Source organism: Phodopus roborovskii, unplaced genomic scaffold (genome assembly GCF_943737965.1).
Source record: "Phodopus roborovskii unplaced genomic scaffold, PHOROB, whole genome shotgun sequence".
Taxonomy (NCBI): domain Eukaryota; kingdom Metazoa; phylum Chordata; class Mammalia; order Rodentia; family Cricetidae; genus Phodopus; species Phodopus roborovskii.
In genome coordinates, this window is record NW_026126611.1 from 14,516,730 (window position 1) to 14,660,908 (window position 144,179).

At 40.2% G+C, this 144,179-nt stretch overlaps 2 protein-coding genes across 2 annotated transcripts in view; both read right to left on the reverse strand.

The window, feature by feature from the left end:
* Positions 1 to 2,831: 2,831 nt before the first annotated feature.
* Adgb (androglobin) lies at positions 2,832 to 98,330 on the reverse strand. The gene is made up of 37 exons (XM_051206085.1): positions 98,215 to 98,330; positions 79,579 to 79,741; positions 76,969 to 77,061; positions 74,322 to 74,393; positions 73,640 to 73,849; positions 68,058 to 68,197; positions 65,588 to 65,674; positions 63,468 to 63,715; positions 60,221 to 60,355; positions 52,965 to 53,059; positions 48,498 to 48,672; positions 47,531 to 47,621; positions 44,429 to 44,558; positions 44,119 to 44,155; positions 42,667 to 42,850; positions 41,534 to 41,597; positions 39,259 to 39,361; positions 37,839 to 37,980; positions 36,130 to 36,244; positions 34,285 to 34,452; positions 33,022 to 33,157; positions 32,318 to 32,455; positions 29,599 to 29,692; positions 28,738 to 28,872; positions 28,106 to 28,259; positions 24,729 to 24,916; positions 22,088 to 22,272; positions 21,269 to 21,468; positions 19,581 to 19,692; positions 18,967 to 18,996; positions 14,121 to 14,284; positions 12,493 to 12,672; positions 11,481 to 11,613; positions 9,166 to 9,345; positions 4,932 to 5,034; positions 4,075 to 4,258; positions 2,832 to 3,257 (listed from the first exon to the last, which is right to left on the reverse strand). Exons 1-37 carry the CDS (start codon positions 98,286 to 98,288, stop codon positions 3,075 to 3,077), a joined length of 5,025 nt encoding a protein of 1,674 aa, XP_051062042.1. The 5' UTR covers positions 98,289 to 98,330; the 3' UTR covers positions 2,832 to 3,074.
* Positions 98,331 to 135,199: 36,869 nt separating this feature from the next.
* Positions 135,200 to 144,179, reverse strand: part of Rab32 (RAB32, member RAS oncogene family) — a 15,080-nt gene continuing 6,100 nt past the window's right edge. Inside the window, exons 2-3 of the mRNA XM_051206074.1 lie at positions 141,286 to 141,563; positions 135,200 to 135,674 (exon numbers count right to left, since the gene is read on the reverse strand). Coding sequence (XP_051062031.1) covers positions 135,525 to 135,674; positions 141,286 to 141,563 — 428 coding nt within the window. The 3' untranslated portion in view covers positions 135,200 to 135,524. The remainder of the gene's footprint in view (positions 135,675 to 141,285; positions 141,564 to 144,179) is intronic.

Here is a 144,179-nt window from a genome sequence, read left to right on the forward strand (position 1 = left end):
CCCCAAGGTAAAATAGTCCTTTGCATTTTAAATATGAAGGTGTTTTCTTTATGTATGGTGTAAATCCTTATCACTTTCTCCTATTTCTTTCTGTTTTCAGTTCCCAGCACTAGCATAGCAGCTCACAACCATCTATGACTCCAGTCTCAAGGCAGGGTGTGTGTGGGTGTGATGTCTGTGGTCTTCTGGCCTCTCTGAGCACCAGGCATGCATGGAGTATACTTACATACATGCAGGAAAAACACATGCATAAAAGAAAAGTGAGTAAATATTAAAAATAAAAGCAAACAAAAAATAAAAATCAAAAACATACCACTACCACCACCACCAAAAAAAAAAAAAAAAAAAAAAAAAAAGAAAAACCTCCAGAGGAACAAAGCATAAAACCACTTAAAGCAAGAGCTCTTCCCTTGAAGTGTAAGTGCGTGTATCCTAACAGCTATGGGAAGGAGGGTGAATGGGCGGGAGAGATGGAAAAGGAAAACGGAAAAAGTTAAGAGAAGACTTTGAATCTCTGAAGATTTACGAAAACGTGGCTTCTATTCCCTGCCTTGTTCGTAGAATAACAAATACACAGTGAGCTAATGAGAGAGCCCAAGGGGGCCGACAAGAGGGCTCAGTGAGCTGAAGAGCAGCTCAGTGGGTAAAGGCACAGCCTATGCAAGCCTAGATGTCTTAATGCAAGTAATGATGCAAAGACATCTGACTTGACAAAGTTGTCCTCTGACCTCCACAGGAGCTCAGTGGCACGTGCCCACCCCACATCATGAGCAGTCATGTGTACATGCACGTGCTCACACTCACACATACACACACACACTTAAAAATTTACACAGTAAGCTTTAATAACGCTGAAGTGACTTCACTCTGAACAGTAAACTTCCCTTTGGTTTTCTTGGTTTTACATCCTCACTGACAAGGATGGCTCTGGGTGCTAGATTAGTCTGCCTTGCAGCTAAAGCTCTAAATCACATCACAACTTGGCAAACATTGGTGTGTCTCATGACCATTTTTTACTTCAATTTGTGTCAGCACAAAATTCCAACCAAATTAATAAAAGAGATGGGAAAAGAACACTAAATGAAATAGTTTTGCTTTCTTTATGAAAGTGAGAATTACTATGCTGATTTAAAAATAATTGCAGATACATTTTAAATCCTTGATGCTTGGAACATGGATGCCTTGCTAATCCATGCATCAGTTGGTTGTTTCGTTGGAGACTTACATAAAGATCTAGTATTTTAACATTTCTTTATCAGTCCTGTTCTTTGTCCTGCATATCCCCAATGCTGAGCTCTTGGCCATGCAGAATTCTGCTTGCTGGTCAGTCGGGAAAGCTAATGCTGACCTGGTATTTGCTAAACCTCCATTCTTACCTGGGAATGGTAGCAAGCAAATCTTAACCCTTCTTGGCCGTTGTTGCTGCTGCTGCTGTTTTGTTTTATTCTGTTTTGAAGACAGGGTTTCTCTGTGTAGCCTTGGATATTGTGAAGCTCACTCTGTAGACAAGGCTAGCCTCAAACTCACAGAGATCCACCCGAGGAGGGCTGGGATTAAAGGCATGTGCCACCGCCACCAGGCTTGAAGAGTTTTTAAGTAAAGATTATCCAAAAGCAAGGTGACAGTTCAAATCAGTACACTGCAAGCAAGCCCCAGGTCCTGGAGTTAAAACACTCAATGCTTCCCCATTAACGTTTATGGGGTTCAGGAGGAGGAGGGGCTGGCAGTTGCTACAAAGAAGGTGCAGGTTGTCTCTTGGTTTCAATCAACAAGCTAGAGGTACATGTTTCTTTACTGCATATCCCATTTCCATGATGCATTTGATTTTAGTCAGATGCATCCCCAGTGACTCATAGGCAGAAGATGGTAAATAGGCGGTTCTCCTGAAAAATTCACTCAGAGCACACTTTGCTTTACTTGGCATGTAGGTAAAATCAGCCCAAACTTGAGCAGCTTATCTCTCTTGCTTTCAAGATGTTTGAATACAAGGAGGATGTTTTCAATGAAACTTCTAAGGGGGAGGGGGGAATGTAATTCCATAGCTTAAAGCAGCAGGTATCCATGCTGTCAGAAAAGGGTTTATTGCCTCAGCCAATCAGAGTCCCAGGTTGCTTATCTATTTTCATACTTGGCTCCTTTATAACCTGACAGGGAAAACTAAGCAGGCCCCCAAACCCTCAAGGTCATTCATTTTCTCTATGAAGAGTATTTTCTTCCTTGCCATAGAGGAAATGACGCAAGACTGAGGGGGAGTTCAGAATCTCAGAATCCCACAGACTGGGCATTTACAGGTAATTGGCAGCAGCCCATTATGTTCGCATCTTTCCCCCTTTACTTTGTCAGCTAGTCTGGGGGCTGTTTGGGTGATTTGCTTTGGAAAGCTGCCTTACTGCTACGTTTTAGCATGAATGTTTTTGCCCTTTCTTGTGGGTTGTGGTGGTGACGACATTTTAATCTGCGCAGCTTCGTAGTGAGAGCCTCATTCACCTGGCTTGTCTGGTGCTGCTGCTGCTGCTACTGCTTCTGCCTGCCGCAGCCACAGGACCTGGGAAGAGACATCCTCAGGCAGCTGAGGGGTGCTGAGGGGTGGTGAGCCCCACCTCTACAGCCTCCTGACTTTGCCTGTTTTTCTGTGCTGCAGGCACAAACAGGCTCTTGGAATGGAGCAGCAGAAACTAGATACCCTGCTCAAATAAGGTGGAAGAAGAGACAGATCCCCCCCCAAAGTGTTTCTGACCCCTAAATGCATGCCAAGTGGTATGCACACATACACAAACACATACACACTCACTATGTACACATACATTTATTTTAATGCAAGAAATTCCAAGTGTAACACAATGTTATTTATAATCTAAACTATTTTTAAAAGTAATTTTAGTGAAATTAGAACATCTGAGATGCTAATGGCTTCAAATCCTTTCTAAGAAAATCATGCAAACACTGAGATGTAGAAACTATAAGTTGGAAACTTTTCTCCAGTTTCAACTGGTCTAATATTTTATCAAGAGGCAAGGTGGCATTGCCTTCGGAACTCCTCCCTCTGCAGAAGAGGGACCCACAGGGCCTCTCCATCACTTCTTCTTTCCTTTCTTCTTCTTCTGTGAGTCAGAGACTGGAGACTTCTCTGTCTCCACCTTCATTGCAGCCTCCTGAGCTGCCAAAGCTTCCAGCCTCAGCCTCTCGACCTCTAATAGCTTGCTTCTGTACTCTTCCCGGACATCAAGGATCTTCTGCCGGGCTTCGTCTACAGAGTCCTGTGCCAAAACAAACCCCAGCCCATCAGTCTCACTGTTAATGATGCATAAGTAGCAAGAAAATAAGTATGTTTCCTTTATCCTTTCCTCATGCTAGCACATTAATAGGGAAACTCACTGAAGATGGGAGTGAGGTTTGTCCTTGAATGTTTATGAGTATACAAACATGGAATTGTGGCACACAAGTGAGATTCTTTTTTTTTTCTGCATAATGAAAGACAAAGGGAATATCCATAAGAGAAAAATAGAAAGGTAGAGAAATCGGTAGAGATTTTGGTAGTGGAAATGAGTTCATGATCAACCTGTGCCTCACTCAGCAAATGCGCTCTTCCCTTTCAAGTGTAAGAACAAGCCAGAACAAAGGCCTTCGTTACCTTTAGTCTGTTCTCTAGGAAAGGCAGATTTAAAATCCATTCACATTTTATTATAAAGTCTGTATTATACTTTCATGCTAAACAATAAAAGTACATATATAGGAAAATAACTTAAAAAATCAAAAGCAGGCGTGATCATGCCATTAGTGCAATCAATGAACTACTAGCCCATTCTAGCCAGCATTGGTCTGCCTGTCTTAACTCAGGTAGCATAGTCCTCACCCCATAATTTTATGTAGTCACAGGGACTCATCTTCTCTCACATTCACCCCATCTTAAAATAGACTCCTTTTATGACAGGCTAGTGGGTTTCCCAGCCTTTCTTGGAGATAATGAACTTGAGAATCAAATACACAGAATTCTTTCTACTTAGATGTATAACTCTTCCTTTTTGCTGTTACAAGGCAACCTTATAGATGTGACATAGGTAATTCTAGACTCACCCGCATCTCCCCATAGGTGTCTAGAACCTCATCCTTTAGCTTAAACCGTTCTTCTTGATCGATGTCTCTAATGCTAAGGATTCGGGACCTATACTGCCGGAACTGGTGGATTTCTTCTGCCTTCTGCATCGCTTGATGCTTGCTCAGTTCCTCTGTTTGCAGCACAGGCTCATTACTCGTTTTCCTTGATGTGAAATGTCCAATGAAAGAAGAAAACCATATTTGAGAGTTTGGAAGTAAATGTTATTTCAGAATGAAAGTACTTTAGAATTGCATTAACAGTGTGCTTGTCTGGATTCAAACCAAAAAGAAGAGATGGTGGAATGAAACATTTAAAAAGAAATGAGTTAGGCACTATGTGCTGACTTGTTGATATTTTGGAAGATACTATGGGGAACATCAGTTAACTCAGATACATCATTAGATAAGGTGACTGTGTAATAGGTGTTCAAAACTATGAGTATTAGTGGGTTTTACTTTTAAATGTATCAATTGCATAAGAGTAATGACATTCTCAAACATGTAAACATGCATTATAGGCTCTATGAAGCCTATCATTTAGTTCTGAAGAAAATGCGACTTAATTAAAAAATAGTAGTAGGTAATATGAGGACTTTATGTAGGTTCAAATAATTGTTTTTTTTTTTTACTAAAGTCACTTAAATGAGTTTTTGATTAATGTATTAAAACATTTGCCAAATTAAGATGAAAAATGATGCAGCTATAAAGACAGACAAAATGAAAATATAATAATCATTTAATTTCCACTTTTTGATTACTTAGCAACTGGCCATTGGGGATGTATCAAGAGTCTATGAACACACTTGTCTACATTAATCATGTTTGCTAAAGCTCACCGTATATAATGACTGAAGTCCACAAATTCTAGTGCTTTTCGAATGAGTCGTGGAGACATTTCCAAAACTGTCTGAGATCGTGAATGGGGTACTGTTGGAAAGCAAAGAACATAGGCTTCCAGAAGTAAATAGCTAAATAGCTATTATATCTCCTTCTGGTTGAAAGCAATGTTTTCTGTTAAGAAACAACCCTGTGCTTTTCTTTTGACTTTTTGAAATACACTTGTTAATTTTATTTCATAGTTATCCTGTAGTGTAAATTTGCCTCTAGCTAAGTGAAAGGTAAAAAAGAAATGAACATGCACCATTTGGACAGTAGCAAATTATTTCCTAATGACAGTTAAATGAGGGAGGGATAAACAGCCTCTTGCCTTAAATTACAGTTTCATCATAAGCAAATTAACTGGTTCAAAATGATAAAAGCTTGAAAAACATCTGAAATCATGCTGAGCACTAGAGGAGTTGGAACGTAAATGTACTTCAGATGCAGTATTACACCTTCCACTGGACTGAACGATAGGTAAAGTGAACAAACACACTGACAATGACAGTCAAATGAACAACTTTTACTCCATGCACCCACAGGGAACCACAAGAACAGACTTAATAAAGAACTGAAGTCTTTGGATGTGACAGTGGCCTTTTGACTTTTCCAAGCCACCGTGTCTTTAAAGTAAAAAGAAAGCATAGTTTTCCTTAAAAACAACAACAAAACCCTACCTCATTTGAAGGATGCAATGCAATACTTTAAAAATAAATCTATTAGGTTCTTTGATTGTCATAAAAATCCAGTTTTAAGACATTTGCATAATTCAGATGAGGTTCCTGCCCTCCTACGGTAATGTCCATTCCCTCCAGAAGTTCTGGGCAACCATTAGTCTACATTGGTGAATATAGTTTTGCTTTCCTGGACATCTCCTAGAAGTAGGAATGGTTTGGGTCACATGGTAAAATTGTGACAGCTAACCTTTTAAGGGACTTTCAAACTGCAGTAAATTTTTGTTTGCTTGTCTCTTTTGATGTGTTAGCACTCATATCATGTGTGGGGTGTAGAGGATGGCTTTTGGGAGTCAGTTTTCACCTTCTACCTTGGTGAAGCAGGATTTCTCTCAATTCTGCTACTATACATCATAGTCAGGCCAGATGGCCAGTGACCTTCGCCCTTTCTCCCATGTCCATCTCCCATCTCTAGGAGCAGCAGAAATACAGGTAAATGGCACCACATCTGACTTTTTAGTGTAGCGATGAAGGTGAACTCAGGTGGTCAGACTTACATGGCAAGCAGGTACTTTACCCTATTAACCCAACCCTAGCTCTCTACCCAAAGTGGCTGTGATTAATATAATATAAGTTGGAATTACAAAGAAACGATCTCTCCATTTCATTCTCTCTGTTTTCAATTCTTATTTCTAAGAGTAGTTTTGGATTCACAACAATAGTGAAGCTATTTAGTTTGATCCTTCACAAATATATGCATAACTTCCCCTATTGCCCATAATTTCCAATGGCCATTATCTCCCAAACACCATTGTTTACTTTAGTTTACTTTAGGTCTTATTATTGTAAGGATAACTGTATATATTCGTGGATTGACATATCATTGAGACCCAGAAAGGTTTCATCCATATCCCACTCAACTGCTATCCTACCGAAACCTTTCCAGAAGATAACAGTGTTGTCAGTATACAGCATGAAGTCTTTCCTGATTGTTCTCGTTACTCGCCTTTTCATACTTCATGGGCCATTTCTCAAATAAGACAAAAAGGCCATATGGATATCAGTTCTAATGTGACTGAACAGGAAAAATGTCAAAAGAAGTATCTGGAATATGATAAGGATGTTCACTTTTATCACTTTTTATCTTTTCTATTTTTTATATTTATTATTTTTCTTATTTTACGTATCGATCCCAGTTCCCTCTACTTCCCTCCCCCCCGCCCATGTCCCCTGATCCCCTTCCTATCCCATCCCCCCCACTCCACAGGGAGGGTGCTGCCTCCCAGGAGGGATCATCAAAATATGTCAAGTCATTTGGAGTAGGGACTAGGCCCTCCCTCCTGCCTCTAGGTTAAGGGAGTATCCCTCCATGGGGAATGTGCTCCCAAAGTCCTTTCATGCACCAGGGGTACATCCTGGCTCCACTGTCAGAGGTCCCTTAGACTTCCCAGGCCTTCTAACTGGGACCCATGTTCAGGGGGTCTGAGTTGGTGCAATGCTGGTTTCCTAGCTATCAGTCTGGGGTCACTGAGCTCCCCTTGTTCAGGTCAGCTGTCTCTGTGGGTTTCTGTAACCTGGTCTTGACCGCATTTTCTTATCACTTCTCCCTCTCTGCAACTGGATTCCAGGAGTTTGGCTCAGTGTTTAGCTGTGAGTGTCTGCTGCTGTTTCCATCAGCTACTAGATGAGGGCTCTATGATGGCATATAAGGTAGTTATCAAGGCATTTAAGATAACCTTTCCATTGTTGCTCAGATTGGTAGCTGGGGTCAGTCTTGTAGGTCTCTGAACACCTATAATGGCTCCCTCTATTATGATCTCTCTCTCTCTCTCTCTCTCTCTCTCTCTCTCTCTCTCTCTCTCTCTCTCTCTCTCTCTGACTCAGTCTTCCTCGTCCCACATGTTCTCCTCCCCTCCCCGTCACTTTCATTCAGCATATTCTGGAAGGCCTTACCAGAGCAGAGGAAGTACAACGACTCCTACCGATGTTAGGAAGAAACTAAGTCGTCACTGTTTACAGATGGCATATACCTATACAGAGAACTGCTAAAGCCAGTAAACTAGGCCACCAGGCCGCTGCCCTCATGCGTGGATCTGTGAAACACTGTGTTGTTTAGTTTTCACAGGACGGTGTTTCTGATCGACAGGTTGAGTTTGACCCAGCCTCCCTTGCTTGCTTGTCCTTCATTCTGTTTTTGTATACCACCCCATTTAATAATCTTTTGAACTACATCTACATCCTTGCTGCGAATCTGACTTGATCATGGGGAATAATTGTAACGTGCTGTTGGATTTGGTTTGTCAGGGTTTTCTTTAGAGATTTATTTTATTTTAAATTGTGTGTGTGTGTGTGTGTGTGTGTGTGTGTGTGTGTGATGTGTGTGATTGCCGGCATATAGTTGTTCATATTAATCCCCAACAACACCTGTATATTTCTCTATTTTTGATTTTGATGTCTTCCTCTTCACTTCCTATTTTCCTTATGTGAGTCCCTCCCCGCTCCTTTTGAAAGGTTAGTGTAGCTATTCATTTATATTTTGATGTTTTAGTCTCTACTTCATTTATTTCCCCTCTGGATTTTATTTCTCTTCTATGAGAGAATATGAGCTAGCTTTGTCCTCTGGTCTCTTTCTCTGGTTCCATGAACTGCAGTGAAGGTGATGTTCACTCCTATAGACTCCCGTCTCAGACTTGGCCATGTCTTGATGGTTTCACTGTGCTCTGCTACTATTTTCATTTGTTTGAGAATAGTTTTTATAATGCACGTTTGTGGTTTCCACCGTTTACATCCGGTTGGTATTCATGAAATCAGGACCTAAAACATTTTTCCTATGCAACCCCTTTTCCCCATTTGGCAGGTTGTTTCTGTGTCAGAATCAAACCAGTACAGTTTTCCAATTACCCTTCTCAAATTGATTTAAAATTTCAGAAATATGACTCCGATCTCTTCAAATATAAATCTACACAATGACCTTCGCTTATGGGTCCGAATTACTTTCTGAGGGCATTTTCTCTTAATCCAGAGGGTAACCTTTGACAGTGATTCTAAAAATCACCTATTCTAGACCCACACCCATTAGTGTTTGTCTTCAGGAAGATGCATCAATTTTTCCTTAATCATCCACCCCCTACTCCCCACCCCCTTTTTTAGTTTGCTTTTTTTATCAGTGCTGAAAATTGAACTCGGAACTTGACATGTGCTGGGCAAGTGCTCTACCACTGAGCTCTACCTGACTCCTATTTTGGCTTAAGTTAAAGATGGTTTTTACTGGAATAAAGAATTCTTAGTCCATAGGATTTCCTTCTAATTCCAGCTTTTGTATAGGTCTTGTTGCAACGAGAGAACTCTAGATTAATATTCCCCGGAGCCATGCAATGACACCAGCTGCGACAGATGTATATTGTTTTTCTATTTGGGGAGCCCTCATCTGACATGTGTTTGTTATAAGCTGTGTATACTGTTATTTCAAAGACAAGTGCATGTTTACCTTACCAGCAAGACCAGAACTCACCAAAAATCTCCTTACGCACAATTTGATCTTTCTCTTCCTTTCCTGTCACAGATGTTTTGCTGTCATTGCTTGGGGATTTTCCCAGGTCCTTGATGTTCTTGGGCAACTGCCATTTCTTCCACAGCAAATTTCCCGTTGCTGCTGGGGGCAGCTCTTTGGTGTCTGCCTCTTTACCCGCACCTCCTGCTACTTCTCCTATAGCACAATGTACATGTTCCTGAAAAAAAATAACTTGCACTCTGCCAAGTCACATGCAAACAAATCTAAAAGTGCATGCTTGTAGGAGCCCAGATTTGGAGGATAAATTCCAAAGCTTTGCTGCATCTAACCAGGGCTTGGGCATCCCGATGTCAAAGCATGATATGACTAGTGTAGGAATGTGTGTATGGTGAGCCTGGAAACCTCTTGCAATAGGAAAGCCACATACCACATACAATCAGAGGCTTTTAGAAACGGGGATAATATTGACAGAGGTGAGATCTTTAAGTATTGGGACCACTGTATATAGGCAAGGCACTTCTCTGAATCTTGACACTAATTGTGAAGAGCCTAAAGCTGGGAGGATTTTCCTTAGAAGTGAATCTAATTGTGACTCCTTGGCCCTAAAGAAACCATAAAAATCAACACTAAATTTCATATTAGCCATGTATTATTCTCGTATTTATTCATCTACTATATTTGGAATTGAGTGAAATGCAGGGTTTGACATGTGAATTGCTTCTGTTTTCATGGAAATCTGGAGCAGTGGTACTTGGGTACAGTCAGACATCTTTGATAAGACAAATGGTTCAAAGGAGGGCCAGGTCAGCATGCTAGCAGGGTCTCCTGTTTCTCATGAACTTAGAAATATTATCGAGAACTTCTCCACCTTGGAAATTAGGATATACATCAATGAGTTGATATAGAAATGCCAAATAAAATCCTGTTTGACTTCTGTATCTCTGGGTTTTATAGCCATGGATTCAGTTAACTAACTAACGGTCAAGAATTTGTTCAGGCAAGGATGGAGAAATGGCTCAGCCTTTAAGAGCAATGGGTGCTCTCCTAGAGGACCCATATTTGACTCCCAGCACCCATATGATAACCGTCTACACCTCTAGTGTCACGAGATCTGATGCTGTCTTCTGGCCTCCTTGAACACCAGACACACATGTGGCACATATACATGCAGGAAAAAACACACATCACATAAGAAATTAATGAATTAATATGACACTTAAAACATTTATGGTTAAAGGACGGCAGGTGCCCACAGGGATAAAGTAATGCTTGTTATGTAAGTCTAGTGATCTGAGTTCAACTCCTGGAATCATGTAAAGGAGAAAATGGACTCCACAAAGCTCTCTGTGTCTGTAGTGTAGTGTGACCTTCTTTACAGCATGCACATGCTAAAAGCATAATAAATAGTAAGTAATTTTAAATACATAGTCGAATGTTAATTCTGTTAAGTACTGCAGAGTTATTTATGTTAGTTTTTTGTAACGAACACACACACACATATATATACATATACATGCTGTTTGCCTCTATATTCTCTAAATAATATAACGGCTACTTAGCACTTAGATTGAATTATGATTATAAGAATTATAATGATAATAAAGCATGCAGGAGAAAGTGCATAAATTAAACACAGAGACATCAGTATTTCCTAGAAGGTCTAGAACACCTGTGCATTTTGGTATACTTTGTAGGTCTTGAGGCTGATAACCATTGAATACAAGGATCAAGTGTAATTTGCATTTAAGAAATGCAAGTTGCCAAGCCATGACAATCTTCATGATGACTAATCTTCATGATGACTATTCCTGTTATGATTACTTATTTTTTGTGTGTTCTTATTTTTATTTGTATGAAGAAGATACCAGATTTATGGTAATAGGACTGCCTCCAATTCCATGAGACAATTATCACACTGAGTAAACACCCCATTTCATCTCTGCTTTCATCTTTTTCTTATCTTTTTTTCCTTTTCCAGACAGGGTTTCTTGTAGCCCAGGCTGGCCCTGAATTCACTGCATAGCTTAGGATGGACATGAACTTCTGAGGCTTCAACCTCTGCCTCCCAAATGCTGAGCTTATAGGTGTGTGCCATCATGCCATTCTTCAACTTTTCTTAAGTAAGGAAATCACTTTTGCTTATATGTGGAGAAAGGGTGTGTATGTGTGTGTGTGTCTTAGATGAGAAAATAGTACAAGGGTCTTGATAATTGAAAGCCTATTCGTGTGATGTTCAACCCCCATGGCCTTTCACAATCACAAGGACCAGAAACTCTGAAACATTTCCCTGTTACTAAGGAGGCCCCACCAAATGCCTGAGCAGCTGGTTGGCCCCCACTGACCTTCTTCTACAGTTTTAGTTTGGCTCTGGGTGGCAGACAAAGTCTCTTGGACAGGGACATCCGATGGCTTCTTGATGAACTGGTTGAGGTACTTCAAACGGGCCTGTGAAGCCTGGAAGACAGATGTCAACCTGTGAGCTCACTGAAAAGCAGCAAGTGATTTGGACCGAAGCAAGCTGGCGGTGCTCATAGCAAACAGAAAATGAAAAAGGAAACACAAATAAGGTAGTTTATAGCGGGCCCACTCTTCACTAACTAGACTAGAATTCCGAGCCCTCTGTGATTTTGGCAGTTCGTAGATTATGACAGAGAACAAGGACCCACCATGATAAACAAATGTACACAGCATGTTATCTTAAATCCAATTGTTTCTGAATCTCTCTTCATTCGCATCAGCTACCCTGAATCAGCAAAAGGATCATTACAGGTAAAATACCTGTTTCACTGAAAGGTTGTGTTTCTCAACCTGTGGCTCACTACTGCTTGAACAAACTTCCATCTCCAAGAATATTAGGGTTCATGACCGTAGCAAAATGACAGTTATGAAGTAGCAATGAAAATAATGTTATGGTTGGGGGGCTCACCACGACATGAGGAACTGTAACTGACAGGGAGGGGAGAACCATTGCATAAAGGCCAGGCAGGACAGGCATTTTAAAACCACAAGGGGGCAGCACATACTTTTTCTTCTAAAGATGTTCATAGTAGGAAAACATACATTAAACACTTGCATGCTCTCTTACTTGAGGCTTTTCAGGGTGCATGTGGATCCAGCCCTGCATGACTATGTGAAAAAAATAAATAAATAAAAATAAAGAAGGGGAAGTTCCGTAGTTTTGGCATACCTCATGTCACAATTCAGTTAGTATCTGATATAATTCCAAATCCCACACCTAAAAGGGATCCTGTGCGGCTTCACCCCCAGAGCTCATCTCTCAGACATCATATACCAAGGAAGAGTAAGAAAGAACAGCCTTTCAAAGCAGGTGACCTTGATAGCCCTCCCGGGCTCAGTTGTCTCCCAAGCTTGCTTCATGGCTCGTATTTCATCTGCGCGCTCTGTGTCTTTCTTCACGTCAACATAGTCAGAATCGCTGTGTTCAGAAACCAGCCTCAAAATCCAGTAGGGTTTGTTTGGATCCTCTTGCTGAGAATGTACAGTGGGTATTGGCTAGAAGGGGGAAAGGTTTAAAAAAAAAATGAGTGTTTTTCTCTCCTAGAAAAACTCTAGGATTTACTCCCTAAACTGTGATTTCACTGTTAGCTACTTACTGTACAGAAGTCAAACCATAATTTGCATCAAACTTGTGGAAGAATGCTCAATATTCTTTTTTCACAGCATCAGTATCAAATGAAATAAATAGCACAGAAGTTTATCAGCTGTTGAAGGGACTACTTACAGCATGTTCCTATGCTGGGTGCTGAGCACTGAATAAAAATAAACGTCTGCTGTACACCACCATGTGGAAGAATCCTACAGGTTTATATTTCAGTAAAACAAATAAGTTAAACACAAAATAATTCAGCTTGTGCGAGGCATTTGTGTGAATTCTGTGACAGGCACGAGTAGCGTGGTGACTAAAAGCAGGTGGAGAGTTCCCTGGAACTTCGGTGCAGGGGTGACAAATGAGCAGGTGCCTTTACCTTGAATTACGTAGTGTATATACTTGCGGAAGTCAATGAATTGTGCCAGTGTAAGATGTGCCTTCAGAGCTGTGGCTATGTCTCAGTAGATAAAACGTGATTGCTTTGAAAGTATCAGGAGTGGGGTTCAGAACCCCAGAGCTCCAATACTTACTGTTCACAGCACCTCCTTGGAATCCCACTGCTCAGAAGGTTAAAGATGGAACCCCAGAGCCAACTGGCTGGCTAGGCTAGCCATGTCATTGAGTTCCAGATTCAGCTGAGGGGGGCCTTGCCTCCATGACTATAGTGGAAAATTATTGAGGAAGACTCCCAACAAGTCTCCAAATAACCTTTCTGCCAATTTCTCTCCTAGAGCTTCCATTTACTATGCTGTCATGTATGTGAGGCATGCCATAACCAAAAGCAATGTGGAAAAGAGCTTTCCGGTTAACTGGCTTTGAGTTAGGAGGCTCTGGAAGGGCCAGCTCCAAGGACCCCACCAGACAAGTTCAATGTTAAAGCTGGTGTGGCTGAAAAATGCATCCTAGATCAAGGCCGTGTTCATCTGAAATAATGTAATTGAGGAAGAGAAGAAGGTTGCAGCCATTGAATAAGTTTTCATTTAAAATTTGGTTTCATTATTACCCATAAGACCTTGTTTCCTATATGATTCTCTTAGTATTTTAATGAGAACTAAATCTCACATGGAAACTTCTCTCCTACTTTTGAAGCCTAGAGCTTTTAAAGCTTTACTCTTGAAGTGGCTCCAAAAGTGAGTTGACACAGAACTTTTCTGGTGTCACTGACAGAGAGCAGCTAAGATGCTGAAGGACAGGTCTGAGGATCCTGTCTGACTTGCTCACTTCGATGATCTAAAGAGAACAACGCAGCTAAAAATTTGGGATCTTTCAAATGGGAACGGACAGAGTTTCTCACTTTTGTATCTGAGGGACAGCGAGTGCTGCCAGAGTCTCCCGTTCACATTTGACCCACCTGAGGTTCAAAGCGAGGCACTTGCTTTTCCTTGGCCAACTTCTCTTTCTCCCCTGCCTTCTCCTTGCCTTTCCTTGATGTTTTGGAAACTCCTACAGATTTCTGCCCTTCACTGACAGCATGGGAGTCTGGGCTTCCTATGGTAATTAGTTCCTCATGTTTCTCTACATGAGTTAAAGAGACATGAAAATGGAAACCATTAAAACCCAACATGACAACAAGACCATGTCCTGTAGAGATATGGAAAGCATGCTTCATCTAAAGAGGTTGGATTATTTTCCTTGTAAGCAAATAAACAAATGTTTCATAAGAGCTGGTCAAAGTTCTTTTAATGAAACTAGGATATAATTCATATAGCATCAACTCGACGTTGGTATATATATATATATATATATATATATATATATATATATCAGTGGGCATTAGAATACTAACTGTGTTTGCAATCTGGGTGCCTTTTATTTCACACATAGCATAGATACCTGATTCATCTGTGCTCTAACCTTTACTATTATTTCCTCCCTTTTGAATGGGGATTAATTTCCTTTTCTTTTCCAGCTTGTAGTTTGTACTTTTAAAAAGATTTATTTATTTTATATGCATGCATGTGTGTGCCTGAATGTATGTGTGTGTGTGTGTGTGTGTGTGTGTGTGTGTGTGAAAGAGAGAGAGGAAGAGAGAAAGAGAGATCAGAAATTATCAGATTTCCTGAAGATGGAGTTACAGACAGTTGTGAGCAACCATTAAGTGTTCTTAGTCTCTGATCCACCTCTCTAGACTCCATTTTTCAGGTGTTGTTGATGTTTCTAGTATAGAAAATTATGTTAAGACCATGTTGTTTTCTACACATCTATGAAATGTCCACATTCATCTCTTACTGGTTTCTCGTTTTCTTCAGTTGTGATCAGACAACATAGCTGCATTGTTTCTATACTTGCCATTTGTTGAGACTCATGACACTGCCTCATCTGCTGTTATCCTTCAGATGCTCCAGTGGTCATGGGAAGAACATGTGTTCTGGTGCCACTGAGTGGAGAATTCTGCTCTTAAGACAGGTTGGTTTGCAGTATTATTCAAGCATTTTATAATCCCACTTTCTGTTTGAACTTCTATCTGCTACTTAAAGTGCCGTATTTAAATTTCCAATTAGCTGTAGAGCTGGTATTTCTTGTTTCAGTACTAGTTTTGCTTGATGTGTTTTAGACACTGATGTTTATAATGGTTTTGTTTTGTGAATATGTGAGCTAAGTAGCATTATAAAATAACGAGTACACCTGTTTGGCTCTTCAAAATCTATTTTTAACATTAGAATGACCATTCCAGGTTTATCTGGGTTACTATTTATAATGTGTGTTCCATTCTTCTATCTTAAAACTGTTTATATATTTGGAATTAAAGGTTGCCCCTCTTATAAATATATAAGTTGCAGTAAAGCACATTTAATTTACAATAAACATAATTACCCAAAAGGGAGGACTGATGTTTGCTATTTTGGTATCTGTTTGACTACATATTTCATGTCTTTTTCAGTTCCTCTAATCTTGCAACCATTGCTTCAAAACCAGACTTACATCTATAGCATTTTAATTATCTCGGGATTTTGTTTGTTTTCTGTTCATTTTCATTTTCTTGGTGGTATTTCTGGATAAGATTATAATTAAAAACTTTACAACAATTAAGTTTGGATTGATACCAATTTATTTTCAATAATATACAAAGACTTTTGCTCTTATACATTTCTTTCCTCTTGATGCTGGTAAAAAATTGCCTGTGTGTATACTGTGTCCTTTAAATCTAGTTGGTTAATTCATAGGATGGGGTCATTATCAGGTTACTTAATTTAGTGTGCAAGGCTTTCAAGAAATCTGCTTATGTTGGTGCACGGGAATATGCTGTGGACAGGAAACCATCCTACTGTCTCAAAGGTGTGGAAGGTGTGACCTCATGGGTATGTGTCTGCAATTAGGAAGCCCCAGAATCAATGTGTACATCCCTTGTGGTGAGGAAGTGCTGGGGGACCACCTGTGGAGGAAGTGAGAAATCCTTCACATAATTTCCTTTGACGCCTTCCTTTACCTTTTGTTTAGCCACAACACACTAGAGAGAAGCCTTCACTAGATGATGAAACCTCCACAGACACAGAAATTCACATTTCCTTTTAGGATTAAAAGTCAACACTTTGTTCTGTATCCTTAGAAACTGGTCGGTATTTGAACATTCATGGAATTTCCGAATTTGCTTAGGGCAAAGTGCATGTTCAAATAACAGACTCTCTTTCTGGTCAGTGGAAATAGAAAACTCTCTCTCTCTCCTTCTCTCTCTCTCTCTCTCTCTATATATATATATATATATATATGTATATGTATATGTATATATGTGTGTGTGTTTGTGTGTGTTTATTTTGTAATATAACTTAAAATGATTATTTTATGTAACTAAAACTGTAGTCATATAGTAATTATTATATAATGTATGTGATATTTTGTTTCATCAAAGACTTTTTGACTCATATTCACAGTGCTTCATTGTGCACTTCTCACCTAAAAAAGAATCACAGCAATTGCTTTATCACATATGTAAAGATAACAATTACATATGTTCCTTGTGACCAATTAGAACTTCAAAGGCCTTGATTATCAACATATAGACAAGGCAGAGTGACAAAAGGTGTTTAGAATGGCAGCATTACAATGGTGATGGCAGATGCTACTGAGAGCTTACAGCTCAAGAGCTTCCTGTCTCTTTATTTCCTTCAGTGAAAGTTAGCCAAGCGTTTTAGGGAACCTTTAGGTACTGAGATAAACAAAGGGTGGCACTGTTACTGCATGATAGCAGGAAGCCAAGTTCCTGCAAATAGCAGAACTATCCCAGGTCAGATATACCTTCATATCTACATATCAGATCTGATGATTTTCTTATTTATTTTTTTTTTAAGTCTGGGCTATAAGGATGTAAAGTTTGAAAAACATCAAATCATGTATTATATTGCTTGTAGGAATTAAATGGCTTAAAAGAATAAAAAAAATATTTTAGTGACTTCAGGTTGAATATAATTTTAAATCTGATAAATTCAGTAACAAAAATAAGCTGACCATCTTCTACTTGATGAAAATATATTTTAAAATTGGTCAAAGTTGATAATTGAAACGCATCAAGAACTGAAGTTTTCTAAGTACTCAATATCCTTCAAATAAAAAGGGGAGGGTCTTGAGCTGTAAATGGAGCTGAAACATTGCTGTTGATTATTAATTTAGTGTTTTAATTTCATTAATTTGATGTTTTAATTTAATCAAACTGGTCACTTAAGACATCCACATTTAAGGGCTCAGTGGGTGAAGGGGCTTTGTCGTAAAACCTGGTGATCTGAGTTTGATCTCAGGGACCCACAGTGATGCAAGAGGGAATCAACTCCCACAGGTTGCTGACTTCCATTCCTATAAGCTGAAGCAGGTGTGCAAGCATGCAGGTGCACACACATGCACACACACACACACACACACACACACACACACACTGAAAAATAAAGTGCAATTGTAAATATATATTTTAAAACACAATTTGAGTTCTCTTACTCTGAACTCAAAAGCTGTTTTACTGTAAAAAAATTTTCTCAGCATCTCTCAAGTAGGGCATCTCCCATTTGTTTTAAATAAAATATAGTTCTTCATTTCTTTGACTGCTATTTTTCACCAATAAATAGGCAATTCAATGCAAGGTGTGGTTTAATTTTAGCAATTGCTCATCCAAACATGAAAGTGACAAGTGTGGATGACAAAAACAACACATATTATGATCCCTGCAGGCCTACTTTGTAGTTGGAATATAAAAGAATGCTTATACCATTTTTTAATACTACTAGCAGCTGAGAACGCCCACACATTGCCAGTGTCTTCATGAGATTCTTCTCAGACAGTGGGAGTTCTTGGGGCTTCACAGGTGACAAGTTTCTCCTGTTCAGCTTTTGCCAGCAGAGTTTAGCTACACTGCTCTATCCCCACATCTAAGGAGAACTTTCCTTAGAGGTTTAACTCACATTGTTAATTTCACACTTTGTACATTGGGTTTAACTTAAATTTAGTTCTGAACTGTGTGAATCTGTCTTACTCTGGATGCACACCAATTTCTTCTTCTATCATTAAGTAGACTTGAAATCTCATTAGGAAGTGTTTAGAAACACGTTTTCCCTGCTGGCTAGATTCCCATGCAATTTTAATCAGGTCACTAATGTTTCTCTTTCTCTTTTTCCTTCTCTCCCCATGTTCCTCTCTCTCCTTTTCTCTTCCCTCCTATCCCCCACCTCTTCCTCCTTCTCCCCTCCCTTTCCCCTCCCCCTTCTCCCCACATTTCCCTCCCCCCCCTTACCCCCTCTGAGATTGACCTATTTCCCTACATATTTCTCATGTACTCTTCCTATGAGCTCCACTTGGGTAATGTGGCCCCTGTTATGTGCTACATATTTCGAATAGCATGAGTATCTTAGTTATGCCAAGACAGATGTAACAAATGTTATAATATGAAACAACTGAAGAAACATAGGGAACTCAAGGAATAGACCACTCAGGCTAACAAGAAAGCTTGAGTCTTATCCTTTGCTCTACCATAATTCTAAGCTTCCAGGGTTTCAATTTGATGTTTATTGACACTATTAATTATCCCAGAAGAGCTTTGGGGAACACCGAAGCATACACAGTATTGTGCTTTTTCTCTATTATTTTTACTTATGCATGCAATTGTGGATACTTTATTTGCATATAAATCTCAAGCATAACACATTTTTTGAGTCAGTGCTTCACTTTGCAACCGTAGATACCTGTAATTTTGGAAACCACAATGGCCTTGAACTCACCGAGATCTGCCTGCCTTTGTCTTCTGAGTGCTGAAATTAAACACATGTACCTTCAGAGTCTATATTATTATTATTCTTTTCTAATAACTATGGGTAATATAATTTTATAAACAAAGGTTTCTTATTTCTTGAAAGTGTCACAAGTATAATTGATGCATATGTTTTGCTAAGTAGGCAAAACATGGCCTCATAAATATGCAAGGCCTAATGATGGGATATTTTTATTTTTCATAAATTATACAGTAACATATTGAAATGTAATCAATATGACAAAATATGAGGATATAGACTGTGAGCAATAACATTTAATAATTGTGTGATCCACTTGTTATTCAGCACATAAGATACAGTGGTATGAGTAATATTTAAAGTGTGCCACTAGAGATAAAGCTCAGAATTAACATCTGACTGCTATCGCAGAACACCAGCACTCTATCCCCAGCACCCACACGGAAGCTCACCATCACCTGTAATTATAGTTTCAGGAGCTCCAACACCCTCTTTAGACGTCCACAGTCACTGGACATGCACATGGTGTATTTACATATATGCCAGCAAAATACCCATACGCATAAAATAAAATAAATATTTTTAAAGTATCTAGGGTGACATACCTTTGATGTCAATTTTCTCCAAGTCTTTTAGTGCTTGAACAAATGTCTGCTGAGTTTCAGTGAGAGGCCAGCTGTTAAACATCACCAAGCACTGTATGATATACTTGTAGCACTGTGAATGGGAAGGCACTGAGTCAGGACAACCAAAAGAATCTACACAGTAGGGGTATTGGAAGATGTATTAGGTGAAGCTTATACTGTGTCCTTTTATGAACTATACAATCATAGGTTAATTAAATGAGACTTTCTGTGTTGGCTTGAATAAGAACGGTCCCCATAGGCTCACGTTTCAACGCTTGGTGCCAAGGTGGTAGAGCAGTGTTGGAAAGGAGTAGGAGATGTGGCTTGTTGGAGGAGGTGCGTCCTTGAGGGTGGGCCTTGAGGTTTCAAAAGCCCATGCCAGACCCAGTCTCTCTGCCTTCAACTTGCAGATAAGATGCTAGCTCTCACCCACTGACTCAGTGCCTTGGCTGCCTGCTGGCATGCTGCCCGCCATGATGGTCACAGACTCTGAGTGTGTAAGCGAGCCTCGATTACATGCTTCATTTTATAGGTTACCTTGGTCATGGTGTCTCTTCACAGCACTAAAACAGTAACAAAGGCAACCTCAAACACACAGCAGAAATCCATATAACATTCTCCATCCCAGCCATGGCCTCCATCATCCACATCTCTTGTTTTTAATCAGTGCAGCTGGCATAAAGTAAAATCTCATGTCTGCCATATTTCCAGCCTTTCTTAGATTGTAAACCAGTCCCCTGCATCGTCTGTTATTACTTTAATGGACTAAAATTTCTCACTTAAATCTGCAGTGCAGCTGGAACTCACCTTTATTTATAGTGTTAGCTGTGATGAAAGGCAAAAAAAGGTCCCTAGCCTTAAATAGGTTACCTTTTCTCCTTTGGCTGATGGTTTCACCTCCATATTTTTTAAAAGCATGTTTCTTTTTATGCTGGCTAGTTTTATGTTAACTTTGAGGGGCTCTAACAGGCCTAAAGCCTAAACACGGTAAACATGGCACCGACAGGTATTGCCTTTTACCCTTTCTCCCCCTTGCTAAACTGTTAGAGTATATTCCTACAGCTAGTCACCAAGGTCTATTCCCTTATTTGGCCACTCACTCTCTCGTGAGACTGAACACCAGCTGCCATGTAGGTGCTGGAAGAGCAGAGGCTCTGGAGAGCCATCTCTCCAACCCCTTATAATTAGAAATTTGAGACCCTCCCAATGGTTCTTATTTTGCTACTCAGCTATGCATCAAACCTTTCAATTGGATTATTGACTTACCTTTTGTGTACACTGTTCTAATAGCCCTTCATTTTTTTTTTCAGTTGGGTAGTTTGGTACCCATGTTAATTAATTGATTCATCCTTCTTTTCATTTTTACATGTGTCTGGGATGATGTCTGAGTAGTGTGACCTTGAGCATCATCACTGTTATGCTCCAGTCCCTGTTTACATCGTTACAGATTCTTCCCCGTCTTCCTGTCCTTTGAACAATTTGCTCATTCCGTGTACCAGGGCATGGGTGTGTGTGGGTGCATTTGTCTGTGAGTGTGCATGCGGAGGCCAGAGTTTTCCAGTTTTGCCTAGGAAAACTGGCTCTAGGATCTGACTGTCTCAGTTTCCCAGCAGAGAGATACATTATACCAACTGAGTCATCTTCCTAGCCCCACCCCGTTTATGTACCTGTTGTGGTGTGCTAGAGTTCTCTTCTACATTTGTGATGTTCAGAAGCTCTTCCTCCAGCAGAGGCAGACCTGTATCTACTGCCACGCTTCCAGGTCTGCCCTTGAAGGATTTCTGACTTGTTTGGCCGGACTTTTTCTTGGTCATCACTTCTGGTTCCTTTTTGGGTGAAGGGTGAGATAAGAGAATTTGCTTGCTAGCTAAAAAAGGGAAATAATATGTTAGCATATTTGATTGCATTGGTACTGCTGATTAAATAGACTACATATATACTTAGAGAATATGGTGTACTTAAAAGGACATGCTTCTTTTGAGAATATGGAACCTTTCAAATGTTCTGGTCTTAAGAGATATTTATTACAAATGTTCAAGTGAGGCTGGAAAGATGATGCTTCAGTTAAGAGCACACGCTACTCCTGAAGAGGATCCTGGTTTATTTCCCAGCATCCACCGGGTACCTTAAAACTACAGTAGCTCCAGTTCCAGGAGATCCAAGTCCTTCTTTTTGCCTCTGTAGGACCAGGAATGTGCATTTATACATGTAGGCAAACACTCACATGCATACACAAATATTTAAAAATAAAAGCAGGCTCATGTATAAGGAATACATTTTTCTCAAAGTAGTCAGTAGAGGAAAGTCATGACCAATCTATTGGTTTTTGGAGCGTAGTTAGATACATAATTACAATGGCATCTCTGGGGTCAAGTATGGTGTCAGATGCCAAGTTTTACTTTCCATTTTAAACTAAACATTTTAAACGCCCCAGCAACACAAGCATCTGTTCATGAATGCAGTCCACACTCCAGGCAGGTACTTACACTGGGAGCTCAACGCTCTTTCACTCCCCAGGAAGTAGAAGGCGGGGATGATGGCTTGCCCTTTGCCCATGGTGCTCACCATGATGTCCTCACTTTCCAGCACCTGCAGCTTGATGAAGGCATCGGGCTTGGATGTGCGGACCTGTATTGTAATACACTGTGCCACTGTCACTTTAATGGAGTACCTATTGTGAGAAAGGTTGAGCTTTAACGAACAAGCACACTGACCTTGATACAGGAAATGGTGAGATGTTCTCCTTTGATTGGAAGTAAAGCACTTTGCAAGGCCCACGGACATGCTAAAATATTAGTGATTACAGACTCTGACAAAGGAGCCCAATGTACAGTCAAGAAAAACAGTAGCATGTTTCCATTAATAGAAAATTCCAAGTAGGAGATGAATCTTTTTGTTAAGTATGAAGTGAAGCCACTTATGAAACAGGATGGATCTGAAAACCACCTTGACAGTTATGTGACAGCCACTACATGTCACTTATAATCATAAGTGGACAAAACATATGGTGCCTTTGAAGCATCTCTTCAATACAATAAAATCTAGAAAACAATAGTTTGTTTCTTTTTCTGGGCACCACAGAAGATGCCCAATAAGGAGCAGCCTTTAACTAAGTAAATGGCCAAGTATTCACATGAGTGACCCCTGAACAAGCATAAAACAGCTAACGAGCATTACATAACACTCCATGAAATGTCACAGCCACAAAGCTGTGGCTGTCACGATTTTCAAAGTGGTAAACCATAGCCAGAAAGAAGTGATAGGAGGGAGAAGCAAGAATATGTGTTGCGTCTGATTATGAATGGCATTTATATATTTAATGTGTTCTCTCAGTTCATGTGAAAGAACAATTTTCTTTTAAAGTGAGAAGATATTTAATGCAGGCCAACTATGATTTGGACACTATACTAGTTTCCATGTTGAAAGGACATGTATCTGGCCTTTGGTTAGTCTGGCTGTCATCTCTTAGAGGTCTGCTCTAAGGGGAAATGGGGGGTGGATGCATCTGGGGGAGAGGGGAGTTGGGGAGGTAGCTCAGAGAAGTGGAGAGAGGAGAAACTGTGTTCGGGATGTATTCTATGAAATAAGAATCTGTTTTCAATAAAACTAAATTAAAAAGCATTAACTCTCATAGAGGTCGATGCACAACTAATCAGCTAAAATGTGTACACACTACATAAAATGCTTAGCACAGGAATGGTCAACTACTTATATTGCAGATTTCAATGCAAGGGGTTCACATTTTGAAAATTATCATTAATTTTTTTTCACAGTGGCACAACGAAGATGGAATGTCACACATCAGGGATGTATTCTAGGAAAAGGAAATTGTACAGCTTACATATCTGGAGGCAACCTTTTGTTCTATTGAGAGGCAGTCCTGGCTAGTGGTGGGTGGCTGGGCAAGGGCATTAAACGTTAGACTCTGGAGCTTGAGTTTTACTCTACAGTCAGTGGAAAATTAAAACCCATTTTACAGCAATTGTAAATATGTATGTTAGTAGTAAAGGATAAACATATAAATTCACAAGGGCAAGTTACGGCGATGTCCTAAGAGAAATATAATGGAGTCCGAGATTAGAGAAACAGCTTTCTGTAACAAACACGATGAAACGCCTAACATAGGGCAGGATCACTGGGAAGAGATGGGACACACAGAAAGGGTCTGTATATCAGCATTAGAATGCACACAAGCAACTGTGAAAGAAAGGGAGCCAGTGCTAGGACCATGCAAGGTGATCATGAAAAGAAGTTTGGAGAGACAAACAAGGACACACCCCTACACACACACACACACACACACACACACACACACACACACACACACACGAGAGTAGCCACAGATAGGGCAGAGTGAGGAGAAAGTCAAATTGAAAGACCACCACTATGCTTATTGCCTGTTTAAATTGCTCTTGCTAATTTGCCAAGGTCAAGTTATGAGAAAAGTACTGGAGGGAACCAGGTGCTGCTCTCATCCAACGCCAACCAAATATCTGTGGTCTGCAGCTTGGACCAAAGCAAGGTCAGCAGGACAGTGTCCAGTATGCTGAGATAGTCATAACTGAATTCTTAGTATTATTTGTGCCCAACCCAAATAACCAACTGTCCTTGGTTAACTACAACTGCTACATTTAGATGAAACAATGAAATCCCTGTAACCATGCTTCTGCTTCTGTAAGCCTGCTTCTTGCCACCCCAACCCTATATAAACTGCCTGAGTTTTAACCTCAGCATGCTCAGTCCCCCGAAAGACTGAAGTGTCCACAGGTACCTGTGTAAACAATAAACAACCTCTTGCACTTGCATCCAGTGGTCTGGTCTCGTCTCTTGGGGGCAAGGGCCTTCCCCCTGACAGGCTCCAAACTCTTGGGGTCTCTAGGGGTCTTTCAAAATAACCATAAGAGATCAGAAAGAATCTCTAGTGACAGTCAAGTAAAATGAACCCTAAGAAATGATATTAGCATTATTTGAAATTCTATCGGTTTGATTGAGCAGCCATTTAGCCAAGGCAGTGTTAGTTATTTCCATAAAATTACAGAAATAAAAGTTTAATGCATTCAGAATTATGAATTCATTTTAACAAAGATATTAATATTTTAAAGAGCACTGTCTATCATATGCTTGTACCTGAACAGGATTTTCTTGTCATTAGGGATGTAGTAGTCTCTGATCTCCTTTATGGTGAAGGTGTTGCATGGAGCGTCTCGGGAGAGAAATGGAAGTGGGTTGTACGAGCCAATGAGCCGCAGTTTCCATCGTGTACCTGACACGTATGCATCACCAGTGTATGCTTCGGCCACAAAGGTGTATCCCTTCTAAAAGAGAAGGCAATCACACACATATGATTCACATTGCCAAGAGTCTCTCAAATATGCGGTCCATACATTCAAATAAATGTGCTATTGTATTGATATCCCCATGGAGATCAGGATCTCCTAACAACCATCAAGATGTTAATGTTATGTTTAAAATCCTCCTTAGAAATAATTGTCTTAGGGCTGAGGGTGTACCCAAGTGGTAGGATGTTTGCTTAGCTTGTGTGAATCCCTGGCTTAGATAAATAAATGCTGGGAAATCTCAAAGGCCAGTGTTCTAAATCCCACTGTTTCGTCTTTGCGGAATTATGACAGAGTACAGGAAATAAGTATTTGTTTAATTGAAAAAAGCATATACATTTGCAAGCCTCATTCCAATAAGAATCCTTATCAAGCTTTAAAGGATGAAAGATGAAAATCCAAAGGAACAAAGCCAACAAGTAAATAATGACAAAGCTGTTGAATTTCATGTGGGGCAGGATGCCTCTTGATGAGGGCTCCAGTCCTGTAACCAAGTTCAGTATCACCCAGGACTACATTTAATGTTTGCATTAGCTTCAGACATCCTTTGTGTAGGTAAAGATGGTCACCTGTCCCTAGAGACCCTCTCTGGGACATCACATCAAGATGGTTCATCAACACCACAGCAAATTGTTTAATAGTAAAGACAGAAGGATAGAAATGCCTCATAGGCTGGGCCATGGTGGTGCGTGACTTTAACCCCAGCACTTGGGAGAGAGGCAGGCAGATCTTGGTGAGTTCAAGGCTAGCCTGGTCTACAGAGCTAGTTCCAGGACAGCTAGGACTGTTACACAGAGAAATCCTGTCTCAAAAGAACAATAAACAAATAAATAAATAAATGAAAATGAAAATGAAAAAAAATGCCTTATAGAAAAACAAGGGTTTCAATGTACAATAATGTATTTCTGTATTCCAAGATATGTTTTGTGGAATATTGACCCACTTCATTTTATTGAAATAGCTTTCCATGTGCTCCAGCACATTTGAGAAGTAGTGTATATTTTTTCCTTTCTGAAGATATGGGTACGCATATGTTGTCATGCTTGTCAGGTTCCAGAGTGTTAATACAGTCACAGACCACAGAGAGAGCAAAGACTTAAGCAATAATTTTCTTTGTATCAGATTTGTTCTCAGGTAACATTCGTTATGGTGTCACATTTTACCTGATGTCATAAATAATTTGCAAGTACAGACCCTGAGAATCCTGAAGAAATGACAAGCCATATCAAAAAGGAAAAAAACGTCATGGAAAGCTAGTTCTCTATCCCCACGTGTCTACCTTTTCTTGCACAGGGCTCCCGTTTTCTTCCCTAAAGGTTAGATAGATACAGAGGGTCAAAGAGCCATGAGGGAAGGTTGGGAGTATTTGATGCAATCTGAATCTGCAATGTGAAATAATAGTTAAAGGGAGATGGAATGAGCTTCTGTATGTTGACTCAGCTTGCACCCTTGAGAGAAATTCCTGTGATTTAGCCTTAGTTTAGAGAGCCAGCTATGCTAAAACACAAAACAAACACACACACACACACACACACACACACACACACACACACACAAAGAAACTCAAAACTACATACACATAGCCGAAACATGTGAATTCAATATTCTTTAAGTGTCCCTTACAAAATTAAGTATCAATGACCAATATTAAATAACTTATTTGGTGAAAGAGGGATCATCTCCAGATTTCGATGGCATCTATGATCTTGTTAGACTCTTCCTTTAGACCAAGGGTTCTCAACATGTGGTTCATGAACCCTTTGGGGGTTGAATGACCCTTTCACAGGGGTTGCTGAGACCATTGGAAAACACATTAAGATTCTTAACAGTCGCAGAATTACAGTTATGAAGAAACAATGAAAAATAATTTTAAGTTTGGAGGTCAGCACATCATAAGGAACTGAATTAAAGGGTTGAAGAATTAGAGAGGCTGACAACCATTTCTTTAGACAAAACCATTTCCTTGCTTTTGAGCTTTCTTATTTTTTAATATTAGTGGTCACATATTAAATTGTTTCTGTTTAACAGAAATCTAAGTCAAATTTGGTAAGTGACAATGCAAAACTTATCTATGTGTAAAAAGAAATTTGTTATGCATGGAAGGGCTTGCATTCTTTTCTAACATTGGACTTAATATAGGACATTCTTCTGTAGAAGGTAGCATTCACAGGTAAGGGAAATTTCACAATCCTGGAATTCTTGATGAAATGTCACACATTAGGCCATGAAGGAGAATATAGAGGAAGAAATATAGTGGGTTAAATTAAGTGCCAAAGGCATGCTTGATATGTGGAAAATGATGTTACCAAAATAAAGGAAATATGAACATCATTTCAACAAGTACTAAACAAAATGACCATAAATTAAAATGGTAGTTTCTTGTTGAATTAATATATTTTGTATCTATTCTTTATCCTTCTGCAGTCAATATTCATTAGACATTCATTAGATAGGTATGTCTAGTTTACTTAAAATAATGTGTGAGATTATAGGCTGAAACGAACTTCAAAAGAAAAATACAATCATAATCCACAGGGGAAAATGACCAAGTTCAAAACCACAGGGCTAAAGAATGGAAGTTAGGAGCAAAAATAGCTCTCTTCATTTGTAGCCCCTGTTCACTACACTTGTCATGATTCCCTTATGGAGAAAGTGACTGAAAACATGAAGAGGAGATTAAAATACCCAGAGAGGAAACATCTAACAGAAGGCCAGCATCTCTCACCCATTCAGCAGGCAGTCTATATGCTTCTTGGCCTGATAAAGTCAAGCTACCTTCAAAGAATTAAATGGGGGGGCGGGGCTTGTGATCCCAGTGCCCACCCCCCTCCCCAACCCCCCACCTCTGCTCCCACTACCACCACCACCACCAAATGCTTAAAAGTAGAACAAAGGCTACATGTAAGATAGAGACAAGGCTGGCCTGTTTCTGTATAGGACCAAATGAACTCCTGGGATCCATTTCTGTTTTAAAATCAATGTTTTCAACAATGGGCATGCGCAGTGTGTTCTTTCTGGCATTCGAAGTATGCCGCAGCTTTCAGTCTCATTAAAATAATGGACTCTTCCTCCCGTGTAGACTGGAAGCTCAGATGCCTGCCACACGCACTGGCTTATGGGCTCCCATTCGCCACTGATCTAACATCTGGAGGTACATGCTGCACCTACCTTGTTTTTGGGGTAAAGGTAAGGCACCACCTTCTGAAACACCTTCGGCACTTGCTCCATCGTGTCATTGTTAACAACGTGCAGCATGCAGATTGGGACTGTGGTGTATACTTTGGGCAGTAAGATCATATCTTGAGGAACCAAAAACGTTTCTCTGTAATCACAAAAGCACCGGCCTTTCTTAGAACGACTCTCGATGCTTTAAACAGAATTTAACCCCACAGGATCTTTGTAAATCCTAAAAATTGCAAGTAACTAAAAGGCTTGCAAATCTTTTCCATTTCAAGTTATTATTACCATGTTGCTTGATGTACAAATACAAACTCCGATTTTATTCAACATTTATAATTTGTACCCAACATGATATTGTTTGGAAATAAATGTTATCTAATTACACTGGTTAACATATTCACCATAATCTATAAGTTGTTTACCTTTTCATATTTTTATTTAAGGACTATTGATAAAAATTCTCTGATATCCTATCATATACGTATATGGATGGAAAACTTGCAGCCAAATATGAACGCAGTCTACAGGCTTATACTTTTACTGCTAAGCACACTTTTAGTCCTGAAACTGCAGGTCTGAACATTGCATGCCATCTGAAGATGGGCCCATGCACCACTTACCTGAATATTATAAACCAAGAATTTGGTGGCTGGTCGGGATAATTCACTGTGTAGTCAGCAAAGGCCATCTTGGTTTCTTCATCTTGATAGCATGGGTAAGACTCCATAGATTTACACTTGCTCTTAAACATTAGTCTAGAAATGGGAAAGCAACGTGAGTATAGATGACAAGGCCCTTTTGAAATAAACTCCATTTACAGAAGTAACCGTTGAGAGAGCAAAATATCAGATGCCCCTGTTTTCCCGACTGAGGTCAGAGAGGCCCTGTGTGAGCTGTGGCAACGGGCACCGAAGAAGAGAGGCACATTCAGGGTCAGTCTCGAGTGACACCTTCCAGGGGCGCTTGCCGTTGCCTGATGAGTTTAACTGCGGGAGAATGTAATTCCCAAGCAAGGGAGCAAGTCATGGTCATAGACGGGAAAGGAGGCTGGCTGTCTAAGCTCTAGAGTGAGAAGACAGAAGCAGGCTAAGCAGAGGATCCAGATGTTGGAGCTTGTGAGGTTAATAATGTGAGCAATGGGTTTGGGAAATTCAGTGATGAAAAAATGATGGACACAAAGGAGAGTATAGTGTTAGGATTTTCTTCCTGTATGTTTTCTGGCTCATGGAACTGACTGAAATGAATCATGACATCTGTCTGCTCCCTGCACAAAAGCCTGTGGTATTTTCCACAACAGGGTGGGAACTGATGTGATGGATTCCTCCTCCCCTCCTGCCCGAGTGTGGATCTAGCCTTAAACACCAGAAATCTTGGATCTTTTCCACAGTCTGATATCTTGGATAGATAGCCATATAGGAAAGTTCTTTACTGAAAATGGAGAAGTATTCCTTAGCTAGAAGAGGTCTAGAGGTGTTCTTTACCTTAGGAGAGAAAGTGCATACTGCTCCATATTTATGTCTAATACGGCCCAAATTTTCTGAAGTGTATCTGCAACGCTGGCATTTTCCTTTGTGTCTAAATAATAATAATAATAATAATAGTAATATTAAACATTAAATCCATAAGATGTCTGAACAACGATCTTGTGCACTGTGCTCATTTTGCAGATAAAGACTTTGTAATCCCCTGCAGGAAGCATGTAGGCTTTTGTGCCCACAGGTAAGTGCTAGAAAAAGCAGGAATGTTAAACAAACAGGGTTGTGTCTTCAAAGAAAAAGATGATAACCTGCATCCTAGCCAGAAGGCTGTGAATGGATGTGGTGAGGCTAGAAACCTCTGAGCTATTGCTGTGGCCAGGTCACATCAGCTACCCCAGATCCTATCCTAAGTTTGTTTATCTTGAGCTTATCTTCTTCAGTTAATCTACAGAACCTGTCTGTATGCACAGTGTCCCATCACATGATATAGTCATGTCTTAAGCTTTGTTGTGTACTTGGGATTGAATTAATTATTACTAGGGAACTTTGTCCAAATTGTGCTGTGGTCAATGCCTAAAATAGACTACCAGGGGTCAGACTCCCGAAGTTTGAATGGACACCAGCTCCTGAGTCCTGCTGAACTGGACTTCCTTCTTGCCTCTTGTGGATCGACACTCTGCTGACCATGGTGTTTGCAGAGACCTCCACAATCCACAAGTAAGATAGCTCCAGGCTCTCCAGTTTTGTAAGCAGTAAAAGAATGTTTAAACCGTAGAGCTATAAATGTCTAGATGAGAGCATTGCTCACAGTATTCAGCTGTTTCCTCTCATCTTTAGCCTGAAAACATATGGGTTCTTGGATGTTTAAGAGACTCATGAAACAGTTTGCATAAGGAGATCTTCTATCACACCAAAAACTCCTGTGGAAGACCTTAGCTTACCAAAAGCAACTACCTAATTATTGTAAAGAATACACCTGGCTGGATGGCATGAACCTCACTTAGTCTATGGCACTGTCCACCAATGGCTCCACAGTAGATGAATGGGAAGGTGAAATTCTATCATGAGTAAGCATCTCAGAGTCAACGTGTCAGAAACATGCACTCCCAGGTTTCCTTGTTGTCCTGGAGCTATCCCCTGCTCTTCAGGATCTGACATGGGAGCCATGGCATATTTGCTTATCTGTTGTGCACCTGATATAATAGGGCTGAAGCTTCAGTTGTTGGGCCAGCTTCTCTGAGACTGTCCCTATCATGGCCATGTCCCCCTGACATCCATTCAATGAATATGAGTGGGGTGAAATAACTAAATTATGAAATTGCTTGACTTTTTTGCAGTTCCCACAATAAAAGAGTCACAATATGAAAGTCATTGTTATTACTTATAGAGAGAATCAAAATCATCATATGAATATAATAGTTGCTACTCATAGAGAGAACCACATTTTACCATATAATGAATTTGATGAATGTGTTTGTTCTCTAATGAAGAACATGAAAATCAAATAATTGTAATTTACTTCTATCTCTAGCTTATTCTTTCTACGTTCCCTTCTCTCCCTCCCTCCCTCCCTCCTGCCCCTCTTCCCTTCCATCCCTTTCTTAATATGGTACCTTAGTACTTCTTAGTGCTGGATCATACCCACATTTGTAATATTTTTCTATCACACACTATTTAATATATGTTTTTTAAAACCTTTGGTTATCCAGACTTTCAGCTCCCTAGACAAAAAATTCACTATTGTCACTAAATATTTTCCATAGTTATTTTTATAACAAAATGCTTCAGTAAACTAAAAAGTTCTCTCCAAGACAAAAAGTCAGTGGATATTATGTGATAGAAATGGTGATTTAATACACCTTTTGAATTTTCATCTGAAATAGGCATTTGTCCCCCACAATTCATTTGATATACCTGAAAACATTTCACTTCACAAATATTAGAGCATACAGAAACATTTTTGCCTCTAAATTAACCTCAGCCTCATCATGCATGGAAGCACCAGTATTCTTTACTCAATTCTGTGACATTCAGTCTAAAATGGACAATGATCTCCTACTTGGCTGAAGCTGTTGCAACCAAACTAGGGATGGTTGAAACTAACTCACAATAGATTCAGAAATTAAGCTGATCCTTTTCCCAGTGATTCAAGAAAATACATTCTGTTTCAGTGTTTAGTGTGTGGTATCAGTGCATGCGTGGACACACGTGTGCAATGGACACATGCATGTATGCACATACACGTGGGTGCCAGAAGTTGATGTCAGCTGTCTTTTTATTTACCAAGGCAGGGTCTTTTACAGAACCCAAGCTCTCCAAGGTGGCTCATCTGGCTGAACATCTGAGCACAGGGACAGCCTCTGTCTGACTCCCAAGTGCTGGGCCTATTGTGTCACCACACCTGTATAACTTTTCTGCAGAATCTGGGATCTGAACTCCAATTGTCATGCTTGTGCAGAATGTGCTTTTCCACCTTACTGCCCCAGCCCTGACATTTATCCTTTCAGCAAATATTCATTGTATGTGCCTGGCATCTCAGACACTGATTCTCATTTTGAGAATGAGAACGTGAACTCTGAGCATCTCTCTGCCTCAGCGGATTTCAGTACTGAATAGATAAATTCCTTCTGCAAAGCAGGGTGACTCTAACATACCTGCATGCACATAACGAGACACCCATTCCCCTACATGAGGGTCCATTTCAAGGATCTAAAAACCATACCTGGCATTCTGGCTTTCATGAGCATCCTGACATAGGTCCCTTTCCATACGGATTGAATCTTCACTGCGGCAGCTATTTCCTCGGGAGAATACTCCTTCTCATTTATTGGCATACAGTATTTAAGGTCAACCCACTCCGCTGGCAAGAAAAAGACAAACACTAGGTTGGGGTTTATATTTAATCTTTTCTGAAAAGTTTAATGCCTGTGACTGTGGAAGCCTTCAGACATAGAAAATTCCAGAAGGATGGACTGAACATCTCGCTTCACATTGTCTACTGAGCTCAGGTACATGTCTAGAGGGAAAGAACATGTATGAAACTGTGATGTTTCAATGACCTGCCTTGGATTCCCATCAGAAAATATCCAGAAGCTTCTCACAGAACTGAAAGGAAACAGAATAGTGAGAACAGAATGTGGTAAGAGGAAGGAAGACAACTGAATTGGGGCAGCTCTCCAAAAGTTCCTTAATTCATACCAGGTAGGTCAATGACGAATATACAGGAATTCTGGGTTCCCCGGAAAGCATATATGATAAGAGTTAGGGAGTCCTACCAGCAGACCTTGGTAACCCTTGGAACATCATAGAGAAGGCTTGAACTCAATGGCTGTCTGGCAGATCTGTTGTCTCTGCTACCCTACAGCTGAACATACCCTTTAAAAATTATCTCCACTTGATGCTCAGATGCTTAAAATGAATCAGTACCTAAGGAGACATCCTCTACCAAGGAATCCAGTAAGTCGGTGTCTAAAACCATAGCCCGAAATGCAAATTTGAAGTTCAAAGGAGGCTTGGATACTTGAGATTTTTTCATTAAACGCCACAATGATATGTGGAAAACCTGAAAAAGATAAAATATTCACACAGGACAACACACACACGCACACACACAATTATAATAGTGGCACAATCTAGGTTGGACAATGTATGGAGCTGAGTTGTTCTTCACTGTTGACAGCATATATGTAAAAGTTGCATCTGTTTGAATGTGTGACATTTGCCATTGTACACACATGATTGTCTGGAATATAAACTGTATTCTACCTTGATGCTCATACAACAATAAAATGGTTTCTTTCTCCTCTGTTTGGCAAGGTTCTCTTCTAGGTTGGGTGCAGTCTTAGTTTACACTTTGCCAACAGCATCCAACATCAGTTTACATGTGACTAACAATAAAATAAACTTTTAGTGCAAAGAAATTTTTACTTGTGCTTATATTAAGCATGCTGTATACTATTAGTTTACACTAAATTACAGTTTAATTGGATGACCTATATGTTTCATTCTGGCTATGAATCCCTTCTGTCAAAGGTCATGTGATAATGTCTGAGGCATATTCTGTTGTCAAAATTGGATGCTGTTGGCATATGCAGTGAAAACAAGTCATCGGTAACACACTGCACAGTGCACGAGGCATTCTCATAACAAAAAATAATTTGGCTTGAATGTCAATAGCATGGACATTAAGAAATATAGACAAAAAAAAAAAAAAAAGAAAAAAGATGTCACCCACTTGCTGTGCAGCTGGGGTGAACCAGAACATTCTTCCTCAGGAGACAAATAGAAGTACCCTGACCTCCCTTCCCCAGGCTGTCTAGGAAGCCAGAATGCTACTCAGCCCCAGCAGAAACTTCTGTTATAAGAGTGTTGAGGCTAATGTTCCTGAGGCCAACTTGAACTATTGGAAAAAAACAGTGCTGGGGGAATGCCCAAATTTTCTCTCCTTTATGATAAAGGAGACATCCTTCACAGCCTAGCAGGAACCTCTGGATAAGTCAGCCTCAGTAGCCCATAGCCACTATTATCATATTCTTTAATTAATTTCATTCCCTTTCTCATCTCATAGATTCCTAGAATCACTTTCCAAGGAAACAGTTCCCATGCAAACCGCTTCTCCAGCTAGACTCAGCATTCGGAGTTCATCTCATGCATCTTTCCTGCTGTGAGCCTAGGACCGGAAATGCTTACCCGGAAGTGCTGAGTAGTGAGTTCTTTGTTGCAGAGGGGGATAGGGTAGTGAGCCGCTTGTAGATCCCTCAGAGCTGCGGTCAATTTACCTTTGTCTTTGAAACTAGCAATCACATTTCCAACCGCTTTCATAATTATTAGAGCCTGCTCTGTAAATCTGTAGCTCTCCTGTGAAGACAGCACACATGTAGCAGCCATCCACATGTCTGGTTAAGGGCAACTAAGTCCACAAATGTTCAACCTCCAGGGAAGAAAATCCTGGGCTATATGATTGACTCAAGGCTATTTTATCTGTAGAGAACAGACTAGACTGAGCATTTGATTGGATGCTATGGTCTGGGAGACATGAAGCAAGGGCTAGGAGTCCTAGGAAAAGAACATCAGAGAAGCACTAACCGTGCAATGAAATCAGGGAAAACTCCATAGTATTAATGTAGAGTTAGTTCTGAATGACGTCTAAGATGTTAGGCTGATGAAGACTGGGATTTTGAAGACTGAAGGGCAGAGAAGACTCCAGGGAGAGGGTCTTGCAAGATGTAAAAAATGCAAATCAAACCAAACCAAACAAACAAACAAGAATACCAGAAGGTGGACTAGCTTGGGTTGCTGGCTCCCTCCAGTTACTCATTTTGGGGAAACAAGAAGGGCTCCAGATTGACAGAGATTCCAGGAATCAACCCAATCTGAGATGTTTGAAGACTGTCCTGGTGTGTATTGGGTAGTGCTGGAATTGCCTGTCACAGCACATGCCTGCTTAGAGAAAGTCAGGAGAACTGAGACATCTTTATTGTTTTTCTAGGGGTTGCCATAGTGCAGTCATTGCTCCATGGATGCCCACAGGACTGACTAGGCTTCCCACATTTGCTCCATCTGGAGTTTTCAGCTTGTTTTCTTGGGTTTTTAGTTTGTTTGATCTTGATTCTTTAGTGAATTATTTGCTATGGGATAATCCTTTTTGTAAGCTTTGTCTTTGCCAAGGTGCCTTCTGAATGGTTTAATAAAGAGCTGAATGGCCAATAGCTAGGCTGGAAGAAGCTAGACAGGACTTATGAGGAAAGAGAGAAATTCAGGGTATGAATCTATACTAGCAGAGACACGGAGGGAATCAAACATATATACTGAAGGAGAGGTATGTGGCAGAATGTAAATTAATAGAAATAGGTTAATTTAAATTATAAGAGCTAGTAGGACAAGTCCAAGCTAAGGCCAAGCTTTCATAATTATTAAGTCTTTGTGTCGTTATTTGGGGGCTGGTGATCCAAATGAGTATGTGCTACTACAGTACTAGAGATGAGGAAGTACCATGAGTCATATAGCAGAAAATACCAGTTCTAACCTATCCTAGGCACAGGCATAGACAATGGACACTGAAAACAAGGTTTTTAGTAGACTTGCTGCACCCGTTTTCTCTTATAGCAGAGAAAGGAGCAAGGGACACCAAAGAAGACAAAGGAGAGAGGGAAGACGTGATTGACATTTCCAGGAAGTCACAAGGAATACAGTGAATCCTGGGGATACCCTCAGAGTAAGGAAAGGATTCAAGGGGGAGGACCACTCCAACTAAATGGCCTTCAAAAGGATGTCATTAGTGCTTTATCCCTCCAAAGGACCAATGCATCTCCCTGAGATCATGACAGAAATGAAAGATGTAACAGAATTTCCCTTCAGACCTTAAATTGTAAATTGTACAGATTACATCTGAACATTTCTTAAAAGATATATGGATAGTTTAATCGATTTTAGAAAGAGGGGTATAAGTTAAATACATTGTAAAAATCAAAATAAGATGGAGTTTATACTTTTGGAACCAGAGGGAGAAAGTAGAAGCTTTGCTATGATATTTACCGGCTCAAAGTTGGGCAGTACAACATCTTCATCTCCGATGACAAATGTCACCATGCTGCAGACATTTATGGCATGTCCCACTGGTGAATATGCACTGAAGAGTAGCATGTGCCTCCTAGAGAGAATGAACACCATGTGAAGACCCGTGCTTCCTCTGCTAGCTACTTGATCAGAGTTTTAAGTCAAAAGTTAGTGAAGAGTGCATATATATATGTGTGTGTGTGTGTGTGTGTGTGTGTGTGTGTGTGTGTGTGTATTGTGTGTGAGAGAGCTTATATATGTATATATGTATATATATTCGCACACCTTTGGATTTCTACTCTCACCTTCAGATATCATTTTTACTGACTGCAGAACACAGAAATATTAAGACACAAATGGCAAACTTTCACACAGTGAAGATGCCTCCCACATACTGTGCTGCTAAAGAGGATTCCTGACATTTTTTCTCATGTGAGTGTGGGGTGTTGCAGGTTTACAAACACATCATTCCACGTATGTGCATTCTTTCCTTCCCATCTACTGTCTATATCACTGAAGACAGAGACAATCACTTTCCTCAGTCACAGGCCATTTAGACTCTTAAGAGAATGCACAGAACACCCTTATGGCTTAGGGTCTGTATGGGGAGATGCAACTGCAAGACTTTCCTTTTTTAAATACCTTGACTTTGGTGTGTCAACAGTTGTATTAGTGCTGCTCAATCTGTGGGTCATGACGCCTTTGAGGGTGAAACTACCTTTCACATGGGTTGCCCAAGACCATTAGAAAACACATATTTACACTACAGTTTGTAACAGTAACAAAATTGCAGTTATGAAATAGGAATGAAATAATTTTATGGTTAGGGGTCACCACAATATGAGGAACTGTATTAAAGGGTCGCAGCATTAGGAAGGTTGAGAACCACTGAGTTAGACAGTCTCACAAAATTAATTTGATTTCTAAAGAACCTCTCCACAGAGTCTAGATTAAAAAAATGATGCTTTTAAAATTTTGTACCACTTTTTAGATTTTCTAGGTGCATAATACACATTGTTTTATCATTTAATGATGCTGCTTGGGATCTGATTTCTACACACAGTCCATACTTTCCACTGATCACACACAATTACAAAGACTGAACATGAGGGGGAAAATCTAGTAAAAATATTTTTCATTTGAAATATAAGACAGTCTCCCTAATTTTTTATACTAAAATCAAGAAAACACTTCCACTGTGTGTAATTTCCTTTGAACAAAGAGTGTGATGCATTTGCCTAGTCTTAACCAGAATTAAAGACAACATCTAGCAAAAACACACCACAGGTGAAATTACAGGTTGGTAGGAAGAAATTCTTTTACAATCTAAATGGAATCAAATGTAAATGGAATCAAATGTAAATTAAATCAAAGAACAGTAAGATATATGAGAACACAAGAGAGGTTGTTAATGGATTCATTTTAGAAACTTCTGGGTTTAAGCAGGTTTAAGCCATGTCCTTTACATGTTCAGCCCCAGATCTCCCAAAAACGAGTCCTCGAAAAGAGCATCCAGTGTGGCTCTGCGAATGGCATTCATTGGTAGGATTTTGTCTTTCAAGAATCCCAATGATGGACAGGTGCCTTATTTAATCACTTCAAGGAACAATAATGTAGAACTCCCATTGCTTATTTATTAGTTAACAGTCTCAAAGACATAAACTTGGGAAAATGAAGCCAGACCCTACCCGACAGGCAGGCGCACCATGACAGCCTTCGTAGCATAGGTGTGGATCCTCAAAACTGAACTGAGAGGCTTCAGGGACTTCCAGGTGATGGCTTCAGCCGTCAGGAGTCCAGGCTCCACATGAGGACTGTCTTTTGTCAAAGCTTTGGGAGGAAGGAGATGTGATGGAATGACCGTGGAAGGAAAGTCAGCCTCCACTTGGGTGGCTTTCTGTCCAGTCACTGCACACATAATCATGAAGGTGAATTGGGTACTGATGGTATTCTAAAAGCATTCCTGAAATACCAGGAGCTAAATATATGAGCATGGGATGCTCTTCCTCATCATTTCCTCAGACAGAAAAACTAGGATGAGAAAACTGAGAGAACAGTACATGTAGACATGTTTCTTCATGGTCTGCTACTATTTTATTATCATATCTATTTTCATCATTAGAATGTCTCCTCAGATGCAACTGTAATGGGAAAATAGTATAACACACAGAATGATAAAAGATTTCCAAGATGATATTAAAATCAAAGTATGTCCTTGTCTACCTAAATGTTTGTCTTTCAAATTCTAAGTCTTTGAATTAGAAGCTGCGAGGAACAAAGATTACATCAAACAAGTGTTTATTTAAATTTGCATCAATAATTATTTTTCATTGATGGCTAAAAACACAGCATGTCTGGTAGGGCGACAAAAAGATATAACTGTAGCAGTTGGCTAGAGAAGTTATTGAAGAGTAGGGGGAAAGAGGTCATGAAAAGATTTATGGACATATAAAGACTGGTACCACATAGGTGGATGGAGGGCTTGTTAGAGTCAAGAATTATAAGGCTGGGAGTGTAGAGATATCAAACTCTGGAGAGAGATTTAATGAGAATTTATTTACTGAATTTAAATTAGTCTGAGACCAGCTTTAACTCAATCCATGTGCAGCACTTTGAAGGGCTTAGTTATTTCCCATAAGCCTCCACACATAAATATCTCTCTGACTGAACATCACCACACTGGGGGACAAGCCTCCCATACATCACCTGAGGGGAAAGGGGACCAAAAGTCACGGAAGAACCCAAAATGGGCTAAAGGGAAAGATTATTTTTGATTATTGTCAGATCAAGTAACAAAGAAAAATGATGGCAGGTAGCGGTGGAAAAAAAAAAAAAAAAAAAAAAAAAACAGCAACACTGAGCATGCCAAAGACAAAGACATGAACAAGAGACAGTGACCAAGAGGGAATTAGGTGACAAGAGTCAGCATGGCCCCCAGGTTGGAGGAGCAAGGGCAACGGAGGTGGTGGCAGGAGCAGGCCTTTGTAATTCCTGATGACTACCAAGAGATGGCTTCATCACTATGGACTGAGAGCCCTGTTGTTACATGTTTCCTAGCCCATCTGTGCTCTGGGCATCCAGATGATCGCCCTCTCAGAACCCTCTTACCTCCAGATTCCCCCCAGCGCACCAAAGCAGAAAAGCAAACCAGTAGTTCGATAGGCTTCAGGCTGTCCACAAACAGATAGTAGGGCACACGTTCTTCTGAGAACTGCAAGAAATCAGAGCAGCCATCAAGCTTACCAGTCCATTCATCCATCCATCCATCAGTCCATGAGAGGGAAGTTCACGCATAGTGAGAAACTCACTGCATACTATGGACCACAGTCCATACATTACAGGTCTAATAAGAGGACGTAAGTCCGTGCCATAATCCGTGGCAGCTGGGGCATCGGAAGAGTCTGGCTGCTGAATTAGGAAACTCTTCTCCGTAAACAAAAATAATGGAACTGCCCATTCTAGGAATAACATGGTGAGAAAGAGAGCAGGCTGAGGGCAGAAAGTCAGCTACAGGCGGGCAAGAAAGCATGCTAGCAAATGAAATTGCCTAATAGGGACTCAGGCATTTTGCAGAGTGTAACGGGGGGGGGGGGGGGGGGGGACAAAGAACACCTCACTCTTTTTTTTTTTTTTCTAGTCTTCTCTCAAGATCTTCAGAAATATGACCATGGTTTGCTGGTGTCCAGAATGAGGATTTTGTCTTAGAGATATAGAAAAGTGTTTGGTCTGGTCAGAGTTCTTTGGGAAGTCAGTCATATATGGCTGCATGGTTAGGACTTCAGTGTATCCTACTGGGAACCATGAGTAGTCCTAAATCCCTCATATACAGCTACATGGTTAGGACTTCCATCTGTGGAGGACTATGGGTAGTCCTAATTCCCAAGAAAATGCAAATTGGGATGAATGGGTCGACACAAAGTTTGCAGGTAGCACAGCCAGGATTGGAAACCAAGCCTGACTCTAACACTGTACTGATGCCTACTGCCTAGTTATTGCTTCTCAGCTCCACAGGTCTATAACATCATTTTGAAGGATGGCAAACATAAACATAGTAAGCAAATTTAGTTGTCACTATGCTTTGGAAGTGTGTCATAGACATGCTACTTTACCACAATATTTCAACAACCAGTTAGTAAGGAACGATGTCTCTAATCACACCGTAAGAAAGGAAATCTTGTCATTCATAAACTATAAAAGAATTGCTAGAAAGGTTTGGCATGGCATGAGATCAAAATCACTGCTTCCTCCAGCATATTCTATTAGACACCATCCAGCCATATATTTCATGTTTCCCAGAGATATTGACAGTTGTTGCAAATACTCACTACTTGCGTGTGAAAGGCTTTGGATCGTCCAGCCCGATATCTGTCTATTAGAAGAAGGCCCTGCCAGGGACTCCTTTTTAAAGTTCCGCAGCTGGGGCCCTGACAGTGCTCAAAGCCATTCATGAATGACTTCAAAGATGTCTTTCCATTCTGACACTGAGCATTGAGAGAGTATCTGAGGGGCGCGCTGTGGCTAGGACCATCAGGGTCAGTGACTGAAGCAGGAAAGCCTGGCCTCAGACCGCAGCCAACCATTCCTCTCAGGTTCAAGAGGAAGCTATACGCTCCAGTGTCTAAGAAAAGTATTTTCTCACAGCCATGTACTCCACAAACATTCAGAGGAATGAAAGAGTTACATAGGCATGTCACCTTGTTTGGCTAAACGGACCTTTTTCTCTCTCTCTCTCTTATTTTACATACGATCCCAGTTCCCTCTCCCTCCCTCCCTCGGCCCCTTTCATTCCCCCTAAACCCCCTTCCATCCCACCCATCCCCCGACTCCACAGGGAGGGTGAGGCCTTCCAGGAGGGATCAACAAAATCTGTCAAGTCATTTGGAGTAGGGACTAGGCCCTCCCTCCTGTCTCTAGGCTAAGGGAGTGTCCCTCCATGGGGAATGTGTTCCCAAAGTCAATGGACCCTTTTTAAAGGAAAAAAATAATTATTTACAATCACTTTATAAAAAAAACATTAGAACAAAGAAAAATTGACCATGCTTCTACATATGCACATATATTTAAAAAGGTTGCTAGGTGTCAAAAAGTATGAACTCTATTTAGTAAGTGACAGCCAACAACTATCATTTACTGAAAGGTCCTCTTCTAAGTGTCTTACATACATTGTCTCAATTATATCCCAACCTGTGGATGACTGCTCTGGGAAGCAAATTAGTCAAGCATCACTTATGGTCTGGACAAAGGGTAATTAAAAACCTGAAAAGTGATATATCAAATATAATTGTGTAAAATATTTAGAAATGCTTGAGACACTTAAAAGTATGTTTTAGTGAGGTCATTCTGCATAAACCTCATGTATAAAAAGAAAGCTTAATGCTCTTACCTTGAATTCTGATTTTTGAAAATTAAAACAATAAGAACTTGGCTTATGGAAAATATAAATGTGGCTGAAAAAGAGAACATTAATAACAGGTTATTGCCATTACATGCAAAGCTAATATACTACATGCTTAGCTTCTTAGACTTAAATATTATAGGCAGAAAACTTCTTTAAAAAAAGGAAAAACCTGCTACACTTGTCCTACAGAGACAAAATGATCTCAGTGGGTAAAATTCATCTTAAATATTTGAGAAGGCCCGGAGACTGACTAGGGTGGGGTTTGATAATGTGCCATGTGGATATCAGTGTGTTCATTATTCCCTTCAGGCATCAGATGGGAGCCAGTGCAGTGACCCCCCTGCCAGACATTACTTGAGGAGAGTCCCAATAGATCTGGGAATTAATTCCAAAGACGAGGGGAAAGAAAGATTGTAGGAGTCAGAGGGGTTGGAGAACCACCTGGAGGGCATGAGCTACCAAATCAACTAAGCAGAGCTCACATGAGTTCCCAGAGACCGAAGGGCAAGCATGGGGCCCACACGAGTCTTCACCAGGGCCTTGGCATATCTGTTATGGCTGTTAGCTTGGTGTTTTTGTGGAACTCCTAACAGTGGCTGCTGGTGTATTGCTGACTCTTTTTTTTTTTTTTTTTTTTTTTTTTTTTTTGTTGCCTGCTCTTAAAACTCTTTTCCTCCTATTGGAATGCCTTCTCCAGCCTTGATATGAGGGGTTTTTTTGTCTTGTCTTAATATACATATTGTTTTGTTCTTTTTTGGCTGTTGTCTCTTGGAGGCCTGCTTTTTTCTGAAGAAGAAACAGAACGGGGGAGGGAGGGAGGAAGAAGACGATCTGGGACATAGAGGAGGAGCTAGGAGTACTGGGGGGAGGGGAAACTGTGGTCGGGATGCATTATATGAGGGAAGAACTTATTTCCAATAAAAAGGAAACCTATTTGATATTATACTAGCTCCCGGCGGATCTTGACTTTCCTCTCTTGAATGACACTTAAGAATCAATAGGTCATATGACCGATATATAAACATACAAAAGCAGAGCCTGCTATGAGCCTGCAGGATACTACAGCTCTCTATTGACTTAGGAGAACCCAGCCAGCTGAATGCCACATGAGTACTTACTGGAAACACACACAAAAGTCTTCAAAATCTAACCATATTTCTTTGGAAGCACCGTCACTTATTGTTGCCAATTCCTCCTGTGACTTGTCCTGTGTCGCTGTGGTAAGGCTGATCAAATCCCTTTCTAAATTAGTAGCCTCGGGTAGGTGGGGGTCACCCAGTGACAGCTCTATCTGTTCGTCTGGGGAAGGGAGAAGACAAATGTGTCAAGCACATCTCACACTGTTAAATGACAGGCTTTTAAAGTATGGAACAATGAATGATAGTCCTAGTTACAGGAAATCAGGGCTACACTCACTTATATGTAGGCCTAAGGGTTATGAAGGTATAGTTCACACACTTACAATTTTATAATCAGGAAATGAGATCACTTTAGTTAAGTTTGGGGACATATTCTTTGTGAATTTCCAGGTCGTGACACATATTAATTAGATCATAGGCTTAAAATCTGCTCCAGAGATGTTCTTGTAAGGGACGGCCCTGGGACTGGAGAGATGGCTTAGCAGTTAAGAGCACTGGCTGCTCTTCCAGAGGTCCTGAGTTCAATCCCCAGCAACCGTATGGTGGCTCCCAACCATTTATAATCAGGTCTGATGTCCTCTTCTGTTATGCAAGCATGCAGACAAATAGAGTACTCGCTACTTTAAAAAAATGCATACATAAATAAATCTTAAGGAAAAAGTTTATCTGGGCATTAATCCCAGGCAGAGGCAGATCAGTCTCTCTAAGTTCAAGGCCAGCCTGGTCTACAGAAAGAGTTCTAGGACAGCCAAGGGTACACAGAGAAACTATGTCTTGAAAAAAAAAAAAAAAAAAAAAAAAAGTAGGGGGAGGAAGAGGAACAATCCAGGGTACAGAAGGCAAAGTGAAAACATGACAAGTCTGTTGCCCCTGACGTGTTCAGACAGCCCTTTAATTACTCCACTCAGTGACTCTGTAACCTCAGTTAATATCTGTCAAGTACTGTCAAAAAACTCATGTGGAGTCTTGAACGACATTTCTTTTGGATTTGAGTCTTGCCTAAGTCTTTAGTTAGTAACAGGAATTGGCAATGGTTCCTGTATTTTGACCACAGCATGCAAACATTAAAAGGCATGAGCTTGTAGACACCCGCCTAAACTCAGTAACCTAGAGAATTAAGAGCTTGAGGCCAACTGGGACCTCAGTGAGTTGTAGGCCAGTCTGGACGCTGTCTCCCATGAAATAGAGCAACAAAATAAAATGATCACAGGCACTTGCCTCACAGACCCTTAATTGCCTCGTCTCCATTTCTACTTTAGTTTGAATTTAACCTGAGACACTGTCGCGTGTTCCCAGTCTGGAGTAGATTAGAGTTAGGAAAATACAGGAGAGGCTCATGTAGGAGAAGGTAGAACTAAGTCTGTTTAGAAGCAAGACTTGTGTGCGCCTTGTTATGCCTGGGAGAGGAAAAACGTGAGGGGAAGACTCGCTTACCTTTTCCAGGTATAGTTTGCGATATAACATTTCCCTGCAAAGTGAAAGCCAACAATTATATACATAATTGCCCAAATTAGGGTAGTATGCAGCTGTTTAATGGTGCATAGGAAGCATGGACCAGGAGGGACAAATGGGGGACTTGTACAGTGGAAGGCTATCCCACTTTCTAAGTTGTCACAGATGCACACGGTTGGCAGGTTAGTGGAGTTCTTTCTGCTGCTAAGATGTGGAGTATGCCTGCTTCAGATACAAGAGAGTGCATAATTCATGGTAAATCTTGCCCGGTTCAGGGTTGAGCTAGTACCTGTGACTGGTTCCCAGTTACCGTGCCCATCTCGCCTTGACTGGTGCTTGCATTTAACTCATTTTCCACAAGCGGGGGAAGGCTGGATCCCAGAGGGGTCCCTTTCTTAACGACAGATTGTACGAAATGCCTGGTGGAGAGAAACCCACAAAACTTCTGTTATTCTCACTTCTGACGTACAGCGCCTAGTGGGTACATTTAGTTTTTGTCAACAAGAAAAAGTTCTGATTTTGTTCATTTTGTTCTTACCCCTTTACAAGGAAGTTTTTTTTTAACCCTTCACTTTAAACCTATGAATAATGTTTTTTATACTGCTTTCTAGACCACCACTCCATCAGTTGATGTATTGCTGTAAATGTTTCCGAGGGACACTGTTTTGAAGATGTGAGTTGTGCATAATTGAAAGACAGGATTTGGTTACAACACCACCGGTGGAATTAGAGAGTGTGTGTGGATGAAACATCTTCATCCTGAACTGTTGCATTTTAATCTTCCAAGTGTGACTTCCTTATTCTCCACCCCAGTCAACTTCTTCAAGAACTCACTGACATGGTCCAAAACACTATCATTGTAGCACACATTTTATGGGCACATAAGATGTCTATCACAGTATCTGTATTTTATACAACTGTTTCAAAGGCATAATCAAATTCTGTACATATAGCAGGGCATGGTGGCACATGCTTTTAATGCCAGAATTCAGGAAGCAGAGGCCGGTGGATCTCTGTGAGTTCTCAGCCAGCCTGGATTACATATCAAGTTCTAGGTCAGGCAGGGTCACATAGCGAGAGCCTTTCTCAAAAGCAAAAGAAAAATATTTTTTTACTCATGACGACTTCATGAACTAGGATTCCACTGTGTTTAGTTACATCGAATTCTCCTACTTCTATACAACTTCCACTAGAGGGAGGCAGAAACATATTTTTGAGGCTGCAATTGTCTCATATAAAACCATGAGCCAAGAATGAGCAAACATGAGCAAACACACTGCTACCGCAGTGGAGTTTCAATGAAAGGACATCATGACAGCAGTCATTTTCCCTGGGGACCGCTCTTATGCTGACGAGAAGAGAAATCTGATTGTACAACAGACCAGGTCTAGGACATGTCTTCCACAGAGAATGCAATGGTATTCACATGCCTTCGGCTTTGCCACAGAGCTTGGGTATGGTAATGAATTCATAACAGATTACAGTGGGTAATACACTAGGGGAAGCCACTCAAGCCATAGTTGCCTGTTTGTGGATATTAGAATTTTATCTACCTTAATCGAATAGCAAAGCTAAAAGAAGTTACAGAAAATCAGGGGTGGGAATAATTTGCAGAACTTGGGCTATGAAATCCACTTTTGTCCTTATAAACATAGACTGCTAAATGCTAAGTATGATAATATAAGTGGTAGTAAATGTGTTCTGCTGTCAAGCAGCTGCAGTTTTTACAGCCCATGTAACCCTAATTAGTATGTAAATGCAGTCATATGAAAGGTATGAAAGACCAAAGATCCCAAAGTAGATTTGAACAGCAAATTGAAATCTTAGATGTGAAGAACAATGTCCAGTGTCAACTCACCTGGACTAAAGCATGCCTACGTAATTGGTAAAGTTTCACTTTTGGGTGTGTGTGTGTGTGTGTGTGTGTGTGTGTGTGTGTGTGTGTGTGTGTGTAGAAACTTCTGAAGGAGATTAACATGGACATCAGTGGCCTGAGTAGGAAATTTCTGCCCTCAGGGTAGGCAGTAGGTATGGATAGCACTCAACAGCTGAGGGAAAATGACTTTACTTTCTAGTCCCTGGACCAGAGGTTCTCAACCTGTGGGTTGTACCCCCATATCAAATACCCTGCAGATCAGATAGTCCCACTACAGTTCAAAACAGTAGCAAAATTATAGTTTTGAAGCAGTGAAATGATGTCATGGTTGGGCGTCACCACAACATGAGGAACTGTTCAAGAGTTGCAGCATGCAGAAGGTCAAGAACTATGGCTGAGGATTATTCTTTCCTTGCTCATAGCCATCACAAGCCCAGCATCTCTGCCCTTTGAACTCCAGGATGCATACAGTGGCACCCCTGATCCTTCAGCCAAATGGAAGTCACACTGCTACTTCCTGTACTTCTAAGGCTTGGATTTGATAGCCACACTAATGACCTCCCCAGTTCTCTATATGCAAATGGTTTCTCAACCACCATGACCATGTAGCCAATTCCTCCAGAAATACCATGTCATGTCATCCATGTAGTTACCCGGCTTCTATACCATTGTCCAGCTAACATCTATTCATGCATATGTTGGTTCTGTTTCTCTGGAGAACTTTTAGTATAAGTATAATTGGAAAAAAAACTATAAAGCATTAATGAAAAAATATAAAGAACTCCCCAAAACATCACAGAAGCATTAGGGAGGGTAAAAGATGCTGAGAATGTGCTTAATATGTTAAAATTAAACAGCGCAAGAAGGTGTGAGCTAACTGATCAGGAAAGTGTGTCTTATGTATTAAACTTCACCAGAGTAAGACTATAAGTTAACTTATTAACTGGATTTGGTATAAAGTGTGCTGAACAGTAGAAAGTCCACGAGTTGAGCATTTCAACTGTGACTGCTTTGTTTTTGTTCTTATCAGTTTCTATTTCTATCATAGATATGGTCCATGGCATACCCCAGGAAAGACCGAACTATATCTGATGGCATATACATCTACCACAGCCTGTGATGAGTAATATTGTCAATTTTACAGGACCTAGAGCCACTAAGAAAGACGTCTGGGTATGTCTATGAGGAAGTTTCTAGATTGAGTCAAATTCAGGTGCCCTAACTGTGGGCAGTTTCAGTTCATGTGCTGGGGTTCTAGAGTGAAGGAAAAGGAGATAGAAGTTGAGTATTAACATCCATCTGTCTATGCTTCCTGACTAAAGGTGAGAAGCACCCTATGTAGATGGGTGTGTATGCATGCATAAACATGTGCATTCCCTTGAATAGGCTATGCAAATGTGCACATATATTTGGCCTCCATATTCTTCAAACATTCTTCCCATTGAGCATGATTTTCAACCACATACATCACAGATGCAAAGTTAAAATTCACTGGAGAGATTGTCACATACTTACGTTTCTGTTGGAATTGTAAATGGAGTCATTCTGTAATTCAAAAATGGACTTGAAATCTCAAGGAATTGCTCTGGCTTCTTTGGTACAGCATCTGAAAAGTTCCAGTGAGGAAGAGTGATGCCTACATCCAGAATCCTCCAGATTCTAATGCAGTGTTGGCTAGAGTGAGTGCCACCCAGGGATTTCAATAGAGTTAAACGGGAGTCACAGAGACATTTCAATAAGTGAAACGCTTTACAGATCTTGCCATTGCTAGCTTTCTTTTGTCTACAGCCCATTTCTTTTACGAAGTGAGTAGAACGGTGCTATCTCAAACAGTGAAGTTAGACAAGCATTTGCTGGTGCTTTAAGTACAAGGACGACATTCCATATAACTTTTTATTTAAAAGAAAAAAAATACTGTCCCTCAATTAACATCCTCAACACACACACATGGGACATACAGAGGAATGTGAGCTGGTTCTGTAGTGGAAGAAGAAGCAGGAAGTGCTGTGCATAACAAGGAAACAGGTTGGGAGAGGATTGTGGGTATGCATAAGTGTTAAGCTACTTTAGACATAAGCAGTTCCCAGTGAGAAAGAGAGCAGCCCACATCACCATGGTGAACCCTGAGGTAGAGCAGGAAAAGAAGCAGAGCTCAGATAGGAAACAAAGTCACTAGGATCATTTTGCACTATCTTTCAGAATTGAACTCCCTTCCCATTGTTGTTAATATTAAACCCGACAGAAAGAAGATAGACAGATTTACCATGAGCTCTAGCACAGTCCACTGCCACTATGGGTCCGCCAGACCAAACACAGTAGGCATATTTAATTTCTTAAATACATTCTTTGGACATGAGTTGAGTAGCTTTGGGTGTATGAATGTGTGGCTTACCTCTGCCTCTGCGTGTACCACTCTCCGTGGGAGGCGCTGGCGGGCTCCCAGAGAAGTGCAAGTTAGGGTGTAAGGCCACACTGCACATACCTTGAGCTTCATCTGTTATAACTGTTTCCTTTTTCTGGCGAATGAGTTTCCAGGGAGGTAAGGGAGCAGGTTTGGGGGGTGCCACAAGGGGACAAGACCTACTTTTGGTCACCAGCACAGGATGGCTACAGATGTGCGAAAGCCCGTATTCCCTAAGTTTCTCTGCAGAGTTTGCCTAAGAGATGGAAAGAAGAAGATTTGAAATGAATCTTTCATCACCTCTTATTTCTAAAAACACTTTTGTCAACATAGAAAAGAGAGGACCCCAATGTTTCTGCCCCTTAATAGGAACAATGCTAGCATTTATATTTCTTTGAATTTTTTTTTTTTTTGAGAGTGTGCTTGTTTATTGAAAAGAAAAACAATTGGCCATTCTTGGGCCCAAGTTCCAATAAGAATATAAAAAAAGTCTGTAGGCAGGATTTTCTAGGTTAAAACTGTAAAACCAGTTTTGATCATCTAAACATTTTAAAAAGGTAAGATTCACTTGCAATTGTTATTTAACATTAAACAAATGTTTTTTTAAAAATGTGTTCAGGTCTTGCTTGGGAGGTGGCAAGACGTGGCCGTATCTATGATAGACCGTAACCTCTAACAGCGGGGTTTTCCTCAGGAAGTCCCCCATCACCGAAAACAATGAAGGCATTGGCAGTGGGGACAGAAGCTGTCCTGGCAGATGTGTTCCACAGTCCAACGTTCAGTTCTGAAACGATTTTATTTTGAATGCCTTAGACCATTATTTCAATGGAACTGTAGCTCCTAAATGCTGCTAAGAAGAGAGACACACAGACATACATACAGACAGACAAACAGACACCGAAAGTAGAATTGACCCATACTACTACCACACTACATTTAAAGCAAAATAGCAAAATATTAACTACAGTGGAGTCAGTTCCTCCGGGAACTGTTTTCTTTCTAATGATTTCACAAATTGGTTTCAAAAGTCATGGCATAGATACTTATTTAAATTCTAGAGAAAATTGATATCCTCATTCTTTAGAAGTATCCTGAGAGAATGGTTCTTTATTTTTCTTCTTATAGACTATTACCAACTTACTAAAAACATCTAAATATTTCTGTAATTTGTAAAGTAGCTTAAAAACAAACATTTCCCTACACCATCTAGAGTATACACTTCTCCCTACAACTGTTTTTGGTTGGGTGTTAGAAGCCACCATGAAATCAAATCACTGCTGGACAGAAATCTGTTGGAAACCTGGGGGAGAATTTAAGGGCTTAGAGGGCATTGCTGTAAGGGTTATACATTACTAATATCTGAAATGAAGCCACATCCAAAATAATACTTATAAATGGAATAAATTCTAGACATTTTGCAAAGGATACTTTGAAACACACTCTCTTCTTTCTTTCAAGGTCTCTGTGTGTCTCTCTTTCAAAATAACAATGTTTTAGTCAAAATAACTTCATTTTGGAACTTTAGAATATCATAAAGTGTTGTGAAAATATAAAATTCTAGCTGAGGACAACAAAGCATGGTATTAATTCCATGCCACAAGTCAATAATCCATCACATGGCTGGCCTGATTTAACATGATAAATTTTAAAATGACACATTCTCATATTTTATTTTCAATCCTTGTGTATCAGGTAAGTAACTCCACAAATTCTGGTTAAAATTTGATTGTAAAGAACTTCATCAAAGGGTCTCAAAGGTCCTTAGACAAGAATTAGGTACAAATAAGGATTTAGAATAGTATCCTCAAGATTGAGTAGGTACTTAATAATATGTTGAATAGTTCCTGCAAAAAAACATACTAGAAATTTTGTTTTCCAAGACCTGTTTACTCCTCCCCCATTTTATTTAAAATTCTCTAAAAGAAAGCATCAGAGGTAGAATGTGTGGGAAGTTTATTCATCTAAAACTCAAACTGTTCAGGGTGCCTGAGAGAAGGGTATGGATCACACAGGGTAGTTTGGGACTAGGAGAGGTGTTAGACAATACAGGTTAGTTCACAATGAGGAGGGGTATTAGATCAAATAGGGTAGTTTGTGAAGAGGAGGGGTATTGCTTCTTAACTAAATGTAAGTCATTAACTATTTACATTGATTTTAACACTCTGGGAAAATTCCAATAGGGAAGAAACCATTTCCTATGGATTTATGATTAAAATAGTGTATTCATATTCTCTATTCTAGTTTGATATTTACAGGGAGGGGAATTACATCAACCTCATAGCATGTCAACCGAAAAGAATCAACGGGTGGGATAGGGGACCATGACATTCAAACAAATGGTGACAGATGGAGTGGATCCTTTGTGATCATGCTCAGACTATAGATTGGTTCCAGAGTCTCTGACACTTTCAGTCCTTTAGAGCACCCAAAGGGAAGGTTTAAACTGATGTTGTAGTACACATGTATTCCCAGCACCCAGGAGGAGCACGAGGTAAGAAGATCACAAATTCTAGGCCAGCATGAGCTACATGACTGCACTGTGTCTAAGGGAAAAGAAAGGTTTTGTGGAGAAGATTCTATAACTTGAGTTGCTTCTGAAATTTCTCTACAATTAACCCAATCTCTATTAGTTCCCAGAACATGGGGGTCTATGTGGTTGCCTTGCTTTCCAGACTTTTCAACATAATTTCTCTGCTTTGAACACATCTTTTCTTATTTACTAGCATAACTTCTTACACCTCAGGTTAGGTTGAAGTTAGCTTCCTTTGGGAAAGCCTCCCTAGGCTCACTAGGGGGAAAGGTCCATGCTTTGTGTCTTGTTCCCCCCAGTGGTTTTTTCCCCCATCATTCATATAAATATTCATTTGTGTCGTGGCTCTAATACTGTTTATCTAGGTATCTAATATACTGTTATAGCAGCTTTCTAATTGTTATCCATTTAATTATAGTCTCTGAGCTTTGTGGCAAGAAATTTCTCTCTATATATACCTTAAGAGCAAAGCAAATTGTCTGATCCATAGTATATATGTATTATAATACATGAATTAATGTGCACTGTTACAGTTTTAATAAGCAGTTTAAATGTCTCTTGGATACGAGGCATGACACACTATAATATATGGATGATATCGAGCCAGATGGTGGTAGTGCATGACTTTAATTGCAGCACTTGGGAGGTAGAGGCAGGTGGAACTCTGTGAGTTCGAGGCCAGCCTCCAAAGCTACAGAGAAACTCTCTTTTGGAAAACAAAAACAAGCAAAAAAATGGATGATGTCTTTTAGTGATCCATCTTTACCATCCAGAGCATCAGAGAGGGTACCCATGACACACATAAGGGAAGAGGGAAATAACCCTGAAGTCAACAGGAGGTTTGGCTTGAGAGAAGTTTTGTCACACACTGGATTGTAGGGAGCTGCTGATTTCCAGACACAGAAAATGTCTCATTCTGCTGCCCAACCATGGCTGCTGTTACTTTGTATTAAGAACAGAAACTGCCTCTGTCCCTATGCTCATGTTAGCATATTGTGTCCTACTGTTTTTGTTACTGTTACTGTTTTGTTATGTGCTAGACTTTGACTGGTAATAATGGCTTCTGAAATTATGGCATTGGGCTCTCAGACAAACCTAAAAGGTAATGTGGTACATGAGGCAACAATGGACCTATTGGAATACTTACTTTTCAAGCCACTTCTCATTAAAATTCTGAAATCCAATTCTGACTGACTTATGTACAATTGTATCAGTGCACCCACTATTAGTGACTTTACAGCACAGTAAGGGACTAGGTGTCTAAAGTCCCCAAACAGGGCCAGATGGAACATGTCCTCAATTTATGACATTAGTGTAAATAAACTGTGTAGTAACTTGATAGATGTTATTATGAGAAGAAAGAATTTGCCTTCCCCCCCCCAAAGAATAATAAGTTGCTAAAATGTTGTGAAATTTCATACATGTTATGTAATCACTAAATGTATTAATTAAAATGTGACAACCATAGGGAAAACTGTTCAATAAAAAGCTGGCTTCCAACAGGAACATAAGATAAGACTGCACACTGGACAAAAGTATAGAGCTCAACATAGAGCATCTGCAAAGAAAGGAAACAAAAAAACCTACATCAGCAGATAGAGGGCCTGTGCCTCATTGTTTTTACTATGCATAATTTAATTGTATTGCCTTTGGTTACATTTAATAAATGTCCTGCTATTGGTTAAATGTATTGTTTGCTTTTATTATACCTTGTGTGATGCAAGAAGGCCATGGCTGTGGTTCTCCAGCCTGAGTACAAATGTATGTATATCATCTCACTTTAAGAGCATATGTGTACTTGAGTCACTGAAAAGTGATCATTAATTAGGAATGATGTACATGAGTGTCGCTGAAACATTTTAAGATAAAATGTGAGTGCATTTTACCTTTACGTAATTAGATAGTACTATGAACAACTTGATAATTTTGGACATCCCAGCCCCTTAGTACAGGAGCACGCACCTCCTCAGCACCACACAGAAGGGCAGGACATGGTATCTTTGGTTTTGGATTCTTACCATCTTTTCTAATGTAAAGATCTTGTTTTCAAACAAATAGAGTGGCGTAAAGGTAGCATATACAACCATATGAGGAGACTGTATTGCTGAAGAACCTGGAAAAGAACATATATGGACCATGAGCATTGTTTTTAACATGAAACTAGACAGTTACCTTCCCACTGTGGCCTCTTTTATGGGAGGGATGGAAAAGAAGAGGGGCGGGGGAGGAATGAAGGAGAAAGGGAAGGAAATAAGAGAAAGAGAGGGGAGAATATATCTGGTATATTTTCCTATTCTTATAATGATTTTTTTTTTTTGAGACAGAGTATCTCTGTGGCTTTGTCCTGGAACTAGCTCTTGTAGACAAGGCTGGTCTCAAACTCACAGAGATCCACCTTGCCTCTGCTTCCTGAGTGCTGGGCCTAAAGGTGTGTACCACCACCACCCAGCTTTCTTATAATGACTTAACCTTCACTACCACCCTAAAAGAATCTCCAAAATCACTAACATTAGAGGTCATGCCTTCAATATATCAATATAAAAGAGAAATAATCTTCTCCATGATGTTCTGTTCCTCTGTACACTATGCCATTTACATACATGAATTCCTTCCACCCAGGACAACAGCACCAAATGCTTTAACTCAGTTCAGCATCAACCTCAAGTCCAATGTGTCACTGAAATAACTCACCTCCAGTAAGACTTAAGTTAGGCAGGACTTATCTTGAGGCTAAACGTCTACAAATCATTTTGTTTGCTTGCTTACATATGCACAATGAAATTTTGTTCAGCTATAAATAAAAATGGAATTATATCCTAGAGTTCTTCCATGGCTATGAGCCTGTGATGCTAGTAAGAAATACTCCTAAATACAATGGAGATGCATGCATAGGACAGGTAGGCACCATGGTCAGGACAAAAGCTTAGCAAGTAAAACACTGAATCTTAGGCTCAGTGATAGTTCTCTTGGCTGGATTCTCAGCCTTTCAGCTCACTGCTCCAGCCTTCAGCGGTGGCCCTACCTCACTGGCTTTGACCAGAGAACCTTTGAGAACATTTTATATAAAGAACCCTCTCAAAGAAGCCCATTTGGCTCTTTGCATGAGTAGGAGGGGTTAGTTACTAAAAGTAAGAAGCAGAGCCCATTCTCTGCAACTGAGTGAGAAACAGCCATATTTCCTGGAGGCCTGGTGAAATGGAGTCCTCATTACCTCTGGAGCACCTTGAACTTGCCAGCATATTCATTCATAGCCAGATAGGTCTATGGTCTGGCCCTACAGAATTTCAGAGCAACAGCCTCCCTTCATCCTATCTGTGTCTCCTCTAAAAGATGGCCTCTATGTGGGTAACCCCATTTCTATCCCTACTGTGTGGACTTCACCCGATTAGCTCCGTGGTGAGTAACTTCCTTATGGGTGGTTTCAAGCCACACCCTTGGCATTCTTTTACAAGGTTTCTTGTTTCAGGATAAGGTTAGACTGAAACGTTTTTTCTGGTCTTCAATTTTTCTATTGGTTTCTGGTTTACAATTCCTTCCTCCCTTCTCTCATATAGTAGTACTCATAGTAAAGAACTTAGCTCTTATGCCCAACACTGTGCTGAGAAACCACCTCAGGTAAATATCCGATGCCACTGCCCAGCAACCTCCTTTCCAGATCACAGTAAGAATTGCCTTTTCTTCACTTTCGAATCACATCTCCTTGTTTCCAGCTAGGACTTGTGCCACAGCATCTGCCACATATGGAATTCTTACCAACCATCCCTGTAGAGCCTCTCAAGCTTTCTCTAGCGTGCATTTCAAAGTCTTCCTAGCATCCCTACATCACTCAGTTGCAAATTCATCCCCACTATTTAGTATTTGTTATGTCAGCACATTAAGTCATAGGGTTAACACCTGCATTAATCCTGTTGCACTTGAGAAACGGGACTAATATAAGAAATAGAGTGATTATTGGGTGTTGGCCCTTGTAATTATCGTGCAATCTGCAGGGTGAGTCAGGCAGCTGGGGGAGACTCAGGTGAAACAATGGGTAGTTCTTGTCTAAAGACAACCCCAGTTCCAAGAAAGGTCAGTGGTTTGGTCTGAGTCTGTAGGCACTCAGCGGGGAGGAAAGTGAGCTGTTTTGTATCCAGCATTTACCTGATTGGATGAGGTTTGTTCACAGGAGAGAGGATGAGCTGCTTCACTCTGCCTACACTGATCTGAATATTAATACCATCCAAAAAGCATCTTCACACAATGTTTGCCCAGATTGCCGAGTACCCCATGACTCAGCAGAGACATAAAATCATACATCACATTAACTTTCTCCTAAATTTTGATATTAACATCTTTATATATAAACATATTTCGCCTAAATTGTACTCCATTGCTCAATATTACACAATGGTTGCTCTGAAGTCCTTTCCGTAACATTTTGCTTCTTGTTTTTGTTTTATGGCTTATATGACAAGGTGTTAGGATAAACACAGGCCAGCCTGAAACCTGCTGTGCATTCTGGGATAACCCTCCACTCCCCATAGTCCTGTGTAAGGAGGTTAATAATTGTCCAGAAATTCTAAAGTGCCCGTTATCCCTAAACAGTAAGAATTATTTATAATGAAATCAGATAACCCATAGGCAGCTAGTGTCTCTCTGTTGTTAAGCCATCTTATTTTACAAAGTTAAAACATTGCATTGCCCTCTTGTTTCATTTTATATATAAGCACAGGCATTTTAAAAATATCCTCAAGGTAAACATCTGACTCCAAGGGTTCCTTAACACCATTTATTCACAACTCTGACAGAAACCATGTGATTTCCTCATCTAATTTTCTAGATTGTGAAACAGACAGCCTTGTATTCCAGCATGTTTAATATTTGCCTAATATAAAGGGAGTGAGAAAAAAAGACCCACCTTGATGCAAAGTGTCAACATTTTAAAATACCAACGTCTAAAATAGCCTTACAATATTTTTCAGTATCGATGAGTCTCATCCTTGCTAAACTGCCATTTTAATTATAAGTGTTTTTTTGCTTAGAGTGTTTTGCCATGTTGTTATGATTTAGATGTCTCATTTTACAGGGAACAATGCTCTTCACATTTCTATAAGCATATACCAGGAAGCTCTGCTAACCATTGTGTAGAATTACTTAACTATCACTGTTATCATTGATTCAGCCTCTGCTGACACTACTGTCTTAATATATAACAAGTTCAGCCTGTAACATTGATTAATCAGGAGATGAATGCCAAATCATTACAAAATTACTGCAAATACTACCACAAGTTCTTGCAGAAGGTTATATATGTGTCTTAAAAGTGACACTCAGTTTGTTACAGTGGCCGACTTTCATTGAATGCTTCCTATGTGTTAATTGCTGCCCTCAGCATTTTACATGAGTCAGTTCTCATACAAACCCTATGAAATAAGTTGTAAGGCATTGCTTTTTCAGGTTAGAAAACTATATTGTACATAGCTTAAGAAATATATCCAAGATGCAAGATTAAGAGGCGTAAGTGTGAGAAGTGAGTCTGAAAGGATGCTAATGCTGTGACCCTTTTAATACAGTTCCTTATATTGTGCTGACTCCCAACCACAGAATTGTTTTGTTACTACTTTATTACTGTAACTTTGCTGCTGTTATTAATTATAATGTAGAGATCAGTGTTTTCCAATGACCCCTGGGAAAGGGTCATTTGACAGCTCACAGGTTAAGAACTTCTGTTTTTATAGCAATAGCAGAGGAATAGTTTGACCACAAGGCTTGCCAGGTCACTTTCCACCAGAAGGTGTTTGCAGTTCTACAATATGATGCAAAACTCAACAGTGAAATAGTTATTGTAGCAGGCTTATAATTAGTACACATACACAGAAATTCAGTTTGATATTATGCATGAGTATGGATATGTGTGTATGTGTCAAAAAAATTAGAACAGGGATTTTGATAGAGGAGAAAGCAACATAGTAGGACAAGGGAAAAGAAAGGACATAATGGAATGTATATGATGTGAAAAGGGTTACTATTTGAGCAAAGGGTAGGAACCATCCAGGAGGAGGTAAGGGTTGTTCAGAGTGGCAGGGAGGGTGAGTAACAATGAAGTTTAATGATACATATGCATGAAAACCATGCTCATCTTAAAAGTTTTAGGTCAACTTATTTGTGTTGAGAAGTGGCCTTCTTAACCTTGTAGTCTTTTGATCTCTGACATTTCTGTTTTTCTCTTTTTATGTGTTTTTGGAATACAGATAGGCCTTGCCAGGTATTTTCGATACCTTGCTAAGACTAAATATTTTGAATGAACCCTGTGCACATTAATAAGCACTCTACTATGTATTTCTGAAATAACCAACTGCATAGCCACTTTCCAACGTGTAACAATGTCTAGTTTTTCTGTGGTGAATGTCTAGGTCTTGGTGAGTGTCAGCTTGAGACACTTCCTTCCTCTTTACCAGCCACTCCACTGCTGAACAGGGCCCACATACGTTCACCTTGTAACTGGCAGTCTAACCTCAGCAACATTTCATGCCTCACTAAGTGATTCCAGCTGCTGTATCAGCCACAAAGACTCCTACAACTTTACAAATGTTGCCAGTTTCCTTTTGCTTGAATATGGAATGAAGTGGACATTACAGATCCACAAGCCGCTCCATAGCCTTTCACCGTTTCCCACTCTTTCCATCCACAACTTGGCTGTCTTTAACTCTAAGCTCTGAACAGGGTCAAGAGAGCAAAAGGGGAATTATGCTTGGGGCATCCCATGACCAAGCTGGAAGTGAGGCATATCATTCCTGCTCCTGTTTCATGGGTTTTAGCACAAGCTCAGGCTAATTTAATTTGAAAAGAATCTGAGGGGAAACACAGAATAGCTATTCTTATTTGGAAAGTAACAATTATAAAATTTGGCAGTCTCGCTCATACTCAGAAAATGTCCTCCTTATGATCCCATAAAATCTAGTCTTAGTTGGTTTTCTCCTTTGTAATACATTTTTAAATTTGTGCTAAGTTACAGAATCTAAGTTATACTGTAGGTAATATGTTTATGTTCAAATTCAAATATCTAATATCTCTGATAATTTTTTTGGTTAGATATTAAAAGGGTCTGATAATTCATACGTTAAAACCTATGTTATTTTTTTCATTAATGCCACAATCTGAATTCAAGTTCCTTTTTTAAGTGACATTTTAAATTTAGTCGGTCAGGAAATTGTTCAACATTTAAAGGTTGCTCTACCAACAGATATGGAGGGGAGGACAATACAGTGGCTAAATGGGTGAACTCTGAAGATCAACTTCCTGGACTTGCAAACTCACTTCCAACTCATTTGGAGTTGTTCCAAAATACCACAGTCAGTGCCAACAGGCTACCCGTCTGTGGGGCAAAGGTCTACAGAGGGCTGTCTCCGAAGAACTTTATAGTTGGTCATTACCAATGACCAGAACTCATTCTCCTGTTCCCTTTTCTAAATGGTAACTCATATTGCCATTAATCTGTCTTCAGCAATATGTAAGAGATGACGTGTGGGTGTATGTGTGTGTGTGCAAGTGCACTGGATGCAATTACCGGATAGTTTGGGTCATAGCTTTGCAAAGGATTGAATGCACATTTATGGGAAAGATGCAATGGTTAGTTAGTGTCCAGGGAGGTAAAATTTGACAAAGGTTAGCTACTGGCCACCAGAGGGGGCCCTCTTTCTCTAAAACATCTGACCAAACTGTGTCTCTCCAACTCCCTTACACTTAGAGCCAACTGCGATTGAAAGGATGCATAAAAAGAAGTGACCTACTATCGATGAGTTCAGCCCTTAAAGATCTCAGCTGTAATCATCCCCTCTTTTCCCACTCCTTCTGGCAAAGAACTTTAGAATCTACATGGCTAAAGGCGTCAGACCTCTAGGGCAGGACCACATTTCTCTTAAATACTACTTAGAATCTTTGACCATCATGAATAGTCTTAATTTCATGTAATTAAAAAATAAAATGTACTGTACTATTTGAATCATTTGTAAATTACACTCATGAATATGTTTACTTTGAAAATAAACTGGGGGGAACCCTTAAATGTCACAGTTATTAGAATATAGTAGATTGCAACAGATATTACAGAAATGTAAGCACACACATGTAAAAAAAACCATGCATAAATATCTATACAACTTGTTACCTTACTTTACTTTCTTTATAAATTTTAAAGCTATGTCATTGTAATTACCACTGTGCTAAACATATTAATTCCAAAAATTAATAAAACATAGGTCTTTTATATTCAATGCCCCATGCCATCCCAGAGCTAGCTTTAGCGTATTATATTTCTATTATCAAATTGGACACAAATATTATAAAAAAAAAATCAAGTCATTCTTTCCTGAAGGAATTGGGTCTATAAGTCAGCTATCATTTGATTACTCGGGGTCCATCTATAACCTGCTAAAAATAAAACTAAAGCAGCCGATGAAAGGAAATGCATCTTCAAAATGTATTTAAAATGAGCTGCATAGTAAAAGGCAGTCTCCACAGGCACTCAGTCTCTTGTTCATGGCAGATGACACCCATCCTGTAGCGATCAGAGGAGCGCAGTGCTCTGTCTTAAGCACTTTCAAGAAGGGGAAGCAGTTATCGTGAATATGCTGAAGTGTGGCATACCAACAGATGAATGGTTCAGACTTTAAATCTTAATTCTGAGAACCTTGTAGACACTGTGCTGTGGTGATAAAGAGAGAGGGAACCGGCTGCAAGGGGCCTACTCACTAGCCTGGTACTCATACCCCCAGTGCTGAAGCAGAGATCTGACCTTAGGCAGAGCTCACAGCCCCAATGAGTCACATTCTGTATACTCATGACTTCTCTGGTTCTGTTCTTGTTGTTTGATTTGGTTCTTGGTTTTGTTTTTTTGAGACAGGATCTCACTGTGTGGCCCTGGTTGGCCTCAAACTCAGAGATCCACCTGCCTCTGCCTTCGGAGTGCTGGGATTAAAGGTGTGCACTGCCATGAGCTTAACCATGAATTCTAAAGGGGAAGGGGGATTGTTGCTTTTACATTCACAAAGAAAAGGGGGAACGGATTTAGTTCTTTCTAAGAGATGAAGCGTTGCTAAGGGCAATTTTGCTTTTGTTTTCATCTCCTAACAGTGTACAAACCCATCATTTACACGAAGGACCTAAAGGTTGAGGGAAAACTTGAACATGCTTACTTAGACACATCGAAAGAGAAAGTGTACTTTTCTACATTCCGACATTTTCCATTGGCTTAGGCAGCAACTAAGGTAATTACGGTAAGATACTGAGAGCTTACAATCTGACAAGGACTGCATAGAGTACTGAACATCAGATGAGGGTCTCGAACCATGCAGTGAAAATTTGAATCTTTCCTTCTCCTTCTCTCCATCCTTATTCTTCTTCTTCCCAAGGTCTTTTGCATCTGCTTTCTCTAACACATTAAGAAAACATGGTAAATCTTTTATCTAGAAAACCTCAGATGGTGCTACATATTCAGTGTCTCCTAAGAAGGCCAAAACAATAGTACTTAAGTGTAATTCTGCAACCTTGATTTCTCCCAAACCGTAATCTCCTCTGGTTAGAAATATCACATGAAGCTAGAGAAAACTAACATGGGCTGTGAAAACTGGACAGAATTTGCATTGTGCATAATAACTCAGTTATTTTACGTGGTTCTTTGTTGTATGCAGACAGTGGCTTGAATGCATGTGTGTGTCCGTGGAGCACGCACATGCACAGGAGGATGTTGGTGCCCTGTTCTCCCTTTCCCCTCTACTCCCTCTCTCACTGAACCTGGAGCCTACTGCTTCTGCTAGACTCACTGGCTACTCAATGCCATAAATCCTCCTGTCCCCGCCCCCAACAGTGCTGGTGTTACACAGGCAGACCCATGCCCTCTATGTGGATGCTGGGAATCTAGATTCAGGTCCTAGGGATCTATACTCAGATAACCAGGCAGCCATTTCTCCAGCCCCTTGGATATATTTTATTTATATATAATTGTAACATAGGGCAAATTTTCTTATCTTAAAAATGAGAACAAACAAATAAAAACATCAAAGCATGCACTGAAGTTCAGTCCTAGCTATACAGGGTCCTTATTATAGATGTCCCTTTTTATAGAAAGTAAGCCTGTTTTATGGCATTTGAATTAGATTTAAAATGTATGTTAGACACATGATAACTTCAAATATGGGCTGAGATGCTTGAGAAATTTAAGTATTAAAACTAGGTTAATAATAAATCTCTACTTTGTATAAATATCAATGTAATTTAATTAAGTGAATTTTGTGTAGCAATACGTGATTTCATTTGCAATTTTAAAACTAAACTTCACCTTCAAATTCCTACTTAGAATTTGATTTATAATATATAACATAAAACAAGTAAATAAAATGGCTATTTAAGTGTTTACCACTGGACTAATATAAGTGTCATCTGTCATTTAATGCCGTGATTTTGGCAAGACTCACTATAAACAACTTATCAAATGTATGCTACTGGACATTATCCTTCCCTAGTTCTACAAGCATCACGGCTTTGCTGTAGGATTTCCATCTCCATCTTCCAACTCAGTCTCATTCTCAGCTCTGGCTGAGGACAGAGAATAGTCAATATTTTTTTTTTGTCATAAATCCTCAACATCTTTAAATAGGACCAAAATAATTCTGTGGTGCCTCCTGGCAGACCTCACCATCTATCTAGTTTCACAACTCAGAATTCCTCAAATTAACCAAACCAAAATCTACTCTTTTCTAATTACTTTTAATTTTTTTTTTCTTGAATCAGTCATCTTATCTGGTCTCTCCATTTTCTTTATCTTATCTAACATGAGTCAATCTAACAGTTCTCAAACTGATCTAATCTACATCCGCCTACAATCTCCTCTCTCAACCTCTCTCAACTCCCCGTAAGCATCTTTTGAAAAAGCAAATTTGATATTGATTCCCTCCAAATGCTTCACTGCCTGCCCGTAAGTCAGTATAACACAGAGAAGACTAGGACCCCTAACGTGGCCTAGAACACACAAATTAATCACTCCTCTCCAATCCAGCTCTTCCTAAACCAATTATCCTTTCACTCTGCTTCATTTAACTCATCATGAGCTCTGCCCTCCAATACACTGCCATCCTCCATGAGTTTCCTAACATCTGTGCTGACATTCTACTCTACAACCAGTGTACTGGCCACAGAAGTCTTCTTTGTCTGGGTCATTCCTACTCATCTTTGCAGACTACAACAGACCCCTGTGCTAACTGCCTTAGCCTCCTACATTTCAATTCAAAGTTCATTTTTCAGTGTCTGACTTGCATAGCTTCGCTTGTATTAGTCAGTGTTTCCCACTTGACAGTAAGGTCCAGAAGGTGGGTAGTTCCACGTGTTTCTATTTACCAAATTTATCACCAATTCCTAGAAAATTACCAGTACTTTTTCCAGCAAAGAGTATATTTAGATGAGTATTAATGGTTGGATGCCTGGATGTTAATTTGTGAAACATCAAAAAGGGTTTCTAGAAGAAAATTAATTGGGAATATACTGAAAAAATAATGAATCCACTCACATTTCTTTATTGCTTATTTTCATCAAGATAGGCCCAGGTGGGCACACATTGTTCAGACCTCTGATCTTGAAGTAAAATTTTTTATATAATACATGGTAAGAAATACTGGCAGATAAGATCTTTTATCAATTTTTGTTTTTCTTTTCAGAGCTGGGAATCAAAATTAAGGCCTTGCCTATACTAGGCAAGTGTTACACCACTGAGTTATAACTTTTGGATTAAGACAGGGTCTCACCATAGTTCAATGGTTGCCCAGACTGGCTACAATTTGTGATCTTCCTGTCTCTCTCCCTCCCTGGTTAGAATCCCTCCATGGTTAGAGACAATCTTGATAAAGAATAATTCTGAGAAAATGCTAGTACATTCTAAAACAAATATTCGAAGGAATATTTAATCAAAATATACAGAAATATTTGAGTGCTAGTAGATATAATTCTACTCCACACGCAGTTTTTTCATATACATAATTATAAGATAGTTCTGTAGACACAGAATAATTATTCAATCAACTTTACATCTTACACTTACAACTTACACTTTTTAAAAATAATTTAAAATTATTCTCCTTCAGATTTGAAACTCCATCTTATGAAATTTTTGTGGTTTATATAACCTATACTCATATCACATTCTCTGAAAATGACAAGGTAAGTTTTGTATTTTTTTTTCATGTGGGCCCATCCCACTCTGCATATAAATATGAGAAAAATATCCCACTACATATTTAGACTTCAGTATCTTGCCTCCTTCTAATGCAGCAACAATTTAATATTAACAAAATTGAGAAGTGTCTTTAATATTTACTAAAAGGGAGGTTTGAGGCATTAATTACCTACAGTCCACATCGGTGAGAGTTCTAAAAAAAATCAAAGGGAGAGTTAAGAAATGGTAGCAGCATCAAAAAAGTATCATTAGCCTCGACATGTACTGTGAAGCACCTCTACATCACGCCCTCCTGCCCGCGAAACTTCCAATGTCTTACCCTTCACAGGTTTGTCGCTTTTCTCTGGGGCCTTCAGGGTTGTGAGGGAAGTTTCCGGTTTGAAGTCCTTCACGTCTTTCACTTCCTTTCCATCCTTCACATCCTTGCTGTCCTTCACCTCTTTCCCGGGATCCTTCAGTTTGTTGTCTAGCACTGTGATTTTGCTTTCGGAACTGTGGTCTTCTGCGAGCTTAAACTCGGGCAATATTTCCTTCAAGAGGTCCCAGACTCGGTCCACGTACCCTGAACTGAGAGGAAATGCGTTTGCATTAATTCCCAGATGATCCTTTTCTACATGCATGACTGCAAGAAGTTAGTAACAGACTCATTACCTTCTTAGATTATTAGACTAATTTCAATTGTTACCTCAACGTTTAGTTAGAAACATTATTCATTGACCTTACTTTTATTGCATCCCTATTATGTGTCAGTCTTTGATGACACGAGACCAAAACTAGTAGATCAGTTAAGCTTGGCAGAGGAGCCAAGCATGCTAAAATCATGACAGATAAAGTGTGTGTGTGTGTGTGTGTGTGTGTGTGTGTGTGTGTGTGCTATACATGTATACAGCATATGCATATGTACTGTACATGTGTATGTGCTATATGTGTATATACTATATGCTATCCTTGTATAAATACCATATGTATGCAAAGGCATCCTGCTGAGTAGAACTTTCCAATGACAGCCTCACCCTCCAATGACCTGGGAGAATTTTTAACATGGTATCAAAGGCCTTTAACTCTGAGGCTCCTCCCTAGTCTCTATGCCATTGGCCCCCTAGAATTCACTAGCATATAATCAAGTTATACACAACCACACACTTTTCTGGGATTATGTGTTGTCTGTCCTACTTCTTTGTTCCTCTGTTCTGAATTGATTTTTCCCACACTAATCAGACACATTAATTTCAACGAATCCTTTGAAGCCAGTGTAAACATTCGTCGCAGGGATGCAGACAGGCTTCTGCTTTGAGAGCCTGAAGAACTGTTTACACATTTTTAGGAAGCCTTTGAAAATACTTGACAAATTACTAACTCAGCTCATGAATACTGATTGGCGACACACTCCATGACAGTTCCTGACAGTTCCTCGGTGTCACCCTGCTAATCACAGCAAAGAATGACCACTGAAGACAACTGTGGGCCGAATGGAGCTCCAGACCATATCAGCAGCAAGCTGTAGTACTCTGCCCTCTTGGGATAGCTCTTCGCCTTCCCAAGATTGCCATCTGAAGCAACTCAAGGTTTTTCCTTTGTCTTGTCATTTCCCTAACAATCCGTGTTCTTTGCTGTAAGAGCTTACGTTAAAGCGCTTGGATGCCCCCTAGCATATGTGAAACATATCTATCAAAACACTATGCTTCCTACAAAAGGGGGTGCTGAGCTTTGAGACAGGACTGACAGGGTCTGCTTAGGTATTCAGGTGAACTCGGTGGAGGATGACATTGCTGTGACACACTGCAGGAAGGTATGGACCAGGCTTGTGCAGCATATTCGAGGAAACACCCACAGAGCAGTGCTATTCAGTTGTCATGTACTTCCGACCCTAGCTTCTGAGCCTCATCGGCATTTTGAGTTGCACTGCAAGGACCTGAACGGAAGAAAGGCTGCTCTATATGACATGGCAGACTTGCCTTCTCTGTGCTGGGTGCATAAATCTTGCAAGTAGATAAACACTAAAAGATTTCACTTGATTGCTTGTTTTATGATTAGTCCTTCCTTGATTCAACAAATCTAGTGGTTATTCTGCTTTATAAAGAGGAATAATTTACCCTAAAATTTCCAAGGAATTTTAAATACTATAAAATGCTATGCCCCCAAACATTCTGTAAAACATGACCATGACCATTCTTGCAGTGTTCTTAAAGAAATGTTGGAAAGAGAGAAAACCAATAATATCAGCAACTTAGTCTTTAAACCTACTGATGAGGGGCTGGAGGGCTAGCTCAATAGGCAAAAGGTGCTTGCTACTACCCCTGATGAACAGAATTTAATACCTGGAACTATCATGTTGTTTTCCGACATCTACCTTTATACTTTCACACCCCACTCCCTACCCCCAATAGATGCACACACAAATAAATGAACCAATGTTTCTTTAAGAAAAAAAAAACTTACTGAAGAGGAATGACTTCAGGTAACCACCCGGTAAGTGCATGGATAACTGTGAATTCTCCCAGCTCTCGCCTCTGTGCTACGTGGATGCTGGAAAGAAATGCATGGTGCTATGGTTATTGATGATTGGAAATGCATAACAGTAAAGAAAAACTAGGAAACACTCTGTGCAGCATCATAGTAGTCAACGTAGGGTGTCATACCAGCTGCACGTCATAGTCTAAAGGAATGTCATCTCACAAGCCAGATGCTTTTAATCTGTTTAAAAAGGCCTAAGTAGAACCAATACTAAGCTTTCAAATGTATTTTGAAAGCACAAATATATGCCTTTTTTTTTTCTTTTGACAAGGGTATCACATATTAGGAACGATTTCTTTAAGAAGCTGCAAATTTTCCACTAATTTACTAAGCATAAAATATATTCATATTATATTGTGTAAAATTGTGTTAACCCATTTATGATTTCTATGTGTGATTCTGTTCCCTTCAAGGGGGAGTGGTTTTACCATTCTAACTGTAGAGATTATGTTGAGATGCTCATGAGACAACTCGAGGTAAGTAAGGAATTCTTAGTGGAACTCTTGACAGTGGAGGAGAAAACAGAAATATGTGGTCCACCCTGTACATGAGTACACCTGGCAATGTGACACAAAGTGAGAGGTGGGCTTTAGCAATGCAGATACCCCTGCGTGATTTCCTTGGGTAGTTAGTGTTGTTTACATGTGCATTAGTGTACATAGAAAATATCATAGCCCCTTTCACCCCAGAATGAAGGTGCAGTGTGCCCTGTGTCAGGCATGGTGCTACTGATGTTGACTGACCAACACATCCTTCCCTTTGGAAAGAATTCATGGCCCATCAGTGATGTAGCACAGGGTTTATGGATTTGTACTGTCTTGTTTAATGGACTATGGATCCTGATGCTGCTGCATTTCTGAAAGACAACATAAATCACGTGTGTTTCACTATCTCCCCTAAACACCTCTGGTGATTTCATTTTATGAGTGACTTTGCAAACCTCCTAGAAATGATGCTCTTTTCTGTCCATGTTCCACATGGGTATGCACATCACGGCAACACGTTAAGTTTGTCTGCAGAATGCTAAGCCTCACATATAAAACCAAATCTGAGATGAATTTATAGAAAAATATAAATGACATCATGTAAGGTGGTTGATGGGAGAAAAGTTTTAAAGGTACTCTTCTTTAATTAGTCTTTTATTTCCAAGCTGGCTTTGTTTATTTAATTTAAAAGGAAAACTTATTTAGTCGTGTTCTTAATGAATTCCACTGAACCGTGGCTTTACAATGAACGCAATGCTGCTGCAACTATCTGGGTCATTTATTCAATGCTGTGCCAGCCTTGAAGCTCCAATTCTTAGGAACACTAAGAGCATTATACTTATTTTTCTCCCAAGACAGACAGACACAACTGCCACCAGTGGAATTACCTGCCTAAAAAAGAAAAGTAATCTGGGCAAAAGTTTTACAAAGATCATTGAAATGTAGGACTGAAAGAATTTATCAGTAGAATCTGGGGTTTAGCAAGAAAAAGGAAGAGCCTGACAATAGTGGTGGCTGTTTAGTTCTGTAGCCTTGAGAGACAAAAGGAAGCAGAGTCAAGGGGATATCTGCACAAAGGAGCCCTGGCATCTCCATGGCATTGCTAATGTTTCTTCGAGAACGGGGGTGGGGGGGGCGCGCTGAGCTTTGAGCACAGGCTTGAAGGCCTGCTAAAGCAGGAGGGTAAGGTCTGTGAAGGATGGAGTTGCTATGGCACAGGGAGGGATTTTATGGGATCTGGCTCCTGCAGTCTGAGTGAGGATGTGGTTACTGAGTTATACAGTTGTCAAGCACATTCACTGTGAGTTATCCTGAAAGGGCCAGAATGGAAGAAAGGCTTCTCTGCAGGACATGACGGATGTATGCTGAGTGCAAAATCTTGAAGGTAGATAAATAGAAACACACTTTGCAGACACACGGAAACAAACGAGTAAGTAGTTTCCATCATGATGCTTTCAGGTGGTCAATGGGAGCAAAAGCCTAAAGAGCATTGTGGCCTCTTACTGAGCTCAGTCTTTTTAAGGTTTATACAGTATTGCTGCATATACAGATTATAAAACTCTCATTGGATCTTAGTATGTATTATTCATTATGTAAATGATTTACCATTTCCCCTAGTAAACAATTTCCCTCATTAACATAAAACATTCCTCATGATATACTTTCTACTCCTAGTAAGAAAGCATGAGAATAGAATGATTTTTGCATGCTCTTTCTTGGGATGGTTTTGTCCTTTACCCAGGTAAGACAATAAATACTTCAAACCAGTGCATTGGTCACCTTAACTTATATACTTGAAAGTTTACTTTATTTAGAAAAAAAAAAGGTCTTAGATTTTTAAAAGGCTCTCAGTGTGGATGTCCGTGCCCTTTTAATTTCACACAAATGAAGGATACTTTCTCATTACATACTCAACATTTGCCAGCTTAATGATGGCTTTAGACAGTAGCATTGGCCAGAGTTCAAACTCATAGGTTGTAGTTGGAAGCAGTAGATTGTTATCCTCATCAAATGGAAAAAAGTCATCAATAGTTATCTTTCTCCAGCAACCCTAAAGATGAGAAGAAAACAATGTAACACCATCAGTGATTTACAGCATTCTCCCCTCAAACATGACTACATATTTCTGCTTACTTTTGTTAAGCAAACAAAAGCCTGGTGTTAACATCTTATGTTGAAAGCTGAGAGACAGGTTTCAGAGCTAATCTGGTTGACTATTTTAGCTTCTGAAATATATTATTATAATGTAACTATGGTGTTATCAATACCATTCCTTCTTTCGGAGGTCTTATGAGCATATTACAAAGTAAGCTTCAAATAGCGGACTGAAACCATGATTCAACCAGAAATAAGATTGAGCATAATATACTTTGTGTACCCAAGTCCAAACTCTTCAAATATTACTTTTTACTACTGAGCCAGACATATGCTCCCTAATCTTATACTTCTGATTCTATATTTTCAGTACTCCTAGTTAATGGTCTAATTTCCAACATGAAGTAAATTAATATGTTCCTTAATCAAACCATTAGATGTTTAACTAAAAGTTCGGGCTTGTAACCCTGAATTCAGTAGTATCTTCTTTAGTAGTACCTGTATCTTTTTAACGCTACAGGTTAAAGGCACCCAACTCATGTGACTTTAAATGGATAACAACAACAATAATAAATTCACAGAGAAATAAAGGAGACACGAGAAGACATGTGCTTCACGAACTTAACTACCCTTAAAAAGACAGGCTCCCTGTGACGGCTGACTCTGTCAACTTGACAATCTAGAACCACCTGGAAAGAGGGTCTCAGTGAGGGACTGTCTAGATCAGACTGACCTGTGAAAAACTTTTACTTAATTGGGTTGACCTAGGTAGAAATACCCAGCCCCAAACTGGGCAGTACTGTAGTGAGTTATTCACCTTGCCCATACCTATTGCACTGACCATGCCCATTGTGGTGCTGATGTGACCTTGGAGAACAAGGTTTTGGGTCAGGGACCCCAGAGCTTTCTCTTGATTCCTGGTTGAAGACAGAGAGCATCCGGAGGCATCCTTGGGACGGGAACCTGCTGGCAGTCATCCGTCTCTGTTGTAAGTTATTTCTCCCTGAATAAACATCTATTCGGCCTATTTTCCCACAATATGGTACCATTCCCTGGACCATGAATAGAGGAAGCTAGATGAGTCGGAGGTCTGCATGCACTTCTTTCAGCTCGTGGCTACAGATATGATGTAACCAGCTGCTGTGAGTGCCTGCCTTAGCTTCCCTGCAACAGCAAAGTCTAACCTGTAATCACTGTAAGACAAATAAACCCTTTCACCCTATGTTGCTTCTTGCCAGCATAATTTATTACAAACATAGAAATGAAATTAGGGCGTTCGTGGAGATAGAAAGTGGTCACCAAGGGGCACAGTGGGGAGCAATGTGAAGTTGTTGTTTAGTGAGTACAACATCTCTGCTTCAGATGATGCGGAGTTCAGGAAATCAGTAGTGACAGTTTTCACAAACTGTGAAAGCAATTTTACCCTTAAATGGTTAAAATAATGTGCCAAATTGGCTTATTTTGCCATAATGAAAAATAGCAGTGGTAAGTCCCCTCTCACGTTTTGATTGCAAAATCGAGTGTTGAAGTGGCCAACTAGAATCCCATGAAAGAATTTTAAACTATCCTCCATAATTATGCTAAAGTAGTTCAATAGTATCCTCTTTAGTCAGAAGATCAAAGTTATTTCTCAACTAAGAATGCTTGGATTATTAAACCATGTACACTACATTGAATGCAATTACGTTTCAAAAAGTCTACTGCATAAAATGTGTATCATAACACAGGGGGAACATTCTGTATTGTGTATGTTTCTAAACTATAATTTGAATAGATTTCTAACTGTCCACCGGTAATATTTTGATTCATTAACATTATTCTTTGATTGACCCCCTCTTCCTCAAGTATTTCATGTATTTGTATATACATAGGTAATTTCTGTCCATGGTTATTTTGTCCTCTAAACTTATGTTGACATTTGAACAGTCAAAATGTTGGCACTCAGATGAGGCCTTTGGGAGGTGATTAAATTGTAAGGGTTGAAGGTTCATGAAATTACTTGTATCCTTATAAATGAACAAAAGTTTTGAATTCTCTTGTGTCATATGAGGTTGCAATTTAAGAAAAGTGGCATGCTTGAGGCATGCAAGAGAAAGATGCCATGTGATAGGGCTCAAGCAAAAGGGTTTTTTTGTTGTTGTTTTTTAATTAGGAAAAGGGATCTTATAAAGGGGAAAGGGAAGGGGGAAGACTGGCCTCCAGAGATGAACAGCAGGAGAGAGGGGGAGAAAGAGGGAGTAAGAGGAAGGAAGGAAAAGAGAGAGGGAGTAAGAGGAAGGAAGGAAAATAGAAATAGAAAGATGGGAGGTGAGCAGGCCCCTTTTAAAAGGGGACCCAGTGAATGAAAGGGAACAGCACGTGAGGCAGGAAGAATTAACACCTAGGCAAGATGAGACAGTGCTGCTCTCTGGACCTTTTACAATTGTATTTGAATATTAAAAGCCAATCTATGATGGTGTCTGGAGAGAAAAAGAGGTAACTCCCTTGCTACTCAACCATGAAGACCAGAGTTCCCTTCAGAGCACCTAGAGCAGGCAACTCATATCCTACGCCCCCTTCTGGCCTCCATGGCACCGGCATACACATGCATGTACACTCACAGAGAGGGGGAGACATAAACACAACTAAAACTAAGGTAAATCTTTAAGAATTTTATGATGAAGTTCTCAGGATATTCAGAAAATGTTTAAGAAAACTATCTCAGAGAGGGGAGATGTCTGAAATGGTGGTAAGGTATTTAGATGTGAATTCAGGTGAGAATGTAGCTATTAAGTGCTTACATAAAGTTTTCTGTATACATTTTAATTTCTGGAAAAATAAATATACAGAGTATATGCAAAAACAAAACAAGATATAAAGACTGGAATAATCCCAAAGAACTCCCAAGAGAAACACAGAAAGTCACAATAGGTAGACAAGCTTCAAAATGGCAAATTAATTTGTGATTCCTTTTGGTATAAATGACTTCTAAATCCAAATTAAAATCAGTAATTTGACTATACCTATCAAAATGAACATTTTCAACTTCATAATGGAGTAATTCCATAGGCAGAGAAGACAAGATAAACACACAAAGCTCCTCATGCACAACTAAATCATTTATTAATGGAAATTTAAAACAAATGTGCATGGATTTGCTTATATGTCCACAGAATAGTGTACAGAATATACAAGAATATACCAGCATAGAAAATGCCCATGGCCAAATGAGTGGGCAGTTACAGAACTGTAGTGTTTGACCATTCTGGTATGCAGTGTGTTCCTGTATCCTTGTAGAGAACACAGGAAAGTACAGGAGAAATACCTGAGTCATTGGCTGTGATTGGCAAAATATACTAATGTTACGAAGAACTCTGATTTTCTATGTTGGATATGTTAGTAGTATTTGAATTTGCCCACTAAAAGCATATATAATCATACTAAAGTTTAAATGCAGTATTTCTTTGGGAGGAGATAGTAATCAAATAATACAAAAAAAAATTGGCATTGTCATTGTTTAATATCTTAAATATATTGTTCATTAAGTTTAATTAATAAAATTATTATTGAGAATTTATTTTAAAAACAGGATTATAAGTGTTGTTTGGTGGCTGATACAGCTATCCGAGCAGATGAGAGATGAGGACAGGACTGTCCAAGGCCATCCTACATTGTGAGTTCAAGGGCAGCCAGTGCAAATGAGACTAGGTCTCAAAGCCAACACAGCACACAATGAAACAATATTGTAGCCTCTGCTCCCAGGTGGGTTCAGGTGGCCAAGGAGAGGGCTGGGTCAGGGGAAGCAAGGATTTGAAGTCCCTACATGTTTGTGCTGGAGTTTTGCCTTACGGCCCAAGAGACTCTAAATTAAATAGCATGGATGGAACTATAAAGTTCAGTGAGGAAGGAAAACAAAAACATTTTCCACATAAGTACATTAATAACAACTGGGAGAAATTGTTGGTCTGTGTGTTATCTGCTTATCAGAGGCAATGAAAGCTCAGAGACAGGCTGCCCCAACGGGCTGTATTTGAAGTAGCGAACAATAGCTAAATTGATTTCTCTCTCTCCTCTTGGGAGCCAAAGCACTATAGAAATTGGAAAATATTTGGGAAGATGCTGTGTATCCCTGCACCGTCACTGCAGACAGATGGAAGAGGAGACCGTTCTCAGTGTGACCCAGAACGTTTTCTACCTCGCTGATGTCAAATGAACCCTGTACAACGAGCTGAGAATCCAGTCTGAATGTAATGAGAACACTTTGCTGAGAAATAATGCCCTGGTAAGAAAATCACAATTCATTACTTACTTGATGTTCCAAGCACTGGAGATTGGACCCAAAACTTTACAGAGAGGCTAACACTCTATCATTTAGCCATATGCTTAATTGGGTTTTTTGTTTGTTTGAACTTTTCATTTTGCCCATGCTAGCCTTCAACCTAAGCCGTAGCCCAGACAAGCCTTGAACTCCAGGACCTCTTACTTTCGCCTCTTACCTCTGGGGGATAACAGGCCTGCATCACTAAAGAATGTTTTTAAAAATCAGAATCTTAAATATTAGAGGGTTGACTCCAAGAAGTCATGAGGAAAAAGAAGACTCCAAGAAGTCTGAGGGACCCGGGAAAAGAAGGAAAAGAACCTCTGTAACAAGGCAGGGAAAGGAACTGGCTCTCAGGGTGCAAACAAACATGGCAGAAGAGTCGGCAAAGGGCAGAGCATCAATGGAGTGCAAAATCGTGTCTGCCGCTGATCGCACTGAATCAAGCGGAAGGGAGCGAAGCCTATTTTTAGGATCATGTTTGTAAGTCTTTGCCGGATGAAGCAAAGGATAAATGTGTATGAGTACTGCATGAGTACTGGAAGAGAACTTTCAACATCAAAGCATCAATGTTTGTGTCTGGGAACCGACAGGAAATGGGGGCGGATTATCTCATCAGAAGGAATTTTCTCAAATTCTTTGCTAATGGTAATGTGTAGACTCTGGTGTGGATAGACCCTCCCAGCTTGGGGTTGCTTGGAAAGAGGTAGAAATTTTTCCCTCGCTGAGAGACAACAGACTTCTTCTATCAGCTGGAAAATCAAGTAGCCATTAATCTGCAGCGCGTTGGTAAAAGTAACCTCCATGAAAATGGCCGAGTTTCAGTGCTTGCCCGCTGGGCAGCACCCCTGCAAGCTGTTCTTTGGATGAGACCAATGAAGAGCCACACTGCAAATTACTGAACTCCAAGTTCAGCCTGGCTACCCAGCCACATCCCTACCTGAATCCCACAGAAGGCAAACTTTCCTCGAGAAAGTCTGAGATTGCCTATGCAAAATAATAGTGGTTTTTTTTTTTTTTTTTTTTTTTTTTTTTTTTAATTCTTGTTTCCTATTTTAATAGGAAGGAGAGACGAATTCAAAGGCAGCTGGAGTGACTTACCATCCAATACAGCTTCACAACGTATTTCCCGTAACTGTTAAACAACGGCATGTGGCCCTTCACAGCCTTGCAGAGAGAGTATATGTGCTCCCAGGGTTTCCAGAGCAGGGTCGGAAGCTCTCCCGAATTTCCTTTATTGTAATTGCTTAGAATCCCTCCGTTGAATATCTTCCACACAGCGTAGATTTCACTGATAATCCACCTCATAAGCTGAACACAAAACAAAACAAAACAAAACAAGCCGCCAACGCTGATAATTACGTTTTAAATAATGTGCACTGCAATTCTAAGTGGGATACGGTAAAAACATGTTTCTAAGAGTAATAATAAATTTTACATATAGTATTTTCATCATATTTATTTAGGTCTTGATTTTGTTTTCATGAGATGTAGTAACGATAGAAATTAAAAGGACTAAAAAAGTGAATTTGATACTGACCTTGAATTAGCAGAGTGTATATATGTGTATATATGTATTTGGTCACTAAAATTATATTCTATAAAATAGATACATTTTAATTGACAGCTATACTTTAAAGAAGTTGGAAAAAAATAACTCCCCCCCCCAAATCCGTCATATCATGAACAAGAATGAGCTGCCAATGTTGTTCAGGAGCTGTTTGTGTAGACAGGCCTGGGAGACACTCCTCCATGGAACAGAGGGCCCTGTGGCCCTACCTACCTCGCTGCAGAATATATGTTCATTTGGTGAAAATAAGTCAAACATGATTTCATTTTTCACAACTACAGGAGGCTGAAATTTAAAATACAGACATAGATATGTATTTGTTTTTTTTTTTTAAGATAAAAGGAACCTAAGTTATTAAAAGACAGTTTTGTGAGAGTAGTCTAATACCAAAAGTCCAGAACAATATAATCTACTCCAGAATGTTTCAGATTACCACACTTTATTAAGCCAATAACAAATATATCGAGTCCTCTAACAGAATGACACAGATCAGGCTAGTGCCTGGGAAATCTCTAGAAGCCAAAGCAGGATAGGGTCTGTAAAGTCAAAGGGAGGGATTCCATCACACCAGGTGCAAGGTTTTACACTGTAACCTTTGATCTTATAAAGCATCACACAAGGCCATTCCTTCAGAGGGATCAAACTATTTGTACACATCAGGACCCTTTCTCAGCAGGGAAGAGGGCCCCTTTTAGGTGTTGTGAAGAAAACCCTTTTACCAAAAATACTGAACAGCCATTTGTTTACAGGCAAATGTGGCTCCCAAGGGGAGGAGGTGGGGTCATGGCAATTAGTCCTTTCTTTAAACGATTTCACTGAAAAGCATATATAGGAGCATCATCACACAGGTTACGTTTAGGAACATATATGTATATACATTGCATATATGCATATAACAGCAACTCATAAAAAGAGCTATGCAGAGGTGTTTGGAGAGATGAAAGGGAAGGGTAAAATGTTGCAGTTTAAAAAAGAAAAGAAAAAAATGAGGTTAGCTCATGAAACAGTTGGAGGGAAGGAGGGTGTCATAGACCAAATCTCACAGAAGCTCATTATTTTACAGTACTGTTCTATTTGCTTTAACCTTACTTATGGATATACTTAATGATTCCTATTGTGAGTCTATACATCAAATCTTGAAACCTAGGGATTCCCTTAGTTACACTTTCACTTCTAGAAGTTCTGGGCCCTATTCTAGGATGATCTATCGAGAGAGGAACCTTTGTGAGGGACCAGTAGTGGTATATGCAAGTTGATGGCCTGTTGTGATACACAGTATTTTTAGTACAACTCTAACTCTAGTTAGACCCACTGTCTTCTACAAAGTAGAAGAAATTGTTCTTAAAAAAATCTGTTCATTCAATTTATAAAACCATTTTTTTGGGGGGCATCAATGGTGAACTTATAGTAAGCAGAATATGATATATTATTAAAGACCTACCAATGTGTGAACAGCAGCGAATTTATATCCATATCCATGTTGCTCGAAATTAAACTTGATTTAGAAGAATGTTTTGTGCATAATGGACTTACATGAAATGTCTTACAAGGAAGCATTCAAAAGACACTGTTGTTTTAGATACCACTTTGGATATAGATACAACTTATTTTTTTCAATAGTAAGACGACTGACTTACATTTTCCTGCATCAGGACCAACACTGATGAAGGCTAACACTTTGAGGATAGAAATTACTTTGTGTGGAAACAGACTCAATAGACTGCAAGTGAACACAAGAATCAGCTCCATTACACACTATTTGACTGGTACTAATTAATTTACCCTACTGGTGCTCTATGCATTCAATGAAAACAGTAAGGAAACCAGCAAGGGAAAAAACATTAATGATAATTAAAACCCTGCAGACAAGAAATGCCCTCAAATTAATGTGGCTATTAAGGTATTAGAATACAGGGTCTAAAGTTCTAAAGTATGTGAGAGCTGTTTAAAAAGAAGGTGTCTCCACAAATGTATGATTCAACTGACTGAGTACAGAGTCGAGAAATGGAAACAGGCTTCAGAAGATGCTTGGAGGATCCCTGGAAGATGGGAATCCATGTGTAAATCTCTTGGACTGGAAAATTAATTATAATAAACACTGGAGGAAAGAGATCTTCATGCCCTATGACTTCACACTGAGATGCGGAATGGAGCAAATCTGCTCACTAGTCAGAAATGCAAATAAGTTTTCACAACGTTTTTTGGCTGTAATTTGACATTTTGGAAGAAGTAGAAAAATCAATCCTGTAAACCAAAACACAATAATCTTTTAAATTTATGCAAGAATTGTTATTATTCTGCGCCTGTGTGTGTGTGTGTGTGTGTGTGTGTGTGTGTGTGTGTGTGTGTGTGTGTGTTTACATGTGCCTGCCCGTGTATGTATGTTGTGATGCCTGGGTGGGATGTGTGGAGAACAAAGAGCAACCTTGTGTGTCTTCCTCCATCATTCTCCACTCTGGTTTTTGAGTCAGGGTTTATTTGACCTGAAATGCACCAATTCAGCTAGGCTGGTTGGCTAGTGAGCCCCAGAGATTAGCCTGTGTGGCAATCTCCAGTGTGGTATTTACAAGCAATGCTGCCATATTCAGGTTAAAATGGGTTCTGGGGATTGAACCCATGCTCTCTTGCTTTCGCAGGAAGCACTTGACCAAGGAGCCATCTCCTTAGTCCCACCAATAAAGGAATTATTAAAATATACTGACAAATAAGAACTTCTGCGTTAGGGGCTAAAAAGCAATTATGTTTGCTGTAGATCACAGGAAAAACACTGTACATTACTTGAAGAATGCAAACTTTGGTCATTAAGATATCCCATCCTTTAGGTGATAATTGCTTCATTCAATAGGAAAACAGTGCTTACTCTGCTAAATATAAAATCTTGCGGACGTTTCCAGGAAAAGGCTTTCAACGATGGTGGTAATTCAATCTTCCCTTCAGGGTCTTCAAAAAAGTGCTAGACAAAAAGTAAAATTAAATTGAACAATTTTTATGTGGCCATATTGTAATATGTTTTATTATATTATAATAAAAATTCAATCTTAGTAAAAACCAACTAATACAAATGTTAGATCAATATAGAATCACTTGCAGAGTAATTAATCTATGTGTTTGTCTTCAGAAAGGCTTTGTGGAATATTTGAATATTGAAATTCAAAATGGCCAGGAAGCAACTGGGCAAACTACAGATGTTTACCTCTCAGTCCTCCAAATCCAACCCACAAGTCCCAGCCCCAGCTGTGCAGCAGAGCACCTGCTGTGGTCTCTACCCCCTCTCTGCCTCTATTCCCAGGGCACAAAGCAGATCCTGGTGCACTATCCTGCTTTCCTCCCTCCAGCAGACCCTTCGGCACCTCTGCATTCCTCAGTGTCTGCTCCCAATACCTAGAAACACATTTTTACCCTCAGTGGTCATACCTCTCAGGAGCCCAGAAGAATTTCCTACCAGGCAGCACCAACCTACCACACTCTTTTTAAGAACCAGAGAGGGCAACAGAAAGCAGGGACACACAACAGCAAAGGCAAAACTAGATACCTGTACCTAGAATTACAATCTTCCAAGAGACCCATGCCTAGGCACCAGCATAAAAAGACAATCGATAACAGCCAGGACAATGACTCTGCTAAGCCCAGCCACCCATCAGCAGGCCCTGAGTAGTGCAACATACTGAAACACAAGACAGAGACTCTAAAGTAGACTTTATGAATATAATAAATGTCCTTAAAGCGGAAATGAATAACCCCTTTAAAGGAACCTATTAACAGCCAATACTAGAGAAATCTGAAAATAAAAATATTTAGGAACTAAAACGGGAAACTCAGAGGCAAGCCTTGCCATCAGAACACAAGAGATAGAAGAATTTCAGGCATTGCAGACACTACAGAGAAAATGGATACTGTGGTTAAAAAAAAAAAAAAAAAAAAATCCAGGAAAAAAACACCCAGGAAATCTGTGACACTACAAAAAGACCAAATCGAAGAATAATATGAATATAGGAAGGAGAATAAACCCATACCAAAGGTACATAAAATACATTCAATGGATTCATAGAAGGTAACCTAAGCTAAAGCAGAGATGCCCACATTATGTTTTATTTTAATATTATCCCATGGCAGCATGCTTGTTTTCTAAAGAGAGACAGAACCTGGGTGGATTGAGACAGGAAACGGAGGAGAACTTGCATGAGCGGGGTGAGAGGAAACTATAATCAGGATCCATGATGAAAAAGAAAACATCAATTTTTCAATAAAAGAAAAATATCTAAAAGAATTTTTAAAAGAATGGCCTATGTCCTTGACAGGACCTTGATTGTTGAGTAAAATTTGATTGTGGACTATTGGCGAGATTCACTTAAGAAAAATATCCGTATCGCAAACTTTTTGAAATACGTGCTAGGTGACCAAATAATGTCTTTATTTGCACAGAGCATTCTGAAATGAGTAAACATTTAAATTCTGTTAGCATGATGCAGAATCTCAGTGACTGGTTCCCAAAAGACATTTAGTAAAGGCAATTAATTACTGATTTCATTAGCCCTTTAATGTCCAGATTAGCAATATGTTGGGCAATGCATTCTTGGCACCATAACCTAAAATGGCTGTACCTTTCAAATACCAAGGGCCTGTGAACCATTGGAGTTTAAACGAAGGGGAAATATTTTAATGATTAACAGCAATTTAAAACATGTGAGGATCTGGAGCTTGCTGGTGTGGATGTGCGTCTCTGTTAGTGTGTGTATCTTTCGGATTTTACAGCAGTAGGGTAGATTGGGCAAATCCACCCTTACACAATGCAGCTATGAAGCAACCTGATGTGCCAATCCAATGTATGGAGAAACATCAGGGAGGGAAGGGGAACTGTGCTTGAAAACTCTGACAGAGGATGCAAAAAAAAGCCTTTTGGGAGCTCGGAGTGCCTTTATGCAGTGATGGTGAAAACTATCAGCTTCTACTATTTATCTATATTATTCAGACAAAAACAAGTCTGTGTGGAAGATGGGAGGGAACAGAAGCAGAGAACTGGAACAGTAGCCAAGTGTCTGTCTCATTTTGTAGCTAGCATCTCATGTTAGAGCATCAGGTGCCAAAGCAGGTACACAGTGGCCCTTTTGCTAAGGAGTCAAATGCTGGGTTCCCTACCATCCAAAAACCAGATGCCAAGCCAGCTCACTTTTCTCTCCTTTTCCTTTGTATTTCTCGAAGACTCCCGTTCTCTTTCGTCCCGCCCATTTTCCCAGGACAAAGAGTCGGGAAAACATAGTGAGACAATAAAAGCTTTCCCTTAGGAACGCTGATTGGAGAAGAGGAGTGCGAGCGCATGCTGACAGGTGTATCCCAATATTAATGAGCTGGGGGTGCAGCCCCGGGGCAGAACTTGTCTAGCATGTGCTAGAGCCTGGCCTCCCTCCCTCTCCTGGACTGCAAAACATAGCGCCACGACCCTCATCTGCGATGCTCGGCCACGCCTACTTACAAAGATGGGGCTCTTGCCGGTCTTGTCTTTGTCCTTTCCTCCTTTGCCTGCGTCCCACTTTTCGGCATTTATATCCGCCTCGCTCCACTCTGGCCAGATCGGGAACTTTCCTTTCTTCTGTTCAACTGAACCTGGTGGCACATTGCTGCCAAAGGGGTAGAGACTTGAGAGAGGGAGGGTTGAAGAGTCTAAATTAAAACTCTCTAAGATAAAACAATGAATTCGCTGCATGCCATAAACTGAACCACATTGTCAGTAGAGCGTATCGGGTACACTTGTCAGTCAGACACTATTGACATGACACGTCTAGAGGCAGAAAGAACCCCAAAGGACATCAGTTTGCAAGCCAGTTTTAAAAATTTGTCCCTACTAACTAATAAAAGGCACTCAAAAATTCGTGTGTAAAGAGCAGTACCCGGTTTCATATGAACATAAAATAACAAATATAATTCATGCTCCAGGAGAAGTTCTTTTTATTATTATTTTTTTCTTATTTTACATATTGATCCCAGTTCCCTTTCCCTTCCTCCCTCCCTTGGTCCCCAACCCCCCCCCCCAACTCCACAGAGAGGGTGAGGCCTTCCAGGAGGGATCATCAAAATCTGTCAAGTCATTTGGAGTAGAGTCTAGGCCTTCCCTCCTGCCTCTAGGCTAAGGGAGTATCCCTCCATGGGAAACATGCTCCCAAAGTCCTTTTGTGCGCCTGGTTCAACTGTCAGAAGTCCCTTAGACTGCCCAGGCCTTCTAACTAAGTCCCATGTTCAGGGGATCTGAGTAGGTCCAATGCTGGTTTCCGAGCTATCAGTCTGGGGTCCATGAGCTCGCCCTTGTTCAGGTCAGCTGTCTCTGTGGGTTTTTGTAGCCTGGTCTTGACCCCTTTGCTTATCACTCCTCCCTCTCTGCAATGGGATTCCAAGAGTTCTGTTCAGTGTTTAAGTGTGGGTTTCTGCTTCTGTTTCCAATAGCTACCACATGAAGATTCTTGGATGGCATATAAGGTAGTCATCAATCTCATTATCAGGGAAGGGCATTTAAGGTAGCCTCTCCACTGTTGCTCAGATTGTTAGATTGGTCATCCTTGTAGGTCTCTGGACATTTCTTTAGAGTCAGTTTTCTCTTCAAACCTATAATGGCTCTCTCTATGATGGTATCTCTTGCTCTTGTCTATTCATCCCCAGACTCAATCTTTCTGGTCCCACATGTTCTCTCCTCCTCTTCTCTTTCTCCTAATTCCCTCTCTACTCACTGCACCCCTACCCCGTCTCCCAATACACTCAGGACATCATGTCCCTTTCCCTCAAGCAGAAATTCTTACAAGAGTAATAGATTTTGGAATATCCCCACAAATATGATTTTGGTTTCTCTACGTGTAAATGTACTAAGTGATCACTATTTGGTTTTTCAAGGAGCTGTAAAATAAAAAGTGCTTCTCTTAAGCACCACAATGTTTATCACCATCAGATCAACATGTAAACTAAATTTTCACTAAAAATTGAGATCACTGTACATACTACGCTTTCAGTCTATGCTTATGTAAGTCATGTATCCATCTCTGCTTATATATATTTTGCTTATCTATTATTTTAACTGCATAATATCCATTTTCTCTTATATGCTTCATTTAATTAAGCATCAACAATTTGGAATAATTTCATGTGCACTGTTGCCGTGGTAACCCTTTCCAATGGCTGATGGTGCTTACGCTAAAGCCAACCCTTTTCCCTCAAGAGAACTGGGAACCTAGGTTGGCTTTCGCCAAGGATGTACCCCCAAAAAGCTTTGCGATGCTATACTTTCACCCAAACCCTCTGAAAAGCAAGAAGGTACAGATCCAAGCTGGGTCATGTCTTTATCAGGGGAAGTAGAGGAAGTATTTGCCAGTCATTATGCTCTGGGAAAAGCCAAATCATGCCCGGGTGGTGACATGTCCCCCACAGCAACCTTGATCCAGTGGGTGACTGGAACTTCAAGTGGAAGTTTCCATTATAATGCTCAAGGGTTAGGTCAGTTTCTGCATCCCTACCTGCCTGGAGCTACAACAGTTCACATTTCCGATTGAGGAGCTTGCGGATTTTTTTTGTTTTGTTTTGTTTTGTTTTTTTGCTGAGATGTGTCTCAGCAGTCTGTGCCAGCATCTCCTAGAACAGGCCCCTTCATGGCTGCTGGCAGAGCTTGAAACTCCCCTTTTCTCATTTGTACTCAGGACCTGTCCCCACACGAGTTAAAGCAATGGTGTGTCACTGCCAAGCCTTGATTCAGAAGACATTGTCATCTTCAATTCTCCTTCATCCCGGGAGTCCAAGTTTCCCATTCTTTACACGGGTTTTCTGTTTTGTTTTTGTTTTAAATCTCAGTCGGCTCTCTGGCTGGAAAATAATGTCTTGGGACATATGCATTGTTAAAAAATATCCCTAAGTAGCAGGGCAGAGGTGAGGAGGCAAAGAATACATTTTCAGGAAAAATAGAAAATTCCATACTATTAACAGAGAAATCTAGGCAAACGGTAAGTCTTTACACCATTATATTCTTTCTATCAGGTGATACCACAGCCTATGGGTTAAAAGAAAAGCAGAGATAAGGTTACGTCATTTATAAGGTTAGCAGTCTTGCTTGTTTTGAGGGACAGGGTCTCTACATGTCGTCCTGGTTGTCCTGAAAGTCACTCTGTAGACCTCAAACTCACAGAGATCCCCCTGCCTCTGCTGGATTAAAGGTGTGTGTCACCATGCCTGACTCTGGAATGAAAAGTCTTAAAAGCTAGTATTAAAAGGAAGACGCCACTGTAAATCACGGGGGGTTAGCAGCTAATTCCTTTAATCCCAGCACTTGGCAGAGCCAGGTGGATCTCAGAGAGTTTGAGGCTGGCCTGGTTTAACAACACTGAAAGTTCCAGGACAGCCAGGACTGTTACACAGAGAAATGCTGTCTCTAAAAGTCAAGGAAGAAAGGAAGAAAGGAAGGAGGGTTCTTCTAATATTTGTCTCCCTCTTCAGTCTGCCACACATAGGCCATTGCTCCTCTTCAAGTTCTCAAGCTTTGTAACTAATTGGCTGCCTTTTCTTGGAATACATCAAATGTTTTCAATTACATTGAATGTTATCCTAAACGATCCCACTTAATGGTCTCAAATTAGTCAATGGGATCACTTGTAGTGTTAGGCAAACATGAAAAATAAGGTTCTAGTCCAGTGCAAGGTCAAGTGTACTGAGGACTTCAAATGCTCTTGTAAAGGCTGCTTATGAATTCCCCAGCTCAGCGCCTGTGACTTTGAAGTTGGTCGGCTGGCAGTATCCAGCAACTACTCTGGTATAGATGTGGTCCTTTTAAGTATTCAAAGGATATCGTGCCTGGTCTCATCAATTCTGAGAACGAGATAATTTTTAAAATTTGTTTTTATCATTTTACAATTTTAACTGTATGAGTGTTTTACCACATGCCTGGTGCCTTTGAAAGTCAGAAGAGGTTACTGGCTCTCCTGGAGCTGAAGTTATAGTTGGTTGTGAGTCACCATGTAGGGATGGGAACAGAACCCTGGTCCACTGCAAGAGCAGCAAGGGCTCTGAAACACTCTACAACAGACAAAGACTTAGGAACTTGTAATACTAAAAAAACATGTTTTCAAGTGTTGGAAAATTCAAATATGAAAACTAAGAATTATTGACAGTTACTTAATTCATCTAGCAATGCACCCAAATGCTACTACATGATATCATATCATTAAAATTACAAGCTGTACCAAGAATTCAAATACAAAGGCATTTGGTGGAAACATTTTTCAAAAACTAATTACAAGTCAATGGAGAAGATTTATGATCTGAACTCTGGCTATTTCAAATGCTCAGAATAGGAGTCTAAACGATAAAAACAGAACAATAATAACAACAACACGAGTCCAGCAATTAACTGAATGAAAAGCCGGCTCTCATAGTAGAAATACTACACTGTGAAAGGTACCCTGGGAAAAAGAAAGAACAGCAAGCATTAGGAGCCAGTGCTCAGTGACTGAGAAGAGTCAGTGTCCTGATTACGGGAAGAATTTGTTTTGGTGAATTGTGGGATGACACGGTGCAGTGTGTAAGTAGTCACTGGGAAATGGATTCACACAGTGGTAGTGCAGCTTGAAGATCTGGAAATCTAGCTATCCCGTAAGTGTCAAGGAGTGAGAAGGACGTGTCAAAAGGAATAAATGGTCCAGTCATTTGTAAGATCTTAGCCTAGAATTAAATCTGTTATTGCACCCCTGTAGTTTGCATGGCGACAGACTTTCACTAGGAGTGGGACATCAGGGGCAGTATTTCCTTTATGCAGACCTGAAGATTCTAGAAGAAAGATGTGGGAGGAGGTGGAGTTGTGGGAAAACTTTAAAACATGAATGTGCCCATTCATCAGAAAGGACTGTTCTTATGTCAGAACTAGGGACCGAGGCTGGTCCATTAGCTATGTTGTAGCTCAGTTGTAGCTATTTTTCAGGTAGCTCCAAAAAGCATCTATTTGCTAACTGATTGGGTATGATTCATCACTGTCACGGCTATCATGTCCTCTTGTAAGTGTGGGTCAGCAGTAGGTTTGGGGCCTGATCAGCCCAAAAATCTATACCCACTGCACAGCAGGAATAAAGTGTATGACCTCAGAATGTCTACAAAAGATGAACAAAAAAAAAAAAAAAAAAAAACAGAGCTAAGGGCAAAATGTAAAGCTGGGAGTAGTCAGCATCCCAAAAGAAAGGAATCAAGCCCAAACCAAGAGAAACATGGTAAATTCGAAAGCCTTTAAAACCAGTGCAAATAGAATTCTCAAAAAAAAAAAAAAAAAAAAAAAGATAAGATAAGATAAAGGAAGAGCTGTAAGATTGGGAAGGTATTGGACAAAAATTCAGATGTGAACAGACATTTAAAAATTTTTAGTGGTAAAAATTGAAGAAGTTCAAGTGTTGTGGAATAATCTTTTTGCACACTGTGAAGATTTATCACTCAGATTGATTTGATAAAAAGCTGGATGGCCAATAGCTAGGCAGGATTTCAGGGCAGAGAGGATGCTGGGAAGAAGAAGGCAAAGATACTCAGAGTTGCCAATCAGAGATGGAGGAAGCAGGAAAGTAGCATGGGCAGTACAGAGTAAAAAAGCCGCAAGGCAGGAAGGAAATGAATAGAAATGGGTTAATTTCAGTTATAAGAGCTAGGTAGAAACAAGCCTAAGCTGTCATGTAGCTTTCATAATTAATAAGAAGTCCCCATGTGGTTATTTGGGTGCTAGCAGAAGAGAAAGAAACGTCTGCATTATGAAATAGCATAAAGAATGGACAATCCACTGCTATGGGGCACTGTTAGAAGGCAGATTTTAAAAGCCACTATTTACACAGGAAGAAGCAAAAGTAGACAGGTGAATAGACTAAACACAGACATACTACGATTCCCAGGAAGACGAGGTGGGTAGAATATGGGAGTGGGAATAGATTAGAATGTTGAAGAGATGCCTATGAAAAATATATTGTATGGACAAAAAAAGGTTTTCAGATCCAAGCTTAACCAGTTTTTAAAAAATAAATAGGCAAGGAGGTAGTAACCTGAGGCAGAGAATATTAAATGAAAATGCAGGTCACTCATACATACATATCAGAAAGTCAAATTACCTGGAATGAAGAATTATCTCAGCCACATAATAATAGTAGGCACAGAAGGTAATAAAGTGTGATCTTCAAAATCAAAGTAAATCTATTCTCAGGTCTAAAGTCAATATCTAATTAAATTCTTCTTCACAAGATAAAAATGCACATCTTCAACGAGGTTCAAACATTTTAAATTTGACTTTACCATAATAAATTCTTCACAAAACACACAAGGCAGCTAAAGAATTTAACTCAGGAAAGCAGAAAATGAACATAACACAAGGGTGGTCCTCAAACAGCAATGGTAAGTAAATAATATAATGCATTAAAATGTTTAAGATATGTCCTACAAACATATAATAATAATAATAGCTTTGTGCTTCCAAAAGGTATAATTAAAAAAAAAATAGAGCAGATAGCAAAAGGAATTCCCAGGGATTCAATTGTGCCTATGTTTTTCTCTGTAGAAGCAATGCTGAGTAACTACAGACTTGCTGGAAAGTACTTGAGGTAAACCTTTATGTGAAAAACTAGACATAAAACAGAGAGCAGCAATGAAGAATTTATTAGGAACTATACTATAGGAAGAAAAGACAGCTGGGAATGCAGAATTAATTGGAGCAAAATAACAGATATGTCTTGGGAGTAAACAGTTTAGAAAATGTACAATTTCAGACTGGGTAAGCAACACTCTCACTTAAGCTGTGGCTATCTTATTTCTAAGTAATAGTAAACACTGACTGCTCTGTGGTGAGTGCTGAGCAGAATAAGAAGTGACTGGGGAACAGAACAAATGGGAAGGAGAACATGGGAATTTTAAAAATGAATAAAATTCTGAACTTCACAGCTTCACTTCACGCTAGGAATTCTAGGTGTTCCTAGATTCATAACACACACGTTTTTTAATGAAAACAAAATGATCTTATGTATATAAATGTACATATATACATATATGCTTTGGCCTGTAGGTATGTCTGTTTACCAGATACACGCCTGAATCACACAGAGGCCAGAGAGGATGTCAGATCCCCTAGAACTGGAGTTATAGACAGTTGTGAGTATGGGGGATTGAGTCTCCATCCTCTGGAATAATAGCCAGTGTTCTTAACAGATAAGCTATCTCTCCAGCCCCATAATACATGAGTGTTAACCTTGATTATGTATTTGATTAGCAAGTTATGTACCATGTGATACATTTTTGTCTACATATTCTTTCTTTCAAATTTATCTACAGTAGTAAAATAAACACTTTGCCTGAATAAGAATTGAGACAAGGTCAAAACTGTCTTTATATATAATTATTCAGTGCACAAATTTATTAAAATATTTTCATATGACCATTACTAGTAAAATAACTTCAGGAGACATGAAAGCTCTATTAATTCATACTTTGCAAAGACAATAAAATGATATTTAAATTACTTTTAGCATGTATCATTATACAGTTTCATGGTAATGCTTCCATGGATGCATTTGATATGCTGTAATCATATTCACACCCTGTTACCCTTTCTTTTATCCTCATCCCCACATCATGGTAGAGCATGTCCGTTACCTCAGCATTGGGGAAACAGAGACAGGGAGAATCAGAAATGTGAGGACAGCCTGTGGTACTAAAAGATCTTGTCTCTAATTAATCAAAATCAATAAATTAGTGAAAAGTAAATATTAAGTCAATTAACAAGACTCTAATACAACATGAAATATGCAGGAGGCTTAAAATAAAAGTTCTTCCAAGAAAACAGTAATTCAAAGGTGTGAGGGGAAAAGCAGCCGACTCTGGTTTGTCCAGAAGCTGGTCACTGTAGGGACATTAGAGTTTCAATAAAATGAGGTCCTGGAATTTTGCCATTGTTTTCTCAAAGCATGCTGTTCTGTGTTGAGGCATGATTCTACTCCTGGTGTGAGGCAGTTCATTTATGCAAAATTCAATCAGCATGCCTTCTTAAATAGTGTCAGATAATACTCACAAGGCACCTGGATATGAATAGAATAACACAATGGACATAATTTGGTCTGGGGGGCATTCTGAGTCTCCCTCTTCAGAAAATCAAATTCCTAAGGAAACAAGTCGCAAAAAAACAAATGTGTTTGCTAACTTAAAAATAGTGTTTTTAAAAACACAACAGGTTGCTATGTTGACCTCTTATTCCTTTAGTTTTACTAAAATTACTTAAATAGAAATTGATTTAACAGTTCAACACTTGTCTATTTTTTTAAATGTGCTTGAGTGAATAGAAAGATGAACAAAATTGAGTTTCTAGTCTCAAATTAATGAGGACAAAGGCACATGATTGCTGGAGCATAAAGCTAGGAGCTGGGAAGGTTGTAAGGAAGTTAGGGACAGAGTACTTCACAGGCACAGAAAGGAAATGATATCCATCCAACTGGACCATCCATTATTGGCTTCGTGAAAACGACCTTCAGTTTAGTATGGGTAGGATGTTTCCATGCCAGCAGGCATGTAGGAACGAGGATGAGAAAGGGTGCAGGGTGGTGGAAGGCTGGCAAGAATGTGGAAGAGCTAAGAGTTTGGCTGATGCAGAAACAAAAGGGAATGGAGGTCATCTGCAGAGCTGATATATCCATCCATTCCCTCCCTCCTTCTATCCCTCTCTCTACCTTCCTCCTCCTCTCCTCTCTACTCTCCTTTGTCACTTTCTTATCTTGGCCTCCCGCTCTCCTTTTCACCATTCTACCTTTTTTTTTTTTAAATCAGAAGCTTCCTACCTGAATTACAGTGTGGATAAAAGTACACTAACTGGGTAAAAAACTCCTCGATTAACAGCAAAAGGATTTCATTATTTTCTTAGTGATTCTACCTGGCGCTGATAAGGGACTCAACTAAAGCATAACAGGGAAGAGAATGAAATGCAGATGATGTGTGGAATCAAGGAAGCAGGAGGAAATCAACTGGATACTCTAGAGAAAGGACAGTGGGAATCTACAATGATTGACAGGAAGATGGCAATGGCATCCATTAAATGGGTAACAAAGGAACGTGCACAAAGAGAACAGAACAGATGACCCCACACTGGACAGATTTCCTTTGAAGAAGGATACATCCAACTAAAATTTCCCACTCCTACAAGTAACTGCAGAAGATGTGGAGATATTAATAAAATTGCACTTAATTGATGACCATTGGTTTAGATGATCAATAGGAAGGAAAGTGAGGGTCCAACTAAAACCATTAGAGAATGACTTGATTAGGATGTGGAAGGTAGAAAATAGTGCAGAAGGCGGATGGTCAGATGGATTCCAGAAATGAGGAGGGCAGGTGAAATCAAGTGTGAGTGTGAGCAAATAGCACATCAATACCACCAGGTTTGGAGGACACTGTGACTTGATTTGTGATCACAATGCTACAAAGCAAGGCACCAAAACATCACTGGTCAGGATGGGACCTGAGTCATATATATTGGCTCTGGAAGGAGACTTGGTGACTCAAGCTGCCTAGAAGGCCATACATAACTGTGTAAACCTGGCTCTAAGACTCTTAAGCCCTATGATCACTGACAGCAAGAGACTGAGAAAGGAAAACGACATTCATTGTTTCTTAATTTAAGAGACAATCTAAACAAGTTGTCAATCAACTCTATAGGGCAATCTGCAAGGCAAAGATTCCTGTTCTAGAGAACCCCCTCCCCAAGAACTGTAAGTTGAAACTAGGACCCTCAACTTGAGCTAGGCAAGCACTCTAGGGCCTAGGGATTTTACAATGTGACATATAACCAGTCTAAAATGCACATGAGAACAGTAGTCTTCTGGGCTACCAATTGCATTAACTGGAGAAAATGCCCTACCTTGCTCTGTCAGAAACCCTACCTACCTTCCTCTCTACACTGCCTATCCACCTGACTCATCTTGTTTTAAGCCCCTTTAAAAATATGTGTGCTTGTACACCACTTGAGGGAGTCTGATCCCTTGGGATTGGAGATATAGATGGTTGTGAGCTGCCATATAGGTTGTAGGTGGTGGGATTTGAACTGTGGTCTTCTGGAAGATGAGTCAATGCTCTACACTGCTCAGCCATCTCTCCAGCCCCTCATCCAAATTCTTTTGATGAAGATCACAAGGTCTGAGGAGGCAAAGACAGCGATTTTCCACATTGACTTAAAAAAAAAACAAAACCCAAAACAAACAAAACCTTTCTCCTCAAAGTGGATAAGAGATGTTTATATGGAGTCAAATGTTAATGATCACGGCCGAGGAACACAGATTTAGGTGACAAATACATTTGTGAGTACATCAAGATTACAGATTACAGCAAAGCGGGGAAAATCTCAGCTCTAAGGCCTCAAGTGCTCTCTGACTGCATTCTTGGCTTTTGAGTGGTAGGAGTTCATGGTATGGTAAAATGTTTCACATGGCAGTCACAAGGATGTTAGATCAGACACAAATGAATAGGCTTTAAGAAGTTAAGATAGTAGCTGCCCGACAGTTGGCTCAGTATCAGCACTACTCCACTCTCTCCACCGTCACTGAAGTTGTCAACTAACATTTATAGTGTCCAGTGGATGTATGGCTTCTTTCCAGGAACATAGTCCACATCAATATAGTCTTGAGTCCCTCATCCCCACTCCTCTTAGATATGGGAAGGAATTGGCTAAGCCATCTGTCTTAGGGATTCTATTGCTCTGAAGAGACACTGTACCATGACCAAGGTAACTCTTACAAAGGAAAAATACTAGGCAGTGGCTTACATTTCAGAGGTTTAGTACATTATCAACATGGTGTAACATGGTGGCCTGCAGACAATCATGGTGCTGGAGAATGGCTGAGTGTCCCACACCTTAACTTGCAGGCAAGAAGTCTCGGATACTGGATGTTGCCTGAGCATACATTTGACCTCAGAGCCTGCCTTCACAGTGACATATTTTCTCCAACAAGGATACACCCACTCCAACAATGTCACACCTTCTAATAGTGCCACTGCACTTGGGGGCTGTTTTTCTCTAACCACCACACCATCTGAGAAGTAGGCCACTGCTGTTCTGACCAAGTGCATAGAGTACTACAAACAATCACTAACATTTGCCAGTTCCAGGATGGACCACCCCCCACTTTCCATAGCAATGCTCATGTTTATTTATCAAGAGCAAATATAACAGTATGTACAATCCCAAGATAGTATTCATAATGATTTTACCATAAATCAAAGGATGAGCCAAACCAGTCCACGGTACTGCAAGGCTCTACCAAGCACAGGCTCAAACTAAAAGTCACTAATACAACTCCAAGTATTTCCCTCACCATCTTGTTTTTTGTGTGTATTAAAAACTAGGTTCATATTTTCCCTGGATATAGTCATGTCACAGACCGCTACTCAGTCCATCTACAGTTTTCATTTCAAAAGTCTGCAGAGAATTGTCTGCTGCCAGTTTATGCTTTGAGTCTTAGCTTTATTTTAACTTCACCCAATTAAGTTTATGAACTATATTTACAGCTCATAATTGGAGCAAAAATTTGGCTAAGCATTTCTGCTTTCTCTCCTTTTCCCTTTATACCCACAAAATGTTGATGGCATAGAATCTGTTTGTTAATAACTGAGGAAGACACACACTCCTCAGCACACTCAATCCATAGCTCCCCTGCGGACTCCCTTCCATCCACAACGGACCTACAAAGTGGCCATTTGCCATAGTTCCACTTCCATACATGTTCCATAGGAAGCTCTGGTTTGACCCTGGCATCTCAGTCTACACAGAGGCTATAGGGGGAAGCTGGTACCCTAGGCTAGAGACAAAGGGCTGAAGAATGGGAACAGAAAGGACATAGTGATCTTTGAGAACTGAAGTAATATGTGAAGTCCCGATAATTCATCAGCTCAGAGAAACAGAATAAAAAGAATTGCTTAATATTTGTACTGCAGTATTCATTGTGATGCCATTAAAATAATACCCAACATTTATTTAATTAGAAAATGTACCATGAAACAATTTAACCAAGCTATGGCAACAGATTCTGGAATTACCTTGGACCCACCCTGAAAAGGGCTACAGACAGCCTCAGGAGCCTGAGAGAGAATATTTACAATAAAATTCTGAAGCATCTACTTCTTCCCCATATGGACTTCCTCCTTGGGGATGGAAATAAGCGCCATTTGTCACCCTTCCACTTAATCTTCCATGCTACACAAGGTGTGTTTTAATCTGTCTTGGAAAAGGTTTTGAATCGATTTCACCGCACATTACACGGCAGAATAAGTATACAGACCATTTAAATTAATTCCTTCATTTAAATAATCTCTGGCCCAGAAATGTCAAAGTAATATGAAAGTCAACAGGATGTGGTTCAAATTACTTTTGACGAAGCCACTGTTTGCACCGCTGGAAGCCTTACCAACAAGGCGACAGTGGCAGAGCATAAACTTGACCATGGCCATGTTTTAGGTAAGAGGAGAAACAGATTCTATGAGCATCTGCTTTTAAATCTTTTGATATAATAGATTTTTTTTGAAAATTTTTATCATTAAAAGTTTATCAGGTATGACTCCTCTCTGCAGACTGACACACAATTTTCGGGTAAAAGAGATGCTATGGATGACTGCTCTAGGGAGATGGGATGATTGTTTGAATCCCTAGTCCCCACAGAAAGCCAGCTGTGGTCAAACACATCTGTAATCCCAGAGAGGGTACAGTAAGATTAGAATGCAGAGACAGAGGGCCCCTGGAATCTTGTCACCAACTGGCCCCCCAAGGTAGTGTTAAACAAAAGACTGTCACCCAAAAAAGTGGAGGTTGAGTGAAGACACCCAAAGTTGTTCTCTGACGTCACATACATATTATGCCACAAATGTGTGTGCACGCACACACACACACACACGCACGCACGCACGCACGCACGCACACACACACACACACACACACACACACACACACACACACACGGCTTTAAATACAATGAGTGATTTCAACAAGTCTCTGCCACAGATAACTCTTGAACCACATCAAATTGGAGTGAATTAGTACATAAATCTTCAAGTGAAGATTTTAGAAGGAGAACTCAAGGCAGAGCCTGTTGTAGCTCAAAGGAAGTCTCAGCCTCATTAAGCAGGGCTATTTGTCTGAGCAAGGCTTTGTACTTTAACATATGCAACAGACACTTACATAACATCATAATCTCTGCAAAGTGTTACCCAGGGGCAGGGATTCTTGTGACCCGAGATGGGCCTCTGCTCTCTGGCTCTCATGTTCTCACCCTTTCTGATTCACAGGGCTTTATGACACAGCTACCAGGCTTGTTTCCACTTCAACTTAGTTAAATTATACATGCTTTTATTACTACACACTACACCAGGCCCTGAGGAAATGGGAAATCAATAGGGCATTATACTAGACCTATCACTCATTAACCCTTCCCTTTTCAGGCACCACACTGTCAGGGCCTGAGCACCATCGCTGTGTACACTGCCCATGGAGGAAGTGTTTGTAGAGTCTCCCATAATTCTCCGATCTCAGCAACCCACTGACTGGTATCCCTCATACTCATCTGGAGAGGGCAGAAGGAGGTACCCCGCAAGCTCAAACCTTGGTTTGAAGTCCAGCATAAACTCGGTGGAACTGTCAGATTATGCTTCTGAAACCACTATTGAGATAACAAATATCATGTGTCCCCCACACGACTTTGCAGCTCTAACTTTACCTATCTCCTTCCATACTATGCTCACCATGGTGTGCCATGAGCTGGTACCTGCATCAAGAGCCATAACCCCTGCACATGCAGCCTACACGACCTCTTGTGTCCCAAACATCTCCTTCCCCAACACTAGCTGTCTGAGGAGTGACTGTTGAAAGAGATGATGAAAGACTAGCTCCAGCAAGAAGCAACTTCCTCTCTAACACGCACAGCCTCAATCTAGGAGTCTCATGATTTTGCTAATCTAACCTCATGCTGACACATGACTTCTATGCTGTCCACCAAGTCCCCAGGGAAATTAAAACATGATTATAGATTTCCAAAGGCTTCTGTTATGAACTGTATCCTCATCCAACCCACATTATAATTCCTTTCATAGAATTATCCTGATCCGCAATTCTTCATCTGTTGTGGATTTCCAATGACTTGGGGTTAAGACATGCACATTAAATAGTCAGAACTACGAAGAATTAGAATCTCCCCTGGGTATGTGTCTATCAATGAAGCTAGCCTTTTAAATTTGTTGTGTTCCTAATTGTTGGGATCTACAGAGGTCAACTATGGAAATCACAAAGCCCACAGTTACTCTTCTGGCCTTTGCCTTTGGTGTGGACTGTGAGGACAGATCTGGATAATATGTTGAGTTCTGATATTCACCAGGAGCCACACAGGAGCCTCCTCCTGTACCTTATTCTCTGTAACAGGTAGGGCTTTTCTGCTATCTCAAAGCAGAGGAACATACTATGCCACCTACTGTGGCACAAATGCATGTAATCAGCTCACCAAGAACTCAATTTAATACTCAGCAAGAAATGTATTATTCTATTTCATATTGCTTTCATAATAGCATTAAAATTAACTTTTAAAATAATCCCCCTTTTTCACATTTCATATGGACAGATACATTGACCTTTTCTGAAAATTCTATAAAGTTAAAATGGGTGTTGGGGTCATAAGGATATGATTAAAATGGAGATGAGTCATGCATTTCTCAATTGGAGAGAGGTCTGATGGCAAGTTATCACCACTACAAATCTAGAAGGCATTACAGTTTTTGTTATTTGAACAAATTTCTTACAGTATTTTAAATTATGGTTTGAATATGTTACTGGAGGGAGAAGAAAATTTTGTGACTACTAATATCAAATTGTACCCCATTCCCAGTGTGGACTACCCCTTCAGGCTTGGAGTATTTCAGAATGTGAATTGATGATTCTAATGGCTTTGGCGAGGGGTGCATGCAGAGGCCAGAGGGGGACATCAGATTTCCTGCTCTATGATCCTTTACCATATTCCCTGGACATAGAGTCTCCCACCAAACCAGGAACTGGGCTGACAGCCAGAAACCTCCAATGATCTACTTGCCTCTGCCCCCACCCCCTGGAGTTACAGCCCTGTGCTTGTGATACCACATGTAGGATTTAATTATTTTTTATGTGTGTTTTCTAAGAGCCACTCTTGAGTCTTTGTGCTTACACAGAATACATTCTCACCCACTGAGCTATCCCCACAGTCCTCTAATTACTTCTAATACTTTGTATTTTTTCTTTTGTCTTGCACTTCTAAGAAGTTACAATCCCTTATCTGATGAATCTTTCCTTCTACAAGACTGTAATGGGTAGAAGAAGCTTTATAGAGCTGTCCAGTTAGGAAATCAGCTCAGTCAAATGGGTTTACAATTGCTAATTATCACTGTATAATGTTGCAAAAGGCACCACACCCTGATCCCTCAATGCTGAAATCCTACTTGCCAGTGGAATGGTTTTAGAATGTGATACCTACGGAAGGTAATTATGTCATAAAGGCAAAGCCTTCAGGACAGGACTAGTGCCCTTACAAGTCAAAGAGGATTGGTCCTCACTCTCTCTGCCAAGTAAGAGGGCTGAAAGAGCCGGGTCCCCTGTGAGCCAGGACTTGACCATATCTGTCCCTTGGTCCTGCACTTCTAGCCTTCAGGACTATGAGAAACAATTACCAGTAGTTTCATTTCCTGGACTATGTAGTCTATTGGCTTCTTAGAATTGGACAAGGTACTGAAATTATTGTTTCCTACAAGTCATGCTAATGTTCATTATGTTAAATGGCAATGGCAATGGCAAGTCATTCAAGAATAAATATTTTACTATGCCAATATCCCCATACTTATTTTCGAGTTAAAAAAAAAATCTATTAGGATAATAGGTGGGAAAACAAAGCAGGTAAGCCAAACCCCGAGGGTGTTGGGGTGAATCAATTATACTTGGATAGACTTTACTTAAGAAGAAAAGTGGTCATTTGAACACCAAATGTTTGTCCTGTAGCATAAATGACTTCGTTCCAGTGTAAGCCCTAAAAGATTCATATGGGCTGAGTGACAAAGAATGTGCACAATAAAAATACTTATGGAATGTAAAAACTGAGCTAGGTCGGTCATCTCAATTTTTAAGTGGTGCCAACAGAAGATCAAAATAGGGGATGGAGGGAGAAATGGGTCTTAATCAAATCCAGAAGAACTGAAAACCGAGGTGAGGAACCAAACTAAGAGATCATTTACCAAGCACATAGTAAAAGCTTACCAGGTGCTGGTGACCTGGTAAGCAAAAGCCAGATACAGCCCACGTCTCCAGACTCCTGCATAGTTTTAGGATAAAAGATGACTGTTCTTGGTGTGTGTGGGGGGGTGGGGGAGTGGGGTGGCTGCTTTCAAAGTTCTCAAAGCTTTTTCTCTTACCTCCTTATCCGGGATTATGAGAAAGTCAATTGACTTTATTAGCTGTGTAACCACAGGACTGGTAAAATGACGTAAAGTTCTCTAAATCTCTCCCATGGGACTATGAAGGACAATCACACCAGAGTCTAGCTGGACTTTGATCCCTGATGCTTTGTGACCGTGTGACACTTTGTATCTGTGAGTCAGTCCTGCCTTTGCCATTGTTCAGAGGAAGGACTTCATTTATCACCCTCTTCATGCTCTCTCATTTAATGCTGCATCAAAATAATGATTTGATACGTAATGCTTAATCACTGGTAGCAAAACCCAGCTTTAAAATGCTGTGTTGTAAAAGTACTTGCTGTTTTTCTTTTGTTTTTATAAATCAAACATGCATTTGTATCAGCAGAGGTTTAACTCATATTATTTCGTGTGAGGAAGGAGGGATTTTTGAACACATCATCTTTTCTAAAAGAAATTGGTGGTCCTGGCAAAGGAAGAATCAGTATCTGTGAGTCTACTTTGAGATGCAACTATCACAAGACACTAGTTGCCTTGTAGGATTTAAAACAAAACAAAACAACAACAACAAAAAACTCATCTCTTTCAGGAAGTAACAAATTACTTAATGCTGAAAACTTCCCCAGCTTCTAAAATAGGTTTGGGTATATAACATCATTATTTTGGGAATGTGCTCAAAATTATTTCCCAAGCCTGGTAAAATCTTCCAACCACTGTTGTTTCATTAATTTAGCCCATTTAAGTGTTTTTACCAAATGGACTGATTCTCTGCCTACGTGAAACAATGAATCAGTGTGGGTATGATGCAGCCTTCTTGAACATAGTCTGTCATGAGCAGCTATTCTATAAGAATTAGATCAGGGTTACTCACAATGGTGAAACAAAACAGAAGTTATTTAATTTAAGGATCTGGCCTGTACTACTAATCCTTGTTTCCATATAATTATATATATACCCATAAAAAGCATTTTCAAATACCTACTATGTATCCCCAAAGAAACATTCTATGTATTAAGAATTTTACAACATATAAAATAGAAAAAAACAAAAAACAAAACAAAACCAAAAAAACCCTGCCTTCATAGAACTTACATTAGGAAGTACCTAAAAGCACCTGGTATTGGGAAAGCAAATCAAAAAAAGTCATTTAAAAATCAATTGGGGGGTGTTTGTGTGAGTGTAATATGAGCAAAAACAACAGCAAAAATCAATGAAGAGAAAGTAGAATGAAAGACAGGGAGTTATTGAGCATTTTGAGCTTTGTTTTGGTTTGGGCAGGGAAGTAGAGTTAGAGTTTCAAAGCAGGCCGCTTAAAAGGAAGATGAAAGAAAATGGCATGTAGGTAGCTTGTGAGGGAGAGGAGGGGAGATGGGGGGGACCAAATGGACATCAGGAGGAAAAAGTGCTTGCCAAGAGAGTAGGCCAAGAGTGTGAAGACCCTGGGGTGGGAACTAGCCTGAAGAGATTGGAGAAGTACAGAGTAGCTGGCATTCCAGTCTCAGCGTAAGTGAGCAAGTGGAGGCAAAAATCAGAGAGGTAATGTGGGCCTGATTCTCTAGGGTTTTGTGGGTCTTAGACTTCTAGAATAGAACATTAGGAAGCTTCAATATGGCCCAATTCACACCAGATACACAAAATACGTAAAAATACTTACGTATGTACCACTGCGTCTGAAATTTACGCCAATGAAATGAATGGGTTTTATCTGCCAGGTATCCGGAAGCAAGTTTATTAAAGAGGATAGAAGTTCATCATAGGATCTCAATTTAGGACTGAGCCCAGGAAATCAATTCACAGGGAAAAGAGTTTAAATGGTAGGGACCAGAGAAGACACAGGAGCTATTTTTTAGATAGATTGAGAGAAGGAGATGCAGAGGCAAGTGTGTGTAAGAATCAGTTAAAAATCTTGTACTGCCCATCCCCCACAGGAAATGCATGAAGTCTGTTCAGGATTCCATTGAAATCGGGTTTGGTCTCTCAAAGCTGGAATGGCTTACAAATATGATAAGTTTGAGCAGCGGCCCACATCCCTGCACTACAGAATAACTGAATATACCCAAAGGAAAACACTGTGAATAGGGAGGTTACGACGCAAAAGCAGCCCAGAACAAAAAGATTCCATGAGCCAGCCTGCGTCCCTCCTCCCCGAGCTGGCATCAGAGACATGAGCTCCTGCACAGTCAGGAAACTCGTTTAGTATTGTGAAATCTCTTCATGCTTGATTTCATCTGGTTAAAGGTCTGGAAGGTTGGACTACTGCAAAATCACAGGCTCTCTTCTCCTCTCCCCCTTCCCCTCCCCTCCTTTTTACTCTCCACCCCTCAGTCCTTCCTTCCAGGGGGAGGGACAGAAGAAAGTGGGCGGGTCTTTAACTGAAGTCTTCCTAGATAAGCCTCTTTTGTAAGGAGGCTCTAAGAGGCCTGTGCCCCTCAGGATGGAAAGACCCGAGAGAGTTCACAGACGGGAACATTCGAGCAGGGAAGCAGCCCCTCTGGAAGGGATGTGGCTCTAGACTGAGGAGGGTGAGGGAACGGGCATCTCCAAGACTGGTCCCCGGGAGGAGAGATGCCGGCCAAGCAGATACATTTCCGATGTGGTAGTTTGCCTTGGGGCCAGTTCCAGTCTCTGGGTGTGACTGGTGCAAGGGTAGGGAAGGCGCCGGGTGGAAGAGGTCCCTTACTCTTTACTTTTATCTGATCCGTGGGCAGAGTTGATCCGATGCACTTCTTTTCTTTTAGCTGGTTTGGAGGCCATGCCTGAGGCTCACCCTGGCAGCGTCCAGGCTGGGCCCACCGAGAGCGCGCGCCCCACAAGGCCCGCGAGGCTTCCCGCGTCTGCCGTTGCCAGGCGACAGCGAACGGGTTCTGAGAACCGGAAGGCTCCTGCCAGGCCTGCTGGAGGGAGGAGGGCAGGGCGGGCTCTGAGTGGAGTCACAGCTTAGGAGTTGGTTAATGGGGGAGGAACTGTGATGTGGGCCAGCGTTGACATGCTCAAATGGCTGCAGAGGGGATTCTCTGCAGCTCCCTGTGCCGGGGTCTGCAACTCTGATCCTTAGACATAGACTCGGCTCTTCAACTATGAGAATACAGATCTTATTGGTATTCTCTTAGCTGAAGAAAAGAGTTCCTTCATTAAATACCACTGAGTTTGCCAAAGGCTTAAAAAAATACATACATACATACATACATACATACATACATACATACATACATACATAAAAAACAAAAAACCCGTGGATCCAGAAAGGAATCCACTTGTGGAAACTTGGAGATAAGCAAACATACTCTTGTCTGGCTAGGTGAAAGAATTAATCCGGTTATGGAATAATGGAGGGGCGCTGAAAATGCTGGACAATAGAGAATCTAAGTAAACTCCTGGTCTGTTAAAGCTGCGGATATCATGATGCTCAGGCAGTCCGTGCGGTCATCTTTCCTGGGGGCTGGCTTTCTGACTCTCTTTTTGCTCCTTTGTTAGCAGATGATAAAATGGATGTAAATGGATGTAAAGTGTTCAACACAAGCAATACTTCCTTATGTGCCTTCTGGGAGCAGGCAGATAACACGAATGAATGTGGTCAACCAGTAAAATATGGAGCTGTGGACCCTAAGAAATGCTTATAGTGGAAAACCACCATTCACTGAGACAAATTATTTTTTCAGCCCATTGCAACTTCAAGTCAAATTTGACCCATGGTCCTGAGGCTTAGAGCATATGTGGGGCCTCTCCCATAAACCTGCAAGTACTGAGCATCTTTAAGTAAAATAATCCCCTTTTGCTCCTGGGAGTAAGAACTTGGCCACTCTGTGATCCAGTTGAGAAAGCAGTTTCCTCAAATCAAATCCTTCAGCTCTGACAAATGACCAACCCACTCTCTCCATTCCAAAGAGACTAGGTTGTTGTCAGATTATTGCAATCTTAATATTGTTGAGAGCTACATAAATGACCATCAAATAACGACGCCGTTGTATTTTATAAATAAATAAATTCAAAGCCTGAGTGAAAGTACTCTCAAATCCTTCCTTTAAACTGGATCTACAGACAATGGAAGTTTCATAGAAGGCCCTGCTTTGTTTGCCAAAGTTCTAGAATTTCCATAGATTTCTTCTAAATGAAAGTAGACTGAAGCTGGGTGTTGGTGGCATGTATCTTCAATCCCAGTACTCGGGAGGCAGAGGCAGATCATCTCTGTGAGTTCAAGAACAGCCTGATCTAGAAGAGCTAGTTCCAGGACAGCCTCCAAAGCCACAGAGAAACCAGTCTCAAAAAAACAAAAACAGAAAACAAACAAACAAAAAAATTGACTAAATGATGACAGTATATATTGGCAATGAATTTTAATGAAATAATGATGTACATTGCCATAAATTGGTACAAATGGCCCATGTATAAAAGTAGCATAGCTCTAAGTAACCAGCCACACAGAAAGGTGAATTTAAGTCTGAGCTGGGGTATTCCCTGACATCAACATCCATGCCTACAAATGTCTACAAGACCCTGAGAGAAGAAAACCTCTGCAAATCAAAACAACTACACACCAAACCATTTTACAGATAAAGAACCTCAGACCTAGAGGAGCCAAGCGTCCTGCCAGAAATCACAATGCTACACAATGATGGCCTGTGGACAGCGGACATTTAGCCAGGAGGGCTGACTTAAGCCAAGCATATCACTATTCCACTCAGAACCTCCTTTCAGATAGATGTTTGTCTATTGTTAGGATAAAGATAAGAGGAAAGTCAGGGGATGAGAGGATCACAAAACAATTTTAAGAACCATGTTGTCCTCAGACATTCTTAGGCTATTGCTGTTCTTTCCTTACAGTTATGAGAATAAAAGCTGGAGAAGGGGTGGGGTGGTCCCAAGTGAGTGGGGTCCCAAGGTGAGGGACCACGTGGGCGAGCATTGCAGGTTCCATAGCAGGCAAGGGTGACCAGGGCAGGAGGGAATAACAAGCCAGGCAGGTAGAGCTTGAATGAGGAGTTTATTTAGAAAGGGGAGTGAGGGGGAGGGGAAGAGACACAGAGGCACCAGAGAGGAGGAAAGAGATGGGGAGAGGAGAAGAGGGGGGACAGCTGGTGGCCAAGCAAAAGCAAGACAGGGGGGGGGGGTGGAGTAGGGAGAGGGAGAGAGAGACAGAACAAAAGAGAAAGAAAAAGAGAGCATAAGAGGGCAGGGGTCTGACTTTTAAAGGGTCCTTCACACTTGCCTGCAGACTAGTACTCATGGAACCCTGGCTGACCAGAGCACTGCCTGCGTGCATTCTGCCAGGAGACGGGACAGGCCAGCGTAATGCCTGAATCCTTACAGGTGTTTCTTCTGCAGTTTTGCTATTGAGAATGTGACATGTGCAGATGGGCTCTCTCCTCCTTACGGGGCGAGGTCATTAAGAAGCCTCATAAATAGCATGTGCGTTTCTCTAACCTTAACAACGACATACGTGATAGGGCATAAACGGAGACTTGACCTTACGAATTTGCCTTTAAATTTACGTAATTATGGCAGATGTCACTTTAGAACGGTAATTAACAATAGCAGTTTTGCCTTGCTGTAGGCCAGCTACACTAGCTGCCTTGGGGGCCACCCTGAGTTTAGATACTGCGTCTTGTTCCCTGACAGAGTAGAACTTCCATTTTCTTTATTTGTAGAATAAGGAAGAACAATACCACAAAGATGCTTGACATGGCATAAGCACTCAGAGGGAGGTGACAATGTCACCCCACAAGTCAAGAAGCTAGTGCAGAGGAGAAATGCACCAGATGCTGGGGAGCCCAGCAAAGCAGGGTACACCTCAGCCTGAGCTGAGTTTCAGTTTAGGAAATTGCAAGCTCGCTTTCCTTTCGAGACTGGCAAGGCGAGAGTGGTGTTATTATTGCTGTTAGTGTTGTTGTAATTATTATTACTATCATCATCATCATCATCAAGCAAGTAGTCATGCCCCCAATAAGAATTGCTCTAGAGGGAAGAGGAGAGATTTGACCTGAGTAGTAACTCATAGGGAAGTGGTTGAAAAGACACACTTCCTTTTATCAGCAGGAACACAGCAAGCCTTGGAGGCTCTGCCGAAATGTGGAGGCAAGCTTTAGCGTAGCCTGTGGCAGCCCTGGAAGACTAGAATAGAGGAAGGGGGGTAGGCGAGGACAGGAGGGTGTGTGTGTGTGATTTCTACTTCTCACTATTCTTGCTTTCTTGTTTCAGATGCCCTCTAGTGCTAAAATCCACAGGGAATTCACACAGCTCCTGTTTGCACAGTTAGGCCAGTTAGTTGTGTAGTTAACCATGAGGAATCCAAGCACATGAATGTGTGAACTCTACATGTTCTGCAGTAGGTTGGGGGTCACTGCCATTTCAACTTTGAGGCTTTGTCTCATTTTCTTAGGAAATAATAAACTTCTTTATTGCCACAGGCTTCACTGTTTATAATGTAAGATACCTATGATATTCTGCTTTTGATTTTTTTTTTTTTTTTTTTTTTTTTTTTTTTTAGCCTTACTTATGCCACAACCTCTTCTCAATAATGGAACTCCAGGATCGCTCAAAGCAGGAATCGTCCTACTTTTTCAACAAGCTCAATTGGAACCTTTGGAGTCTGTAAACTCCTGCTTTTTGGTTCTGATGGCTGCCCACTACTTGCTTCGGCACACTTTCAAGAGTCTCTAGTTTATTAACTCACTTAAACTTGGGATTGCAATCAGCCCATTTTGCAGAGGAGAAAAGTAAACTATTGAAAGACAAAGCAGCTTATTTGAAATCTAAAAGCACCCAAGAGCTCAGAAAATGGAAGCAGAGAATAACTTTGCTTCACAGTGCAGGTTCATAAGCAACCTACTCTTTCCCTCTTTCAATTAAAAGGAGTTTGTAGCCTTTTTTAGTAATTGTTTTTGCTTGCACCAGAAATTGAAAGAACTCAAGGCTTTGGCCATGCTGAACAAAGTTGAATTCCAGAGAGCTACATCCCCATCCTTAAACTGAGTGAACTGAGAATGTTTGAAAAATGCCTCTATAAATTATAGTTTTAATTTGGCCCTTTCTCCTAATGGTTGGCCTCTACAAATGCAATGGGTAATTTGGGTTCTATATGTGTAAAACCAGGTGGCACAAAATGTTTATGAGTGGATAAACTTCAGCTCTAGCATTAGTGATGTTTGAAATGAAATTCTGGATATAGATTCATTTACACAGGGGAACAAGAAAAAAAGGTACTAATCTTTAACTAGGAATGATACTGTTTGTCTTCAGGACAGCAACATCACAACAAAACTTAAGAACATTAATATACCAAAAGATATATCCCAAATTGCAAAATTCATAATTACTGATAGCCAATAAAAATCAGTAGGCAGAAAGACGTATTCCATCAAGAAAAAAAAAAAAACCAAGTTGATTTAAAATGAATAAAAAATATGGATGATAGAATTAGCAGACAGAAAAATACAACAGTTACCATTTTTGAAATCCATATGTGGAAGAAGCCAGGAGATTGGATGTGCTAACTTCAATTTAGGAACATCTGGGAAAAAAATATAATGTCTTATTGTAAAACATGCTGAATTGGATTGATGGCAGACCAGACATTATAAGAAAATGGATTAGTCCATTTTCAGACCCAGAAATAGAAGCTATCCAAAATGAAGGAGAGAAGAAAACAATGTTACAAAGTGTATAAAGTTTCAGTATAATTTTATAACACCAGGTGGTTCAATATTGGAGAAGTTAGAATACCCAAATGGGCAGGGAGATGGTGGAGGCTGAGGCGCTGAATACAGAAAAAGGTTATATGAGACAACGATGGTTGAAATTTTTATGAATTTTATATAAGTTTTAAACCTACAGATCCAAAAATGTAAGTGAACCCTAAGATTGATAAATAGCAAAAGCCCATAACCAGGCTTGTCTTGGAATTTCTATTGCTGTGACAAAAGACCATGACCAAAAAGCAAGTTGGGGAAAAAAAGAGTTTATTTGGCTTTCACTTCTACAATGCTGTTCATCATTGAAGGAAGTCAGGACAGGAACTCAAACAGGACAGGATCCTGGAGACAGCAGCTGATGCAGAAGCGATGCTGCTCACTGAGTTGCCTGCCATGACTTGCTCAGCCCACCATCTTATGAACCCAGGACCAATATCCCATGGACCGAACCACCCACCGTGGGCTGGCCCCTCCCTTATTGATCTCTAAATTGGAAAATGCCTTACAGCTGGGTCTCATGGAGGCATTTCCTCCGCTGAGGCTCCTTTCTCTCTGATGACTCTAGCTTGTGTCAAGTTGACACACAAACCCAGCCAGTACAAGCTTCATTATGATCACATTGAGTAAAACTAACTACAATTAGAGAGATATTTCAAGACGAGCCATGTGTGAAGCTGACGAGCAGTTAAGAGAGGTTATCCCTGATTGGGATCACAATGTGACTGGCAAGCTTGAACCTGTGGTAAATTAGGATAAGGTATGAGTGGACAGCATGTACCAAGAGTCAGAACGTCTCAGACATGTGAGTGTTACAGGAGCTGGGAATTAGAAAGCCTAAGCAGCTTGCTAGCTATTACTGTTTTAAACCATGCTTCTAGCAATTGCTTATCTATTAACTCAAACTTCTGCATTCTTTTCGTGTTAATTTCTGTTCATTGATTTGTTTTTCCTCTTAATGCTATGGTGGTTTTTTTTTTTTTTTTTTTTTTTTTTTTTGTGCTTTTTATTCTGTTTTTATTATCTGTAACGCAGGTATTTTATCTTGTTTTGTGTTTCCCTCATCTAACTGTGAATATTAATGCTTTTCTTTACTTTAATTGTGTTTATCTGCAGGTCTTGGTTAGAGATTTAATTGTATGCATTGTGCATTTCTTCAAAGATGAGTAGAATTGGGTTCCAACCCTGAAGAATTCATAGTTCTGTGAGGCAAACACAGAGTAAGCTGACCTTTACAAATGGCACAGTGGATTCTACTAGATAGCCAGAAGTTGAGCTTTATGGTAGCCCCAAGTAAAACACAACCCTAGTTTACTTCCCTGCTCTTGTGATAAACTCAACAGGAGCACGGGGAGGAAAGGGTTTGTTTTAACGTATAGGTGTAGCCCAACATCCAACCACAGAAGTCAGGGCAGGAGCCTGTGTATGGAACTGAAGCAGAGGCCATGAGGCAGGCATAGTGGGTGGGTGGTGCCATCCCTGGGCTGTTGGTTCTGGGTTCTAGAAGGAGGTGGGAGGTGAGTTAGTAAGCAGCATCCTCTATGACTTCTGCATCAGCTCCTGTCACGAGGATCGTCCCCTGTTTGAGTTCCTGGCCGGTCTTCCTTCGGTGATGAACAGCAAAGTAGACATGCCAGGCAAATAAAGCCCCTCCTCCCCACTTGCTTTTCTGGTGACTGTTTTGTCAAAGTACCAGAAACCCTAACTAAGACACCTCCTAATAGTGTCACTCCCTGTGGGCCCACGGGGCTGTTTTTATTCGAACCACCACAGGAGGATAGAAAACTGAGAAAGGCCCAGCCCCCATTAATTTCCACTCCAGTAAAGGGAGACAGATGATAAATGTATAATGAATAAATAATATTGCTAGATTAGGAAAAAGGGAAGTAAGGTTAAAAAAACATGCAACATGGAAACTGGGCGGGAAGTTGCTATTTTATAACAAGGGCGTAGGAAAGGCTGCTTTGAAAATATGGCATTTGAAGGGGGACCTGACCCGCACAAGAGGGTGAGCTACTCAGACCTCTGCAGAGAAGAATACTCCTTAAAAGGTCGTCAGCGAGTGAATTTTTCTGAGGCAGAAGGGTGTGTGCTGGGGGCATTCTGTGCCTCCCTGGAACCTAACAAAGGTAGGAATAGATGGTTACTTCAGAGAGGCTCAGAGTGGGGACAGACCCTACAGCCCTTGTTAAATGCATGGCATCTGTTCTGAGTTGGATGGGAGCAGTCAGGTTTGGAGCAGACATTTAGAGATGCTATTGAAAATAAGGACTGGTAGGTCCTGAGGGGTGAGGAGGGCGGAGGCCATGAACAGCAAGTTAAAATGCCTCTGAGGCTGTTTAGAGAAAAGAGCTGTCAGTGCACAATGCACCAGCCTACAGCAGAGGAGAGTGTGGAGGTTTGAGGGAGACTCCATGTGAGGCTCATGTGTCTACATGCTTGGCTCCTGCTTAGTGGAACTGTTTGGTAAGGGTTAGGAGGTGAGGCGTGGCCTTGCTGGAGGAAGTGAGCCACCTCCCTGTCTCCTAGTCCCGCCTCTCTTGCTTTCCTATTGGCCAACAGTGCTTTATTTATTAAGCAGTATGAGAAACCTATTTACAGAATGACATCTCCCATCAATGGACTTTGAGGTTTCAAAGGCTCATGCCACCGCATCCCCCCGTTAGTGTTTGCCCTCACCCCATCGCCACCTCCAATTTGTGGGTAAGATATAAGCTCTCAACTACTGCTCCGGTACCGTGCCTGGCTGCCTGTTGCCATGTCCCCCGCTATAATGGTCATGGACGTTTCTATCTTCTCGAGCCACGAGCCCCAGAATAAATGATGTCTTTTTATAAGTTTTCTTAGTTTAGTCATGCTGTTTCATCACAGCAACGAAATTAACTAAGGCAGAACATGAGGACCGGGAGATGCCCAGTGTGTTTTGAAGATACATCCAATTGCTTTTTCCGACACATTGCTTATGGTATCTGAGCCAGGAGAATCAAAGTTGCGGTAAGGACTTGGGTCTAAGTAAGTGACAAAGTGACACTGCCAGTTTCAAAACAAAAAGAACACAGTCCAACATAAAGAGGCAAGGCAAAATGTTTCATTTCTGAGGACAGTGCATGGCCAAGCCAAATCCAGGTGATGAGCTCACCCAGCAGTGGTCCAGCTGGAGTTTTATTCCTAATGCAAAGGGTTTCTGTGCCTCACTATGAGTGGTCAGAGCCAGCTCTGACAGCAGGATACAACCTTGAAGGCTTACTTTGATCTTAGAACAAGCTAAGGAGAGGATTGCCAGATGCATCTTACAAATCTCATTAAAGACAGGAGAGTTTCCTTCATCCCATTTAACACTAGGATAGACAAGATAGCAATCTCCTGTACATTCCCCCACAGTGTCTTATGTCTATAAAATAATTTGATAAGGACATGGAAAACGATTGGTATAAGTGTGAAGGTAATTGACAATTTGTGTCTGTGTTATTCACTTACATAAAGCCACCCTGTTTACCATTTTTTAATAATAATGCTCAGATGGAATTCCCACTTTAGAACTCCCTAGATTATTTCCTTATTGGAAATTATGGCCCCAATGTTCCTCTGTCCGCAAAGAGCAACTGCTATTGTAGAAGAAGCTTTTGCTAAAGAGGGTAATATTTCACAAGTAATCACTGAATTATAGAATTAGCATCTCATGTAATCTCTGACTGTATTACACAGTGGGGTGAACGGCACACTTTTCATTTCAAAAACTGAAACAATTTGGCCAAACAATTAATTAGTTAAGTAATACAATACATATCTGCTAATCACTGCAAGCAGGGTGGTGTCCAGAAGGTTAGAAATGCTCAGTAAATATTGTCACCTAGAATTCATAGTCAGTTTGGGATACTAGAAAACAAACAGACCAATGCTCAACATTACAGATCCCCAATAATTGTCATGACAGAGACTAAATCAGAGTGAAAGCAGAGAGTTAAGTAATTTCATGTTCAAATCAAGACAGAGTAGAATAAAAAAAAAAAAAAAAACATTTTGAAAGCTGGATGAAAGGAAGAGTCAGCAAACACAAGCAGGGATATTTCACAAGTTCAAATGAGAGCTGGGCATGGTGGTAAATACATCCAGTCCCAGCAGCACTTGGGAAACTGAGCTGGGAGAGTTGAAAATGCGAGGCCAGTTTGAAGGACACACTGGGTTCCAGACCATCCTAGGCTATACAGCCAGATGTTGTCTGAAAAAATAACTATAAGTTCATTTAGACACATTGGTGTTCTGAAGGTGTTGAGAAGTGCATTGGGTTTACGCTACATGAACTGGTCAGGATTTAGATGATAACTGTGATGTCTATGGAGATACCTGAACACAGTGAAGGAAGGAAACACAGTCTGTTTTGCACAGGGTGGAACCCAGAGTTTATGCTACAGAGTTACTGGGTAAGACTCACACTGGTATCCTGAATCAGACTGAAATATGAATTTGCTGGAAGTTTTTCTTCTTGTTTAGATTTGAACAGAAGAGGAACTTGTGTAAGACTTAAAGCATGTAAGTGAAACAGTGGCCATTCCTCTTGAAAGTACCTCACTGCCACACACAGCAAGAGTGTCTTCTGGGAAACAGCCTGTCTTCATTTCCCCACATGTCCAACTCACCTCCTGGGCTGGTGGCCTTGCCAACCGACTACGGCTGTGGTTCTGCCAGTCAGGGGAGTAGCCTTGGACTTCTGCACAGAGGGGACAATTCTATTCACTCCTCCATGAACTTCCTCTTCTTGGTACTGCTGGGTGTCTGAAGCACTTGCATTTTCCAATTTCCCTCAGTCTACCTAGAAACTACTTTACATATACTAATTAACAAACAAACAAACACAAACCTCTATCCTCCAGCAATGCTTTTAGTCCCTGTAGCAATATTCTTTCTCAAAGGGACCTAACCCCTCTCAGTAAATGGGGATCTATTTTTCCATCACTGAACTATGCCTCTTTGCCATGCATTTTCCTGCATTAGTGTGACATTAGCAAACGTGACCCAAGTAGAGGTTTGAAAGTAAAACTGTGCCAGAACATGCCTTTTTCTAGCTAATTTTGTAACAAAGCCATCATGTGAATAAGTCTTAGTGGTTTCTGAAACACCGTTAAGAAAAAGAAAGCCATCTCTGTTAGCAACAGAATCAAATCATACAAGTGAGGTGTGGCCTGCAGCCATGTCCTCTAAAGTCAGACAAGCGTTATTTTACAAGGATAAATGCTTTGCTATGAAACAAAACTACTCAATATAAATGCAACTACAACACATAGTAAAGTGACTGTTAGGAAAGCACTCTGGGGAGCTATTGGATACTTAATTGTAAATTTAAACACACACATAGTTTCATAGTATCCAGAAACTTCAATATTGGCCCAAGAGAGAGGTAACATATGTTTGCATAAAGATGTGTACAAGAAAATTTATAGCAGTTTTACTCATGATGTCAAAAACTGGGGATAACTCAAATTTTCACTAACATGAGAGCAAAAAAATGATAATATGTTCAGTGCTGGCTTTCAAAATTGTTCAAAATTGAGAGGAAAGAGCTATAGACATATATGTGTATATATATATATATATATATATATGCATATGCACATATATGCATATATATACACATATATATGAATTTCAAAATTAGTAAATGTGGTTAATGAGAAATCATTAAAATGTTAACTTTGTGTATCAGGGGTGTTGAAGAAAAAGGATCAATAAGGTGGATAGATGATAGGCCTACTGATGATGGGTGGGTACATATATATGTGTAGGTAGGCAGGTGGTTTATCATGGGACTGTTCAACTGTTTATGGACATGGAGGAGCTTATGATCTGTAATTTGTAAGATAAAGAATAAACAGAGATGGGGAGGGGTCCAGTTTGAGTTTGGAGATCTGCAAACTGGCAAAGGAAAGGGATATGCTGATGTAGCTTCCAGAGTCCAAAGGCCCAATGTTTACGGGTAGAAAAATATGGAAGTTCCATCTAAACAGAAGCACAGAGAAAGAATGAATTTGATCTTCCTCTCTCTGTTCTGTTCCAGCTCTCATTGGAGTAGACCATTGATGACTATTTAGAGGAGGCACATCTACTTAACTAAGTTCAACAATTCAAATGATAACCTCATCAAGAAACAATCTCAATGACACACCTAGAAATTTCACTCTGCGATCAAAATTTTTCCCAAGAGGAATATGTAAGGGAAGAGATGTAAGGGAATAATGCTATGTATAAGCGTGTGATTAAAATGACATACATACTCTTAGCTGTATAGGAAGAGAAACTGAGGACACAATGAGCTGGAGAAATGAAATCAGAGGGAAGGTCTATAAACTGCAGGACAGCATGGGTTGGAATGAGCTAGAATGATAAATATTTATTATAAGTCAGCATACTTGAAATTATCACCTCCCGTATTAATTGTCTTTTTGTTGCTGTGATGAAACACCATGACCAAAAGCAACTTAGGGAAGAGTTTAGTTTGGTTTGTGGTTCCAGAAGGCTAGATGTTCACAGTGGTAGAGAAGGTATAGTGGCAGGCACAGGAAGCTGAAAGGTCAGTTTCAAGCACACACAGGAAGCAGAGAGAGCAGGAAGTGAGTGAGGCCATAGTCCCCCAGAGTCCCTGTCCCCAGTGACACACTTCCTTCAGCAACTGACATACCTCCTGAAGGCCCCATAATCTCTACAAACAGTGCTACCAACTGGAATGTTCAAATACACAAGCCTACGGGAGGGTGATATTTCTTATTCAACCCACATATTCTTGTTTGTTGGTTTGTTTCTGTTTTGAGTGAACGATTATTTTTGAAATCTCTTCCTTATGCAGTATTTCTGCCATGATTTGTGTCCCAAGTAAATATCGAGGAACTCCACAGGTGTCTGTGAGCAAAGTGGGCAAATATACTATCAAATAATCAGCTATGGGCTTCAGAAAAATATGATGAAATATTTTCTTTTCTTTTTTTCTTTTTACAGAAAAGAAATAGAAAAGTACTAAGAGCCATGTTACCAAAAACATGACACCAGTATTTTATCTTTGAAATGCTTTTCATTCTTGAAATGATCACTTGATTTTGAAGAATCCTTTAAGTTATTATTATTCCTTACTTCTTAATTCAAATATTGAAGTCCGTCTATGCTAGCATTTTATTCAAAATCACCTAAATAATAATTTCCCCATTCAATGAGACAGGCTTCTTAACTCAGGGTGTTTTTTGTCTCTTAGTAGACTATGTTGAAAAACCTGTTTTGTTATCTCACCAAGGCACATGATTGTATTAAAGTCAACTCTGGGATCCTACACAAAATGCAGGAGGCCGTAAGAACAGACTAATTTGCATGCATCACTGATCCCTCCTGACCACGTTTTAGCAATTATTCTCAGACACTGAATGCAAAGCTTTAACTCAACACGCAGAGATTCTTCTTTTGGGGTCCTAGGTTTAACATTTCGGGGGAGTTGTTTGATTTAGCTTCTATACCCTTTAAATGGTTGTTAGTAAGACATGTAAAAAGGCTAGTGTCACAAATGCCTTTTTGACATTCCTCTGTTCTCCTCTTACTAAAATTAAGTGAATAGTCTGAAATTCTATGTAAAAGTCTTGTCCCTCTCCCTATTTGAAGTTCAGAGATGACAGCATTTCCCTGCTGGAGATTGTATGTATGTATGTATGTATGTATGTGTATCATATCTATGATATGCATCATACTTTTACATATAACACATACACACATATATGTATGTATATGTATATGTGTGTACATATATATACATATATATATATATATATATATATATAAATAAGCATACTTTTGTTCAGAATCAGAGAGTTATAAATTTGAGACAAAGGAAAAGGTAAATCCCAAAGACAATCTTCTGAATCACAAAAACTGCCTTGAAGAAGTTCTCTTGAGACATGGAAGCCAAACACAATAGTGGTCGAGTTGCTAATGTATTCAGATTTTTAGAACAATTTATTATCACCATTACACAAGATGCACATTTTGTTTAGTGATTGCTGCATACACAAAGTAGCCAAGTTTTAACTATTTGAAATCTTTCAGTTACTCCTTAGGGTTTTGTGTGTTGACTGTGTATTGGCAGTCCTAGTCTTGGGATCTTAAAGATGAAGAGGATTCCAGCACCTGTAGGCAGAAGCAGAAGTCACAGGTAAGTCTTCTCTGCTGAGCTGGAGCTGTTAGGAATCCAGCTATAGAATCCAGAAGCAATTCTGGCTGAAGGGAAATCAACTTCTCAAAGGAGGCAGGTACCACTTATATGATGTTTTATCCCTCTGCACATTGACACTTAGAGATGGAAGCCTTTGGGAGGCAATTAATTTTATGAGGTCATGAGGGTGGAGGCTTTGAGGCAGATTTAACTCAAGAAAAAATCCAGCAGAAATGGTCTTCCTCCCCATTTTCCATTCCTCTTCCTTGTCCCCCCCTTCTAGTTCTTTCCTTTCCCTCCCATCCTTCCATTTCATTGTGAAGGAACAGCAAGGTAACAACTGTTCACAATCTGGGAAGAGGGTCTTCAGAATCTCACAGTACCAGCACTGTGGACTTGCTACTCTGTGAGATCTGTGAGAAATTAGTATCCGATGTTTAATCCCTTTAGTCTGTTATGCTGTGATGACCCTCCCCTACCCCCCAAATTTCTCATCACTAAATAAAGCAATGGGTTTCCAAAAATGTATTTCGGGGTGAAATACTATCTATGTCTTTTATTTCTTCAGTGTCTTACACCAACAGCATTCCAATTAGATGACAACTAATATCGTGGTTATAATTGGATACTAAGAAACATGAATTTGGTCCCCACAGAAGGATAGCAGAGGAATTCCCTTTGAATGAGACAATGAGTAAGATTTGGGACTGCAGAGGACAGAAGGGTACACTCTATTCCAAAGATGAAATAAGAAAGACATTAGATGTCACCCAAGATTCTAGAACAGCTGAAGACAGGGGTGCTGATGAGTGAAAAGGAGGACCAAGCCCTTTTTTCAAACCTGGATGGGGAGGAGGTAAGGACACGAAATGTCATGCCGATAATAAGCCAGGAAGCCCTACCCATAGGACAGGCCATAGTTTGTGTAAGCATTGAATCCAAGTGAGGAATCTGATGTGACAATAACTCTCCCTATATGACAGGTCAACACTGGGGAAGCAATCCACTTTGTCATGTTGTCATTCCTTGTATTTCAGATCACTATAGCTAGGTGCCATCTTGAGGCTGAGTCACTCCAGAGTCTAAACTAGGAAGAAGCTTAGAAATGTACTAGAAAGTAAGAGGAGGCTTAAAACAGGAAGGAATCACTACTGAGGGTACCTGATGACACTGTTCCAGTCCCTTGATGGCGATTGTAGAAAGGAGAACAAGAAGCAGACAGTCAGCAGGAGCTTTGGGTCGTGATGGACACAATGGTCAGTGGCTCTTCTGTGTGTTTGCAAGAAGCAAATCCTATTACCTCAGGAAGAGCAGGAAGAGTCATATCCCTGAGCTGCATGGTTGGCTGCTAGAATGACTGAAAATTCTGGAACTCACAGCCAACAGAACCCCTGATAAGGGATTTGGAAAGCATTGAGCCAGTTCTGCAGTAAAGACCTCAGTGTTCTGTCTGATTCCTTCATCTCAATACCCGCGGTGGAGAGGAATTCTTAGCACTGACATTAGCCACCCTGAGGTCTACTTACCGAGGAGTATCCAGAGTGAGAACTTGCTAGACCCATTGACTGCAAAACCAAGAGAGGCTAGCAGAGGCTCCTAGGCACACAAAGAAGAGAAGCTAATAAAATGAATATGGCTCTGAAGGACAACTGGTCCTTGACAAGTCTTGTGTTCAGCATCAGGCTGAATGACAGGAAAGATAAGGGACTCCAAGATCAACTGATGCCACACCCACCTGCCTAACTTCAATACTAGAACACAAAAAAACACTGCTCTAACTCTATCCCTCTGTTTTTCCTTTCTAAAACTCTGTCCTTCCTTTCTCTTTTGGCTGTGTGTTACTGTCATTTTTTGCCATAGTTTTATTGTTGATTCCTCTTTATCGTTGCCTGGGGGACCAGCCTCTGGCAGCATAGGGCTCAAAGGGAAGGAGTATTAGACATTTTTTTTTTATCTGCGGTGGTTAAGGGGGAAAAGGCACACTCTCTTGATGGTTTCCTGATGTATTCCCTATTCTTCTTCTCTATCCTTATCTCTATCCGGAAATGTCCCTCACGTCTCTCTTGATGTTTTCCTTCTAACTCATTTTAGCTCTATCTTTGTTGTTTTCCTTACAGCTTATAGCCTGAGCAAAATGTTTCAGGCAATATAAAAATTACAATGTAGGGCTACATTCTGTTTTGCAAGTGAATGATTAAAATGGACAAAGTTTTTAAAAAAGTATGTTTTCCATATCCCTTAACATGATTAAACATTTTATCCCAAGAACCCACTTACATTCACACTCAAGCACCTTGTTATAGATTAACTATGTGGGCAAGAAGGTATTCTTCTCATTCAGGTCTTTTAGTGGCAGGCTGCATTTTGCATTTACAAAGAAAGGGCCAATTAGTCTGTTTAGTCAGCTGCATGGTTAGCTGCTAAAATGACTGAAAATTCTAGAGCTCACACCCAACAGAACCCCTGATGGGAGATGTCATTCTGTATAATTTTCTCATACTGGTTAATAAATAAAGCACTGTTGGCCAATAGGAAAGGAATATAGGAGGGACTAGGAGACAAGGAGGAAGAGGAAGTAGTAAGGAGGAGCCAAGATGGAGAGTCTGAAGAAAGCAGTATGCCGGCCGGCTCCCCGGTAAGAGAAATACATAAATCAGCAGAAATGGGTTAATAATTAAGGCAGAGCTAGCTGATAAGAAACAAGTAACCGGGCCAACAGAATTATATCTAATACAGAATCTCAGTGTGTTATTTGGGGCTGGCGCGGTGGCAGAACAAGACCAGGCAGCGGGTGAAAAAACTGTACTTCTTACAGACCCCTGATAAGGGATTTGAAAAGCATTGAGACCAGTTCTGCAGTAAAGACCTCAGAGTCTTTACTTATCTTGAAAGGTAATCTTAGAAGGAATCTTAAAGGATCACAAATCTAAACTTTTATACATGAGAAAGAATCAGTCAGCTCTACTTTAAATCTTTAGGATATGTACCCACTCATCAATAGTTTTTTTATATGAGGAGATTGAGAGCAAATATGAATACAAGGAATTAATCAACACCTTTGACCATTAACAAATCCTAGCAAGAAAAGTAGTAATTGGGCTACTTTGTTCTTGTTCCCTAACCCTTACTCAACTATGTGCCTTGCTAAAACTTTAGATTATCTTCTTGGTTTTATTTTTTCCTCAAAGTTATTTGAGAAAAACATATTAGTCTAACTTTAAGTTATTTTTAAAGCTTTGTTTCAGCTAAGTTGCACCCTGAAACCTGTGGACACACCTCCCAACATTAAGGTTAGATGAATTTAAACTAGCTGGGCTACCGGGACTCAGTTGTTTTTCTTAATCATTAACTTAAGCCACAGTCTATGTGACTCTTCAATAGAAACTCATGCGTTCTACCTGTGTGACACTTCCTGTTTCTATTCTTAATCATCAAAAACCCATTTAAACCAACATTGTTATTATCAGTCAGACAGTTCAGCTTAGGAAGGAATCATCTTCATAATAATCCCCAGGTGAAAAACACCCAGTAGAGTGGTATGTGTCCATGAAATAAAACACTACATTTCAGGCAGTGGGGGTCTCCCCACACCCACACACACCATGCCAGACAGCAGAGAAAGACAGCAGCAGCAAACATGGAAAGGCACAGAATAAGAAAGGGACATTCCAGGGACTGTGGTCTGGGGCATTGCCTATCCAAGATTGCCATCTGGGACTTCCCTCAGGCTGGGCTGACACCTTGAACTTCAGTTGCCACCTGCTGCTCCTCTGACTTGGCCACCCACATTGCTTCTTGCACTCACCTAACTTCAGTTTTCACTATTGTGCAACCTCACCTCCCTCTGCCCACCTTTCTTCTCTTCTTCGTTTCTTCTGTGAACCTGCTTGTTATTTCTTCTTCCCTTGCATTTTTCTACATAGATTCCCTTAGAAATCATAGCACACATTAAATGAATCTAAGGGTATTAACATATCTGATATCTTACACACCAGATGGAAATTCAAATGTCTACATACAAATAAAGAGATCAATGATTTCAGTGAGCAAAAGAATGAAATAGGCGACTCAGTTCACGAGAGGGATAAGAAAGACAGAAACATGGGTAGAAAATTCAACAAGGAAGCCAAGACTTAAATAGGAAAACCAGGCGTTACAACTGGAAATGTCAATAAATATCTTTAAAACCACAATGGAAAGTGATACTGATAAACTAGATGATGTAGAAGAAAGACTACCAGGGGAATAAGACAAAAAAAAAAAAAAAAATCAATAAAATATCACATTCAGACATAGTGAAGGACAAGAAAACAGAAACAAACAGGTCCTAAACTTCTACTAACACAGGAAAGTAGGCTCGTTACAGAGGACAGAGCCCTAACAGGAACACAGTACATGACACATGAAAACTATTATTTTGTCTATCACCTTTAAAAACTCAAGAAAAAGAAATGTCTCTTCTCCATTTTTCTTTATTGGTGATTATTTACTTTTTGTTCTCCAGGCACAATTTTAAAAGGCTTAACTTGAAAAGTCATATTTGTTCCTTCAGGATAGTCGCGTCCCCCCCCCTCCCCCCCGGTTTACTTAAGTGACACTAAAATCGGAGCTGCCAAAGTGTCTTTCAGATCATAAAGCAAGCTCTCTCTACCACCAGGTCATGTTTGCCTCTCCAGTCTTCAGCTGCATCCCACACGGAGAATTAAATGTGAACCCGAATGACTTTTTTATTGTTTAGTCCCAATCTCTAGCCTCTGCCTGGTAAAATTATCACTGAGTGGGAAGCAATTTCTGTTCAGTTCAAGGATCTGTTGAAATCATTCAAATAATTTGCCCATAGCAACAGAAAGAAGCCACATGCAACAATTTAATATTAGAGTTTAACACTAAGCTTGGCAGATTGTATGACTATAACTTTCCTTCTCATACATGTCTGGTTCAAATACTGGGATAGGTGGGCTACTCTATAAGCAAATTTAATGCTTGAAGACATACATTACAAATCTAAATATTGAATTTAGTGTTTTCACTTTCATTAACATGTTACCACTTACTGAGAAATGCAGTTAATTGCCATCTCACTATATAAAATCCAAAATCCAGAGGTATAAGGCCATCTATCTACTTTGAAGTTACTTTGTAAACATTATTTGGGTTATATGGATTCTGTTATCATTTGAACCTAGCACGACAGACACCCAAAGCGTGAGTGGAGGAACTACGTCATCAGAACGTGCCAATGAAAGTCCCTGGACGCTGGCCTGCATCTTCCCATCTCTCTTCCTCCTCTTCCCTTTTTTTCCGTCTACCTTTCTGTGCCTTGAGGCAAGCACTTGCCTCCCCATGCTCTCCTACTCTGAAATCCTTCCTCACTACAGGCCAATGGAGCAAAGTGACCACAGACCAAACAAGATGAGCAAGAAGAAATTTCTCTTCCTTGCTTTAGGTATTTTTGTATTTTGTCACAGCATTGGAACCTCCAAAGCATGTTCCTTATAATTCCATGGAGATTTCAGATCAGCTTACCCTTGTCTGCAAAAATGGCAGTTGATATTTTCAAAAAGTGATTTAGAGGTTTTGTTTTTGTTTGGTTGGGTTTTGGCAGTTGAGGCTTTGGTAGAGATTGCATTTAATGGGTAAAGCACTTTTGGCCAAAAGAGCTGTGGTAGCAATATTAACTCTTTAGGGCCCTGAACATGAGACACTTATGCATTCATTTAAGTCTTTCATAATTTAGGTTTATAAAAATAATTTTGCAATTTTCATTATACAAGAGCTTGTGCTACTTTACCTAAATTTACTCAAAATTTTATTATTTCTGGTGATATTACAAATGAATTTGTTACTTTCATTTTCAGACAGTTCACTGATATGAATATGAACACGACAGATTTTCATATGCTGTATATTATGCACTGGTATTATACACTGAAGGTTTGCTCAAGTATTTCATTAAAAATGAATGCTATAATTTCAATGGATTCTTAATGACTTTTTAAATGGAAAGATCAGGTTGTATGCAGCTAATAACGTCAGCTTAGTGGTAATATCTTTCCATTCCTTTTCTTGTCTAATAGCATCATTGAGATCCTCTGGTAAATTGCAGACAAAGGGCAAAAGAAGATGTCTTTGTCTTCTTTCTGGATGCTTCTGTCTTTCAGCACTAAGTAAGATGTTTGCTGTGTGATTTCAACAGATGGTCCCTTAAGGGTGTTTTCTTTGACTGTTTTAGTTGTCTGTATGGGGGTGGGGTGCAGGGAGGTATTTTCTTCTTTAGAAATAACGACATCCCATGCTTTATGTTTCTCATCTTCTCTGTTTTTATTGAGGTGAGCAAGTGTTTCCTTCCTTTACTAGTACAGTATGTTAATTACTTTGATTTAAAAAATGGTCTATTAGTTTTTAAAGGAATTTTCACTGTTCTTATTTCATCTGGTTTTTATTTCTTGTGATAATTTTGTCGTTGACATTGTGATTGCTGACTTCAGAATGGATTAGAAAGTGTTTTCACTTCTTGTGCTTTGGAATAGTTCGTACATGAGTACATGATTGGAATTAATTATTCCTTTCTGGTTGGTATATTTCACCAATAAAGACATGCATGATCTCGTGCCTTGAGAGATTTAAATCATTAAGTCAATCAATCGATCATCAATTCATGCTTTTCATACTTTATGGGAGTACCCATGTTTTACTGTTCACTCTTAAGTTTTAATGATTCCAATGATATAAAAAGCTTTCTTCTATATCTCTGACCTTCAACTCAGAGATTCACCTGCCTCCTTATGTTACGGTGGCCCCCAACCATAAATTATTTTCATTGCTACTCCATAACTGTAATTTTGCTAGTGTAATTAATTCAGAGTTACACTATGAATTGTAATATAAATAGCCCTTATTTCTGATTGTCTTCAGCAACCCCTATGAATAGACTGATCATTTGACACCCAAAAGGGTTGTGACCCATAGGTTGAGAACCACTGGCTTAGGGCCATTTCCTTGTGTCTGTGAACATCCACACCATTCCAGGAGTGGACTTCTGGAGAATACAGGAACTTCCCAAGGCTGCTGTAGCCATCTTACTTCTCAGGCTTCTGTCCTTAGATGTAAAACAGGTTGGGTAGCAGAGACTGGAGTGTTAGCCTTTTAGCACTTTTGACAAGCATCTTACTAAATAGCAGCTCTGGTACTAAACTAATCTGGAGTCGGGTAGGATAAATACAAAATTTAAAAATTAGTCTTCAGGCAACCACTAGGTGGGTGAAAATAGTCGGGATGCATCTTAAGCACAAGGAAGAAGAGTTAGTTATTCCTTCCAAGGCCGAGTCTGTAGCAGAAGACTTTATGATGACCCATTTTCTGTCTCTTATATCCTGTTCTAGACTTGATATGTTTTAATACTTGAAATGTTTATTTATTGATTGGTGCTTTCATTCCTTAAATATATTAAACAGGGTTACATTAAAATGCCTCAAGCCTCTGTGTTCTCACTGAGATCTGCTCACCGCTCTTGCACAACTCTCCTGGGCGTTCCTACACATCTTTAGCTAATATCCAGAGTTCCCCAAACCTAAAAGCGTGCAGTGCTGCCAGATTTCTTCATTGCTTTTAGGAAAGGGGCTCAGATAGCTTCAGTATGCCCTGCTCTGCCTCTTTTCTCACTAAGGACACCTCTTTGATGTCAGAGTTTAATATTCCACATATTGCCACAAATTTAATCTGAATGCTATCATTATAACAAAAGCTTATGCAACCCAGGCTAACTTTGCATTTGCTTAGTGGAGGATGAACTTGAACTTCTGATACTCCCGTTTTCTCCTCCTGAGTGAGAGACGACAAGAGTGTGCCACCACACACAGCTTTGTAAGGTGTTGGGGGGTGAAACCCGGGACTTTATGCATGCTAGGCAATTACTCTCTTACACCCCCTGCTCCTCATTCATTTTTATTCAGCTCTTAAAAATACTTTTCGATTGGTCCCTGTGGTGCCTCTAGTTCAGAAATGGCCTTCCTCTTACAAAAGATGCAGTCCACACTGATAGGAGGTTGCAGAAGTCTCACCTGCTGGGTGCAGCAGGCATTTGCAATACTACCATGAGTATTTACAGGGGTCCTACTGATTTCCCTTGTAGAGTGAGACTATCTTTAAATGAATTGTTTTGCTAGATCTCTCTTACATGGTACCTCCTACAAAAATCTTTCTGCCCTCAGAACAAAGCTTATTAGGTAGCTTGGATGGGTATCCAGGGAGGGTCTAAACATTTTCAAATATCCACCTCATGAAATTTTTTTTATAAAATTGAATAAATGTACACATCAAAAAGCACACATATAAAGAGATGCATCGGTCTTTATTGTTGCATTTATCTTTACACCTAGTTTGAGTTGCTGACTGGTAACTCTGGCTACACTGGACAGTGAGTAACATTAGGAAAGAGGCTCCTGTGGCATTCTCTGGGCCATATGTTCTGCTTGCCATTTTTTTTATCCATTTTCGAGACTTGAATTTCAATGTTGAAAACTTTAAATACACATTTGAAGTCCCCCAATTCGTAAGTAGCAGACAGAAGAGGAGACACACTGTCATTGCCTGGACATAAGAGAACGAAAATGTCATCGTGATTTAAGGTTTCCCAATTGGGATTCATTGCTGTTGCTACAGAGCAAGGGTAGAGTCGAACTGCAGTTGAGATCTTTTAGAAGTGCCAGAGCTTAATTTTCTATGGATTGAAGTTATTCTAAAGCAAGGAAAGCTGAAGGATGGAGGGTCTGTTATTTAAGGCACAGCCACAATTTCTTTTGTTGTGTAGGCTACTAAATAAGTAGTGATCACAATTGCTTCCCTGTACCCCCCCAAAAAGGAAGGTACCAAGAGCTTTCTTCTATAACTGAAGGTGTAAGAATTGAAAAACAAAATGCTGAACAATAAGAGGCTAGCATATCAGCTTTTGAAAGTTTCCCATCAGAATATCAAATGTCAAGTTATCAAAACATTTTGCCATACTACATTTTTATACACAAGGAATTTGCTAGAAGGTGATATGATATAATGCCCTATTATGGTGTAACTTGCAAGTTGTGTCTATCAGAGGAACAAAATAGCAATACCTTATGATATCTCAATTTGATGAATTCTATAATCTGCTATTGTTATTGCTTGTAAGGTAGAGAATGGATGAGTGAGTGAATTAGGACTCACTTTGCAACACAGAGTTGTTCTTGACAAATGATTCAATTATTAGAACCTCTGCCTTCTTAGGCAATAAGATATTGATACTCTATATCTTAACAAGTAGTAAGTTAGAATCAAGTACACACACACACACACACACACACACACACATGCTGGCTGGTCATGGGGTGAGTACTGGATGTGTTATCCACCTTCTTTCTGACTGTATGGTAATGGGCAAAGGTATTCAACACGTAACTCACTAGAATTATTGAATTGTGTGTGTGCTTCTCTATTCAGTTTCAAAATGATTCAATCTTGGCTAACACCCCAGTTAGTAAGAGCTGTTTTACATCAACAAGAGACACTGCTTAATCCCTTATTAGTCATTTTAAGTGTCTATCCTGGAGAGTACTCAGAGACAGGAGTTTGCCTTTTTTAACTTTCATGGCTGAAACATTTACCCTCCAGCTTTTTGTATACTTCTTTCTTGAAGTTCAATATATACAGAACTGGCAGGAAATAAAGACCAATTCTTTCTAGAGCAGAGGACATTGCCATGGCTTCCTCCTTCCCACTTTTAATGTTCATGATTACTGGTTTTGGGACAAATCTTTTCGAAGATGTCTTTGTTATGGGACAGAATATTCAGAAATACAATTGTCAGATCATCTCATTTGAGAGCCGCCCCCCACCTCCACTGGCTCATGACCCCTTTTCTTATCACTCCTCCATCTCTACAACTGGATTCCAGGAGTTCGGCTCAGTGTTTAGCTGTGGGTGTCTGCTTCTGTTTCCATCAGCTACTAGATGAGGGCTCTAAGATGGCATATATGTTGGTCATCAATCTCATTATCAGGGAATGGCATTTAAGGTAGCCTTTCCACTGTTGCTCAGATTGTTAGTTGGGGTCAGTCTTGTAGGTCTCTGGACATTTCTATAGAGTCAGTTTTCTCTTCAAACCTATAATGGCTCCCTCTATTATGGTATATGGTATCCTCCTTTTTTCTCTCTTTTGTATTTGTCCCCCAACTCAATCTTCCTGGTCCCACATGTTTTCCTCTCCTCCCCTTCTCTTTCTCCTAACTCCCTCTCCACTCACTGCCCCCTTCTCCCACTAAGCTCAGGAGATCTTGTTGCTTTCCCCTTCTGTGAGGGACCTTGTATGGATCTCTTAGGTTCCTCCTTATATCCTAGTTTCTCTGGCGGTGTGAATTATAGGCTGGTGATCCTTTACTGTATGTCCAAAATCCATATATGAGAGTACATACCGTGTTCCTTTTTTGTGACTGGGTTACCTCCCTCAGGATGGTTTCTTCAAGTTACATCTATTTGCCTGTGAATTTCAAGATTCCATTGTTTTTCCCTCTGAGTAGTATTCTATTGTGTAAATATACCATATCTTCATCCATTCTTCAGTTGAGGGGCATCTAGGTTGCTCCCAGGTTCTTGCTATTACAAATAATGCTGCTATGAACATAGATGAGTACATGTCTTTGTTGCATGACTGTAGATCATTTGGGTATATGCCTAAGAGGGGGATTGCCAGGTCCTGTGGTAGACTGATTCCCATTTTCCTGAGGAACAGCCATACTGATCTCCAAAATGGCTGTGCAAGTTTGCACTCCCACCAGCAGTGGAGGAGTGTTCCCCTTTCTCTACATCCTCTCCAGCATAAGTCATCATTGGTGTTTCTAATTTTAGCCATTCTGGTATTTCAGAGTTGTTTTGATTTGCATTTCCCTGATGGCTAAGGATGTTGAGCACTTTCTTAAGTGTCTTTCAGCCATTTTGGATTCCTCTATTGAGAATTCTCTCTTCAGTTCTGTACCCCATTTTTTAATAGGGTTATTTGGTGTTTTGATGACTAGTTTCTTGAGTTCTTTGTATATTTTGGAGACCAGCCCTCTGTCAGATGTGGGGTTGGTGAAGATCTTTTCCCAGTCTGTGGGCTGCCGTTTTGTCTTGTTCACTGTGTCCTTTGCCTTACAGAAGCTTCTCAGTTTCAGGAGGTCCCATTTATTAATTGTCAATCTCAATGTCTGTGCTACTGGTGTTATGTTCAGGAAGCGGTCTTCTGTACCAATTTGTTCAAGGGTACCACCCACTTTCTCTTCTAAGAGGTTCAGTGTGGCTGGATTTATGTTGAGGGCTTTGATCCATTTGGACTTGAGTTTTGGGCATGGCAATAGACATGGGTCTATCTGCAGTCTTCTACACACCATCATCCAGTTGTACCAGCGCCATTTGCTGATGATGCTTTCCTCCTTCCATTGTATAGTTTTAGCTATTTCGTCAAAAAATAGATGTTCATAAGTGAGCAGGTTAATATCAGGATTTTTGATTCGATTCCATTGGTCTACCTGTCTATTTTTGTACCAATACCAAGCTGCTTTCAGGACTATAGCTCTATAGTAGAGCTTGAAGTTGGGGGTGGTAATGCCTCCTGAAGTTTCTTTATTGTACAGGGTTGATTTGGCTATCCTGGGTCTTTTGTTTTTCCATATAAAGTTGATTATTATCCTTTCAAGGTCAGTGAAGAATTATGCTGGGATTTTTATGGGGACTGCATTGTATCTGTAGATTGTTTTTGGCAAGATTGCCATTTTCACTATGTTTATCCTACCTATTCAAGAGCATGGGAGAGCTTTCCATTTTCTAGTATCTTTTTTAATTTCCTTCTTTAAAGACACAAAGTTCTTGCTATATAGGTCTTTCACTTGTTTGGTAAGCGTTACCCCAAGATACTTTATGTTGTTTGTGGATATGGTAAAGGATGTTGTTTCTCTGATTTCGTTCTCAGCCCTTTTATTGTCTGTATATCATAGGGCTACTGATCTTTTTTTGAGTTAATCTTGTATCCTGCTAATTTGCTGAAGGTGTTTATCAGCTGTAGGCGTTCCCTGGTAGAGTTTTTCGGGTCATTTATGTAAACTACCGTATCATCTGCAAATAGTGACAGTTTGATTTTTTTCCTTTCCAATTTGGACCCCTTGATCTCCTTTTGTTGTCTTACTGCTCTAGCTAGAACTTCAAGTACAATATTGAAGAGGTATTATTCCTAATATTACCTTGCATGTCTAGTTCATATCATTCTTTAAAGAAATTTCTCTTGGAAAATACACAAAGACATTGGACAGTGAATACTTTTTCTCAAGGTAATAAAGGTGCCTCCTCACCTTCATCTGCATCTCAGTCCTGTGGATTCTGCATGAGTGTCAGGCTTTGTCTTTGACATGCAAACAGATGATGTCAAATAATGCCCATTGTCATGCAAGAGCCAAATACATTCCCAGACCTTTAGCTCACTTACTTCAGCAATAGAGTTCAGCAAACTACCTTCATCCTCCAAAGGCAGTCATTGACTTAGTGGTGATTGAGATCTTAACATTGCCTAACAATCGAAAGTCTTTCTGGTTTTCTTTCAGATTTCCTGTTTGCATGTAGCAGAGCTCCTATTTTACCTTGATTAAATGTATCGTGAGTCTTCACACCTGGTGCTCTAAAGGCTATTTTATGTTGTAGGTTTCTTTGTCTTTGACTAAGAAGTGAGGATCCTGATTTATAATTCTCTGCTCTGCCCAGCAAACATTGCTGTAGCAGCAGTGTAATTGGTCCCTGCATATATGTGTTTTGTTTTTTGGTTAGGGACAAGTCCATGCTGTTTCACATATTTCTTTTTTTTTTTCACTCGTGAATGTATCTACAGTTTTTTCGCTATACTGATATCTATGTGGGACTCAGAAATCTCTCTGCTATTCAACACATCAGAAGCGTTATGAAATTCATTATTAACATTCTACACTGTCAGACTTATTCCCTCACGTCCAAATGCATGAAATAGAAGGCTCAGAGCAGTATACTCACTATAGCCAACATTTGATGCTTTTGCAATGTAGAATATCATTTAGGGAGGAAAATAACCTTTTTTTTTCCCCCAGCAGCATCTAAATAACATTTTACTGCAGCAGTTTATAACTGGGAGAAACAAACATTTCTCTTATCAATGACAACGAAAATACTTGGCAGTCCAGAGCAATTTGTTTCTGTGGGTCTTCCCAACTGTTAGATTTCACAGAATCAAAAAGCAGACAACTGTCCTTTAGAACATTATAGACTAGTCTTTTTATTCTGGTGTAATTAATGAAGAGTGTATTTGAATATATCATTTAAAAGAAAACAATAAGATGGCTCAGCAGGGAAGACATTTGCTGCTAAGCCTATCAACATGAGTTTTACCTCTGGGCCCCATAGTGGAAGGAGAGGACTGACTACTAAAACCTAATATCTGTCCTACACACATGCACAATGGCCTGTATCCTACACACATTGCCCACAACATGCATCCTACACACATTGACCATGGCCTGTATCCTACACAGATACACCATGTCATGCATCTTACACACATATCCCATGTCATGCATCTTACACACATATCCCATGGCATGTATCTTACACACATGCCCCATAACATACATCCTACACACATGCACCATGGCATGCACACATGTTCTCTTCATGCACTACTAATCGATGAAATCAACAAATAAGTGTGAGTTTTAAAAATTTTTAAATTCTCATTTAAATTCTTAAACATTTTTGTTACATTTAAGATGCATGGCGTGCGTGTGTGGTGTGTGTGTAGATGGACACATGTGCTAAGGCATGTGAGCGGAGACAGAGCACTTGCAGGGATTGGTTTTCTCCTCCTACCATGTGGACCCTGGGAATTGAACTCAAGGTACAGTGACAAAAGAGTCTTGACTTCAGGCCCCTTTACTACTGAGCCCTCTCATCCATCCCATATTAGATTCTTCATTACGTCTTGCTTGAAGATTGTCTATCACAGATGGGGGTTTAATCTGATTTTTAAAATTTATTGTTTTTAGCCCTTTGATCCCAAAAGGACCAAAATTAATTCATTCAAGACATGAAGATTTTCAGAAGATCTTTTGCCTTAAGGTCCTTTGTCCTAAATGGAATGTAAACAACTAGTCTATGACTGAAAAGCACCTTTCAGCACTCACAGAACTTTCTGGGTCTCAGACAGAGGTTTCCTTCTGCGTTAGGTTTGCTAGCCTGAAGCAGGCTGTAGAACAGCCACCAGGGCAGATGTTTAGAAAACCACTGCCACATCAGGAGGATTGCCCAGAAACGGTTATCAGCTTTGAGGTCACTCCTGCACATGTTTCCACTTCCGTGATCCTCCTGACTCAGCTGTTGTGGAACAATACTTTTGTACATGGTTAACATTTGTCACTCTGATTGGTTTAATTAAAAAAGCTGAATGGCCAATAGCTAGGCAGGATTTTCAGAGCAGGGAGGATGCTGGGAAGAAGAAGGTGGAGTTGGCAAGAAGATGCAGAGGGAACAGAAATGCAGGGAAAAGAGGTGAATGCCACAAGTCATGAGGCAAAGTCCTAAATGAATAGGAATGGATTAATTTAAGTTATAAGAACCAGTTAGAGACAAGAGCAAGATATTGGCTGAGCTTTCATAATTAATAAGTCTCCATGTGGTTATTTGGGAGCTGGCAGGCAGGACAGAAAAATCTGCCTACACTGAGCCTTCTGAGTAGCTTAGATTATCGGTCCAATTCTTTACTTGTAAAAACATGGGGTCACATTCCATTTCATGTTCATATGACATTTTCCTTGTCTTCATTATCAATGGACATGTGGCTTATTTGTTTCTTGGCTTTTGTGATCATGCTTCATTGAGAACACTTTTGGATTCCGATCTGAGATATGCTTTGTGTTCATGCATGCATGCATTCTTTATTTTTTTATAGACAAGAATGCATCATCTTCAAACAGACATTTTTACTGTTTTCTTGCTAATTTAGATGCATTTGATTTCATCTTCCTGCCTAGCTGCTCAAGATAGGAATTCCAGGACCATACTGAATACAAACTGCAAGACTCAATACCCTGACTGGTGACCAAAATTTTCAAATTTACAGTCACACTACACTTAATAATGATGATACATATCATCATTATTAAGTACTTTGTTTAATGTTCTTATAAAGAGACAATTTATCCATGAACTTTGTTCTTGATTTTTCAAATGTAAGTAATTTTCTCTTTGACACCATCTGAAGTTCAAAGATATCTGTGTGTGGTATATTCATGGTAGTTATTTTTCAGATACTCTATAATGATGGAATGGATATCCATTGCTTGAGATGTATGATCAGGTTAGGTTTTCTCTATTTGATTCTGTCATTTGCTAACTGTTATTGCTTTGTGATAAATGCTGAAGACCAAACTTTGTTTTGTTTTGTTCTGTTTGAATTTGAGACTTCTTTGTGGTTTGGTCCATAGCCATCTCTATGAGAGATCGTTATAAGATAACTTGAGGGAAAAAAGCATGCCATTTTTTAGTGTGTGTGTGTGTGTGTGTATTACATTGATCTTCCGTTGTTTCACATTTGTTTGGAGAAGATTTAAGCAAACGCCTCATACAAATATTTTCCCTTTCACAGTTCCAAGAACTCCCAGACTGATGATGAGTGTGTAATGACTTACAGCTGAGGTACTTATTGAGAATTCTTTCTACGATAAAGCATTTTTCTTGTGTTTTATGGTACTTTGGCCTTGCTTTTCTTGACATTTGTGTTTGGTTTTAGTTGCCCCAGTGTGTCTTTTTTCTCTCCGAGTGTACACACTTGAAAAACATTGTGTTTGGTGTATTCTGAAGACACAGATGGTTCCGCCATGGTACCCGCTCTTAAGTGCATCACCGTTTCTCTTAGAAGATGGATTTCCTATGTGTATCCCTGTGTTTCCAAGCATCTTCGTCTAACATGACCTTTGTCTTCGGATGATTCTCCCTCATTTTTCTTTCTTTTGACTAATATGACAGAAGTGAAGCTCTGTGGGGATGACGGATGACTTGGTGAGTGCTCTATTGCTGTGAAGAGACACCATGGTCAAGGCAACTCTTATACTAGAAAATATTCAACTGGGGGATCACTTATAGCTTCAGAGCACAAGTTCATTATCATTATGGTGGGTAGAGACAGGCATGATGCTGGAGCAGTAGGTGAGAGCTTTATACCCTGATCCACAGGCTCAGGCAGGAGGCAGAGAGAGTGGGGGAGAGAGAGGGGGGAGAGGAAGGAAGAGGGAGAGAGAAAGAGAGAGAGAGAGAGAGAGAGAGAGGGAAAGGCAGAGAGAGGGGGAGGGGAGGGAGAGAGGGGGGAGAGGGAGAGAAGGAGGGAGAGAGGGGGGTCTGGGACTGGCATGAGCTTTTGAAACCTTACAGTGACACACCTGTTCTAACAAAGCCACAGATCCTAATCTCTTAACTGGAAACCCAAGCAGGAAGTTATATGAGTCTCCGGGAGCTATTCATACACAAAACGCCACAGGATGGGGCTGCTCATTTTCCAGGGCTCTGCTCACTTGATGGTGTAAAGCAACACTATTGGGATACATGGCTACAAGGGTTACAAATCCAAGATCAAGGCCTTCATGTGTTACAGTGGCCCCAGAACCCGTAGGGGAATTCTTCCTCACCCCTCACAGCATGTGGTGATTTTTCTTAAAAACCTTTGGTGGTACTGGCTTGGGGATGAAGCTCCTTACTGCCTTCACAGGGTGTTCACCCCATGTGTATTTCCATATGGCCACCATCTGGTCAAACCTCAGTCATATCCATCTTTGTACCAATAATGCCATGGTATAAATTCTGATCTTGTTGTAGTTGAGGCAGCTAACAATGTAATTTCTCATAATAGTGTAAAGGATCTGGAAATACACAGAAATGTTTCAAAAAAAGGAAAGTGACCTTATTTTAGTAAAGAGCATATTCATTTTTCAAGTTTGCTTCAAAATTACTTTTAAATTTTAAACATTAATCTTTTCAATGTTTAAGGTGTATAAAGATCTTGGATTAGAAATGGTGACCTCCAGCATTTTAAGGTGGCATCTGAAATAAATGTTAGAGCAGAGTTATACAGCCATGTATATATAACATCATAAAACATTAGGACTATAGCCTAAAATACTGATAACAGCATCTTGAGTACATGGAGATGTTCACGGGTAACAAACACCATTGGAGATCCCATTTCTTTGTTCACTGCATGCTCATTATTTGTCTTGGTTTGCAAAGAACAAGGTGGCTTAAAAGGTGAATTTATAATATGTCATTTAGTAAAGGTTAAAAGATAGACTCTTCATAATACACAATCCCAAAAATATCTCTGCTGGAAGTAGCAATAGGGAAGTCTGTCAAAAAGAAAGCATGACTTCCCTACTTAATCTGATGATTTAATACATTGCACAAGGACTCACAGTTGGAGAGCAAACCTTGATTGGCATCATCAATAACAAACACATGATCCAGGGCCTGGAGAAATGGCTCAGCTATTAAAAGCACCTGATGCTCTTCTAGCAGACTTTGGTTTAATTCCCAGCACCCAACTTGGGTGGCTCACAACTACCTGTAACTCCAACTCCAGGAGATCTGGTTCCTGGTTCCCTCTTCTGGGCTCCTTGGGCATCTGCACACATGTGTGTATACTTAAAAACATACACATGGACACAAATAAAATACACATTTAATGTACAAATAATTTAATGAACTAGTACATGATTCAAAAGTAAGACTGCTGCTTTTAATAGAAGATAATTGTTGCAGCAGACTTTACCACTCACAAATCAGGACACCCATGAGTAATGAGCTAAGGGGAGTAGCCACAGGAGTTGATTGCATGTCCTGTTTCCCATCCAAGTACTCACTAGGCTCAACCCTTCTTAGCTTGCCAGATCAGAGGCAGTATTACCACAGAGGATTGCATTCTATTTATGGTCTTACTTTAGTTTGTTTCATCAGGGATCTCTTTTGAAACACATGGAGACTCTCATCTTCACTGGGTACCCTTCACTAAATTGTGAGATGCCTAAAACCGTCCGTTACCAAAAGAATTATTTATTCCCTTTATAGTTAAATAACATGTGATGTGAAATCATCGAAATCAACATTGTAATCTGTAAATCCATGAATACTATCAGAACATCACACTTTCAAGGCAGCAATAGCAACAGTAGGGCTTCATCTTATGCTGCAGAATGAGAGTTTTGAATGCTTGACCATAGCTGATTTCTAGTTAGCTATTATCTCTACTTCAGAACGCAGTGTGCTTAGCAGTCTGTGTGCCTGAGAAATGGCCTACTCTATCTCTCGGCATCAAGGTCCTGTTTTATCTTTAATTCCCGTCTGCAGAAAGTACGCTTTTGCCTATATTGTGTATTGTTAGCAATATGCATTGAACTATCATTTAATCATTGATGTATTAAGTAGGAATGGATGTAAATATGTTCAAATAGTACCACATGACAAGCTAGACTATGTGTCCTACTTTAAAGACACAATAATGTAAAACCTTGGCCTCTCTTCGCTGAGATTAAAATCATTCTGAATCAAGCCAGCATAAGAACACTTGAGTCCTTTATAGAACTAAATCTCCACAGGAGAAAAAGGTTTAGACAGTATCTTACAAGCTTGTAATCAATCAAAAGGAAGGCGTATCCGCAATCAAAGAATTATTAGAGAGAGCAGGTGGGGGACAGTACCCGAGATATGTTAAAGGGAAAGGGGAAAGATAATGGGATTCTATTTTAAGTCCAAACTTAAAAACTTATCAGTGAGAAAAAGCACTTGGAAGCCTATCTTCAGACAGTCTGAAATGAGATGGATGCTAGACTCAGTCAGGGTCTTCCCCGGTTCTATGGGCATGAAAGTCACACTCTTAAAGCTTGCCTGATGCTATCCCCAAGACTCAAAAGCAAAGTTTCTATCAATGAAAATTGAAAATCTAATGTGGCTCCAAATTTCAGCCAAATGAGCATTTCCTCTGGGAGATGGTTTTATAGGCTGCCTTCCAGTGGATGTAATTCTGTTTATTACATTCAACACATGAACACTTAAGCTTTTAGAGCAAGTGTGGAATTTGTTTTGTGACATGCTGATAGACTTGTTAGAGGGTCCTAGATAGTTTTCAAGTGGCTTCTTACAGACAGTGGACTTAATTTATGGTGTGTAAATAGGGCCATTTGTGTGTGTGTGTGTGTGTGTGTGTGTGTGTGTGTGTGTGACTGGGGCCAAAGTCAAGGTTTTATTCTGGCCACTTGAGCACTCTATCACTAAACTACAGTTCTAGTCTTTGAATCATAGCTTCTATACGTTCATCTTTCAAAACAGAATTGTAAAGATTTATGCTTTCATACATAAAGCCTCCTTGAGTTGCACAATTGTCTCTTCTAGAGTGTTCGTTATCATGAGCAATAATGAATACTTCACCAAATATAGATTTACGCTTTGTGGGTCTGATATTGCAGCTATTGGTCTCTAAGAATGTTATGTGCACAGCCAATGTTTAACTGCATTTGATAGTAAGAATGAACACATATTAAAAATGAAAGGCTTAATTCCGCTGTTGAAAATGAAGGAAGTGATGCTTCCCGTATCCTTTTCTGAGATATTGTATTAGGAAACTTTCAAGTTCCTTTACTGTCTCTGAGATGTGGGAAGTCCTTTTGTAATATAAGTTAGCCTCTCACCAGCTTTTCCAAGCACAGGGACCATCTCTTTGAGATGTAGTCATCACCAAAGAGAGAACCTATGGCTTACGGCTTCTGTTGTGAACTCACTTTGGTGAGAACATGGTACAAGACACAAACTTATTTGTCACCACAATGTGAGTTAAGTTTTTGCCCTTTCAGATAAACCTGGTTAACACAGATACCCCTCCAGTTTCCAGGTGGACTCAGAATGAACTGTTTGACAAATGACAACAATTTGTCTTGATGTTGGACTAGCTCTGCTTTTCTTAAGAAATTGTACAAACTTGTACTATGTTCTTGACTGAATGAAAGGAAAAGTGAGGTTACTTTCTGGGTCTTTTTTGTTCAGTTTCTGATGAATTATTCAAAATGTGCACATCACTTTTGATAATACTTACTCAAAAATAAAAGTTTTCCATTTTTTATTATCTTCCCCTAACAACATGCATTTCATTTCTTGGCAGGATGTGGAATTGGTGTGTAAAGTGAGCGGCAGTTTGGGGAGGAAACTTGGCAACATCAGTTCAATTAAATGGAGTGTAGCAGCTAAGACTGACTTACTTCTATGATTCCAACATCAAGGAAATGACCAAACAATGTAATTTATTTATCTGATAGCAAATTACTTTGTTTCCCAATGATTAACTTTTGCATGTGTGTGCGATGTCCACATGTAGGTATTTGCATGTGTAAGTGTGCACATACACATGTGTGTGTGTGTGACATGTGGAGACCACAAGTTAATGTCAGGACCCTAGGTAATCTAATCCTAGATAAAAACTGGCCATAGCAGAAAAGGGTTTAGAGCTTTAGCTTCAGTGAGAAACCCTGCTTCAAGGAACTAAGGCAGAAAATGATTGAGAAGGGACATGCAATGTCTTCCTCTGGATTCTTTGCATGAGTGTCCATGGGTTCATCCGTGTACACTCTTGCTGGTTTCCAGTCTTTGCCCATTTTTATTCATTGTTTGTCACTGTCCTGTTTGTAACCCCCACCTAATCAAACAGGCTGTAAACATTTTGTTTGTTGCTTGTTAGAATTCTGTCTGTGTTGCTTTTATTTATATTCTTATGTAATGACATGTATATGTTTTTGTTTTCTTCGCTCTCGGCACTTGAGAGTGTTTAAGGATTTTCTTAGCATATTTTCCCCCTAGTGGTCTTGCAGTTTATGTAATTTGTTTCTTTTTCTTATAGTTAAGCTAATTTCAGTATTATATAATTTGGGGAGGTAGCAAGAGAGACCTATGATGTAGACTAAATGGCTAATCAGTGGTAGCAAGAACCTTAAGTGCTTATTGACTTCAGCAGGTAACAGCAAATTTATATATTTAGCCCATTGTCTAAAGTGTGTAGACTTCATACTAACAATAATGTGCACACAGAAATACAGCTTTATATCTTAATAGTGCTTTGAGCATACTATAGATTTCAAACTCAGTAATTTTGGTATACTAATTAGCATGGGAGGTTTCCAAATAAATGTTGGATTTCCATAAAAGTGTGTTTCTAAAAAACCATGCACATCTGAAGTGAGGCTTGGGAAATTTCAGTAAGGAATTCAGTGCTTCGCAGACATATTGAAAGAAATGATACTACACATTGGAAAGTCACTGTTTCCCAGGGATAACATTTACAAACATGGGGTATAAGGACCCACACATAGCAGACAGGAAAATTGGCAACATCTCGATACATCTTTCACTTGGTTAGTTTATCCCAGTATCTGAGCTAGGGCATATGTTTAAATGTATAACTGCTTTATAAGGTGAATAAAGGGACAACTAATTCTTTTCTTTCATTTAGTCCTTTTTATGTCATTTAGCCCCAATTCAAATTTTATGCTAAAGTTACAAAATATTAGAGACTTTAAGGTAAAGCAAAAGAGTAACAATTCTTTCTTTGAAATGTGGACAGTACAAAGTATAAACGGTCTCACTTGACATAACAGAAGTCAGTTTTGTCAGGAACTCTCCTGGATGAATACTGTAAATAAACCAACACTATAAAGATGAACAAATTGAGTATCGAGGCAACTGTTAAATGAACTTAAATGTGATAGGTTATTTTTAAAAATTAAAATCATGTCAAACACTACAACTTCCAAGTGACCAGTCATTTTCAGTATTTATGATAGACTTGATGTGCCCATCATTTGGGGTTTGATAGCAACACTTTATACATTCTTCACAGGCTGTGAAATATCAACCATTATAAAGCTGTATTTTACACTTGGGTGATATGTATTTCTTAGAGAGATTTAATACATGATAAGATCAAAGGGATTATATTATATTAAATTATACACATCAATCAAACTCTGGTATCCTAGTTCTTCACGCCTGAAAACCTGGCTCTCTATGAATACTTGTCCAGAGAGTTAAAACGATTTCATTACTTGAATACATAGCCCATAGCCACATTTGGGTAAGGCATGAGTTTTTAGTAAAAAGAGCCTGTGACTCCTTTATTCGCAGGACACAGAACAATAGCATCTCTATGTATTTCTTGTTGTTATGACTACATGTTCACATGGGCCAGGAGACAAATATGTCCAGTATTTCATTTGTTTTTGCTTTAAGCTATGATGCAAAGGATATTTAACTTTCTTTAGAGGCTGAACTTTCTGCACAATGTGATAAGTGCCTTAAAATAAATATCAAGAGTTGGCTCAGGGATTAAAAGCCCTTGTTCCTCTTGTAGAGGATATGGGTTTGGCTCCCATCAAGGATGGTTCACAACATCCATAGCTCCATTTCCAGGGAATCCCATGCCCTTTTCTGATCCTCACAGGCATTAGGTGCACGTGCGTGCGTGCGCGCACGCACACACACACACACACACACACACACACACACACAGGAACAAATGCAGCCAGAATATACACAAATAAAGTACTAAATCTAAAAATTCCAACAGAAAACGATTTTTTACAAAAGTATTTATTCCTTTTGTAGAAAGGTTCTTGTGTAGCTCAGGTTGTCCTTGAACTTGCTATGTAGTCAATACATGCCTGGAACGTCTACCCATTTGCCTGTCTCCTGCATGCTAGGAATACAGATGTGGACCAACACCCCAGTCAAACACAACATTTTCTAAACCAGAAAGTACTTTCCTAGAATTGCATTCCTTCAACTCACAGGCTTACGTTAAAATATTTATTCTTTGCTTTAACTGAGTTAAGTGCAACACAAATGTTGTAGATCTGCCTAGAGTGTCTTAGGCATTATACCGTCGGCGTCTGGAACCATAGACAGAACGATAGATACATGGTTTACTTTCTTTCAGGTTTCATACTTAAGAAACTTGGATATAACTGCATATGCTTTGGAAAAAGGTCCCCCCCCCCCCCGACCATTACAATGACAGATCCGTAAAGGCAAGTTCCTTTAGTATGGCTGGGCCTACAATAGCTCTAGGCTATAACAGAATAGAGGGCAGGGAAGGAATGTTCATTTTCATTGTCTCCAAGGGGTAGTGACAAGTACCCCTGAGAAGATCCAGAGGGAGACACAGGTATGATGCAAGCACCTCCCACCCTGCAGACCTAGGGTCGATAACATTCTAGGTGAGCACGCTATCATTGGGCCACATCCCCAGCTTAATGCTTTTTGATTAGTTAGGGAAGGGAACATCAAGATGTTTCAGAACAACTTCATTATACACCAACTATGAGTTTTAGAATCACATTTTTGTTTATTTGTTTGTTTTTCAAGAAAGGGTTTCTCTGTGTAATAGCCCTAGCTGTCCTAAAATTTGCTTTGTAGATCGTGTTGGCCTCAAATTCAAAGAGATCAATCAGCCTACCTCTGCCTCCCAAATGTTGGGATTAAAGGCAAGCACCACCACTGCCCAGCCCAGCTTAGACTCACGGTATTTAAGAATAAAAATGTTACAGGACGTACAAAGTTTGACTTGGAAATAACTGCATGTGTAGCTAACAGAAATAATAAATGTTAAAGAAAAAAAAAAGAATTTCTTTTCTTTAAAAAAAATTAAAAGAAAAAATTGTGTTAGGTAAGAAGGAACACAGGAACAAAGACACTGAAAATGTCAGAAACACCGCGGGGAAGTTTTTCTGCTACTTCAGTACTTACACTAAAAGCTAACACTTGAAACGCACGTCCAATAATGCTTCAAAGGATAAAAACATTAGTCTGCATTTGGCAGTACAAAAAGAACCTAGGGTTCATCTGGTAAGTCACAGGGTCTCTGGTGGGAACTGTTCTCCACGGATCTCCGGCTTCACACGAGCGATTCCTGTGCAGCCGGATGGTAAAGCACACCTGAGAGACACTCACAGGGGACAGTGGCACCATGAGCATCCTCAGACACACGCAGGACCAAGGAGACAGGGCAGCCAGCGCAGAGACACGTCAGCAGCACTGGGACCTGGGCTTTGCCGGGAGGGGCTCATCGGTCAGTTTAATTTTGTCCATGTCGTTTTCTTCGCTGGGAAAGCTCTGCTGGTTCGCAAGGATGTTTTCCACTAGGAACCGGGTGGCCTCGTCGATGTTTATATTATCCTGTAGTAGGAACACAGAATGGGAAGGTCAGTGCCTGCCTTGGCCTCCGAAGTAAATGTTGAGCACAGTAAGGGGACCAGGGAGACACACCAGAGGGTACTGAGCACACCGGGTAACCTCTTCTCCAATGCTAGCATCAGTTACTTTAAGAGTTCAAGGCATTAGTTTAATTAAATTGCTACTTATTCTTTGAAAGTGCCATACATGCCTAGAATGAATTTCAGTTACTTCTACTTCCATTAATCTCTCATACCCCATCCTTCTTCCCAGAGCCTCTTCTTCCCAAAATGTCTCCGCCATCTTCATGTCTTTCTGTGTGTGACTCACTGACTTAATTAGGCTTGTTGACCCAGCGCGAGTGGAAGGCTATTTACTGAAACACAGGAAATGTCATAGTGGTTACACCACTTTTGTAACCTCAAGTGACGTCTTGGAGAACACTGGCCACAGAATAGCCCTTGGCCTGGGTCTTTCTAATACTGCTTTTGAGTAACTTCAAGTGTAGCACTCTTGGGGGGGGGGGGGAAGCAGATGGGATCGTGTGTCCTCGGAATGCGGAAGTCATGTGGATTAAGGTTGTTTGCTTCCCGGCTTCCTATTGAAAAGGTGCAATTCCACCTTTGGACTTAGTGAATACAAATAGGTAAATATCGTGCTTCTTACACATCTTCCCTCACTAACTTTGGCATCTATTAATTCTCTTCTAAGGCAATTACCACTATGCTAATGGAAGCTGTCATTTCGTTTGCACTAGTCCTATATTTACTAGTTAGGACTCTACTGTGAGGGAAAATGTAGTCATCACTTGTTTGTGCATAGTATGGGCTGTTATCAGTTTTACCCATTAACCCCATCACAATACTTCTTAGTGCTTGTCCTATAATTCTGTAAAGTCTACAAGCAGGCCCTATGCTCTTTGGGACATGTCCATGCTATTTTATGCATGTGTTCTTATTTGCTGGCAACACAGACTATCTCAAGATCATCTCCACTTTCTATTCCCATCAGCCATGGAATCATGTCTTTCTCCCCATATCTCCAGTCTGCTTATTTAGAAAATTGTATTGTAATTTTATTAGGAGAGTTCATTCTTTACATGGTGTTATTGCCTTCAGTTCTCTTGGCTAATAGAGCTATTAAATACATGTGTACACAAACACACACACATGAAGCACCTACAACTTTGGTGTCTATTTATAAATATTTATGAAAATAAATACATAATTGGATACACACATACATTTATAAGTAGCAAACTATATTAATGTCTCCAGCCAAATCCAACACTATGAAATCGTCTCCCTTTTGTTGTTAACTTCCTCAGATAGCAGGGCTGTTCATTTAGGAGTAATGCTATTTATTTATTGAGACAGGGTTTCTTTTTTTAATTTATTTTTTTAATTTTTATTTTACATATCGATCCCAGTTCCCTCTCCCCTCCCTCCCTCTTTCCCTCTCTCCCACCCTTTCATGGCCCACAACCACCCTCCCCTTCCACACCCCCCCCCACTCCACATGTAGGGTGATGCCCTGCAGGAGGGGGTCAGCTAAATCTGTCAAGTCATTTGGAGTAGGGACTAGGCCTTCTCTCCTGTCTCCATGTTAAGGTATAGCCCTCCATGGAGGATGTGCCCCAAAAATCCTTTTGTGAACCAGGAATACATCCTGGATCCACTGTCCAAGGTCCCTTAGACTGCTCAAGCCTTCTAGCTGAGACCCATGTTCAGGGGGTCTGAGTCAGTCCCATGCTGGATTCCCAGCTATCAGTCTGGGGGGCCATTAGCTCCCCCTTGTTCAGGTCAGCTGTCTCTATGTGTTTCTGCAACCTGGTCTTGTCCTCCCTCTCTGCATCTAGATTCCAGTTCGGTTCAGTGTCTGGTTGTGGTGTTTGCTTCTGTTTCCATCAGATACTAGATGAAGGCTCCATGATGGTGGATAAGTTAGTTGTTGATCACATTATCAGGGAAGGTCATTTATGGAAGCCTTTCCACTGATGCTCAAATTGTTAGTTGGGGTCAATCTTGTAGGTCTCTGGACATTTCTCTAGGTTAAGTTTTCTCTTCAAACCTATAAATGGTCCCCTCTTTTATGGTCTCTCTCTCTCTCTCTCTCTCTCTCTCTCTCTCTCCCCCCTCCCTCCCTCTTTTATCTCTTATCTATTCCTCCCTTGACTCAATCTTCCTAGTCCCACGTGCTTTCCTCTCCTCCTCTTCTCTTTCTCCTAGTTCCCTCTCCACTCACTGCCCCCCCCACTCCCCATATGCTCAGGAGATCTTGTCCCTTCCCCCTTCTGTGAAGGACCTTATATGAATCTCTCAGAATCTTCCTAGTATCCTAGTTTCTCTGGTAGTGTGAATTATAGGCTGGTGATCCTTTGCTCTAGGTCTAAAATCCATATACGAGTCAGTACACACCATGTACTGGGTTTTGTGACTGGGTTACCTCATTCAGAATGGTTTCTTCAGGTTCCATCCATTTGCCTGCGAATTTCAAGATTCCATTGTTTTTTCCCTCTGAGTAGTATTCCATTTTGTAAATGTGCCACATTTTCTTTATCCATTCTTCAGTTGAGGGGCATCTAGGTTGCTTCCAGGTTCTTGCTATTACAAATAGTGCTGCTATGAACATAGTTGAACAGATGTCTTTGTTGCATGGATGTGGATCATTTGGGTATATGCCTAAGAGGGGGATTGCCGGGTCCTGTGGTAGACTGATTCCCATTTTCCTGAGGAACCACCATACTGATCTCCAAATTGGCTGTACAAGTTTGCACTCCCACCAGCAGTGGAGGAGTGTTCCCCTTTCTCCATATCCTCTCCAGCATAAGTTGTCATTGGTGTTTCTAATTTTAGTCATTCTGGCAGGAGTAAGATGGTATCTCAAAGACAGGGTTTCTCTATAGCTTTCAAGCCTGTCCTGGAACTCACTTTGTAGACCAGGCTAACCTTGAACTCACAGTGATCTGCCTACTTCTGCCTCTCAAGTGCTAGGATCAAAGGCATGCACCACCACTGGCTGCTGTTTACTTAGGATATTTTCACAGTATGTACTGGTTTGAGACCTTTACTCCCAAGATAACTTTAACACAAGCAAGGATCTTTGAATTTCCAAAGGTGTTGTTCAGCTCTTGTCATTTCCACTCATCATTAGTTATTTGTTGTTGTTTCTGAACACCATGGCCAAGGCAACTTATGGAGGGAAGGATTTATTTAGACTCATGGGTGGGAGATTATTCAATGTCAATTCTCATCAGACTGATGGAATTAAGTGAGGAGCAACTGCATCACAGGATAGCCTCTGAGTGTCGAGTGATGATAGAGTCCCTGGCAAAGGAAAGCCCCTGGAGGCAGAAGTGAGTGGTCCCAGGCATACACTGTTTTGATGTCCTTAGTCTTGTGAACAAATAGATAGCTGTAATGGAACCCAGAGGTGCTGTCCCCATCATGGGCCCCAGGGAAACACGGCAGCAGACAGGCATGGCAACCGGAACAACTAGAGATTAAGAGGTCACACCTTAAACCATAAACAGGAAGCAGAGAGAGAAAACTTGGGATGCTGTGAGATTTTCAAATCTCAATGCTAGCTCCTAGTGATCTACTTCCTCTATACCTCCTTAGCCTCACCAAACAGCTCCATCAAATGCATCAGTATTCAATACATGAGCCTCTGGGGATATTCTCCTTCAAACACAGCTCTCTAACAGAGGTTACTCAAGCTTGAGTGGGGACAGAAATCCCATATTATAGTGAAATGAGTTTCAAAGTTCCATATTGAAATTCATTATGTGCCAGGAAGGAGAAAAGAGAAATTTGTGACCTCAATACTACCTTCTGACTATGTATCTATTAGAATCCATAGCACTAGAATTCAAGCAAAATCCAGATGTGAAGTTAGTTGCTTCCTGACCCAGAAGTAGACGTATTGGTAATACTCACATAACACTTTGATTCAATTTTTCAAACTTTTTAAGAAAAAAAAAAAAAACTCACAGTAATGTTACACTAGAGATTCTAGACTCTAGAAGACTCCGGGATGGCCACATAGGAAATCAGGTGGAAGTTCTTCCTCACATATTTGAAGGAAGCTCAGAACGGCATGAAAATGTACACTTATAAACATACCCCCCTCGCTCTTCTATATAGTATCTTGTCTAAAGACATAATAAAGCCAGTCACTTACACAGTTTCAAGTTGTAGACCCCATGGCAACCATTTATACATTTTATAGGCAGATTTTTGTATAAAATCAAAATCTGTTAGCTAGAAGATCAAATAAATCCTACACGAGATTTTACAGGCAATATAGGAAATTCCTCAACACATATATGTAGTCGCACACATATTACTCTTCGATGGGAAGTTAAAGCAAATTTATCTGGCATGTACATGGGGGCGGAGAGAGGCACAGTCCTGGAAAATTCAGTCTCTGGCATGCCTTTCTTTTCCTGTGATCTCCTCCTTCTTGTCATGCTAACCCACTCCTGTGGGACCTCTGGGCTTCATCCCCCTTCCACCACAACTGTCTCCATGAAGCCAAGGACAGCGTAAGACTGCCTTTATCCAAACAGTGTATGGCTGGGACCACTCACTTCTGCCTCCAGGGACTTTCCTTTGCCAGTGACTCATCACTTAACACTTGGAGGCTGCCCTATGATACAGGCACTCATCACTTGCTTTCATCATTCTGATGAGAACTGACAATGAATAATCTCCCACCTTGAGGGGAAGAGCCTAGTAAAGCTGGGAGCAACCTGACAGGAATCCCAAAAACCATCATTCAGGAAGGATATTTGGAGGAACAGTGATGTACACACACACACACACACACACACACACACACACAATGCATACATCTATAGCATGCATATTATAAGCTACGACACTATAAAGAATATACAAATGAATGAATGATTATCACAGAATTTCTCAAGAAGGTCATTATATTTTAGGCATGTCTGATGGTTACTGAATTCTTTTATTTAACAATTCCAAGAAATATAACTCTCCAGTATAGTGAGTGTCCTTCTTATTTCTTTTTAAACCTTTGTTTTCTAGTTTCCACATAGTTAAGCTTTTCAAAACTTTATCTTAGTATTTTTATTTTCTAAAAGAAAAAACAATGCAGTTCCCAATGATAGGAGAAAAATAATCCATTCAGCTAATCAGTAAGAAGCACAGAGTGAATGTTGACATTTTCTTAAATCTCTCAGTTATCCAGTCTGCTAGTGACTGTTCATCATGAGCGGTACATATGATGTTCATCTTCTAGAGACATTTCCTCCTGCTCTTGGCCTTTTTCAAAAAGTGTTTGTCTTTGACAAAACACCTTATCTCCCATTCACTCCAGTAGCAGGAGAAAAATACCTGGCTTAAGAACTCAAACTTGCAGAAAATGTCGTGCAATGTTTGCCCTGTTCTGGACCCCAATTCATGGCCCTGTTGGCTAACTTTGGAAGCACTCATGTTTCAGAAGGGGAGACTGTCATATATCCACACTCTGATCTTCTTATTATGGGCTTACAAAACACCTTGCAGAAATGCATCTATTCACTTCATGTCCCAACCCAGCCTGACAAGGGAATCAGAAACAAGTCTTTAGAAAGCCATCTCACCTTGGCAGAGGTTTCAAACCATCCAGTGAATCCGTGATCTTTACAGAACTGGTCCATTTGGGAAGGACTTTGGGTGCCATCCTTCTTCTGGTCACACTTGTTAGCTAGGAGGACAGCAGGAATGGGGCTGCCATTGGGAAGATGGACCTTACTATCCAGATCATTTTTCCATTTTAAGACTGCCTCAAATGTGGAGCTTCTTGAGAGATCAAAGACGACAAATGCCCCAAGAGCTTCCTTGTAGTAGACTCGGGTCATGTTCCCAAACCGCTCCTGCCCTAGAAATGCATACGAAAGGAGGTTAAACATGCATGATGGTGAGGATCATATTAAAGCACAGATGCTTCTAACTGGTGTCACTGATGGGATTAAGGACATTCAGACTGAACAACAGCCCAGGGAGTTAACAAAAGTGGCTGACAATTGCTTGACAGGAGGAGCTAGTCCTTTGTAGAACACATTTACCATATGCTTCAGGATTCTAGTACGCAGACTGCACAGACAGATGGTTCTGCTTTCTCTCCCATTAGGCTAAGAAGAGAGGTATAGGAAACAGAAAGGTAGACAAGGAAGAAGAGTCAAGAATAACATAATCTGAATTACAGAATGCAGACAGGTGATGTGGTAAAAGGCTGGTCAAAACCACTGGCACTGGACAGGAGACAAGGCAGCTTGTGATCTCAGTTCACCTTCCCTTTCCTCTCCATCCCATATCTGCTGCTGTCGACTCATCCCCTCTTAGAAGCAGGTGCCGGGCAAACCTATGCTTTCCAAATGAGAAGTGACACACAGTCGGTTGTATGGCTGTGAGAAGACACACAGTCCTTCAGACACGGCCCTTTGGAAAGAACTGAGCTTCTGTTAACTCCTGAGTACATTCTGCTACTCCATATAGTACTGTCTGCACATCCAGACAGGCCTGCAAAGCAGGCTGTTACTACCTGCTGCCAAACAAGTCTCTCACATAACAAGGCTACCAATCTTTATCTGACAGATGAAAAAAGGTGTGTGGTCTAGATCATAGTGATGCTCACCAAAGAAGACAAGCCTTCTGACTCCTCCATTCTACAGGCTTAAGACTCGGAGCTGTCTTGCGGTTGCCTGGAGTTCTTAAGCTCATATACTTAAGCTGTCAACATAGTGACTAGGTTCAGAGGGAGAGAATGAGGGGCAAGCAATGACAATCTAAGATCATCACTGTGATCTAAGGCAAAGGCACAGTTACAGCAGCACACTTTCCCGTTCCGTCACACTAAGGAACAAGCTTCATCTACATCTTCATTACCCTTTATTTACACAAATGCAAAGCTACCCCAGACTGCAAATACCCTCTCCCCTCCAAATTCCATCAAGCCTTTGTATTTTTAAATATTGCTTTGGTTTGTGACTCTTCATATGTCCAAACATCTGAATAAGTTGGGACCTGTCATGTTCACATTTTATTGGTAAGATAGATCTGATTTTAGTTTATCTGTGTAGTCCATTCTATCATAAATGTTGACATTTATGGAAACTTAGCCTTGTATCTTTCTTTATAAATGTACATTGAACAATGACACCATTATGCACATGCAGGGTGTTTTAAAGGTTAAGGGTAAGGTCGCCAAGTCTTCCAAAACAACTGGACAGAGGCATTGAAGCAGAGGCATTAAAGCTGTTTGGACTTCTACTTCTACTAATCAGCCTAGAGGAACCCACTGTTATGAACTTTAGTTACTGAACACAAAAGGGCCGTAGCAACAAGTGGCTCCCATTAAAATAGTTATAGGTTAAGAAAGATGGAGAATTAACATTTTAGGGTAATTACATACTTCTCAGTTTGATCAGCCTTTGAATTTCAAAAAGATAAGGTTCCAAGTTAGTAATAGAATGGATAACTCTATGTTCCAAAGAGCTGCAAAGCTTTCACAACTCTTGCTTGTGTGTATGTGTGTGTGTGTGTGAATCTTCTAAATGTCCCAAATAATTTTTCTGTTAATCATAACCCATGGTATTAAGAGATGTACTCATCTGCCCTTTCTGATAACTCATCCAAAACCAGAAATGCCTACGAGAAAGGATTTTGTGGCAAGATACTTTGGCTTAGAAATGTCAGACAGATTCTCCGAGATGTCAAGACTGGAAGAAAATTCTCCCTGACAGGGCTCACATCAGAAACTGTACTTCAAACAAAACTAAAAAACAAACAAATGAACAAAAAACAAGAACCCCCCAACAACCTGTATGTTAAGTGAAAAAAGTGTCAGTTACACAATTCAGCAGATGAAAAGGAGAGGACTCGGTGGGTGGGTGGGTGGGTGGGTGGGTGGGTGGGGGTATCAAGTAGCAGTCACTTACCCAGTGAAGATTTGCATCCAGAGTAAGTTTGGAAAGAGGACTCTCAAGCAAGAAGAGAAAACAGTGGTTAACAGTCGTGAAAAGATTAGAACAGACACTTTGCTGGAAGGCAGACAAACTTTGCAGATGCTGAAGGGCCTGCCTGGCTTGGGATCTGATGGAATCTTTGCATGAGAAACAGCTGAATAAAGGAGGAAGCCTGTCCTTGGTAGTTCCCAGGGGGCTGGGGAGGTTTTGCTTCCTGAAGCGTGTGCATGTTCAGAGTGAAAACTTGCATTGAAAGGAAAATCGGTCAGAACTAAGAGTTCACCATCTACTAGGTGTGTTGAACAAGTTCTGATCAATTCAGGGGGAACTCTGTGCAAAAGCAATGTCTTTGAGCAGTCTCTAAAAGAGACACTACTGGCTGAAAGTAGGAGACAGGTGCAAGCATCCAGTTAGTCCGGCTCTCTTAGGAGAGCATGGAGTCCCAAGGAGACACTGGAGTTCTCTGGGTTGATAGCTCTGCCGTGCCGTTTGGTTTGTTTTAGACATTTACTGGAACAGACAAATTTCTG

What these genes read in the sequence shown, in the direction of transcription:
- Adgb (XM_051206085.1), bottom strand. Translation starts at nt 98,288, where the DNA reads ATGGCCTCCAAACCAGCTAAAAGAAAAGAAGTGCATCGGATCAACTCT. An exon ending in TTGTGAAGCTGTATTGGATG is followed by an intron (nt 68,198 to 73,639) that starts GTAAGTCACTCC and finishes TCTCATCTTTAG; the next exon opens with GGTTGCTGGAGAAAGATAAC. An exon ending in ATGGTGCGCCTGCCTGTCGG is followed by an intron (nt 36,245 to 37,838) that starts GTAGGGTCTGGC and finishes CATTCTCTCTAG; the next exon opens with GAGGCACATGCTACTCTTCA.